Source organism: Sinohyriopsis cumingii, chromosome 6 (genome assembly GCF_028554795.1).
Source record: "Sinohyriopsis cumingii isolate HCF-2022 chromosome 6, ASM2855479v2, whole genome shotgun sequence".
In the NCBI taxonomy this organism is placed as follows: Eukaryota; Metazoa; Mollusca; class Bivalvia; order Unionida; family Unionidae; genus Sinohyriopsis; species Sinohyriopsis cumingii.
This window is the reverse complement of record NC_142966.1, coordinates 81,311,343-81,432,190: the sequence shown is the minus strand read 5'-3', so window position 1 is coordinate 81,432,190 and position 120,848 is coordinate 81,311,343. Positions and strand designations below refer to the sequence as shown.

The 120,848-nt window shown below is 36.5% G+C and overlaps 3 protein-coding genes and 2 long non-coding RNA genes across 7 annotated transcripts in view; 4 read left to right on the top strand and 1 right to left on the bottom strand.

The window, feature by feature from the left end:
* Positions 1-8,043: 8,043 nt before the first annotated feature.
* Positions 8,044-47,768, bottom strand: LOC149797321 (uncharacterized). Of its 2 annotated transcripts, none has more exons than XR_016421797.1 (3): positions 47,560-47,768; positions 9,031-9,202; positions 8,044-8,532 (listed from the first exon to the last, which is right to left on the bottom strand). It is a non-coding gene; the product is annotated as an uncharacterized LOC149797321 (long non-coding RNA). The 2 variants fall into 2 exon arrangements; XR_016421798.1 differs by having other exon boundaries at positions 47,574-47,768.
* LOC149797322 (coagulation factor VII-like) lies at positions 29,007-46,318 on the top strand. Its single transcript, XM_089962045.1, has 4 exons — positions 29,007-29,176; positions 30,135-30,248; positions 41,712-41,824; positions 45,273-46,318. The coding sequence occupies exons 1-4, from the start codon at positions 29,092-29,094 to the stop codon at positions 45,300-45,302; spliced, it is 342 nt and encodes a 113-aa protein (XP_089818171.1). The 5' UTR covers positions 29,007-29,091; the 3' UTR covers positions 45,303-46,318.
* A 14,649-nt stretch (positions 47,769-62,417) lies between the features above and the next one.
* LOC149797320 (factor VII-activating protease-like) lies at positions 62,418-96,220 on the top strand. Of its 2 annotated transcripts, none has more exons than XM_089962047.1 (3): positions 62,418-62,544; positions 93,004-93,117; positions 95,848-96,220. In XM_089962047.1, the coding sequence occupies exons 1-3, from the start codon at positions 62,529-62,531 to the stop codon at positions 95,979-95,981; spliced, it is 264 nt and encodes an 87-aa protein (XP_089818173.1). In that variant the 5' UTR covers positions 62,418-62,528; the 3' UTR covers positions 95,982-96,220. The 2 variants fall into 2 exon arrangements, with proteins under 2 accessions (XP_089818173.1, XP_089818172.1); XM_089962046.1 differs by lacking the exon at positions 62,418-62,544 and adding an exon at positions 91,895-92,002.
* Positions 96,221-108,579: 12,359 nt separating this feature from the next.
* LOC149797319 (uncharacterized) lies at positions 108,580-114,498 on the top strand. The gene is made up of 3 exons (XR_016421796.1): positions 108,580-108,717; positions 109,900-109,951; positions 110,486-114,498. It is a non-coding gene; the product is annotated as an uncharacterized LOC149797319 (long non-coding RNA).
* A 4,596-nt stretch (positions 114,499-119,094) lies between these two features.
* The window catches only part of LOC149797318 (uncharacterized), a 79,254-nt gene continuing 77,500 nt past the window's right edge, over positions 119,095-120,848 (top strand). The window contains exon 1 of the mRNA XM_089960745.1: positions 119,095-120,332. Within this exon, the coding sequence (XP_089816871.1) occupies positions 119,126-120,332 (1,207 nt within the window). The 5' untranslated portion in view covers positions 119,095-119,125. The remainder of the gene's footprint in view (positions 120,333-120,848) is intronic.

Sequence of the window (120,848 nt, the reverse complement as noted above, 5' to 3'; positions counted from 1 at the left end):
TTTGTCCTCTGTTCCAGCACTCGACACTTCACATCATGCGTTTGGACCTTACCTTTGTCCTCTGTTACAGCACCCGACACTTTACATCATGTGTTTGAACCTTACCTTTGTCCTCTGTTACAGCACTCGACACTTTACATCATGTGTTTCGACCTTACGTTTTTCCTCTGTTCCAGCACTCGACACTTCACATCATGTGTTTGGACCTTACCTTTGTCCTCTGTTACAGCACTCGACACTTTACATCATGTGTTTGAACCTTACGTTTTTCCTCTGTTCCAGCACTCGACACTTCACATCATGTGTTTGAACCTTATGTTTTTCCTCTGTTCCAGCACTCGACACTTCACATCATGTATTTGAACCTTACCTATATCTTCTGTTCCAGCACTCGACACTTCACTTCATGTGTTTGGACCTTACCTTTGTCCTCTGTTTCAGCACTCGACACTTCACATCATGCGTTTGAACCTTACCTTTGTCCTCTGTTACATCACCGGACACTTTACATCATGTGTTTGGACCTTACCTTTGTCCTCTGTTACAGCACCCGACACTTTACATCATGTGTTTGGACCTTACGTTTTTCCCCTGTTCCAGCACTCGACACTTCACATCATGTGTTTGAACCTTACCTTTGTCCTCTGTTCCAGCACTCGACACTTCACATCATGCGTTTGGACCTTACCTTTGTCCTCTGTTACAGCACCCGACACTTTACATCATGTGTTTGAACCTTACCTTTGTCCTCTGTTACAGCACTCGACACTTTACATCATGTGTTTGGACCTTACGTTTTTCCTCTGTTCCAGCACTCGACACTTCACATCATGTGTTTGGACCTTACCTTTGTCCTCTGTTACAGCACTCGACACTTCACATCATGTGTTTGGACCTTACCTTTGTCCTCTGTTCCAGCACTCGACACTTCACATCATGTGTTTGAACCTTATGTTTTTCCTCTGTTCCAGCACTCGACACTTCACATCATGTATTTGAACCTTACCTTTGTCTTCTGTTCCAGCACCCGACACTTCACATCATGTGTTTGAACCTTACCTTTGTCCTCTGTTCCAGCACTCGACACTTCACATCATGTGTTTGGACCTTACCTTTGTCCTTTGTTCCAGCACTCGACACTTCACATCATGTGTTTGAACCTTACATTTGTCTTCTGTTCCAGCACTCGACACTTCACATCATGTATTTGGACCTTACCTTTGTCCACTGTTACAGCACTCGACACTTTACATCATGTGTTTGGTCCTTACGTTTTTCCTCTGTTTCAGCACTCGACACTTCACATCATGTGTTTGAACCTTACCTTTGTCTTCTGTTCCAGCACTCGACACTTCACATCATGTATTTGGACCTTACCTATGTCTTCTGTTCCAGCACTCGACACTTCACTTCATGTGTTTGGACCTTACCTTTGTCCTCTGTTACAGCACTCGACACTTCACGTCATGTGTTTGAACCTTACGTTTTTCCTCTGTTCCAGCACTCGACACTTCACGTCATGTGTTTAAACCTTACGTTTTTCCTCTGTTCCAGCACTCGACACTTCACATCATGTGTTTGGACCTTACCTTTGTCCTCTGTTCCAGCACTCGACACTTCACATCATGCGTTTGAACCTTACCTTTGTCCCCTGTTACAGCACCCGACACTTTACATCATGTGTTTGGACCTTACCTTTGTCCTCTGTTACAGCACCCGACACTTTACATCATGTGTTTGGACCTTACGTTTTTCCTCTGTTCCAGCACTCGACACTTCACATCATGTGTTTGAACCTTACCTTTGTCCTCTGTTCCAGCACTCGACACTTCACATCATGCGTTTGGACCTTACCTTTGTCCTCTGTTACAGCACCCGACACTTTACATCATGTGTTTGAACCTTACCTTTGTCCTCTGTTACAGCACTCGACACTTTACATCATGTGTTTGGACCTTACGTTTTTCCTCTGTTCCAGCACTCGACACTTCACATCATGTGTTTGAACCTTACCTTTGTCCTCTGTTCCAGCACTCGACACTTCACATCATGCGTTTGGACCTTACCTTTGTCCTCTGTTACAGCACCCGACACTTTACATCATGTGTTTGAACCTTACCTTTGTCCTCTGTTACAGCACTCGACACTTTACATCATGTGTTTGGACCTTATGTTTTTCCTCTGTTCCAGCACTCGACACTTCACATCATGTGTTTGGACCTTACCTTTGTCCTCTGTTCCAGCACTCGACACTTCACATCATGCGTTTGGACCTTACCTTTGTCCTCTGTTACAGCACTCGACACTTTACATCATGTGTTTGGACCTTACGTTTTTCCTCTGTTCCAGCACTCGACACTTCACATCATGTGTTTGGACCTTACCTTTGTCCTCTGTTACAGCACTCGACACTTTACATCATGTGTTTGAACCTTACGTTTTTCCTCTGTTCCAGTACTCGACACTTCACATCATGTGTTTGAACCTTATGTTTTTCCTCTGTTCCAGCACTCGACACTTCACATCATGTATTTGAACCTTACCTATGTCTTCTGTTCCAGCACCCGACACTTTACATCATGTGTTTGGACCTTACGTTTTTCCTCTGTTCCAGCACTCGACACTTCACATCATGTGTTTGAACCTTACCTTTGTCCTCTGTTCCAGCACTCGACACTTCACATAATGCGTTTGGACCTTACCTTTGTCCTCTGTTACAGCACTCGACACTTTACATCATGTGTTTGAACCTTACCTTTGTCCTCTGTTACAGCACTCGACACTTTACATCATGTGTTTGGACCTTACGTTTTTCCTCTGTTCCAGCACTCGACACTTCACATCATGTGTTTGGACCTTACCTTTGTCCTCTGTTACAGCACTCGACACTTTACATCATGTGTTTGAACCTTACGTTTTTCCTCTGTTCCAGCACTCGACACTTCACATCATGTGTTTGAACCTTATGTTTTTCCTCTGTTCCAGCACTCGACACTTCACATCATGTATTTGAACCTTACCTTTGTCTTCTGTTCCAGCACCCGACACTTCACATCATGTGTTTGAACCTTACCTTTGTCCTCTGTTCCAGCACTCGACACTTCACATCATGTGTTTGGACCTTACCTTTGTCCTTTGTTCCAGCACTCGACACTTCACATCATGTGTTTGAACCTTACATTTGTCTTCTGTTCCAGCACTCGACACTTCACATCATGTATTTGGACCTTACCTTTGTCCTCTGTTACAGCACTCGACACTTTACATCATGTGTTTGGTCCTTACGTTTTTCCTCTGTTTCAGCACTCGACACTTGACATCATGTGTTTGAACCTTACCTTTGTCTTCTGTTCCAGCACTCGACACTTCACATCATGTATTTGGACCTTACCTATGTCTTCTGTTCCAGCACTCGACACTTCACTTCATGTGTTTGGACCTTACCTTTGTCCTCTGTTACAGCACTCGACACTTTGCATCATGTGTTTGGACCTTACGTTTTTCCTCTGTTCCAGCACTCGACACTTCACGTCATGTGTTTGAACCTTACGTTTTTCCTCTGTTCCAGCACTCGACACTTCACATCATGTGTTTGGACCTTACCTTTGTCCTCTGTTCCAGCACTCGACACTTCACATCATGCGTTTGAACCTTACCTTTGTCCTCTGTTACAGCACCCGACACTTTACATCATGTGTTTGGACCTTACGTTTTTCCTCTGTTCCAGCACTCGACACTTCACATCATGTGCTTGAACCTTACCTTTGTCCCTTGTTCCAGCACTCGACACTTCACATCATGTGTTTGAACCTTACATTTGTCTTCTGTTCCAGCACTCGACACTTCACATCATGTATTTGGACCTTACCTTTGTCCTCTGTTACAGCACTCGACACTTTACATCATGTGTTTGGTCCTTACGTTTTTCCTCTTTTTCAGCACTCGACACTTCACATCATGTGTTTGAACCTTACGTTTTTCCTCTGTTCCAGCACTCGACACTTCACATCATGTATTTGAACCTTACCTTTGTCTTCTGTTCCAGCACCCGACACTTCACATCATGTGTTTGAACCTTACCTTTGTCCTCTGTTCCAGCACTCGACACCTCACATCATGTGTTTGGACCTTACCTTTGTCCTTTGTTTCAGCACTCGACACTTGACATCATGTGTTTGAACCTTACCTTTGTCTTCTGTTCCAGCACTCGACACTTCACATCATGTGTTTGGACCTTACCTATGTCTTCTGTTCCAGCACTCGACACTTCACTTCATGTGTTTGGACCTTACCTTTGTCCTCTGTTACAGCACTCGACACTTTGCATCATGTGTTTGGACCTTATGTTTTTCCTCTGTTCCAGCACTCGACACTTCACATCATGTGTTTGAACCTTACGTTTTTCCTCTGTTCCAGCACTCGACACTTCACATCATGTGTTTGAACCTTACCTTTGTCCTCTGTTCCAGCACTCGACACTTCACATCATGCGTTTGAACCTTACCTTTGTCCTCTGTTACAGCACCCGACACTTTACATCATGTGTTTGGACCTTACCTTTGTCCTCTGTTACAGCACCCGACACTTTACATCATGTGTTTGGACCTTACGTTTTTCCTCTGTTCCAGCACTCGACACTTCACATCATGTGTTTGAACCTTACCTTTGTCCTCTGTTCCAGCACTCGACACTTCACATCATGCGTTTGGACCTTACCTTTGTCCTCTGTTACAGCACCCGACACTTTACATCATGTGTTTGAACCTTACCTTTGTCCTCTGTTACAGCACTCGACACTTTACATCATGTGTTTGGACCTTACGTTTTTCCTCTGTTCCAGCACTCGACACTTTACATCATGTGTTTGGACCTTACCTTTGTCCTCTGTTACAGCACTCGACACTTTACATCATGTGTTTGAACCTTACGTTTTTCCTCTGTTCCAGCACTCGACACTTCACATCATGTGTTTGAACCTTACGTTTTTCCTCTGTTCCAGCACTCGACACTTCACATCATGTATTTGAACCTTACCTTTGTCTTCTGTTCCAGCACCCGACACTTTACATCATGTGTTTGAACCTTACCTTTGTCCTCTGTTCCAGCACTCGACACTTCACATCATGTGTTTGGACCTTACCTTTGTCCTTTGTTCCAGCACTCGACACTTCACATCATGTGTTTGAACCTTACATTTGTCTTCTGTTCCAGCACTCGACACTTCACATCATGTATTTGGACCTTACCTTTGTCCTCTGTTCCAGCACTCGACACTTTACATCATGTGTTTGGTCCTTACGTTTTTCCTCTGTTTCAGCACTCGACACTTGACATCATGTGTTTGAACCTTACCTTTGTCTTCTGTTCCAGCACTCGACACTTCACATCATGTATTTGGACCTTACCTATGTCTTCTGTTCCAGCACTCGACACTTTACTTCATGTGTTTGGACCTTACCTTTGTCCTCTGTTACAGCACTCGACACTTTGCATCATGTGTTTGGACCTTACGTTTTTCCTCTGTTCCAGCACTCGACACTTCACGTCATGTGTTTGAACCTTACGTTTTTCCTCTGTTCCAGCACTCGACACTTCACATCATGCGTTTGAACCTTACCTTTGTCCTCTGTTACAGCACCCGACACTTTACATCATGTGTTTGGACCTTACGTTTTTCCTCTGTTCCAGCACTCGACACTTCACATCATGTGTTTGAACCTTACCTTTGTCCCTTGTTCCAGCACTCGACACTTCACATCATGTGTTTGAACCTTACATTTGTCTTCTGTTCCAGCACTCGACACTTCACATCATGTATTTGGACCTTACCTTTGTCCTCTGTTACAGCACTCGACACTTTACATCATGTGTTTGGTCCTTACGTTTTTCCTCTGTTTCAGCACTCGACACTTGACATCATGTGTTTGAACCTTACCTTTGTCTTCTGTTCCAGCACTCGACACTTCACATCATGTATTTGGACCTTACCTATGTCTTCTGTTCCAGCACTCGACACTTCACTTCATGTGTTTGGACCTTACCTTTGTCCTCTGTTACAGCACTCGACACTTTGCATCATGTGTTTGGACCTTACGTTTTTCCTCTGTTCCAGCACTCGACACTTCACGTCATGTGTTTGAACCTTACGTTTTTCCTCTGTTCCAGCTGTCGACACTTCACATCATGTGTTTGGACCTTACCTTTGTCCTCTGTTCCAGCACTCGACACTTCACATCATGCGTTTGAACCTTACCTTTGTCCTCTGTTACAGCACCCGACACTTTACATCATGTGTTTGGACCTTACGTTTTTCCTCTGTTCCAGCACTCGACACTTCACATCATGTGTTTGAACCTTACCTTTGTCCTCTGTTCCAGCACTCGACACTTCACATCATGCGTTTGGACCTTACCTTTGTCCTCTGTTACAGCACCCGACACTTTACATCATGTGTTTGGACCTTACCTTTGTCCTCTGTTACAGCACCCGACACTTTACATCATGTGTTTGGACCTTACGTTTTTCCTCTGTTCCAGCACTCGACACTTCACATCATGTATTTGAACCTTACGTTTGTCCTCTGTTCCAGCACTCGACACTTCACATCATGTGTTTGGACCTTACCGTTGTCCTCTGTTCCAGCACTCGACACTTTACATCATGTGTTTGGACCTTACCTTTGTATTACAAATTATAGTCATTTCACTCCAGTCCTAAAAATTACTAGAACTTGCAAAGCAACTGTGATTCTTTTTAAGTACACACATAACCTCACAACCACACACACACACACATATCTATATATATATCTATATATATATATATACACACACACACAAAGTGCTTCACATATGTTAGTATCAAAGATTTACGTTTCATGAATAGTTCAACATTTGTCATAGTCGTAACTAAGTGAATCCTCGACGTTTCTGTCAATCCGACAAAAGTCAAAGATGCTCCAAACGCGTTGCAAGTATCTCATCGTCTCATACATCGTTCAACCCCACCCACCCACTCCACGAAAAAAGCATAATACAGAAAGAAAACGGTGATAGTCTTTTCGCTCTGCGAAACATGTACTCCTTCAATATTTCGGTAAATTGCTGTAATTGTGTTTTTAAAGTGGAAGAGGCATTTTCTTAATGGTTCGATGTTTAGCAAGTGATGCTTAAAAATCATTACTTATATTTTAATATTTAGACTGAGGATGTGACAGACAAATAAGAAATTCAGACCAGGAGAAAAACACAGCGAGGTAATTTGTTTGCATTATTTGTAGTGTTTATTTGCATTTGCCCTTTTCTTAAAGCTATCTTCGTAAAATCTGCAACATCTATTTGACAAACAAGATCTCCAGTGTGAACCAATATGAAAAGACGGGATTTAATAAATTTCACTGGAAAGCAAGATTCGCAGGATCAATTGATAGGACACGTAATGAGGATGCCCCAAGATCGGATACCCATGGTAGCCCTCAGATGCACGCCAGCTGGTAAGCGTTAATGTGGACGGCCAACAATAATCTGGCGAAGGACAGGATCACCGAGCTGGAACAAACTGGACTTTTCTAGGGCGATTCGCAAGCCATTGTCAAGACTGACTTAGATGGCGGAAGAAGATTACAGCCTTATGTCCCAAACAGGATGAAGAGGACTAACTAACTATCTATCTGTATTTATATCTGAAAGTGGGTGTAACAGGATTGACCTGAATGGATGCTTTGATCAAATGGCAACACAAAACAATGTGCTGAAAGATGGAAATTTATTAAATTAAGTAATAATAATATTACGCTCTAAGCATACGTCTCATTCAATTATTATATCCAAACATTCACAAATAGGAAAACAAAATGAAATGATTCATATATTCAAACGTATGACGGTAAGATTCATATAATCTTACGTAATGAAAGAAAGATATAAATAATCTCATGTAATCTCATGTAATGAAAATGAGATTCAAATAATCTCATGGGATGAAAATATGATTCAAATAATCTCATGGAATGAAAAAAGATTCAAATAATCTCATGTAATGAAAGTGAGATTCACATAATCTCATGTGCTAAACGTAAGATTCAAATCTCATGTAATCAAAATGACTCAAACTGTACTCAATTGAAACAACAATCAATCAAAACAAACATATGACTCGGTCATTTGTACAGCCGTACGATTCATAAATATTTGTAAAAACTTGAAATGTGTCCACTGACAAACCACACAGTTCTCCCGAATTCTTCGGTTAGCCCACACTTGTATCGGCCGCACATACCCTTCATGGATCCACCATGCGCACAAGTTTACAAATTAGTGGGTTCGTCTTCGGATGGTCTTGATGATTGCCTCATCTTCCGTATCCATATCGACACACAGACAACCAGACAGTCGGCCTGATATACCCACACAAACATACGAACAGACAGCACACAGTTCTCCTGAATTGGGTTCGCTCCCTTGTGTTCGTCACGCCCACACTTCATGGATCCACCACGCGCACAGATATACGTATAGACATACGTACAGACAGCTACAATAAAACCAAACTGGTCATAATAACAGGTACGGAGTTAAAATGTATAGATACATGCTACCAAATTAAACCACTAATAGCAAATTGTAACTATTCAAAAGTTCACAACGTTTCAAATCCATGTAGTAGTAAAGGCATCGTTTCACGAGACAACATTAAAAACTGAATATGCTAAACATATCAAATAAAACACAAATATAACACTTACCCCGACGACTGGAGAACAAAAATGGAGAACGCACACTCCTTGACAAGACCAGTGTGTCAGTTAGAAAAGAAACATGCCTTAAATCTACGTGAGAGTGAGTATTAGTAAGGGTTAAATACTTGTGCATACCATGCTTTTAGTGTCTTTCACCGCAAACGATCTACGACGAGATACATGCTAGTTCAGTTGCTTACCTATCAAAATAATTATCCACTCTAAGTAACAGTGTACGTATGTACGACGAAAATGATCAAATTTTTCTAAGGCGAAACCAAATTATTTCTTACCTTATTCTGTGACAGCAGGAAAAGATAGAACAAAACTGAGGTTGACCAGAAGTGAGTTTTGCTACTGTGACTAGAAATCTCGCTTCGTCTTGATTGTGTTGTTATTGTGTGCTGATGTCGCTTGGTTCACCTTCATTGTATTGTTCTGGTGTCTTGATGCCACTTGGTTATGCTGGAAAGAAACGATTTATGTTAAAACTGCAGCTGAACCATAATATCAAAGCATAAGAGCGGTGTTTTAGGCTCGACCATATTCCTTGTCAAAAGATCTAAAGCACTACCAAGACGGAACTGTCGGTTTGAACTTTTACTGGCAGTAAGGATTAGACCACGCAAGACAAAAAAGTGTTCCTATTCATTGTTAGGGTCAGTCTTTACTTAATTAGATCGCAGGCTCCTTAACAATGTATTACATTTGCAAACATTTATCTAATGACATTAAGAACTTCCATACGAGTGATATGTAACGCAATAACCACTGAATCGACGACTTTTATAGTTGTTATTTACATTATTTTGCCTTAACCCAGTTCCAGACCTATCCCTTTGTCTACAATGATGGGTGTGTGAAATGTTAATGGCATATACATGCTTTTTAACTAACATGTGTGTCGCTGGTTTAAGTCCATCCACCTCGCTTTACACGTCTCTTTACGACATTATTCTGTCGTTCTTTCAAAATATCCACCACTACCCAACAATCCCCCAAAACGTGAACCAAAATTTATTCCATTTTGGAGGTCATTTATTGTAAAGAATCAATTATCTTTATACTCACGTGAAAATACTCCATTATATAATTTTTGTGTGTTAAATCTAGTATATGTTTGGACAGGAGTATCTGACAAAATGTTGTCGAAAGTGTTTTTCCATTTGCTTCCAACAATGGTCAATTACTGCTGAGATGTCTCAGGTAAAGTTTCGTCACTGTTCTTCTATTGATAGTTGTAACGACCATATTTAATGGCGGATTGACACTGGTCCGATAATTGGAAAGGCCATCAAGCCATTTTCTCGGATTAGCTGACATTTTCTTGTGCATTAATTCACAAATTATGATAGGTTTCCTTTATTTTCAGTAGTGTCAACCATATAAGATAGAAAATTGATGTCATTTTGTACTCCTAACCGTCCTTTATACCAGAACGCATTCCGTCAGATTTTAAAATTCTGTCCAGCGGTTTCTAAAAGAATTTGTTTAAATTATTTTGTACTTTTTATCAACTATCACATGCTTGATCACGCCGAGTGGTCTAAAGCGCTCACCGTTACGGATCATTGCCATCTCATCTCTGTCTGCGTAGGTTCGAGTCTCGGGCTCGGCCAAAGTGGGTATGTGGGAAAGCTTGCCGGTAGCTTATCGTGGGTCAATGGTTCTTTCTGGGGTTTTCTCGGGTTCTTCTTCCACTACCTTTACTGGCCGCCATGTGTAGCCTATATTGTGCTGAAAAATCGCGTTAAACCCTATAACAACACAACAACAACATGCTTGATCGAGGATCAACATCAGTTATAAAGACTCGAATGCTCTGTATGATAGGATGCTCTACATTATTTGATGAAATTCTATTTTACGTTTTCTTTTTTTAAATAAAAGAAGTCTGCAAAAAGTTACATATCTCTTGCGGTTAAAGAGAACTTGTTTGCTCTGCCGTCATTTGCATTCTTGATTGTCCCAATTTCACCGTTCTCAATATTACTGTCATAGTCTCACCTGTCTCAACATTACTGTCCAGTCTCAGCTTTCTCAATATTACTGTATAATCTCACATTTTTCAACATTACTGCAATATAAAATCTGCATTCTTGAGAGTGTTGAACTGTTTTCAATAATGATGGCTTGAATTATTTACGTACTATCAAACAACTAAATGTAATCCTTAAGTCTAAGCTATCTTTTCAAATCAAAGATTATTCATCGTGTCTACAGGTTAAACGTACGAACACGATCTTAGCAATGTCAACAAGACGCCTACATTTCTAGACAAAACTGAAATGTCTTATCAGATCGGTCAAACTGTATCTTCATGACCGTAAGATAAATATGATGGACACTTAGGAAAACCATTTACTAAGTTCACTTTGAGCAATAAACTACAAGGATTTCAATTCAGCGTCTTGCCTTGAAATTAAAAATAATTGTAATTATAATTTTAAATCAAACCTTATTTGCAAGTTCCTTTTTTTTTTTACTTAATATAATGTTGACCATGCGTAGCCCGTTCATCAGTTGTGCAATACAATTCTTTCTCGTCCTAAACTTATATGCGGTCCCAGTGAGTCAATGTCCCATGCATTTTAAGGAATGAAATATTCTTTGTTTGACACAAGTTGTAAATGGATAAAGTTACAATGAAAACTTCGTTATGGATTATGTCACATGTTGTTCAATCAATGAACAAAGAAGAAAGTAATATAAAGCAAACAGTGAAACAGCGTATCGCCTGGATTTATGTATTGATTATCTCCCCTGCATCTGACTTGCACGAAACAACGACACAAGACTCAAACAAATGTGATAAGTACGTCTCCATGCGAAAGCAGGGCGGTGCAAGCAAAATAGCATACACAGATTAACTGGAGAAAAGGTTTCTGCTATATAAAGTGATTGTAAAAAAATTATTTGGGTTTTGTTTACTCTGAATTATAGTCAGAAATCTTCAAGTCCCATGCACCCAGCGCTTGAAAACTTTCTTTACATACTTTTTTCGAGTCCGGTTTGTGTTTTGTGCTCATGTTATCATCAGTATGTATGTGTCCACTAAAACAATTTTCAAGTAATGTTTCGTATAGACGCTATAATTATAACAAGTATTAATGATAAGTACCTTGATACTACTACAAACAACAATTATTAAGCAATTTAAAAAAACTTACATGAAATTAAACACTAATCAAATAAAAACTCTTGTGTATTTAATCAATAAATTATCGTTAACCTTTGAACAATACCACAACAACGAAAATATATGCTAAATATTCATTAGTATATAGTGTTCTCATGTGAAAATTTATACCTTTATTTGAGGATATTGAGTTGTGCAATTCGCGTCTTTTTTTCAGCAAAATGGTTAACGACGTGTTTATTTTCAATGGCATTGCTATAGAAAAGACAACTTTTATTGTAAAGCAGTTAAACATATGGTCTCTGTAAAGAATATCTCAATATCCGAAAAGTTTGGCTGAATCGTATAAATATTTGACATGGGGTTTATTTTCGCTTTTGGCACATGGAAAAGGCTTGCATTTGTATCTCCTACAACAATAATGCTTAATACAATCTACACCTTTAATATCCAAATTTGTCAAAATTTCCCTGCACCCACCCACCCACCCCACGACATGTGGCAACACACCAAATAATCTGAGCATAATCATTCAGACATGTTCACTGCATCAGAAGAAAATAATTTGTAAAGAATTTGTCAAATCTGTCTGATAAACCAATGATTTATCTTTTTTAAGTAAGTCATATATATTTGCATATCGGAAATGAATACGTTTTTTCTGGCGTCTCTGAGTGGCGGGGTGGTCTAATGTGCTCACCGTTACGGATCATTGCCATATCATCTCATTCTGCCTGGGTTCGAGTCTCGGGTTCGGCCAATGTGGTTATGTGAGAAAGCATGCCAGTAGTTCTTTCCGGGGTTTTCCCGGGTTCTTCATCCACCATTTATACTGACCGCCATGTATAGCCTATCTTGTGCTGAAAATGGTGGCAAACCCTGAAATCACTATTGCAGGTGAGACACATTCAGTTGGAATATTGTTAATGGTTAACTGGAACTGGTTTGTAAAAATAAACAAGTAATAATTTAGTTTCAATCAAGCAAAGTAAGCAATACATAACCTGGCAGTTTATAGAATACTAAACATTTGGTTTTATTTGGTGCTAGTATAACATAGGAAAAGAAAGCGTTCCTTAGACGAAGACTATCTAATGGCGAATCGACGTTATTTGAATAAACCTGAGAGTCCTAAAAATAGAATGTGTCCTGTAAAATACTGTCAGATTCTCCTGGGCATAATCTAAGATAAAGTCATTCAATTTTATTTTATTTTTGTTTTAAAATCAGTGACAACATTTGGATGTCGTTCAGTATCAATTATACAAATTTTAAATACCTCTATCTCACCGTGATTGTTATCAGAGTTGGTAAAATCTTGTTGTGTTTTTTGTGAATAATAGTAACAGTGGCCAAACTGAACAAATTTTATATTCATGCATACGGGTATACCATCAGTCAAACTTGGTCAATTTATGTTGAGCGGATTTTGAGAAGTTGTATATAATTATTCGACTTTTAGTAGTGGCGGTCATATTTAAAGGCGAATTGGCATTATTTGCATATATTCGACAGGTGTTTGTGCCAGATTATTGTATATCAAGTTTGAATATATTATCTTCAATAATTTTTAAAAGAAGCATATTAATTCTGTTTTTTAATAGTAAGTGAGCCTTATTTATTTGCTGATTAGTAACCGTTTTATGCGGGTTGCTTTTCCAACGTTTGGTCAAAATGTTTTTGAATGGTTTTTGAGAAGTCGTGTAAAGTATTTTATATTACTAGTAACGGCGGCCATATTCGATAGCAAATTTGCATCGCTTGTTATAACTTGAATACCTTTTAAACCAGAATGCCTTATGTAAGGTTTGGTCATTTTCTCTCCACTGGACCTTGTACACGACGGTTACTTTGATTCTAAAAGGGAGTATCGAGTCGAGAACATTTAGTATTTAGCAGAGAAAAGCGATTACCGATTAGAAAAGACAGTGTCAAGTAAAGAATGGAGAATATCGAGTCCACAAAGCTAGCATCGAGTGTAAAAAGCGAATTTCATTTCGGGTTATTTAAAAGCTATTATATACCCATAGAATATATCCCTGATATTAGCTGAAAATATTGAAAGTAGATTCACAAAAAATGTACTTTCATCTGGTTAAATATTTCACTAATTTTTTCAATATTCTGCGCAGTTAGATCTCATTTCTATGCTACAAATCCCCATTAGCGGCGAAATACTAAATCGACTACATTGTCCGTGAGAGTCGATAAGTTTGAGACTATAGGACCGGGGCATGTCATGTCTACACGATTTCCAATCATTTCTTTTGTGCATGTTTAAGAAAAACCTATGATAGTTCGGTCATTAGTAAATATGTAGCCTTGTGCATTGTGGAGACAGAATAAATCCTTATTTAATGTTGTTGACGTGTGTTGAGATAGGCTTACTTCCCATAATCCTAAAATTTGGGTTTCTACGTCTGTGACTTTATAATCTTTGAAAATGAAGTTGGAATTCTTTTATCCTTCATTTCAGTGTTTAGTTTACATGCCTTTGTCTACTTTTTTAAAGTTCGCTTCAGATGAAGATTAAAATACATACATGTGATATTGTCACCTGAACCTGGGGGGATATAAGTCTAGACAGCTATCATTAAAAACGGATCTAACTATTTTTGTGTGGGACCTAATTCACCAGCAATGGGGACAATTTATTCTGAATGAAAACTCAAAGATGTGTATGACGATTCACATGAATATTTACTAGCAGATGCACTCTGCAAACAATGTCAAGGACAAAGAATGATTAAAATATGTGTATGACAATCTAAACAAACATGAACAAATATGTAGCTCGGAGTTGTTCACATCAACAACAAAAAACATACCTACAAAATGTATATATGCACACCATAGTAAATAATCGGATTATCACATATGTGTCACCTAATAGTTATGAAAAGTTTTTCACATTTTAACTGTCAACAAAAGAGTCACGATAATTTTCACTTGTTTTTCGTCGCGTGAAAGATATGTCAGGGCCTGTCTGATTGGCTGGCTGGGCTTGAACGCCCACTTTACCTATATCGCAATTTGAACTTATAGGCGTTCACTGCTACGCTGACATGGGTTTGAAGATTATTTCCCCTTACGAAAACATGCGGCACACACAATTCTGTTCTCTATATCCTACTGGTAATGTTATCAAAGTGGCTGTCTGATATTGGCGTCCATAATGAACTGAACAGTCAATAAATGATAGACAACACATAGGTGAATACGGTTTTTTGAGTTACCGATACATAGATGAATACGACAATTTTTGAGTTATATATATATTAGATGAATACGGCAGTTTATTAGTAATGTATACATAGATGAATACGGCAGTTTCTGACGAGTTTATCGCCCCTCCTGCTGATAACATATAGGCAAAACAAGGGTAACTGACGTCCTTACCGAATCATGGGAGCAATGCTTGTAAGCCTACTGTCCAGAGTTAATGTTGTCCTATACGTGCATACATCTGCTCTGGGAACATCAGACGGGCTTGGTGAACAGTTTACGTTTAGCAACACACATTATTAAGTTGTCGTTGATACAAATCTATATATTTGACCTTGATCTAACGGGGCTCCTAAAGGACTCACGGTACTAATTCAGTTCCCATAGTGAGCCTATGGAAACACCTTGATATAAAAAATATCAATAACTTTATATTTCTGAGTGATCATGATCAAACCTATATTTACCATTATAGATGAAACCTGGATGACACCGTCCTTGTAGAGAAATGGGTATGAGCCGCAGTATTTTCTGGACCTACATGTGTTTCAAACATGTGCGTTCAATTATGCACCAAAGACTCAGGTGCTAATTTCAGTAATGAGTATTCTAAACTCAAGACTGTTAAAGGACTGAAATTCCATCAAGCAATTAATGTCTCTATTTTTTTTTATAAAGTTACTACTTAAATAAGCTCTCAAAAGACTCTTTTCCCTACAAAATAACTTTCATTATCAACCAATACTGGCCACCGAAACCCATATATACTCTATTTTATGTTCACCCATTTCCAGGCTGGTTCCCATTTTCCATAACATTAGTACCGTGTGTTCCACCCTTGATTTTCTTGACAGACCTAGGACTAGTAGTTCATTGCACAAGTAAACAATGACATGTGCATAGTTCTGCTTGTCAGGGATTACATTAGTGAATATTGAATTATATTGCAAGTTCATGTTCACCTATACAACAATGGTGCATTATAGGTAACATTTAAGTATTTGAGCTTTATTTAAGAAAATCAGAAAAAAAATATTAGAACAAAGTTGTCAAGTAAGAGTCACTATTTTAATAACACCATTCATCTTTCTTCAATTTAATACTTAAATGTATTACCAGCTTTGTCATATTATGTAATTACTGAGTTAAAGGTCAAGGTGACATCTATATGTATATGTATTATTACAGAAAAGGAGATTTAAATGAGAAATTACCAAAATTCCTCCAGAACACATATAATTTTAAAATAAGGTAAGGTAGACATAAGTCCATTAAAATGCAAAATGTGAAGTTTCAAAACATTCACTAAAAGAAAGTAGTGGGATGCAAAGTTATGAAAGGTCATCACCAGTAAGCATGGTGGAAGAGACCTAAGTGATTATATCGGAAGCATTATGTTTCAAAACACAATCTGAAAATATATTGTTCATCATAACTACTGTATAAATGGTAAATTGTATAAACCTGACATAAGTAATTGCACAGACATAAACCAATGTGCGAAATACTCCACCTAACATAGTCAAATCTACACACTCTGGACACTGCACCCCTTCATCCCTTCTTGGCAACACTTGATATAGCTAAATATTTGTTTACTGTAACACTGAAAGTCATTCTGTGATTTACAAAAGGTATTAATTTTGATTGTTATCCAGACATATAACAATATGATTGCATTTCCTGTAACGTTAATTGCACTTGCATATGTGGAGTCACTGTATTGCTCTAGCTGTCTATAGGACTCACGGTATTACGTCAGTTCTCATAGTAAACCTATGCAAACACCTTGATATTAAAAATTAAATAACTTAAAATTTCTGAGCGCTCATGATCTAACCTATATTTATCAGTATCGATGTAACATGGATGACAGCTTCTGTGTAGAGAAATGGATATGAGCCAAGGCATTTTCTGGACCTACATGTGTTTGAAACATGGGCTTTCAATTCCGCATCAAAGAGCCAGGTGTTAATTTCAATGATGAATTTTGCAAACCCAAAACTATTAAAGGACGGAAATTCCATCAAGAAAACAATGTCTCTATTGCTTGAAGTTACTACTAGAACAATCACTCAAAACATTCTTTTTCCTACAAAATAACTTCCATTATCAACAAATCCTGGTCACCCAAACCCATATATATTTTATGTTCACTAATTTCCAGGAAGGTTCCCATTTTTCCATACAATTGGTACCGTGTCCTAAACTGACTTAATGCAGCATCAATGTTGAATTTCCTTCTTCTTCCAATAATATGCTGAGTTCCTCGGAACATATTCGCACATGGTGTCAACTATTGTACATGTGGTGGGAGGTTTACGTGCAGCTAAAAACATCCCTGGTCTGAAACTTTGAGATCCCCATGCCAATCCCAGCTCTGAAGGCAACCGATGCATTTAGAGTTGACGAGGGTGGCTGATAAGAAATTCCAATAGCGGATTCCTGATGGGAAGATTGAGTCTTTGTATGCCTTGAAGGGGACGAGAAATCTGCATGAATGTTCTCTAGTGTAAGATCCTGTCTGTTGGAGATACGGTGCTAATGGGACGTCAGCTATCTAGTGAACAATCCGGTACATTATAACAGCTTTTGCTTGTTGGCGTTGAGCTTGAAGCTCTTCTCATTCCAAACGCTGAAGCTTGGTGGATACACTATTGGTTCGTCAATAATCCTTAATAGTAAACCGTGATGCCCTTCGTTGTACTGCTTCAACTTTGGCAATGCTTGCTTTGGTAGATGGGTCCAAACGGTCGACGCATATTCCAACTGTGGCCGTACTAAGAATTTATAGCACGAAGCCTTTACTTGTTCGGGGCATATAGATAGATTTCTACGAAGGAACGCTAGGGTGTTGTTTGCCTTCTTTGTAACAGAGTCACTGTGGCTGTTCCACGATAACGTGCTATCGATGATGACTCCAAAATATTTGGCCTTGGATGTCATCGCGAGTTTTTGAACATGCATGGTATATATGGCTGGGACGCTCAGTCACTTATTGCGAACAGATGACCACACATTTGTCAGGACTGAAATCTATTTGCCAGTCTTTTTTCCCATCGTTGTAGCCAGTCTAGATCTGCTTGTAACAGTGCTTCATCCTGGTCCGAGTCGATTGCTCTGTACAACAAGCTATCGTCAGCAAAATGTCTAACACAGGACTCAACTCCACAATGGGAAATTATTGATGTGGATCAAGAACAACATAGGACCCAGGATTTTTCCTTGGGAAACGCCTGAAGTGATGGGGCTGATGAAGATTACTGGCCTTCTATCACAAATTGTTGGTTTCTGTAATCGAAAAGCTGTTTATCCACTCAAGGGTCTTGCCCTGGACACCACAGAGATGAAGCTTGTCTGAAAGGTGCTCATGAGGGAATTTGATCAAAGGCTTTGCTGAAGTCGAGCAGGATCGCATCTATCTGTTGTTTGTTGTTTAGAACGGCTGCTAGATCCTTGAGAGTGATTATGAGTTGGCTCTCGCTTGATCTCTTCTTTCTGAAGCCTTGCTATATTTCATATAGAACGTTGTTACTTTTGAAGAACTGCATCAGGTGACTGTGGATGATGTGCTCCGTGACTTTGCAGCGCATTGATATCAGGTAAACTGTCCTATAGATGGAGGTTTTTCTTTTGTCTTCTTTCTTGAGCAAAGGGCTGACGAATGCTCCTTTCCAGAACTGGGTATTTAGGATTTCTGACTTGTCACATGCACTGGAATGAATTGTTCCATTCTTGTTCAGAGGGGAGACTCCGGATTTTTGTTTTACTTTTTACGAAAGAGTATAATTTATTTCTGGTGCTTGTGTCGCTGATTATATCGCTGTCATACTCATTGTAAGCATTCCGGCAGACTGAGTATTGTTTGTGTGTAGCGGTGTCTATCCCAGTCCTTAGTACGGTTTGTCTGTCTTTCTCTTGTTTGTGCCCTTCTCTTCCTCCTGGAGAGTCTACGTCCTGACGGTTACACCACATTTGGCTCAATCTACAAGATGTCATCTTCGAGGGAACATATATAGTAGTCACCTGATTACATTTTTGTTTAAATCTCAGCCAAAGATTGCTTTTACGTGTGGTAATGTCATGGTAGGATATTCAGGTAGGAGAGAATTCTGTGAACATGATGTGCATGGCAGTGATATTTGCTTTCCTCTAACAGGTAGATGGATCTCTTAACTTGCTTCTGTCTGTTAGGAATAACGTTTGTGTCTATCATTACGATGTTGCGTTCAATGTTCCCAGGTAAAGGGAAGCACTTGACTACTAGAAATGGGCGGTTACTCAAAGATGTCAAGTGTGTTTATCTTGTTGGGAAGTCGCCGATTCGTTTGGTTGATATGGAGTCATCTGCATAGTTGATATCAGGTAGGTTTGAATCGCCCCCCCCCCCACCCCCGATCCACAATGTGTTGTCCTTATATCGTAATTGGAGGTCTGCAATGGTTGCAGATACTGTATATACTGTAACAGTACTTCAACCTAATGAACTTCGTTATTCCACACAATGGTTGTTGTCATATTAACACTGAGACATATCAACATGTGAAGAAAGGCATTTATTTCCTTAGCGATTGACTATAGCGTCCGCAGTTCACGAAAGATTTACGACTATTGCTCACGAGATCGTGTTTCCCGCCGCCAGGTAAACCCGTGAGCTTTCTCGTGGCTAACGTGCTTTTCCTAATATCCATGTTTGTTACATACACTCGCAAAGCTATGCCTATACTTAACTCTACGTGAAAGAGAAAAATACCCACAGGGGTCACTGTCCCTGTGACCTGCTTCTGTATATACTGTAAAAGTACTTCAACCACTTTTCATTAAGATAAGTGATGTACGCAATTCTAAATAATTATATTGTGTCAGTGAGGGATTAAAGAGGATTATATATTATTTTTATATATTTATATACATATTTTTAGCAAGCATACTTGGCATAATGTCCCAGTGTTGGACATCATTCTAAACTGCCACAATGCAGACATCGTAGCGATATTACTCAGTATGTTAAAGCTACGTTAAAATCCAAAACACACACACACACACACACACACACACACACACACATATATATATATATATATATATATATATATATATATATATATATATATATATATATATATATATATATAATAACATAACTGTCATACGTTTATTCTAACATAACAAACTGAGAATTCACTTCCTTCAATAAGTTGTTATATCTTTGTTTCCAAACAATTGTTAATGTACAGTTCTACATCCTTTTATTGTCAATAACAGTATACTCATCAATATTTGTGAATTTACCTTTGAATAACTTTGCAGCTCTAAGTGTCCTCTGAAAATCTATGAAATTAAATTATATCTGTTTCGAAAAATGGTTTAGGTGTGATAATTCTGAAAAAATCTGGTTAATTATATAAATGTTTCAATAACCTCTTTCCAACACAATGAGATCGTTTGCTGACTGCATTAATAAAATTTATCCCAAATTAAAAGGAATTGTCAATATTTGATTCTGAAAATTGTAGCAGACATTCCATTTAAAGTGCTCAAACAACAATCTTATAAGCCGTGTAAAACAAAACTTGTAAGCAAAATTTAACATATTAATCCTAATTAATCATCCACCATGATAATCCTGCATAGTAATATTTGCCGAATGCCATACAAAACTGTGCAAGAATGCATTGTGTTGATTAAGAACATCTACAGACAGATTTGGTAATGACAATACAGGATGATTATTTATCGAGATAGCTAAACATTTTGTTACGCCCATCTTTCTGAATCAAATTTGACACCTTTACTTCCAATGAATTATAAGGCTGCTAATTTCTCAAGATTTATTCCCCATACATCTTTTTTTTCACTTATGGGCTAAAATCTCACACATGATAACAATGTATGGAGAGAAAGGATCCATATCTATAATTGTGGGCAGCACAGCTTTAACCTTCATTACAATACGTACAGAATACATTTTGCATAATGCATTTAGAAGTGAATTCGGTCTCACTTTTAAGATACTGCTTTGATTTATCACCCTTTTGTAAACATATTATTACTCCTTTCTGAGTGCAACATAATTCCCCGATGTCATTAACACCATAGGGCTCACTAGAAATTGTCCAATATCCTTTCAAAAACATTTAAAAATTCAGTGATGCATTCATTCGATCCTGGAATTTTCCATTAGGCCTTTTTGGTAAAGTATATCTGAATACTGGTCCATTTAAGGAGTGTTCCTGTAAATCATTCAGTCTTGGAATGTAAGAATCATTAAGTAGCATTTCAAGTTCGACAAAATCAAGTGCTCGTTTTCTATTCTCTCTGACTGTTAAATAACTATTGCTATAACGATTATTACTTATGTAGTTTCTATTTTCTAGTAATAGAAGTATCTGATAACTTTCTCTCCTTCTTCAGCTAGTATAGCTCTACAGCTAATCATGACACCATCCATCGTTTTGTTTCAATTATCTTTTAACGCTTTCTTTTTTCACAGCTTTTGTGATTGATTTGCACTATTTCTCTCTTCCAAACTGCATATTTCTGCAATTAGTTGTTTTTTCCTGTCAGTTTTGCAATTGTTTTCCTAATGCATGCACATAAAATTCCTATTCCTCGAATTTCGAACGGAAGCATTTGAAAGAAGCGTAGATAATTTATAACTGGTTTGAAATCAGATATAGCTATGCTTTAAACAAGATCTAATTCTTCATACCATTATAGTGAAGTTTAACTGTTAAGATAGCTCCTTTATCTCATTTCACAAATTCAGGATATTCCAAATAAATGAAATGAAATAATACTTTTTCAGCATGTTTTTCTTTTAATTTCCGTTTGGAAAACTGTCTTCATTTGTACGAAAATGATCAGTCCTATATCCTGGTTCAACATTTACATTTTGAATACTTGGAAATACATGTTCTGATACAAGCAAAATTTGCAGTTTCGTTTGCTTTTACTGGGTTACTTTGACTACAGCTATATATTTTTATCCCTATATTATGTTCTTTCCATACATATACTAAATTACAGTATTTACATATATGGAAGACAGCTTATCTTGCTCTTGAGTTCTTTACAGTATTATAATTAAAGGTAACTATAACTTGATCCATCACAAGATTGGAATCCCCAATTAAAACAAAATTATTTTATAAATTCAAAATCTTTATATCTCAAGGTAATATCTGGATAGTTCATGTTTGGTCCGTAATATTAACCAGTGTAAAATTGTTGTTTCAATCGGTGATGTCCGCGACAAACGTATTACCCGTATTAGCTATTTTTACTCCATGGAAGTTGAACAGAAGGTTTGTTATTCAGTAATAATATATCTACACATCTGAAATTAGTTAAATAGGAGCTAAAATGTACAATAATATCCCCAGGAACGCCGTATGGAATTATTCCATTTTAAAAGAAGTGGGTGTCTTAAAGAAAATATATGGAATACCTCTTATTCATAAGAAAAATAATTACATCTCTTCTTTTTATAAGATGCCCAGCATCTGACAAAAATCTGATAAGTCTAAAGTGCCCTGAGCCCTGACAATTGTCCGAGATATCTGAACCACTCGCCTTTTCCGATCACTGCCATCTCACTTTTGTCTGCGTGGGTTTGAATCTCCTCGATCGGTCAATGATGCAGTGTGAGAAAGCTTGCCAGTATTGTCCCATGGGGCGGTGTTTCTTACTTGGGCATCCCCGGGTTCTTTATCCACCAGTTATACTGGCCGCCATGTATACTCTATCTTGCGCTGAGAAATGGCGTTAAACCCAAATCAGCAACAACCAGGCAATTCAATATGGCAATATGTACTGATCAAGACATGGAAAAAGGTTATAATACTCTTATTATATTTATGTGCAGAGACCCTAACAAACTTGTGCGATGTGGATTTGTAGATAAACCATGCTCACTGGTGACGTTTAACAATAGTGCTATATAGTGTTCGATATATAGAAGACTGCCAAAATGGTGGACGGAGATGTAGTATACCAGTCAAGATCTAGGTGCATCATAACATCATGGTAATGTGATATACCAATCAGGATTGTGGTGTGCCATATTATCATGGTGATGTGGCATATCAGCTGAGATTGTGGGGTACCATAATACCATAGTAGTGTGATATACCAAACAAGATTGATGTGTATCGTAGCATTATGGTAAACTTGTATTTATTCCATGATTGTGGTGTGTCGTATCATCATGGTATGGTGTATACCAACTACGATTAATGTGTATCGTGATATATGGTGGTGTAGTACACCAAACACACCAACCAAAATTCAAGTATGTCATAGCATCAGTGTGAGGTGGTATAGGAGCTAAGATTGAGGTGTTTCATAGCAGTATGGTGATGTGGTATAGGAGGTAAGATTGAGGTGTGTCAAAGCATCATGGTGATGTGGTACAGGAACTAAAACTGAGATGTGTCACAGCATCATGGTGATGTGGAATAGGAGCTAAGATTGAGGTGTTTCATGGCATCATGGTGATTTGGTTTAGGAGCTAAGATTGAGGTCTGTCACAACATAGTGGTGATGTGGTATAGGAGCTAAGATTGAGGTGTATCAAATTATCAAGATGATGTGGCTTAGGTGCTCTGATTGAAGTGTGTCATAGCATCGTGGTGATTTGGTTTAGGAGCTAAGATTGAGGTGTGTCATCACATCATGATCATGTGGTATCGGAGCGAAGATTGAGGAGTTATGATTGTGGTGTGTCGGAACATCATGGTGATGTGGTATAGGAGCTAATATTGAGGTGTGTCATAGCATCATGGTGATGTTATATAGGAGCTAAGATTGAGGTGTGTCATAGCATCTTGGTGATGTGATATAGGAGTTAAGACTGAGGTGTTTCATAGCATCATGGTGATGTGGTAGAGGAGCTATGATTCTGGTGTGTCATAGCATCATGGTGATGTAGTATAGGAGTTAAGATTGAGGTCTGTCATATCATCAAGATGATGTGCTTTAAGGGCTAACATTGAAACTTGTCACCATATCATGATCATGTGGTATAGGAGCTACGATTGAGGTATATCATATCATCATGGTGATGTGGTATAGGAGATACGATTGAGGTATATCATATCATCATGGTGATGTGGTATAGGAGATACGATAGAGGTAAGTCACAGCATCGTGGTTATGTATTATCGGAGCTAAGATTGAGGTGTGTCATAGCATCATTGGGACGTGGTTTAGGAGCTACGATTGAGATGTGTCATCACATCATGATCATGTGGTATAGGAGATACAGTTAAGGTATGTCACAATATAGTGGTGATGTAGTATTGGAGCGAAGATTGAGGTATGTCATAGCATGATGGTGATGTGGTATAGGAGATAAGATTGAGGTGTGTCACTGCATCGTGGTGATGTTGTTCAAGGAGCTACGATTGCGGTGTGTCATAGCATAATGGTTATGTGATATAGAAGCTAAGATTGAGGTCCGTCATATCATCAAGATGATGTTGTTTAGGAGCTAACATTAAGGTGTGTCACCACATCATGATCATGTGGCATTCGAGCTAAGACTGAGGTGTGTCATAGCATCATGGTGATGTGATGTGGTTTAGGAGCTAAGATTGAGGTGTGTCATGGCATTATGGTGATGTGGTTTAGGAGCTAATATTGATGTGTATCACAGCATCGTTGTGATGTGGTTTAGGGACTAACATTAAGGTTTGTCACTACATCATGATCATGTGTTATAGGAACTAACATTGAGTGTATCACGACATCACGATCATGTGGCATATGAGCTACGATTGAGGTGTGCAATTGCATCATGCTTATGTGGCACAGGAGCTAAGACTGAGGTGTGTCATAGCATCCTCGTGATGCGGTTTCGGAGCTAAGATTGAGCTGTGTCACAGCATCTTGATCATGTGGAATAGGAGCTAACACTGAGGTGTGTCACCACATCATGATCATGTGGCATTCGATCTACGATTGCGGTGTGTCATAGCGTCATCCTGATGCGGTTTAGGAACTAAGAGTGAGCTGTGTCACAGCATCGCGGTGATGTGGTATAGGAGCTAAGACTGAGTTGTGTCAGATTATCAAGATGATGTGGCTTAGGAGCTAAGATTGAGGTGTGTCATAGCATCATGGTGATGTGGTTTAGGAGCTAAGATTGAAGTGTTTCATCACATCATGATCATGTGGTATAGGAACGACGATTGAGGTGTGTCATAGCATCATGGTGATGTGGTTTAGGAGCTAAGATTGAGGTGTGTCATCACATCATGATCATGTGGTATAGGAGCGAAGATTGAGGTGTGTCATAGCATCATGGTGATGTGGTATAGGATCTAAGACTGGGGTGTGTCACAGCATCGTGGCGATGTGGTTTAGGAGCTAAGATTGAGGTGTGTCATCACATCATGATCATGTGGTATATGAGCTAAGATTGAGGTGTGTCATAGCATCATGATGATGTGGTACAGGAGCTAAGATTGAGGTGTGTCATCACATCATGATCATGTGGTATATGAGCTAAGATTGAGGTGTGTCATAGCATCATGGTGATGTGGTATAGGATCTAAGACTGGGGTGTGTCACAGCATCGTGGCGATGTGGTTTAGGAGCTAAGATTGAGGTGTGTCATCACATCATGATCATGTGGTATATGAGCTAAGATTGAGGTGTGTCATAGCATCATGATGATGTGGTACAGGAGCTAAGATTGAGGTGTGTCATCACATCATGATCATGTGGTATATGAGCTAAGATTGAGGTGTGTCATAGCATCATGATGATGTGGTACAGGAGCTAAGACTGAGGTGTGTCATAGCATCATGGTGATGTGGTATAGGAGCTAAGACTGAGGTGTGTCATAGCATCATGGTGATATGATATAGGAGCTAAGACTGAGGTCTGTCATATCATCAAGATTGTGTGGTATATGAGCTAACATTGAGGTGTGTCACCACATCATGATCATGTGGTACAGGAGCTAAGATTGGGGTGTGTCATAGCATCATGGTGATGTTGTTTCGGAGCTAAGATTGAGGTGTGTCACAGCATCGTGGTGATGTGGTATAGGGGCTAACATTGAGGTGTGCCACCACATCATGATCATGTAGCATATGAACTAAGATTGAGGTGTGTCATAGCATCATGTTGATGTGGTATAGAAGCTAAGATTGATGTGTCACAACAGAGTGCGATGCAAGACACATAAAGGAAGCAATTGACATGAGATTGAAGAAATAATACGTTTAACATAAAGTAGAATGAAAATATGATGCGAAGAGAACAAACGACCATAATAACATACCTTCAGAAGTACCTTATAGAAAAGGACCAGTGTTGACATGTAAAAGCAAACCGTAGAAAAAAATGACAAGTGATGACATAAAGAATCAGAATGTGCAGCATTAACTAAACAGGAAAAGACAAATGGAATATGGAATAAAGACACAACAAGCATTTGGAAGATGCTGCTACCACTGCAATATCTACTCAATCATGGACGTCAGAATCAGGTGCATAACTATCAAAATGCTAGAAGTAAATAATTCATACATTCACCAGCGTGTAATGTACTGGACTAGTTCACAAATAGTTCAACTTCATACATGTAAAAATAACAGCATGGTCAAAAGAAGATTCAACCACTTGCAGAGGCAAAGCCAAACTATCATAAGTCACAATGTATCGTAAATTGTAAAGGATATGTCATTCACATTCATGCACGTGTAGTTATCGACTATTGGGAAATCTTCCCAAGTAAATTGAACTTCGCTTGCGTTGAAGCTGAAACTATGCGCAACGGTTTATTCTGAATGACTGACTGGTTTTATGTACAAAAAAAAAAACAGTTTTCCGGCAGTAAGTGCACTTAATAAATCGCAAAAAATTTATACATTAGTAGTTTCCATCACGTTTGCATCTATCGTTTAATAGGCTTGCCTTAGTTTGTGTAGGCCTACATAGGAAGTGTATTGGTTTATATTATAAATAAATAAATGTCTCGTTCATGTGATTGTGTTCATTTTGCTTGAACAAGTCCCATCCGATTTCATCCTTTTGTAATTGATATGTCAGTCTAGACAAGTATCAGTCCAAGTCTTTCAGTGAATATCTCTTGTCGATATGGCTACCAGTTCATAAAAAGTATCCATAACAAGATTTTCAAAATGGCCGACGTGGCATACATCTTAGAGATCAGATAAAATCGTGTTCCATTTCAGACCATCTACATATCATACAAGAAACATTCTAGTAGAAACATCATGTCGAGTGGACTATCTACGCAGTAGAAAGTAGCGATAATAAGAGTTTCAAAATGGCCGTTCAAGCGGATTAGCGATATGATCATTTTAAGATTGCTGCAATCACAGTCACGTTCCATTTCAGATCGGCGCCATTTTTGTTTAAGACTATTTACAGGTCGTGCAAGGTCCTACCACGAAAACCAAGAAAACTGCATGTCAATATGACCATTCATTCGGGAGGAGTAGCGATAACAAAATGTACAACTTTGTCACCTGTGCTAGCTAATTTCCATATGTGGGGAAAGCATTTTCATTGAGGGCAAACTTGACCCTGGGATAAAGTATTGAACTGGTTGCAAACTTAATAACGTTCCTTGAAATTACTTAGTATGTGTAACGATAATACATGGATGTAAGGACCGCTCTGGTGACCTAGTGGTTAGAGCATCCGCCTCGGATGCGGGTGGTCGCGGGTTCAAACTCCGCCCGAGTTATACCAAAGACTTATACAAAATTGTACTAACAGCTACCTCGCACGGCGCACAGCTTTAAGGGGTTAGTGTTAGGACTGGTCGGCCTGGTGTTAGGATAAGTGGCTGGGTGGGACATCATGCTACCTTCCTCCGTCATATTCCCCTAGTGCTAGACCTGACTATAAACTGTCACGCTGCAGATTTCGTAGCGATATGACTGACACCTTTTTAAAGCAACGCTTCATCTTTTGCTCACGATGCTGCTTTTTATCAATATTATATTTTAGCTTTAATTAGGTATAACCTTATCTAATGATGCCACAATGCTAGAAACATATCAAAATAAAAAAATAAATAAATAAATTCTCTGTTACTCTATATGTCTATGATGCTAGGATTATACAAATTATACGGACCAGAATGCAAATGTTACTATATGTTACCTTGAAATTTGCAAGAGGAAAATGTCCACTATTTAGTCAAATATCCATACATACATGTGCATACATTCTCTCTCTCTCTCTCTCTCTCTCTCACACACACACACACACACACACACACACACACACACAAACAAACACACATACACACATGCAAATTCCTCCTTTTATACACCATATATCAACGAGTCGTCATGGATTTCAGATTTTACATTTAAAAATAAAACAAGGACATGAGTTAACTAAAATTTGGAAGTAACAAATTCCGAAATAAGAAACAACGACTGCCTTAAAAAAAAATCACGAAATGTTTTATTTTGATGATTCACATAAATAATGCTGAAACTTTGGTACACTTTTTATAGAATGATATCATGCACTTGTAACCATTGGAAATTTTATTTACTCCAAATTTATTACTAATTCCCCAGCGTATGCAGCCTGACAGAGTTGAGGCCTGATATCAATATGCAGACATTATCGTATAATGATTGCATCCATTTATCTGAGTAACAAAGATATATCAGTCGATTTTTGTATGGAAGCATAGTATGTCAATTGGAAATAGATAACATTTACAAGAGTCCTAACAGTTGATACTGCGGCGCCCAATAAAACAGCTAGTAGATGATTTACCTTAGTCTATAAATACGATGTTTCACAGAGCAAGGAACATGTCAAATATTCACGTAGCCCTTATCCAATATTTATGTGACCCATCGTACCCTGTGGATGACATTATCTCTAGACCCATTTTGTACAACACTCATGTTCATGTAAGTCCGATATAATCGTAACAGTATACACAATATTGCTACCTGAACGAGAAGACGCTTTTAAAATTATGACGCTAATATTTCTCTGGTCGTTTACCGTGTTTCTCCTATTTGTGGATAGCAGCAGAGTTTCAGAATTCTCTCTAGCTGGTGGTAAGTTAATATATCATAACCTATGCAAGGAAACGGGTTTTAAAATGATTATATGAAGGTAAATAACATATACTAATAATAAACCAGGAAGTTTTTCTTGCATTTACATTCGGAAACGAAAAATAAGATAGCAAATATATATATATATATATATATATATATATATATATATATATATATATATATATATATATATATATATATATATATATATATATATATATATTGTGGATACTATATGGCTAAAGTGTGCAAGAACACCAGTTACAATGATTATATATATATATATATATATATAGAGAGAGAGAGAGAGAGAGAGAGAGAGAGAGAGAGAGGACAAATGTATTACATGTCTGTGTGTTTTAAATCTGATAAAAGAGACAAGACGCATACTGTACTATAGCGCTACAAACAAAAACATGCCGACTTATTTAGTTCCCAGTGTTTACTAAACTACATTTGAAAGCGAAATGATCCTAACATACTTTCGTTGACGGATGCGGTGAGAATGACTGTTCGAGATGTACTAGGATCTTAGTAATCATAACACAGAGTGCATGACAAGTTATGGATATGAAACAATCACAGACACGATTCTGCAGTTGTCTTGGATTAAGAAGTCCTCATAACTGAAAAGTTGCTATCGACGATGTTCCGATGGCATATATTTCCATTTTGTCTTATCAGGAATAAAAAAAAACAAACAAACATCGCAGTATTGAATAGTTTTTCATAGTTTTATTCTAGACTATGAAATGGATAGTTACGTGTGTGTGTGTGTGTGTGTGTGTGTGTGTGTGTGTGTGTGTAGTATGGATGGATGGATGGATGGACGTACGTACGTACGTACCTATGTATGTATGTATGTATGCATATACAGTTCCTTACATTTGCAGTTGAAAGAGTATATACAGTTACTTTTGAAAACTGTGGATGCTAAAATGTTTCTATTTTGTAGATCATCTACACTGCGAGAATAACCCTTGCCAACATGGCGGCACGTGCATGAGCCACGGCAACAGTTATACATGCTTATGTAAACAAGGGCATTATGGCGTAAATTGTCATTTAGGTAAGACAATGTTGCATTATTCAGTTTTTGTTTACACAGGCTTGACAAAAAGAACAGGCATTACAAAGTACAAAAAATATTAGTATTTGAGCGAGTATTTCTTGGTATATAAGGGAAATCAACATTGCGCAATCAACTGTTTTGCAAAATTACCGAGGACATGTAAATCGCGATAACTTAATACACATTAATAGAAGTAAAGGTATGTGTTTTACTAATTATCATAGCATACAGGATTATCTCACGAATATTGTTATTTTACTCAGTTTGCGAAAACGTCTTGTCTAAAACATCTTGTGATTTAAAGTAATAGTTCATTTATGCTATGTTGAAATACTCAAGAATCATAACAAAAATATAAACTATGGTAGTATACAATAATTTTCAATTTTTCAGCATAACAAGTTGACACTGTTTACATGTGCAACATTACCTTTTCTTCAGTTATGTTGAATAAATGGAAAAAGTATGTTATTCGCGAATTTGAATAGAGAATTATTCGTGTGTACGAATTGTTGTTTGTTGTTCCTGTGGTTCACTGTAGGAGTGACTAAAGCCCTTAACCGAAATATACTGTCAAAACTACACTCATTACCTAGCATACCATTGGCAGTGACCATCACCAGCTAATTCATTGATGACATAATTTGATATGATTTAGAAAGGGGTATAACAATATAATTTAAGTCCTTTAAAAATTAAAATTGTAATACCTTTAACCTCCTCTAACGTCTAAACAATCCACTTTTCAACAAAACTACCAATCTCTTCTCATCCTCCTAGTTCCTACAACCCTGGAAATATTATCATACACTGAATGAACAAGGAGAAAGACAAGATGGAAATAACTGACTTTTAGTGTTATATGAATACGCAGTTCACTGCAGCACATGTTGGGGTAACATAGACTATGTTGAAGAATATGACTCGTACAGTTGAATATAACTTTTCATTTAGTGAAAAGGCGGTGAAAATGTAGGATTATATCTAAATTTCTGTATGATCCATTACTCTTAGTACACTCAATATATCTGACACATCACATTGCAAATGACGCAAACAACTGACTTCCACTGTTGTAGAAGCAAACAACTTCATATGGAAACATAAACCTATTATTCTGTTGTGTGATTGTATATAAGTACTTCTGTGGGTTGTGTAGGTGTTAGTAATCATACCCATGTTTTGAAATCCATACTTTGAAAGATATTACACCAAATCTTATACAAAGCTTCTCTGTTTTTCATACTCTGTAATTAATGCGCTTAACCATAATACAGCTGCATGCTGCAAACGTTCGCAGATTATCACATACTATGTACATAACATCATGTCAATATAAGAGAATTCGTGTAAAAATGATGGATCTTAACAATATTGTATGGTTTTCAAATAATAACATTCCTAATAGATCATTGTATTAAGTGTATCAAATCTTTTTTTTAAGAGTGTGTTAATTCCCGATCACAACACTTTACCGCACGGGTACCACTCTCCAGTAGTAAAATGTTCCAACAAAATAAAGAAAGATCAACGTGAATATAATGATCAATGAGAATGATAAATTCGACACAGGAACTGTAGGATAAACCCAACAGCTTAAAGGTCAACATAGAAAATAGTGATGAAGTTCTCTGTGACCAGAATTGCACTGTACGTTGCGACATTAGCGATGTAGCAGGACCTAGCCAATGTGCAATCGAAAACGATGCCTTCATGTGTCCATCTATACATCTGACCCACACATTCACATACCACTCTGGCAACAAACTTCGCTACGACCAAATTGTTAACAAATTGAATGAAAATGTGTATAATTGACGACATATATATATATATATATATATATATATATATATATATATATATATATATATATATATATATCAGACGCTAAGCCAGTAACATAGGTAGCCGGATTTGACGAGAATTTTAAGTCCAGAATATCCACAATTTAAAAAACAACGTCTTGGTTTACAGCGTAAATTTTGTTAGAGATAAATGCTTGTGATTGGGATTATAAACGTAGCAATTATTTTGCCTGTCCTTAAGTGTGTGTTTTTTTTTCTTTTTGTCTCCCCCATTTTTCTAATTCATGCATGTATGATAAGATAGGATTATAGGTACTAGGAGAATGGGAAGGGGATGGTTTGGGGGTTTTAGATGTTATTATGGTTTGGTTTTGTATCTAAGGGAATACAATGCTATTTACATGCCCCCTTTTGTACCTTCCCTATTGTGAGATCACTATAATGTGGGCTATGGTCGCTCCTAATGACGCATTTTAGGATACAAGTAGTTTTAACGCCACATTTCATTTAGAGACTTTAGCAATCCACACACGGAATGTTAATTTTCGTTTAAGGCCCTAGGTTCCTATTCAAGGTCAACAATGTATGCAATGTGTTCTAGACAGCTTAAATGAGATCTTGAGGTTATTTTACAAAATCTATGCACACTTTTTAGCATACAATTTCTCATCTTAACACCAAAGTGCCGCATAATGTTAAACCTGTGGACATTTTGACATCGGGTTACATTTAAACGCAATAATCCTTTATGTATCGTAAGATTCCACTCTGACTACCAAGTGGCATCACATACTACTGTCGTTACATTGTTGCGTTGACGTATATGGAGCTGTTATTTAACGCTACCGGTAAATTCTTGCTAAGATCGTAGTACTTCGTAGCATTGTGTGGACGAGGCATCCATATTTCTGTAAGCAATAATGCGCTACCTTTTTTTTGTAAATATCCTGTCTCTTTCAAGTTGAATCCCTGTGATTTTTAATGAATAAGGGACATTTGGTGGTATACAATATGTGCATATGTCATTTCAAGCAACAGTTACCTTTAGTGGATAAGAAGGTTGAAATACGTCTCTTTTATGGTGCACATAATTCTCCGAATGCCAAACTAAAGCTCGTACATCTATTAACGTTCTCATAGTTAAACGAAAAATGTGGGAGAACCGAGAAATCCATCACACTGTCCCAGGTGAAGGTGGTGAATATATGGAGGGAAACGTCCAGAAGCTTAATTAGAATGCAGATTGTTACCTTTACTGCCACTAAGTGATAAAGATATTGTCATAAACCCACGAAAAGCATGGTTTAAATATCACTAAGTAATGAAGATCGTTTCATAACCCCCACGAAATGCATGGTTTAAATGCCACTAAGTGATAAAGATCTTGCCATAAACCCCACGAAAAGCATGGTTTAAATATCACTAAGTAATGAAGATCGTTTCATAACCCCCACGAAATGCATGGTTTAAATGCCACTAAGTGATAAAGATCTTGGCATAAACCCCACGAAAAGCATGACTTAAATGGCACTAAGTGATAAACATCTTGCCATAAACCCACGAAAAGCATGGTTTAAAAGCCACCAAGTGATAAAGATCTTGCCATAAACCCCACGAGAAACATGGTTTAAATGCCACTAAGTGATAAAGATCTTGCCATTAACCCCACGAAAAGCATGGTTTAAATGCCACTAAGTGATAAAGATGTTGCCATTAACCCCACGAAAAGCATGGTTTAAATGCCATTAAGTGATATTTTCTTACCATAAACCCCACAAAAAGCATGGTTTAAGTACCACTAAGTGATAAAGATCTTGACATAACCCCACGAAAAGCATGGGTTAAATGTTAATCTATAGGAGTTAAACAAAATAAACTTTTGTATTGAGAAAAGATTTTGGTGTCTTGAGAGACAAAATTTATCCAAATAAAAAATGCAAGTATCCGTTCTCAAAAACATTGAACACATGGATATGAATTCCATGCGAGCAATGTGAATGCAAATCAGCACTGGCATATATCTTCCACAGCAACACCTGGACATTTAGTACAATTTATGCATCCAGTAATCTTCCTATCAGACAAATATCCAACAAATGGAATACGATTTATTCTGCCACATAAAATACTGCATCTGAGGTGAATGTTGCAAACAGTCACATTGAAATCAATTCATATGATTCCACAACTACTACTCCAGCTGACCTGACAGAGAGTGGATTATGAAACATTTCACAGGAATTTCCACTGGAGATCCAGTGTTGAAAATATGATGTTATCCGTGTCAGATGTTCTGTCTGTTGTTAGTTATCGAATTGTACAATATTACAAAGACAAATCTACTGTTATTAGTTATCGAATTGTACAATATTATTTCAACTCATGTCTTGTGCTACTTACCGGTACAACTTCATCTCCTAATCCATCCTTGCCACCGTATGCTGATTTTAAGAAGCAGATGTTAAGTTACAGGCTTTTCTACGTCACCACAACGAAGAATACATATTTATTCACTAGATCAGACAAAAATATCAAAAGATAACGCAATAAGAGGAGATGAAAACATTAAACCGTGGAAAGAAGGAACGAAGAGAAAAAAAAATTGTCAGTTTCACACTTGAGAGGAATGTATTAATTTTCTTTGGCGAAACCTAGAAGAAACCTTCACAGTCCAAGATTAACAAGTCTCAAACCTTCCAAGACTACATAAGCGACGACATCTGAAACACCTGCATCGGCTGCATTCACTGCTACTATAGCAGTAACACTAGTACTTAGACGTGGAAAAGGTGTAAGACAGTGAAAGATGACGTTGTCAAGACGATCATTTATTTTTCAAAGCCGGTAAGAAATAATCAGTGACTACCAAATCAAGAATGCAAAATCTCATTCTTATATTATATATGATATAGTTTCAATGCTAAAAAAATAACAAATCAAAACTTAGATATGCCTACGTTCTGAGTATGTTCTATCACAAAGAAATTTCATAGTATATCACAAAATTCCATTTTACTTCATTTTGCTGTCTATATGTTTTTAATTTCTTCACTGAAATATAGTCTTCTGCTTGTCATGCTTTAGAGTTTTGTTGCTGTAATTGTTGTATCTGTTTCTGAAGTCTACTCAATTTTTCTTGTTTCGCTCTCTTGGGACACTTTGATGACCAATATCCACTTCTTTCACAATGATAATTTGTGTCTTAAATTTAGTCGAATCAAATCGAAATCGTCCATTTTCATTACACTGTACCACTTTTCAAGGGCAAACCAGAAGTCAAGCAAATACGACATTATGTGTCACCAAGCACTTTTTTATAAGTTTTGACAAAAGATCTTCCTAGAGATTTTGACATGAGCTATCTGTATCCGTGACGTCTACTTCCGCAGAACAGAGTAAATATCGGCTAGAAAAGAATGTTGCTTGGTAAGCCCTTGAGATTGTTATTACGGTCACAATTAAAGCATTCAAGTCTCAATCCACTGCAGAGAAACATCTGTTTTCATTACTGGAGTCTATGTTACATGTATTGGGATGACTATGTCAAGATAAAGATCAAAATAATTTGCAATTGTCTTTTACTCAAGACAGTTTGAAACCTCATCTCTAGATCGACACTAAGAAACCCGCGGAATTACTCTCTTCCAAAAGACTGAACAAAATTCAAAGTAGTACAACATTTGAACGATGAGTTTATCGGCAGATCACCTTTTGACAACCAAAACAAGAGTCGCCCATATCAACAACTGCTAAGACCAGAAATATTTCAACAGTACTATCTAGGTAGCTTGAGCTCATACAGAGAAAACAAATTCAACTGAATTGAACCGTTTATGGGGGAGTACTAAAATATCACACTTGCCCTAAGAATGGAGAAACAAATATACCCTGCTTGGAGTTTCTGAAACATTAATTTTTAAACCGTGCTGACCGCTCGTTACGTCACACTTACAACGAAGGTTACAATTATTGATGGATTTGTTAGAAATGGTAACATCGTAATTGTACGAACACTTATTGCAAATTGTTCTCTTCTTTCAGCGAAAAGCTTAAGATACGACGGCTAAAACTACTTTTGTATATTTTTTACATGTCATGAAACGGGAAGGCAAATTAAATCAGCAGCAACACCAAAGACGATTACAGACATGGCCACGTGGATGAAAGTGAAAGAGGAAGGAGACGTCTTTGACGAGTGTCAAACTCCACCTGTTAAAACACCGAAGTTGACACCTACATCAATTATTGGTTTGTAGGAAACGGTTAATGAGAGCATCTTCGCCTGAGGAAGAAAAAGCGAACTAAGTGCTGTGAAAAGTCAAACAAGAACAGATCAGGCATCCTTTTCTGTAATCCAAGAACAATACCACACGAAGAAAGGGGCATCATACAATATTTAACGTTTCAAGCAACAACAACATGAATACACTTTTGACCTGTGTTTACTACCATGATGTCCATACCGCGTTTGACTAAGAAATTCAAACACTAATATCGTGTATCCAACCAGACTTTAAAGTCTAGTCTGCAAGTTGAATGACGATGATTACAAAACGATTGACATACATCTTACAAGACACCGTTTTGACCAAAATTTTCAAGAAATTACTTTAAAGCAGCAAGAATCGATCACAGTGCGCAAAACAATTTGGCAAATGTCTCTCGTTTACCCCGTAACTATCAAAGTTCCAGCTATTTGTTTTGTGTTATTGCTGTGTTTTATAATCGGCTTGGATGGTTCGTCTGCCTGCTAATAGAAGGCCAGAATTAGTTTGAGTTTTAAACGTGGAATGGCAAACAGACAAATACACTAAAGTTTGTAATGAAGTTAATGAAAATGAATTTAAAAGATGATACATTCATTTTTTCAGCACTAAATTTCTGAGACAAACGCCAGTACAGTGAAATGACGTTTCCCAAGAACCTTCAAAGAATCTATGTACAAATCTTGTACACATCAACATTTTTAAGTACATTTACATTTGAACACATCAGGTCAATAGTTACAATCAATCGTACCATCGTTAAACACTGAATCAGAGCTAGCTATTCTACAATGCAATATTGATATCCTGGGACTTCCTTCATGATGTAATTTTAAAGCTCAACATCTCGACGAAATACTGTCACCTCTTTACAGCAATCACTCTGGCAAAATCACAACACTGAACGAAATCCACAAAAGTATACTGATCGAGTAGCGATCACTTTCTCATCGTCCCAGATTTAACCTTTAATACGAGTTTTATGAAATTCTGAGAGGAAACACAACTTTTTCTACTCTATATTAGGTATTAAAAACAAGAACCGATATTGCAAGCATTTCTGATGTCTTACAAATTGAACGAAGGACTGAAATTGTCATTTGCGAGTTCTATTACCGTCAGGTGCAACGTTGTGCGACCAGTAGCAGCTCCATTACTGAGAGTCATTTCTTTCAAAATGGATTCTGTCATAGCTTCTTACGACGAAGTAAGAAATACGTATAACTTGCACCGATAATTGGTGCATTGCTATTTTGTTCCTTCAGTAAATAGCATTTTGACGGTACATATATTAGTATTAGTTTTTATGTGGACAAAATATTATATTGTGTAAATTAAAGGACACAGAGAAACTACATTTTCGAAAACGACTCTTCATTGAACTGTTACTCGTGTACCCTGTGTATACATCTCAGAATAGCTGGACCAAAATGACATTTTGTAAAATTGGCTTTTTGTACGGAGGCTGTTGTAAACGGAGACTCGAGAATATCATACTGTCATGACGCAAGTAAAATAATTTTTCAATACGTTCTTATTTAAAAACAAAGACCCAAACTAGCCTTAATTAAATGAAGAGCAAATATGTTGATTCGAAGAGGAAAATAAATATTTTATATCTGACTTACCCGAATACGCCTCTAGGACAGAGCAAGGATAAGGAAGAAGTAAACTTATGAAATCCTTTAAGTCTCATAGACACGACCAAATTAAGAACGAACGATTAGCGATTTGGACGTTTTTTATTGCAAAAGTTGATGCACCCATATTCTTACAAATGTTTCAAGATGGAACACGATACACCTGTCATGGCACTAAAGGTTATTAAAATGCAAACTTCCCGGTTGGTAGACGTTCGTCCTGTGTTTTATGTAACAACACAGCTCTGATATAGTTGGAAATCAACCGGAAGACCGAAGATTACATCGATGTCACCAACAGTTAATTGTGCCTTAAGGTCAAAGTTCTCAAAATGAATAACAACAATCTAGGCATTGATGCGACAGTGGTCGCTTTCAACAATGTCATATATTTTGTTTTCAGGAAAACTGGTGAAAGGCAAACATGTATACTTATGCTACTTGAGTTTGACTTTGGTATCGAATGCCCTATGACAAATAACACACATCTAGATGCATCAGTGATTTAGAAACATTACACCTTGAATGCCGTCAGCAACACAGAGCTGAGATAATGACAAGTTATACAATTTTATTTTGCACAAAAACGTCGTGTCCATCGATGGCAAATTTTCACTGTACGAGATCATCGGAAGTCTTGTCAAAGTTGTCGGCCTTGTAAATATATTCATGGTTAATATTTGCAGTGACAGGTCTGAGTTTGAGGTAGAGTTTCATTATTGTTGGTGATATGTCTAATTAATCATTACGGTGGAATAAGATGGAGTAAGTGATGTGCAGCGTGTGGAGCTAAGTCGGTGTAGGTGCGACAATTAATGGAGACTGTGCTTGACAGATAACAAAATAAAAAAGAAACAAAGATAACACTCATTTATTGTCAAACATAGACACCTGTATCCGTGTATATTTGTGCGTTGTTGTTTTCGATCATCCACAGGAACAACAACTTCGACCCCAAACCTCATGTCTTCAATCTTTTGTGATAGTCTATAAATAGTTATGTTAGCATCTTGTGTCAATTTGTTAAAATGCCCCTTTTAACAAAATGACATGGATTGCAATTTCATATTTTAAACTTCATTAACATTCTCTTCCAATTTATCTTTGTTAATCTTTCTTGGACTTATGCCAAGGCTGTTTCTTCTTACATGAATCATATCTTCTCTTTGTACACTACGTGACGTTTCCTTTATGTATGACTCTATACCATGCACCATTGGTCAAGAATATATATGTGTGAGGGAAAAAGCAGAAACCAAACAAATACATTCCTTGAGGTACTCGATATGGCAAACTGAATGTATAGAGTATATAACCCATCCAAGGAATTCCCATCATTTTTCAAAACTGGCATTGTAAAGCGTCTGCTGAAGAAACTAACACCAGACCATAACGATTTAATCAAATACCTCCCAGTTTCTAATCTCCCATTCATATAAAAAAAATCTTAGAAAAGGTTGTTCTATCCCAGCTTGTATCTCATCTAAATTCAAACAGTCTTTTTTACCAATGTACAATCTGCATATTGCCCTTGCCACAGTACTGAAACTACACTTCTGAAAGTAGTTAATGACATTCTGTCTGCGTTGGATAGCGGAATGATTACAGTCCTCACACTACTTGATTTCTCTGCAGCATTTGACACAATAGACCATGATATATTACTTCACCGTCTCCAGCATGTATTTGGGCATTCATGATACAGCCTTACTGTGGTTCAAGTCATACTTAGTCAACACGACAAAAATTGTATCTGCAAATGGAATACACTCCAGTCCAGTTGACCTATGTTATGGTGTTCCACAGGGGTCTGTTCATGGACCTGTTCTCTTCATTCTGTAAACTCAGTCGTATAGAGAGGTGCATTTCAGAAGTGGAATCATGGATGACATGTACCAAGCTACAGATGAATGATGATAAAACTGAGGCCATTCTGATCACAACACAAAGACTTTCTCATTCACATCCTTTACCTCAAACAATAAATATCAGCAACACCAACATTAAATTCACACAACCAGTATTAAACCTAGGTGTTACTCTGGACAGTACTCCCACATTGCACCAACATGTCATGAACATATGCAAGGCTGCATATCTTGACCTGAGACGCATCAGCTCAATTCGCAAATATCTTTCAGCTGATGCCACTAAAACACTTGTGTCTTCATTAGTACTTTCAAGTCTGGACTATTGTAACTCAATTCTGTCTGGTTCATCTTACTATCTGCTCCAGAAACTTCAAAAAGTTCAAAACACAACTGCTCGGATCATGCTTAGAGTACCACGATCAGAGCACACCTCCCCGCTGCTCTGTACCCTACACTGGCTATGCATTCGATCCAGAATCAAACACAAAATTTGTTCTCTGTGCTACGTTTCACTGTCGAACTCTAGTCCAATATAACTATTCGATCTTACCCATGTGAACACGCCAGCAAGATACATACGCTCCTCTTCTGACAATCGTATACTCATTATTCCCACCATGAAAACAATGTCACATGGACAGCGTTCTTTTGCATACCATGGCCCAGCAACGTGGAATGAATTGCCCACTGAACTTAGACACAAAAACACAGTGATCATATTCAAGTGGTCTCTCGAAACTCACTTATTTCGACTACAAAAACAAACTTAAAAAGCTAATAATGTTTCCTACTTTAAATATTATCAGCATGTTTTTTAATGTTTTCTAATTTCATGGTGCTTGTTTTTGTAATCATATCATTATATATTTTTTATCGTATAGGTGTTGTTTAATGTTGTAAAGGGCTTAGAGCTTCTAAAGATTATGTGCTATACAAAGTCCTCATTATTATTATTATTATTATTATTATTATGATATATATATATATATATATATATATATATATATATATATATATATATATATATTTATTTATTTTGAATAAGCACAACAGAATGTGTTTATTATTTAGATAGTGTGTCAACACTCCTGCTCTTCTGTGTGTGATATAATTATAAGTAAAGTATATATATATATATATATATATATATATATATATATATATATATATATATATATATATATATCCGCACTTTTCTCTACCTGCACTTCACTCTAGAGTCATATTGAAAAAAGTGTTGGTAGTTTTAATTATAAAGGGATAAAAACTACAGTGAAGGGAGTTGGATGTATTAGCTGCATTTAATTTTGTTTATAAGGGATTTGAATACTGTTAAATCCGTTTATAAACTACCATTTTGTAATATTATATAAGTGTTTTTGCGTGTATAATGTGTGCTTATGTTTACCTGTTTCATTGGATAGTAGGTTTTCCTGTTGGCCAGTAGATTATAGGGTGTTATTCAATATTAACGGTTTATCGGTTAGTAGTTGTATTTGTAACATTACATTTACTTTACTTGTATTCCCCCTCTATGTCATCGCATATTATTCCTATGAGTATCTTTTCTTTCTTTATTGCATCATCGGTTAAACATGAACTGATGTTAAATTTCCTGATCCCAGAGTGTATCATTAAAGGTAATTTTCCTGACATTTTAATGTATAATTCCTCTTGTACCAAGGATCCATTCTTTTGAAAATGGCGGCTTAATATTAATTATCCTTGCAGATAGACTCCCATTTTTGTACATTAGGTATCCCATCTAATACGTACAACATCGAATTTAGACTAATGTATGCAGCCCCAGTAATGTTGCATATGGAATATTTATTAGTGTGCGTATTTATTTTAATATATTCTTATCTGTAAATAGATATTGATGAATGCAATAGCAATCCGTGCCAAAATGGCGGAACATGCAAAGATCAAGAAAACGGCTATATTTGTCACTGTGGACCTGAGTACAGCGGGACGTACTGCGAAAAGGTCACTCTTTGTTTGGTCTCTCTCTCTCTCTCTTTCTCTCTCTCTTTCTCACACACACACACACTCACACAGAGCGTACAAGCACGTGGACCAAACGTATCCATGATATATTTTTAAACCAAACTTAGTACACAAAAGCAAGCCTCACACAACATGTAAGAAGAAAACAGAAAAGTAATTACATTTGTAAAATGCTAAATCTTTGACACTCTACCAAGATGACCTTACCTATACCTGAGAGTTAATGAGAAAGCACACAATAGAAAATTTAAAACACAACAGGAATGCAAGAACTATCATTATTGCGATTATTATGAAAAGTGCTTTTTACGTTAGTGAGCCTGTTGTTGTTGTCCAACCACAAATTCTACTTTATTATGATGTCTGCAGTGAGGAAGTTTATAGTGATGTCCAGCACTGGGGCATCATGCCGCAGACATGTCCCACCCAGTCACATTATCCTGACACCAGGTCCACTACTCCTAACACTAACCTCTTAATGCTGAGCGCCAAGCGCGGCAGCTGTTAGTACCATTTTTGTAAGTCTTTGGTATGACTCGGCCGGGGATCGTACCTCCCGTTTCCGAGACGGACGCTCTAACCACTAGGCCACCGGAGCGGTTAAACATTAAAGAAAGAAAAAAAGTTAGAGCAAAGAGTGTGGCATTGGTAGAAAATGCGCTGATCAAGAACTGCTAAATACGTTAATAAGGGCAGGGATACAATTGTACTTGCTACCATCCTGACTAACCTTAGAAAGCTCCTGAAAAAAACACATGCGCCAGTTCATGAAGGAACTATAATCAAGCAATCGTACCAAGATTTTGATTTTCATTTATTGATATATTTCACAAAAGACATCAAAGCAAAGAACATTCCTCACGTGTTTCCTGTCTGTTAAAATGTCTATAATTTAAAGTACAGTGTTCATTTGATAGATGATGAAGGTATTGTGACCAAACGAATAAGAAAACAATTAATTAGCCTGGAAAATGGTGGCTGATTATGATTATGCTCATTTCCGTTTACACTTGAGCCAATCAGCCTCCCCATTTTTGTCCCTCAAATTTTTTAAAAAAAAAATATACATAAGTCATGTTTTCCTGCCAAATGTCAACATGAACCATGAAACAATCGATATGAAAATTAATCCTAAATGTCATCAATATTTATCAATTCATAAATTTGATTCTCACTGTAACAGGGACGTAAGAAAACATAATCCGGGATTTCTCAAGTCACTATTGTTTCAGAACGTTTCTCAGTTCTGAATGAACCTGCATCATTAAAAAATATTGTTTTAGTTCATGAATTATAAACGTACAAAACTATGAATAAAGCTTGTGACAAAATATTGCTTTGAGTTTATTACAAAACTCTGAGCTTCCAATATATTCCCACTGAGATAATCGAAGAATAAATATGTTTATAAATGAAACAGGCGCAACACCGCCCGACGGTGTGAAAAGAAAATACAGAAACCCAGAACTTTAAGGGAAAAAAAGTGCATAAATCAAACCGTTAATCGTGAGTACCTATATGTTGAAAGCCAGAATACTAATAATACTGAAAACTTAGAAAAAACGGACTTTTTTGATAATAGTGAATATGATGAATAAATGTATATGGGCACAGAAGCTAACATTGTGAGTACATTTTGGTTACGAAATGGTGCCAAATATGATTACAGTCGCAAGGAAGTTTAAAGTCCTGAATATAAGCTATGAAAGACAATGCTGTTGCTCTAGCGGGACAAATATAGTAACGAATAACAACAGCAAAGCCAGAATGTTGCCCTTAGACTCATCAAGAACAATTACTGGGCGTCTTAGAAACAGATTGCGTATTGTGTCCGCATGTGATTACACGGTCTTTAAGAAAAGTATTACAGTATTTTGTTGTGAAAAAGGTATGCTAGATATAATTAAAAATATAAAAAGGATCTATACTCTATGAAACTAACATTGCAGGTTCATGCTAAAATGCTTATACAATCAAACTACCAATATAGCATAATATGATATGTAATTGAACGGCAAAGAAAGTGCTACGAACAGAAACGTCTACCTAATCGAAAAGCATCAAATAAATTATATTGGAGCCTTTCGTTTTAAAAAACGTGAAGCATCTCAAAAAGAGAACATCGAAAAACAAAACACAATTTGATAAGCTGAAAACAGTATAACCTTTGTTTAACCAAACCTTTAGAAAATCTTCAAATAAAGGTCTCAAAATTGGTTCAATAATTCTATAAACATTTTTCCTAGGAGAAATACTTTATATGTGTAGCATGTAGAACTTTGTTCTGTAATGATGGATTCAAAGAATTTACTTGGTATATTACGATTTATCGCGATTAAAATTACATGTTATCTTCATAGCGGCATCGCTAATATTCGCTGCAGGTGAACTATAACATCTATTTCTAAGTCATGTAGAACATATTTTCATGCAATGTGATTGTATAATAATGTGTATCTGATTTATAATCCACAGAAACAAATATAGTTTAATTGTAGTTTTCTAAAGTAAAATCAGTTGCAGCATCCCTGCCAGTTTTTAAAAGTTGCTTCTTGGCACAGTCTTTGCATAGTTTGTCATTTATATTTCCTTTGTATTTCGTTTATTCCTTTTTCACAAACAATGATATTTTACTGTATATAGATAAGTACTTAAGATAGGTATCATAAAGAAAATAAAAAGAAAATGAACTCTAATTTTCTCATTCATCTGAGAACACACACACACACACACACTAAATCGTATTGTCGTCCAGAAATACCCAACTAGGTAAGACTGACGCTTTAGCTTCTCTTATTTAACAATATTTCAATTCTGGATAGTACAAAAGGACACATAAGAAAAAGAACTCGGATGGAGAGACAATAAAAGTGAAAACAATCAAGTGAATAATTACTCAAAAACAAACAAGAAAAGACGACCACGTTTATGCTCTACAAAGTCAAAGACGGTATACTGAAAGTAAAGGAATAAAAAAAAAATCTGATTTTAAAAAATATGAGATACATGTAGAGGTTTTAAAATTGTTACATTTTTGGGAACAAACAATCGTTAATGGCATAAAATGGCATAAAATGGCATAAAATGTAATGTCCTCAGTAGACAAATTATGAAATGACTGCATGTCCATGGCGACTTAATGATAAATTAATGATGGATCCTAAATATGCAAGTAGTTTCCAAAACTTTTAAGAGACTCATCAGCAAAATATATCCTTGACTTGAGCAAACGAAGTCAACGCAGCTGTATATATATTTTGCTGCGCGGTTCTCTTTATAATTCCATGGAGTGGTAATATTCATCAAATACATGTCCATGACCAATATACGTACTATCAGATACATATTTATATGTAAGAGGAAGTAATACAGTTACTGTAAAAGGAAGATGTGATAAATATATGTTTATATATTATTTTCCTTTCAGGTGGAGTCTACAAATGGAAACGTAGAATAGAGTTACATCAAAGATTTGCATAAGTAAATTTCCGAACAAGTAACTGTCTCGTTGCAAATAAAATACCTCCGCAGAATCATTGTATGAACATGGAAAACTTAATAATATTGTCATGTTGTAGTGTTAGGTCAGTAGATTTATTTTTGAGACCAGTCCAGTCTGGAACAAGAGTACAGGAAAATGGATTTGAATTATTAAAAAGGTTAAAGAAGTATGAATGTGCAAGTATAATAGTATTCGTGGTCCTTATGCCATTATTTGATGTGGACTTATGCTTTTATTACATCAATATTTTCCGTGGAAGAAAAGATGGCTAAAGTAATGAGAATCACTTGTGAAGAGGTATAGATCCATATCCGAAAGTGTACCATTTAATTTATGATTCATTGCTGGCTGATATGATTTTAATTAGGAATAATTTAACTTAAATACCTTTTCTATATCTCCTAATTTAATATCTGTTGTTCATCGCATGCTTCTCCTATTCTATTAACATTTTCATTATATGTTTTACTTTGTAATATATTTTAACCCCAAAACGGTTCAAACACTGTAATATAATTTTGGTACTGGAGGAACTGATTCAAACTAAAGTAATAACTAATGGTCAACCAGATTTAGGCCTGACACATACGTCTGATGGCACCTTCTAAGAAAAACCTGGCGTCCATGCCTGATTGAATCCTCTTGATGAAGTGAAGGGGAGGTAATTGTCTTACTTCAGTATACGTAGATTATTCGATGCCTAGTTTTATTACAGTAATATCCGAAACTTAATGAAATTGACAAATGAAATCTCGTTTACACCAGAAAGCAGTACATATATATACGTATGTGTGTGCATTTATTTGTGTGTGTGTGTGTGTGTGTGTGTGTGTGTGTGTGTGTGTCACGTACATTAACATTACTCGACTTTTAAAGCGTTTGTATAAAGCAATTTGATATGCTGGCAATATTTGTACATTGAATGGTGATTCATCCATTGCGTAGGAATACACACACACACACACACACACACACACACATATATATATATATATATATATATATATATATATATATATATATATATATATATATATATAATTTCAACAGTAGATTTCTCAATCATTGATGAATTTGAAGATATTAGTCATTACTACATAACAAAATGACAAGAAATAATGACCTCTTGATAGTAAGAGAGAAAAATGAATATGATGTGGGTGAAGACCTGAAAGTAGACTTACACCATGTGACATAAAGAAACTCGCGTCATTATAGTAGTATGTGTGAACACTGCAATAGCCCAATGAACCGAAAAGGCCGTACTGTGAATTCTTTGATGAGGTGTTACACACATACTGCTTTGCTTTGTTCATGGATTTTTTATGACTTTAATAATGTTGTTAAGATATCTGTTTTAAATATTAAAATATCTGAAGACCTCTCTCTCCGTTTGTTTATGATGCTCCTAACTATGTCATTTGAGGATTTCATCCAGCAATAATAACTTCTGCCCTAAAAGGCTACGAGGAATAGTTGAGGCATATGGTTCGAAGACGAAATTGTTTCAGTCTGAACCGCATGGCTTTAATTAATTTATGAATTGAAATATACGGATGAACCAATAATTTTTACATAGAAAACTAGACTATTACTTGCCTATACCTGATGCTGCATTCGTACTATAGCAAATAAGGATTTCTTTAGCTAATGACCTTCTTTTGCAGGAGAACGCCCCCAAAACTATTAAAAGTGTCCACCAAATAAATTTTTAGGACTATGTTACATATCTACAACTATTCAGACTATTGTAAGTATATTTTGGTTCATAAATGGAAACTGTAAAATGTAGTCGTTGTAAAAGAAAGAGGTCAACGTAAGAGACGTATAATCATAGAACAAAGTACCAAAGATGAGATCAGTATCTGAATATTTCGTTCCATAATAATAAAAATAAGAAAGAAAAGGCCGGATTTCACATTTCTAAAAATACTTTCAAAGCACAACACCTTATTCTTGTCCTGCAACTCAGTTTTACCATCCTATTAATAAAAGCAATAACAAATATTTAAAGAGATACACATCTACTACACATTAAACTATCAACTGAACATTGTTATCATGCAATAATAGTTGACAATTATGATTCAATAAACAGATAAGGAATAACAGTGTTGGCAAAAAGCAACTAATCTGGACAATTTTGAAAATGAGCATCTAAAATAAAAATTAAATATGATTTGAAACTGTATTTTAACTTAGCAATACATACATGTTAGTCACTACCTTCTAGGAAGAAATGCCACCATTCCTTTCTATCATCATTCGTCAAGATTATATTGATTTCATCAGTAAGCATTTTTTTTTCACCAGTTTTCACATGATCTGTCACCAAACAGAAGATCGCATGTAAACATCTTCTGCATTATATGTGTAGACTCTTCTAGATCTTGCTGTGAATTTTACGTCCTTCAGGGCCAATATCAATCAGTTTGTTCCCATGTATGATCACACCCACGCACAGATATGCAATCCTGATGCGGTGTAATGTTTAATTTGTTGCAGATTATATTCAGTTATTCTAGATCTATGTTGATATTGGTTGGAATAATATCTTGAACGTCAAGTAAACGAAGTTATCATTCAGGTCACGGTTTTCACATCTGCAGTAAACATGAAGCCTGTATAATTATACTACTAACTCGGGTTTACTTGTATCATTTAAATGTCAATGTTACATTCTACCCCCCAGTTGTTGACATCTGTATTGATCTATTTTACACTCTAATTTCATTGCTTAATCTGGTGAAGAACTTTACTGCAGCTTTTTGAAAATTAAGTATAGAGGAGGAGCACTGTGATTCAGATGAAAACGTTGGCATAAGATCTCACCAGTATATGTATTGATCCACAGTTAGACTAAACGGTGATGATGGAATACATGTGTTGCCTATGATATGATGATAAAAATCAAACCCTCCCCCACATAATAAATGGTCCTTGAATAAAAGCTACACCTCTAATGGTTGAGTTTGTCAAAGTTTCCCTGTCAAAAATTCCCGATACGTGGTATTTAACATTATGCCCATACCTTAAAATCCGCATACTATCCACATAAACATTTTTAATTTAAATCAACTCTGCGTATTATAAATAGCATATTATTGGGGTATCCATGTTCTAATTTTCTGACATATATTGAAACACTTGCTAAGATATAAGATTGTTTGACATATATGTATTCATCATTGAGAGATAGGGTCTATTAGAATAAGCAGCAGGGAGGGCGAACAGTCTCTAATTGAATCCCATTGATTTCTTCGAATAAATTCTTCCACGAAAGGATTGTTGGGAAAAGTCTTTATTTATCAAAATAGAAGCTTCCTTATGGATTAAATATATTAAGTAACATCAAGACAACCTTGGAACGACCCGGAGACGGCGCCTCCCTGCTGCTGTAAATGGTTAAAATATTTTGTCAAGACCGATTTGTAAATTTTTTTATCATTATAAATTAAAATTATTGATATGTCAATAACAAATGGATGTTGGAGAACCATATTCTGCTAGATTAGCACGAGAGCGACTAGAAGCAATAAAGAAATATATTCCACTGAGAAATTCTGTCAAACAAAAATTACGAGCGCGAGGAGAAACAATGGAAGATTTCATGGAGTCATCTGAGTTGCTATTTAAACCTGTAACAAAAGCTACTGAAAAAGTTGCTGAGACCACTGAAAGAGTTTTATTGGGAGGTATTGAAGATCCTGAAGAAAGAAAAAGAGGTATTCTTCCAGTATTGAAACAAACTGCATTAAGGGCTAAAAAAATAAAAGGAATTTTACGAGATCTTCCAGTTGACATAGCTGTTACTCAAGCTCGATTTCAACCTCCACTTCAACCTCCACCTCAATTTCAACCTCCACCTCCACCTCAAGTTCAAGTTGAATTTCAAACTCAAACTCATGCTCAATCTAAAAAATCTAAGATTTTTCTAAACTTGGCGTTTTTGCCTACACAAGTTTTCAAAATAGAGATAACTATTTAAAACCTAATGTTCATATTCCTAATCGTGAACTATGGGCTGATTGGTTATATCAAGCAAGGCAGGGTATTCTTCGGTTAAAAACTGGAATTATTGTGCTTTTCGTGAAGGATTTAAATTACAAGCGAGACAAGATCAAATCATAAGGGAAGAAGAAAAGATGGAAGAAAAAATAGAAAAAGAAGAAGAAAGAGAAAAGAAAAAGAGAGAAAAGGAAGAAGAAAAGAAAGAAGAAAGAGAAAAAAAGAAGAAGAAAAGGAAGAAAAAAAGAGAAAAAATAGAAGAAGAAAAGGAAGAAAAAAGAGAGAAAAGGAAGAAAAAAGAAAGAAAAACAAGGAAAGAGTAAGAAAAAAGTCCTGGCGGAAAAATTAATTGAAGCAGAAGAAAATACTGAAGCAGAACAAGAAGATGAACCAAAATCTCCAGATACGCTTAGAGAATCAAACTTTTTTCCAAAAATGTTTAAGTCACCAACTCCACTTAAACCATATAAATCACCGTCACCATTATCATTTCCACTTGATATGTTTGGAGAAGGTGCTCTTGATAATTTTTAATATCGAAAGAATTTAATTAAAATTGCTGCATTTGATTATGATAATAGAGAATTCTATATAAGACCAGGACATGAAGTAAAATATGAAAATTGGGTTCCAGCATTAAATGTTGCTTCTAAAAAAATACCTGTTAATTATAGAGATCCGGGGTATATAGAATTTAAAAAAGATGTGGAAAAAATAAGAACAAAACGATTAGTTCAAAGAATATCATCTAAACGAACAAAATCTGAACCATATGCACGACCACAATCTCCAGTATCACCACCTGTACGATCACAATCTCAACAACATTATGGTAATTAACCTGAACGAGTACCAAGGTTATTACTAAGTCTACCAGTCTTTACTGATATTTCACCACCAGTATCAACACCACCAGTCTTTTCTGATGATGAACCACGTGCTACCGGTAGTGGTTTTGGAAATAATTCTATTTGCCCCGATAATGTTGTCAATGATGTATCACGATTAGAAGTTCTTATGGGAGGGAAACGAGCTGGAAATACCTCATCAGAAATAATCAACGAGGCAACTGATATCTGCCTAAGACTATTTCAAGGCGGCATCGTAGATATTAGCGTTTACAGAAATCTCGTTGATGAAATTATCGCCGAGTACAGTGACTAGTTGTTGAATAAATAAATAATTAAATAAAATGATTATACACGAAAATCATCGTAGACCTATGCCTGTTCAGGTAATAAACTCGCGATTACCAGTGTATGCGGTTACTGACGGAGATGGATTTGGTGATGTTGTTAAAGGTTTTGTCACAAGAATAGCTCCTAAAGCTGGACCTATCGCGAAACAAATGTCATTGAAAGCATTGGACTTTATTAGTGATAAAGCCACTGCTGCTGTTGGTAATGTTGCTAGTAAAGCGTTTAATACTATTAAAGATAGAATATTAAATTTAATACGCAGAAGAAGAAAAAACAGTAAAGGCTAGCGCTAATGTTGTTTCGGTCAAATTGCCAAGCACCGAGGTAATGCCTGGTGATGTTAGTAAGGTAATAAATGATGCAGCAAATAAAAAATTAACAGCGTTGATAAATCAAGAGGCAGAAAATCAAAGACTAGCAGAGTTAATGAATCAAAAACAGAAAAAAAATACCAGGAAGTGGTCTTCGTTTTAGAGGATAATTAATTTATAATAAAATGTTTAAACGAGAGTCCGACCCAGCTTTCGACATGGATGCACCTGTTCGTAAAGATGAATCAAAGAGAGATTATCAACATTATTCATATGATACAATTGAACCAAATAAAGAGTGGCGAATTGAACTACGGGTTCAGGATACAAGTAGATATTTTCTGCCTTGTGAGGCATTTATTGAGGTTGCAGGTGAAATTGTAACAGACGTCGCCGCTAATACACCATACACAGCCGCTGACGTAGTAGGTTTTGTGAATAATGGTATTATGGCATTATTTAAAAGTGCCATATACATGATTGATGGAAAAGAAATTGAGTCAATTCACAATGATGTTGATGTTGCTACGACGATTATAGGCTTAGCAAGGTATTCAGATGATTTTACTAGATCAGCTGGTCCGACTATGATGTTTGCCAAAGATACTACTAACTTTCCTGGTGTATCTCCATTTAGATACATACAATTGGCTTATGCAGCATCAGTTGCTGCTATACCTGGAACAATAGATAGACCAGCTCAGGATTTTAGATTGCCGTATGAGCTAACTTATAGTCAGAATTTGGGATATATTACACGTAACAAAATGTTAAACGATGATAAAAGATTATCATGTGCAATTTATATTATCTCACATATTTGGATTTTGCAGAGGTGTCATAAAGGTAATTTTTGGGGCTTAACACAGTTGTTCTTCATCGAAAAGGTAATAGTAATGATGCTATCTGGAGACTTGATGATACCGATGGTAAGGTAATATTATCTAAACTTACATTATGGATGCCAGTAATGACTCCATCAATTGATGAGGAAAATAAAATACTTTCTTTTAATGAACAGGGCGGTAAATCAATGTTATCGTGGTTAACAACAATTGCTGATAATGCCACTAGTAGGGTAAATGGTGATTTTACTTGGTATATATCATCACAGCAAGGTATTTCTGCGCCAAGACATATCTTTATTGCTCTTCAAAATACGAATCGATTAAATGATCAAGACCAAAGTCATTTGATATTTGATACTCTTGGCGTTTCCGAGGTATCATTGAGAATAAATGGACATCAGGAACCATCTGAGGAGGTGTCGCTAAATTTTGACAATAATTCAGTGGCGCGGGCATATCATCGTTTTCTAAGTTATCAGGGACGAGATCAAAACCTAGATACTGGTTTACAAATATCGCAATTAGATTTCACATCTTCATATCCGATTTATTATTTTTCACTAGAACATTTTGATTTAATAAAACAATATGTCGTTGACATACATTTCAAATGCAAACTAAATAAACCAAACGCAGGTAATGAATTTAGAGCAATTGCTGTTTTCCTTAGCGATAAAGCTATGCTTCTCGAAGGTGTTGCTGGAAGAGATTCGTTGATGCTTCAGTGGAAAAAATGTGAGATTAATTTAAATCAATCGCATTATTATAAAAATGCCATACGATCACGTTAGTGTGACTCTGACTCCGGGTCAGGTGAAAAAACTCCAATCAAATACAACAAAAATCTGTGGAGCAAAATTAACATTAAAATAAAATCAAATTCATGGTGGTCCAAATAAATTGTCGCTAACTAAAACTCAACATAAACATTTTACTAAAGCTAAATCAGCAAATACTAGGATTCAAATTGATCTTTCCCCTAGCGCAGTCAAAGATATGATTAAAGTAGGTGGTTTCTTTCCACTTCTCGCTGGTTTAATACCAGAGTTAATTGCAAAAGCAGCCGCTGTTGCTCCAATGATAGGAAAAGTAGCTGAGTTAGGTGCTGCTGGATACGCTGGTAGTAAAATAGCAGAAAAAATAACAGGAGGAAAATACGGTAAAAAAAGGACGCGGCCTAAGATTACCAGGAACACCCCCATCTTGGTACGGAAAAGGCCTTCGACTACCAGGAACACCTCCGTCGTGGTACCCAAAGATTCGCTAAGTAGTTTTCCAATGTCAAATTTTGATTTAGTTGACGCCGCTAATAAATTTAAAAATAAAATTCTTCAGAGGTGCATTTATGCAAGATCAGTTACCGGAGCAACCTAATCTTAATGAAACTGGAATTATAAATCTCGATGACAGTGTTGGTCCTGGCACACACTGGGCTGCTTACGCGATTAATACACGTGAAATTATTTACTTTGACTCGTACGGGTTAGCGCCACCACGTGAATTTCTAAATTATGCAAAACAATCAAACGCTCCAAGTTGGTATTCGACGTTACCGACACACACATTAACTGATCCGCCAATATGTGGCCTTGAAGCAATTAATGTCCTTGATGCAATATCAGCATCAGCTAAACCATATCATAAGGTCGTTCACGAGTATACGTCTGATAAATTAAATCAATCGCTGATAAATAATGGTTGATATTTACGGAAGATCCCTGTCATCGCGAACGTTAAAAAATAACCTGACGTGGATTTGTCGAAGTATGCAACAAAAGAAGACGTTAATACTCTTTTAGCAATATCAGGAATAGATCCTGACCAAGTTGTTATTTTTCAAGACCAACATGGAAAATTAAAAACGAGTAAGATCAAATTAAATGATATAATTCGACGGACCGAGTATAGCACTCACGTGAAAGATTTTACTAGTCTTCAGGAAACTATCAAAAAAATTTATGGTTTCATCAAAAAAATAAATGAAACTATCGGAAAAATCAATGAAACTGCTACGGCAAAAACCGAGGAAACAACTGCAAAAATAGATGAAATTAACAAAAAACTCGTTGATATCAATATCAGCATTGATACATTCAAAGGAACTGAGGTATTAATTCCTGGAATTATTGGAAAAACTGGATTTATTAAGATTCCACAGGAATAACCTCATCACAGGTCAATAATATCATATTTACAACGTCGAAGGGATCGTCAACGTGGTCACAAGAAAATAATAGCCTCAAATACACCGCATTAGTTACCGGCGTGTACAGATTACATATTTTTTCCCCTATAAGAGTCAGAATAATTACAAAAGAATACGACTGGAGACATCCCAGCGATAGATTTCGCGGATTTCTGACTGTTTTATTAAACAAAAATGTCGAAGAAACATTTACGTTGGAAGCTCCCGAAAAGAAAACACCAACAGACCCAGCATCATTCTGGTGGTGCATGGAATTTATATCTGAAGCACCTCAATTATTTACTAGGTAAAATAAGATAATGACCGACGCGTCTCAATACAGGTACAATCAAGCGCTTGAGTGGCAATCGTCGCAGAAAAATATCATGGACGTGTATACGACGAAGACAAAAAAATATCGACGACGACTAGTTATCGTTGACGTGATCGTTTATTCGGTATCAGCGACCGTTGCTGGAGCTGGAATAATATTATCCGCGGTAACAATGATGGCACCGATAGCTGTGACTATTTGTATTTCCGCGGCAACAACGGTCGCAGGTGTCCTTAATATTATTGCAAAAAATATATGTTCATGCACGAATGAGAAATTATCCGAGTACGTGATTAAATTATACGCGGCAACGGTCGCATATTCAAAATTATCTTTGTTGTTATCGGAGAGTCTCAATGATGGAAATATATCCGATTTTGAATTTTCAACTATGATCAGCGTATATAATCAAGCCGATATTAAAGCTACAAATATTAATAATGTCTGAATTACTTCAACAGATCGCAACAAGCACAACTCAGTACAAAACCATGATGATCTCGATAAGTTCGACTAATCCAGAATTTAGTGTTAATTTTCCAACTGCAATTTCGTTGACGAGATCGCACTAGCACAATTGCGAGTATATCACAGCTGGCCCAACATCAGATCTAAATCATTTGGTAGTTCATTATCAAATAATTCGTTTGTTTTTGCTAATAAAAATAAACCCGACGGCACCCCTGACTGGACCGTTGTTGGATTGCCAACAGGTAGTTATCAAGTCGACGAAATCAATGATGAGTTATTACGTAGAATAAAAAATATAACCGGAGAAGAACCTGGGATAAAAATATCCGCTCGCGAACCAACGTTAACCTCGGTCATCGAGATAAGCTCACCTTATTCCGTAGATATTTATGAAAGTTCAGTTAGAACAGTTCTAGGATGGCCTGAGATTCAACCACCAGTGCCACCAGCGCCTCCAGAACCTAAAAAATCTGATCATACCACAGACAGGCAATCTTATCACGAAATTAATCCAAAATACAAGGATAATTTAGATAGTATGAAAGAATATATTTCAAGTAGTGATTTTATCATCAGAGGAAAAGATGATATGTTATGGAATTTTTATAGTGAGACAGTTAAAACAGGACCATATTCAGGAACAAAAGAAGGTTCATATGTTGAACTAAATCATATCATTGAATATTTTAAAGAAATTAATCAAGAACATGAAAAGCAACAACAGCGATTACGACAGTATTTTCAAGAATGTATTTTTAATGTATCAGGTTCATGAAACGATATTATCAAGCGCGTAGAAATATTGAATCAGCTCGCATCCGACATGGAATATATTAACCAACGATCAATTCAGGTAATAACTGATGATAAATCAGGCAATAAACAAACATTTTAACTACATATTCGTTGACAACGTCGACGCTACCAAATTATAAATTTTCCGGTTATAATGTCTTCAAATTTAAAAAATCTGTCAGCGATGTCATCGAAAAAATCCTTCTCAAATTACTAGCCGCATGGAGAAGATCAATACAACATGCAGCTATCCTTGTACACAATAATGATCCATCTGGAGGTGGTAGACATATCTCATCAGAAATAGTTAATATAACAAACGTTGTCGCAGTTAATCTTGGTTGTGGCATCGTCGAAAACAGCTACAGCGCCGACGCGACAATATCAAATCAAGCCAAGCAAGGATTTATTCTCTATTCGTTTTCACCAAAAGAACCTCCTGGATTTTTAATTATACAGGAACCAATTAATCCGGTTTATCTGCGATATCACAATCTTTTGTTATCAAGGATGAATTTTAAATTAACAGATCAATCTGGAAATTTAATTGATCTAAGAAACGAAGTACTTAGTATCAATTTACTTATAAAATCCTAAAGATCTTAAGATACTCTACGTGAAAAAACAAACAAAATAATAGATAAAAAAACCAATAAAAATTAACAAAATATCATAATTTTTTATTCTCATAATTTTTTTTAATTACCTGAAATTTACTTTTCGTCGTTATCAACTATTTTTCTTAGTTGCCACACGCGAGTATTAATAATTATTTTGCCTCATACTCGCTAGATAATCCTGATCTAATTTTCTCAATTTCCCTACATAAAGCAGCAAAATCCTTTATTTGTGTTTCATCTACGGCAGCTAGTGATTGATACATCGCTAATTTAATTTTCTTTATAAATCTATATTCTGCTGGCAGAATATGTCTACCTTCATGTTTATTCTGTGCTAATATTTCAAAGTCAACGATGATCTTTTCAGTAGCTAATTCATCTGATAATTTTATTTCCTTAATTTTCAGTTCTTCGATGGCATACATTATATTGTTGATATTTTCATCATTCATTATATACTAAATATCATTTATTTAAAAGTAAAAAAAATGTTTTGATTTATAAAATGATTTTAGTTATCATCAAGTATCAGAGAAATATAAGAAAACGAGATCCAGTCTCCAAACTTATATGATAAAGTTGATTTGATTGTTTTTTCTGTAACATGTCGTACTGAAGCTGAATTAATATCAAAATATTTACTAGCGGCTGACATCGATTGAAATATCATCTCTTCGCTAGTCTCTAAATTTATCGATTTAACAGCGTTAGCACTTTTATTATGTTTACCGGTATTTCCTGATCAACAATTTTCACTTTCAGCAACAACCCTTAGATGGGATAAATTATTATTTAGTTTGTTTCCATCAATATGATCAATTACAAGACCATCTTTATTGGTCCGTGAAAACACTCATAAACAAAACGGTGATTTAAAAAATGTTTCTTTTCGACTTTGAAATGAAGATAACCAGATAATATTACCAACTGGTTTTTTCGATTTGCAGTTTCTAACAACACCGCTGCAAGATGATTCATAGTTCTCAATGATTGGATGCTTCGTGAATAACTCACTCATATAGTAATTATTATTCGTCTAAATCAAGATTTGCTTGAAAATCTATCTAAATAATCCTCCTCGAATTTGATAGTTCTGTCACTGTCATTATTTATTTTTTGTCATAATGTCTTTTAAGTTCCCGGTAGCGTTTTTCATCACAATTTACACACAGACGAATCGTTCCTCGTATTCCAATGTCACATTTTATACATCTAGTTGGTCCTAAACCGCCTTTACGAATAGGCTGTAAATGTTCCCCGCAAAACTCACTTCTGCATGATTTATTACAACAATTCAACGAACCAACCATTAACCATTTGCATTGATTCATTATTATATTAGATATTTGTCTAAAATATAGCATGAATTTTTTTGACCTCGATGAGGTTGAACACGATATAGCTGACGCTGATAAAGCCTAAAAAGAGTTTTACGATGATGGAGCAGTTCATGTGTGGTCAACGTGGAAAACCAATGGTATTGATAATGAATGAATGATGCACGAGCGAAACAAATATTCGATTATATCGGTATTAATCATCGTGACGAGAAATTTATATTTGGAATAAAATTTATCGCACAAATGACCGACAATGAAGTTTGGATTATTCGTGATAAACGTGATCCTGTAATTGGCGGGAAAAAGACCGTTATTTTGTCTAGCAATTCCAGGCCAGGATTACTAACCGGCATAGATAAACCATATTATGTTCGATCTTATCCTGTAACTGCAGTTGTTTATGGAATTTATCGGTTAAATAATAAACCAGATGTTAAATTTGAAATTATCTACAGGAATAAATTGTGTAGCTGAACGAGTAATAGAACACTTAAAAAATACAAAACGAGGATCAGGTTTAACCGATTTAAGGCTTAAGAAAATAACTACGTGGGCGCAGTCAGTTACCTGGAAGTTTCCTAGGATTAGGCGAGTGCGCTAAATATTTTGCGTAATTTGGACATCCTAGTAGCGAAATGACACGAGTATCAATTAATGGTCCGTTGCCAGATTTTCCCATGACAGGATTCGCTCGTGTAGTATCATTCGAATTTGCCAAAAATCTTCAAAAAATCTGTTATGTTTGGTTTGGTAGACATTTTTCAGATCGACGTTGGGTTCATACAGCGCTGTTGCGATATATGCTCGATTCGGCGGGGCTAACATCGCTGATAGTTAGTGAAGCAATTATATCATATATAAAAAAAAACATCAGTTTGGCTGCCAATGGATCATGACGAAAAAACAGCAAAAGATCTCGGTAGACAAATAATCGGTAAATTTACCCAAGGCGGCGCATATGATCATCAACGACATCATTCTCGATCAATTATGGATGATGCTGAATTAGATTTTATAATCGCTGATACCGCCGCGAGAGCTCTATTTTGCAATCGAGAGAATATTTATTTATCCGACGGAGTAAAATTGGGTACCGTTGTCAGCTACATTGACGGGGAATCTCCACAATATACTCATGTAAGATCATCTATGTTGGCTTATGTAAGTATAAATTTACTTTCGATGATAAATAAATTTCCCGAACACGCAGCTTGGGTAGCTACTGATTCATTTTATATTGATGAAAAACACCTAGCGGCGGTATCGGGATTATATTTTTGATTATTGTGGATCAGCTGACGTTGAAATTAAAGATGAATATTATCGTGGTGAAATATCAAAAATTTCTTCGTCGCCGTGCATGTACGATCCAACATCACGATATAAAACAGTATACGTGAACGGGCCAGATAGTTCAGGTAAAACAACACGAGTAATTGAATTATTTAGAAAGTCTGATGTAATTGTGTTAACGCCAACACACAGACTAGCCAAAGAAATGAAGCAGCGAGGAGTTAATTCGTACACTTATCATAGTTTTTTTTAAAAAAGAGAGGTGGAACATGGACATCTTCACGAATGGGGGAAAAATATATCAATAAAATTATTATTTGGGATGAGATTTGTACTGTTTCGTTGGAAATATTAAAAACTTTTCTCGATTGGTTATTAATGAAAAATACCGCCGTGATAATGTGCGGTGATCATGGCCAACCAAGTCCAATTGATGGAGCATCTCCTCGTGGATGGGTAAAGAATTTTGTTGATTATTACGAAGAAGTTGATACCGATTACAGATCACTTGATGTAAAAATAAGTGAATGTAAGAAATTAATTCGATTACAACCAAATAAAATTCAGTGTATGATTATGCGCGAAGTAATTTCAGAAACATCCATGAAGAACTTTTTAAATAAATGGAGACCAAATGATTTAATAGGTGCTAGCAGAAAAATAGTCCGTGATACGCTTCAACAGGAATTATTTCAACTACAACGAGAAAAATTTCCATTATTACCGGTGCCGTTATGTTATCGACCAGCAGATACGCGACGACAAAATATTGACGTTGATGTACCGGGACAAGGAAAAAAGAACCTAGTGTTAAATGATATTGTTGCCGTTGATATTGATTTCGTCGAAGAAGCACTAAATATGGAAAAATCTCCGTGGACGCTAGGATATGCAATGACAATGCATTCATCTCAGGGATTAACTATTTCCGATATAGTTGTTTGGATTGTTGATGATCGCATAGAATTGTCGAATTTAGTTTATTTAGCTGTATCTTGGGTTAGAAAAATATCTCAGTTAAGACGAATTATATTAGATTCGTTGATAATTAATGATTTTGATGATTGCGATGAGGTAATAACGAAAAAATTATCCAGGTACAAACAATATGATAAAAAAAAATACAAATTTGACTAGATGTTGAGTTTGTAATGTCGCTGAAACAACAGCAGAATAATCACTGCGCGATATGTAATTGTATAATGTTACGGAAATATCAGAAAAATGATTCGAGACAATTTACCGTAGACAGGAAAAATAATAATTTTGGTCATATACGAGAAAATGTCACGTTGGCTTGTTTGGAGTGTAATCGACGTGTTGTCGGAGCGATTTAGGTGGCAATTGAGTGTCCGCGGGAACTATTTGTAGTTCTTCACGAGTAAATCCACGTTGAGGAGCAAGTGAGTCAAGTATATAAATTTCTGGTCTTCCAGATGACCTTGTCACGGTGGATATTTTATGTGCTGTGATGCTCCAAATGGGATCTGTTGCTCTTTTTCTGCCAATTTCAAGTTCACCTGATTTATATAAATATCTCATGATGATACTGCCTAGCACCGGTTGTGTTGAAAAATCACGTCGTTTTATTGGTATAATTGCTTTTGTAATCGCGATGGCCAGTCTCATATTTATTGTTCGTGTTATTTCGGTTTTTATTGCTAATATTACATCTGGTAATCTTTCGACCCACTAGTATGATCTTGAAAACCTGAATAAATTCTCTCGCATATTGATATCCAAATAACCGCTCAGCTAGTGTTTTATTAAATTGCTCAACAATTGCCTGATCGCGATTAATTCCAGTGTGTCCTCGCCGTATCCTAACGTTATTTTGTTACATTAAAAATGATACCGCACCTAAAAACTCTCTGCCACGATCAACTTGAAGTAAATTTGGCCATCTTAAAGGTCCTCGTTGATAAATTTTATTAAATGCATCTGCGACGTCAACGTTGGTTTTAGTTGTTAGCGGTTCTGTTTCTTTATATCTACTTGCAATATCAACTACGGTAAGGACATATTTGCATGTTCTTTGACCAACAATATCGTGTGGCAAATACATAATATCGGCCTGATGAACTTCATTAGGGACATTAACGTCAAAGTGTGCGTGTTCGATTCGTTTAGGCGTCGGAAGATAAATTTGCCATACTGCCTGCTTGGATAGCCACGATGCAGCAATGGGAATCTTTACTCGAGCAGCTTTAGCAAGTTTACTAATTGCTGCTTTACCTTTCCAAAATCCAACTGGAGCATAATAAATCGATTCCATAATATTAATTACCAGCACCTAACGCTAACTTACCTTTCATTGCAGTATTAATTAACCAACTAGCTCATCTTTCTCTTATTGATTTATTAGGAATAGAATTTAACGTATGAATCAATTTTACATCCGCGAGGTGCCTTTGTTGTAGATCATTGCTTCGATAAGCAATATCATGAACATAACATGCTCTGTCTATGGCGTTTACAGGATCTTCATTTAATTTTGGTCTATCATGATCGTCAAGTCTGATATCGAGCCGGGTTCCTGGACCACAATAATTATATCCTGGAAGATGCTTTTCTCCTGGATACTTAGCCCAGGGAACACCAGGCAATTTTACTAACTGGGCTGCAACGTCACCGCCCTTGTTTTCTTTTTTTTAAAACTGATTTCATTTTGGCCGGCTTTGCTCGTTGACCAGATGAAATAAATCTGAATTTCTTTGAGCCACATTTCGCACATGTACCTGTCGCGGCCGATCTATTATTGCGCGTAACAACCGTAGTTAGGCCGGTTGTCTGAGTACGTGAGCGACATTTTACACAATATAAGTCCATGGTATAATTATATCATGAATGTAATTGATTTTTCCGCCACAAAAAAAATACAGGAACCAGTTAAACATCACGCGGCGTTGCCAAATTCTATTAGAATGATAATAATAGGTCCATCTGGTAGTGGAAAAACACAATTGTTGCTTAATTTGATAATGAGATGGCTAAAATGGGATAAATTATATTTAGTAGCACCATCAGTTGATGATCAGCGATGTTATGAAGTACTAAAGGATTTTAATGAAAATGCGTGATTACTAAATGAAAATCACGATGATATTATTGAATTTATCACCGATATCAATGATGCACCATCAGTTGATGATCTTGACGGGAATATCAATAATTTAGTCGTGTACGACGACGTTATGTTAGACAAACAATCAAATCCTGCCAGGATATTTTCTCGTGGCAGACATAAAAGTGCTGACGTTATTTATGTAACTCAACGGTATATACAAATTCCAAAGGTAATTAGAGATAATTCTAATATTTTGGCTGTATTTAACGGCGTTGACACGCACACGTTAAGGAATATTCATCAAACTTGGTGTAGCGGCGACATGGATATTATTAAATTTAAAAACTTATTTAGTCGTGCTCAGTTAACTCCACATGGATTTATAACGATAAATTTACATGACCCACGAACACGATATCGAATCGGTGTTGACAAAATATTTTAACCATATACAGCAGCAAGGAGGGGCCGTCTCCGGGTCGTTCCAAGGTTGTCTTGATGTTAGTTAATATATTTAATCCCGTAAGGAAGCTTCTATTTTGGTAGATAAAGACTTTTCCCAACGATTTTTTCGTGGAAGCCTTTATTCGAAGAAATCAATGGGATTCAATTAGAGACTGTTCGCCCTCCCGGCTGCTGAATAGAATATCATTCGTTGGTGAATAGATTCAATCTTATCACCAATTCTGAAGGTAGTAATACATGCAAAAATGTATGGATCTAAAGGTAAGTAGTCTGTGGTTATATCTGAGTTATGTATTCATGTTAAGTTTCCAAATCATTTATCATCCCACCATCAGCTACTTGCAGTCCTTATTCCAGACAGCTGACAATATTTCAGTAAATTTTCACCATAGTCATTGAACTCATTTCTGTCCAAGTTAGCCCTTTCCCCTATATCTACATATTGAACATAGACTATATTCTTATCTATGACGTTATTACTATCACGTATAATAAGGTCACGTTATGTGAATTATAAGCATTAAAGGAGACTAGAAATCAAAATTTTCCTTCTACGTATGTAATTCTCTACAGATTTTAATTCGAATGACATGTTTATAAATTAAATATCGTAAGCGGGTAGTGATTTTATTGCATGGAAGATACCACGATTCCGTAAATTGCCGAGTTTTTCCGAGTTTTAATGAGACGACAGATCACGTGGTACCGTGACGCAATACTAGCCAGTCCTCGAATACAAACATAAACATTGGCGAGCGAGGCAGACGGAAGGAGACCACATTAGGGTTGCACATTCAAAACTTGAATCTGCAGTCTGATATAATAGTGTATGTACTGTACTGGTCAGTGTTAAAAGAATTTTTTTAGGCACAGGCCCCGGGCTGGTGACTTAAATAAACTCAAGCCCTGACTGAAATTCCACAAGCCCGGACAGTTCATACCTGTCAACTCTCAAGCCGGGAGAAAAACCTCCTGATTTTGGGGGTATTTCCTCATCTACATCCCGATCTCGTAATATCTCTAAATTTTTCGCAGCGAAGTCCCGATAATTACATTATGTCTGTCAATTTTCATTTGTCAGAAGAAGAAAAAACCAACCCCAAACCGTTTATAAATAGATATAACGTACGCAATCCACAGTCTAAGCTGCCACACTGCAGACATCGTAGTGATATGACTGAAAAATTGTTAAAGCTACGTTAAAAATTCAAATCACACGCACACACGTCTAAATCCGGCACTGGACGAAATAATTAATATCACACAACAGTTTTTTTCTTCTTTTTTTTCTTCTTCAGTAAATAGAACGTGAAAATTAAACATTATTAAAGTAAATTTCAGATGTTTTTAAACAACTACAACAGTACTATAGTATAACAAAATTAAAAGAATACAATTGTCACCAATTAGCTTAAATGAATGATCACTGTGAAATTTTCTCTGCAAACAAAAATCGCATCTCCATTTCCGCCAAAGAAACTCGGCCAGTTAACACCTGACATTCCTCGACCGTATATGTAAAGTTTAATTACCATAATTAAATTAAAAGGAATAAAACAAAATATACCATGCAGTATATGTGGCCCTAAGGAACTAATTCTGAATAAATATTTTGTTCAGCAAACAGTGTTACATGCATTAAGACTTAAACCTGAAGTCCATGGCATCGTAAGTAACAACAAAATAGGCATCGTTTATTTTGGCAATCAATTGCTGGTGCTTACACACACACACACTGTCGAACAGGGTTTCTTTGAAGTATGTCCGAAGGGCAGTCCTTTTCACAAGATCAATGCAAGGATGGAGTATGTTCATCAGTCACATCGGCTTTATTGTGATGTGATGTGATTTTGATTTTTAACGTAGCTTTAACAATTTTTCAGTCATATCGCTACGATGTCTGCAATGTGGCAGTTTATAGAGATGTCTAGCACTGGGGCATCATGCCGCAGACATGTAGCATGATGTCCCACCCAGTCACATTATCCTGACACCAGGCCGACAAGTCCTAACACTAACCTCTTAATGCTGAACGCCAAGCGAGGCAGCTGTTAGTACCATTTTTAAAGTCTTTGGTATGACTCGGCCGGGGATCGAACCCACGATCTCCCGCATCCGAGGCGGACGCTCTAACCACTAGGCCACCGGAACGGTCACATCGGCTTTATTGTTTGCGTACTTAAATCAAAACTTCAGCTATTTTGCAATTTAGCCAGAGCTGACCAGAATATGCAAAATGGGCTTGTCCTGGGGGAATAATAAGGCGTATCACATGGAGAAAAGGTACGTCCCATGGGCGCTCGCACATTGGGGCAAGGGGTTGGGTCAATAGTCCCCCCCCCAGTTTCTATTGTCAGCCATTTAATGTGAAACTTTGACCTCTTTTCTTTTAATCGCTGTTATTTAAACTGCCCAAGGAATAATTTTATATCAGTTCCAATCATTACAGATTACCGTTTATACATACTACATGTATACAATGATTTTTTTTTAAATTTGTAATTTTTATAAGATTACTGAAAATTTTGTTTTCTCGAAACACGACAGGTTTAGAATATTATTTCTGGCAAAGCCTCCATTTGATTAAAATCAAATCTAAATTTCACCTTGGACAGTAGTGATTTGATTTAGATTGTGCCGTGTTAAGGCATGCATGTCAACATCTTGAAAATAGATTTACTAATTTCACCAGCGCGATCAAAGTTTCCTCAGGCAATTTTTGTTTCGACAAGCCTGACGGGCACCTCATTTTGAATACAGGATGGGCCGGAACTAAAACCAGAGGGACCCAGGGTGTCGGGCTATCCGATTTATTTTTAGCACTGCTGGTGTAAATAAAAGATCTGTGAATTGATTGTTGCATTTTGTGGTCACTTACTCGGCCTTCTGCCTATTTTCGTAACTCACACATTTAACACTTTTCCCAGGATTTAAAATATTCAACGTTATGTCTGGAACAGAGCCAACTTTTTGTCTAAGCCTAGCATTTGCGTATCCTTGAGCTGCCATTTTTTCAGAATCCCTCTCGTAACAGTTCTTTGAGAAATGTAACGAGCACATAGGGCTGTATGGTGTTGCTTTGAAATCGACTCGTTTGTAATAATGTATCCATTCTTTCAGTATGCCTTTATCTTTCGGAAAAGAAAAAAAAAATGTTGTCCACTGGCTTTTCTTAATGTTTTATTACACCCGTAAGCAACGCAAAACGCTATTGTCTTTTACTCTGGCAACTCCCACTTGGGCTGCTGGAGTCGCTACTATGACGTCACATCCCGAAAGTAACCGAATAGGCGCGGAAATTTTGCATACGAGGTCACGGAAATTCAGCTCCTAGAAGATAGGCCAATAAGCAGCAGGGAAGTTCTACAGACCAGACGTTCCAGACCAAATAAAGCCTCCTACGAGAACTTTCTTCGTAGAAGCCTCAGATTTCAAAAATAAGCCTTCCTACGAAAATTAATTTGCGTAAATTCACTCCCGACTGCAATTTTTTGTGTGCAAAATCAATGATTCTAGACAAGGATTTGGGGGGGGGGGGGAAATTTATTCTGGTGTCGATGAAGTTTGCAAAGTTTGGCTGCTAATTTATGAATAAATTTGATCGAGACCGATTCGATATCTACTACGCGGATCATGAAGATTAATTGTGACGAAACCATGCGGTGTTGCCTGGGCGCGGCTGAAGAAATTTTTGAATTTGTTTATGTCCATATCGCCGTTGCACCAAGTCTGATGAATATTTCTCAACGTGTGAGTATCGACGCCATTGAACACCGATAAGATATTACAATTGTCCCTAATTACCTTTGGAATTTGCGTATATCGCTGCGTCACGTAAATCACATCGGTGTTCTTGTGTCGGCCACGCGAGAATATCCTAGCCGGATTAGTTTGCTTATCCAGCATAACATCATCGAATACAACAAGATTATTAACATCGCCATCTAAATTTTCCACTGATGGAGTTTCATTAATGTCTGTGATGAATTCGATTGTGCCTTCGTCGGTATTGTCGCTAAATTCCTTTAGTACTTGATAGCAACGCTGATCATCAACGGACGGTGCAACCAAATACAACTTATCCCATTTTAACCATCGCATTATCAAATTTAGTAACAATTGCGTCTTTCCAGAACCAGACGGGCCAATAATTATCATCCTTATCGAATTCGGTAATACCGCGTTGTGTTTCGCTTGCTCGCGTCGCTTCGTGGCGGAAAAATCAATTACATTCATGTTACTAGAATACATGGATCTATATTGTGTTAAGTGTCGCACTCACACAGCTACGATAAATCCAATCGAAATTGTCACACGCAATAACAGGAACGCAATTGCAGGAGAATGCGAAGTTTGTAAGACACGCAAGTTTAAATTTGTAAAAAAAAAAAATAGAAGAACCGGAGGAGACATTGCCGCCTCCTTGTCAAATCTACCCGGAACTCCCTGGGCGAAATATCCCGGAGAAAAACATCTGCCAGGATACAATTACTGCGGACCCGGCACAAGGCTCGATATAAGACTCAACGATAATAATCAACCAAATCCCGGCGAAGATCCAGTAAACGCCATCGATAACGCGTGTTACTATCACGATCTTGCGTATCGTAGCGGGGATTTACAACAAAGACATCTCGCTGATATTAGGCTAATTCACGCAATAGACGCGATTCCTGACAAAAGTTTCAAAGAAAAATTGGCAACTTGGTTGATAAAAGGCGCAATGAAAGGTAAATTAGTATTCGGTGCTGGTAAATAATAATGGAGCAAATATATTATTCTCCGAGAGGATTCTGGCGAGGAAAATCAGCAATAGCCAAACTCGCCAAGGCAGCAAAAGTAAAACAGTCCGTTGCTGAATCGTGGCTATCGAAACAGGCAGTCTGGCAAATATATCTTCCCCCGCCTAAGAAAATATCATATGCGAGTTTCTCTGTCAGCGTCCCTAATGAAGTCCATCAGGCTGATTTAATGTTTCTTCCTTACGATACCGTCGACGGAGTCACATATAAATATGTCTTGACAGTCGTTGATATCGCCAGCAGGTATAAAGAAGCGGAACCGTTATCGAATAAAACAGCAACGGAGATCGCTAAGGCATTTGAGAAAATTTACTCGCGATCTCCATTAACATGGCCGAAGCTTCTCCAGGTTGATCCAGGTCGAGAATTTCTTGGCGCGGTTACTTCACTGATGAAAAAGAATAATGTTAAAATCCGTCGCGGTATTGTAGGTGTTCATCACAATCAGGCTATCGTCGAAAGATTCAATAAAACTCTTGCAGAACGATTATTCGGATATCAGTACGCGCGCGAATTTATTCAAGATAATCGATCTCATGATTGGGTAACAAGATTACCTCACGTGATTAACGCGCTAAATAACGAAGTAACTCGAACAATAGCAATGAAACCCGCAATTGCAATTACAAAATCGAATATACCACTAAAGCGAGATTCCACAATTCCGCCTGTGCTAGGTAGCGTCACGGTCAGGTATTTATATAAAGAAGGCGAGGCCGAAGGAGGAAGAAAAAGAGCAACCGATCCAAATTGGAGCGTTACGACACATAAAATATCAGCCGTAACAAGATCGTCAGGGAGACCAGCAATTTATTTCCTAGATTCGCTAGCGCCACAGCGCGGATTTACCAAGGAAGAATTACAAATAATACCGAAAGATACTCAACTACCGCCAGCGTCATTAATGTGAAACCGAATTCTACCTAACTGAGATAATTTTCTTACTCTTGACACAGCTAAATACACCAAATTTGACCAGGAAATTCTATCATCGACAATCCAAACTTGGCCATCCACGGTCAATCCCTGCGACGAGTGTATCGTTGTTGCATATCCTAGTTTCCATGGCGATCTTTCTGCGTTTATCGCGTCATTAACAAGATTAATATCAACAAGAATAATATCATTCAGTACCAAGATCTTTTCCTCTCCGCAGGGTAAAGTAACACTGATATTTTGTTTCCTGGTATCAGCGGGCCTGTAACACAACGGCACCTGTAATGTTGGAAATTTCTCGCAATGAAGCTTAAATAACATTTCCTGAATAATATCACGAATAATTTTCCTACTAGCAACGATCAAATGATCGGGACGCCACAAATTTAGAAAAATATCCATCGGAGTCTCGTCGATTATTCTTCTCATCACATCGCATTGAAACTTATTCGGTTGTAATCGAATTATTTTCTTAAATTCAGTCAGTAAAATATCATCGGATCTATAATCAGCGTCGATTTCCTCATAATAGTCAACAAAGTTCCTGAGCCATTCGTGAGGAGATTCACCATCAATCGGATCAGGTTGGCCATGATCTCCGCACATTATCACGGCTGTATTTTTCTCCTCCAGCCAGGTTAGGAACGATTTTAATACAACTAAATTTACTGTGCAAATTTCATCAAATATTATAATTCTGTTGATATATTTATTTCCCATGCGAGCCGAATCCCATAATCCACCGCTGTATTTGAAATAACTGTGATATGTGCAAGAATCAACGTTGCGTTGCCTTATTTCTCGCGCTAATCTGTGAGTTGGAGTCAACACTATCATATCAGATTTCGCAAATAAATTTATCGCTCGCGTTGTTTTACCGCTACCACCAGGACCATTCATGTAAACGAATTTACTACGTGAAATCGGGTCAAATGCAGATGCAGCCGTTGATATTTCCTCAAATTCATCTCGATGAAATTTATCGCAATCTTCGACATCAGCGTCCTCACAGTAATCTAGGATATCCTCGTTTTTTATCCTCCAAGTGCCCCAAGAACCATCGGCGATTAAATTATCCAGCCTATACTGATATTTCTTATCGAGATAAAACGAATCCGTTGCGACCCTTACCGCTATATCAGAAAATTTATTTATCATCGACAGTAAATTTATACTAACATAAGCGAGCATCGATGATCTCAAATGCGTATACTGCGCTGATTCTCCGTCGAGATAGCTAATTACGGTACCCAACTTTACTCCGTCAATGATAATATTCTCTCTGTTGCAGAATATTCCTCGCGACACTGTATCGGCAATAATAAAGTCCATCTCGGCATCGTTGATAAATAACCTAGCGTGTCGGTGTTTATGATCAACGGATCCTCCTTGAGTAAATTTGCCAATTATTTTTCTTCCAATATCTTTCGCGTTTTCACAATCCGTCGGTAGCCACACTTCAGTTTGTTTCCTGTATGATATAATCGCCTCGCTAACCGTCAACGATATTAACATTAATGAATCCAGCATATATCTCAACAACACTATAGGGACCCAACGACGTTGAGATAAATGCCGACCAAACCAAATATAACAAATTTTATGTAAATTTTCAGCAAACTCGAATGAAGTAACACAAGCGAATCCGGTCATGACAAAATCAGGCAACGGTCCGTTAATTGCTACCCTTGTCATTTCGTTGGTGGGATGGCCAAATTTAGCAAAATAATCTGCACAATCGCCATATCCGAGGAAACTTCCAGGATAGCACGCGCTCATATCAACGGATATCATATCTTCGAAATAATACTTGGTATTCCACAATCCGCCATGGCCGTATTCGATACAGCTAAGTTGAATATCAGTGAGAAATTCGTTCCTTGTAGGTTTCCACGAATTTCTTTCTCTGGCAGCATGAGCGGCAACAGACGGAACAGTAAAGCAGTTCGTTAATAACTGATCAGGATTTGACGAATATTTCACCGCGATATTTTTCATAGATTCATGTAATTTTTCATCTCGATAAATATCTCCTCGCGGCAATATAAACTGATCATATTTTTCTTCGCTCGAGAATAACCAAACCGATATCGGATCAGATGCGGCTAATATTTTGATATATCGGAACATAGCATCAGAATTATCCTTTGCGCCTTCCACGGGATAAAATTTAACAGCGCGATTTCGCGGAAATATCATTACCGATTGTGACCACGCATGTGAATTATGATCAACAATCTCGATTGGTACTCCTCGAGATTTATACGGCGACGAATATAATATTTCTCCCGATAGCGTTTTCACCGTGATAGGAAATTTAAGTTTCTTACTCAACACAGCAACATCATCAATCGATGCGCCATCAACAACTGTCTTCGCCCACGCGTTAATTTTATCCAACCTCAACTGAGTCAATCCAGATCCACGACGAGCGTTTTTCATGTGCTCGATAACACGCTCAGCCACGCAGTTTATCATTGGAGATTCTTTCATCGCAGGTAGATTTTTCATGTCAGGATTATTATTTAGCCGATAAATTCCATAAACAACTGCACTAGATGGATATGCCCTAGCATAATAAGGACCGTCAATTCCCAATAATAATCCTGGCTTCGAATTTTTATCAAGAACAACATTTTTCTTACCGCCACGCACGGGATCTCGTTTATCGCGAATAATCCAAGTGTCGTCAGGCATTTGTGCAATAAATTTTATTCCAAAGATAAATCGCTCCTCGGAATGCGAGTTTTTTATATGCTCGATTATCTTCTTGGCCCGTTCCAGATTCATCGTAGCATCAACAGAGTTAGTTTTCCATGTCGACCAAACATGAATCCCCCCATCATCGAAAAATTCTTTTTTGGCACGATCAACCTCAGGTATAATATATTCTGCCTCATCAAGATCAAATGTATCCATTATTATATTTTAGACAAATATTTAAATTATAATATGCAATGCAAATGGATACCAATCGGATCAACAAAATCATGCGACAAATCCTGCAGAGGCGATTATTGTGGCGCTCACATATATGCGATTCGACGAGGCAGTAAAGGACCACAGCGGTGCTTAGTTTGCCAAGTTGGCACTCGAGGAAAAACTCGATTGTGTCTGGCTTGTGGAGGGAAAAATTATCGGGAATTGCGGCGATATTATGAAAAAAGATCCTCGTCGATAATAACATGCGAAGAAGATTATATTAATCGATTCAAGGCAAATTACGATTTAGACAAATGGAATATTGTATATGGAACTGAAATCGACGATTCCTGCAATGAAAATCACACACGAGTTTAGATCTCATCCTACGATCAAGGGATACGAGTCATCATCAGATGGTATTGTCAGAAATATCAGAACGAAGAAAAATGCTGGTAAGGTTGGTAATTCGGGTTATCTCAGATTTACTGTCAGTGAGAATAAAAAAACGAATTATTTCTGTCACAGATTTGTGTTCGAATGTCACAAAGGACCTATCAGGGATGGTCTTGTTATCGACCACATTGACGGAAATAAACTTAACAACAAAATATCTAACCTTCGCGCAGTAACTCCAAGTGAAAATTGTAAATTTAATGGCGGATACAGAATACCAAAGGCAGTTAAATCAGTAAATAGAGAAACAAATGAAGAAATTATATTCACGTCGATGAGCGCCGCTGCAAAATATTATAATATTAATCCAGCATCGGTGCATCGTGCGGCAGAAAAAATAACTAGCGCAGCATTTTCCTACAAATTTGGCGAGTGGATCGAGTTTTACTATATTCCGATGATATCCGAAGAAAATTAATTAAATATTACAAAATTAATATAACATGAATGAACAAACCATAAACAATATTATCGAAGCTATCGATGACCTGAGAAAAAAAAATATAAATCTTCCCTCGGAGTTGGACACGAATAAAATCCGATCCGAATTCGAGACGATTGTTCAGGGGAAACTTGAATACAAATACACGCTGCCGTCAGAGTACAAATTAATAAAAAAGATCCAAATTGCCATGTATCAATCACTTGCGACAGTCAGCGATGATCAAATCGAGGATTTTGTTAAATTATCGACGCTGGTAGAAAAAGCTAGGTTGATTTTATCAGACGCATATGAATCAAGAAAAATTACAAGCTCACGCGTCAGACAACTGAAAAAACTTGTCGATGAGAGCAAGGCCAAGGAAATTTCTGATCCTTGAATTTTCCTGAAGATTTCCGCAAACAAAAAAAAACAAAAACAAAAATTAAAAAAATCTTCCAATTTTGACAATTTCCCCGGTTTTTATTTATTTTTTTGGCCCATTTTTCCCTGGTGTACAGATTCAAAAAATCTGCGATTCTCACGATCTTACCAGGAGATTGATGCTTAACGTTTCCCCGCGTATATCAAGCAAATTTCCGTTCTGGTCCGTCAGTTTGAAATTTATCCTTGACAACAACCGATTGTGGCATCGCAGGTAAAACGGATTTACTGGTTCTTTTATTATCAAATAACCCGGAGAAGCGCTAGGTGAAAACGAATACAAAATAAAACCCTGTTGCGCCTGATTTGACACAGACGAATCCACGTTGTAGCTGCCCTCGACAACATCCGCGTGAAGATAAATCGCGATAACTTCCGTTATATTAACGATACCTGGCGAGATATGCCGCCCGCCCTTGGTCGGATCATTATCGTGTCTGAGAAACAGCGCCAATTGTTTTTTCTCTTCCCATGCGGCGTGTAATTTCGGAAATAACTCATCGATGGTATCAGTGAGGGATTTTCTCATTTTATCAACGTCGTAACCGGGGAATTTGAAATTTGGTAATGTCTCCGTGGTTAATTTATGTAATGTCACAAATTTTTTCTTATTACCTGAGTTTTTGATCAATGTGTGGCCGTAGAAATTAAACCCAGCTGATATATCGTCGATGATAGCCCTAATGAACATACCGTGATAATATTCAAGATCGTTCGCGAGTCCATTTAAATATTTCACATATTTGGAAATTAATTCACATGAAATTGATTTATCTGAGATACATTCGTTGAATAATGTTCTCACGTGAGATAGATACATTTTATGTTCCGCGTTAAATTCGTCGATAGTTTTTTTTATATAATCGCCGTATATTATGGTCGGGTGCTTATTTGCACCGATATAGACGATTTGTGTATCCGAGGGTGTGGAGGGGACGGACATAAATGTTATCGATTCCTCATCAACGGAAGTAAAGGCGATTATTATTTTGCCGGATTTATGTTGATTAATGAAATCAATAGCTGCACTGACTCGATCCAAGTGATATGAGAGAACTTCATTCGATACCTCGTCCGTGGTAAAGTCGGATTTTTTTGGTTCGGGTTGCCTTGATGAATCCTTCGAGGTAAATCCTGGAGTTGTATCGGGGGATGTTTCCAGGAGTGGAATTTCAGGCCAACCTAATATGGTCCTAATCGATGATTGGTAAATATCTACTATGTACGGCGATTTCACTTCTATCATCGATGATAGCGTTGGTTCGTGCGCAGATATTTTTATTCCCGGAGTAGCATCGCCGGTTATATTTGATATTCTGGTGGTAAATTCCTTATCCAGCTGATCAATTTCGTAACTGCCTGTTGGTATGCCAACGACGATCCAATCAGGTGTTCCATCGGGTTTGTTTTTGTTGGCAAAAACAAGTGAATTGTTTGATAATAATCTGCCAAATGATTTCGATCTAACATTAGGCCAACTGTTGTAGACACGTAATTGTGTTAACGCAATTTCTTTGACGCTGATTGGTGTTGGGAAATTAATGCTAAATTCAGGTTTGGTTGAGCTTAATGATATTAGTGTTGTTGTCGGCGGTGTCGTGTTTGTCACGATCTGAGCTAGTTCGGACATTATTAATATTCATTTGTTCAATCTCCGAGTAAATACTTATCATTGCCGAAAATTCTAGATCGGAGATAACGCCATCATTGAGACTCTCCGAAAGCAGCGATGATAATTTCGAATACGCGTCGTTGATCTTGGTTAGTTTGTTTTTGTACAACGATAATTTCTCACTCGTGCACGAGGAGATTTTTTTTGCGATGATATTGAGAACACCAGCGATTGTTGTTGTCGACGAGATTATTATCGTTGCAACGATTGGCGCTATTGTTGTTACCGCGGATAAAATTATTCCAGCACCAGCGACTACCGCAGATACCGCGTACACAGCGACGTCAATGATAACTAATCTACGCTGGTATTTTTTTATTTTTATCTGATACTCGTCTAGGAGTTTTTTTAGCGAATCCTGCCATGACCTCGCCTGATTGTAACGGTAGTCAGATGCGGTCATTTATTAATCTACGATAACAATTACGGATAATATGGCGTATGTTCGTATAAAAATTCGAAAATTACAGAATAATACACTGATCTCATGGTGGTTCTGTCTGGCGGTTCTAGCGTGAATGTTGTTTTGCTATATTCACTTAACGAAATAATAATAAAAAATCCAGGGCAGAGTTCATAAATTTTATTATTCTGATCCGGTTGTACCTTAAATTTTATATCGGAGATAATATGTACTCGATATGTGCCAGCAATTGGCGCGGTAAAGCTAAATGTGTTATTCTCGGGTGTCTAGATAAAATCATTTATGGTTAACACAAATGTTAGATTGTATCGCAAAATTCTGTCTATCAATTTATTTGTCACATATAATTTCTCCAATCTTGGGATATCCAACGATGATATTTTTGTGTTAATATCGTTAATTTTTTTAGTCGCATTGATAAGATCCCCGCTCAATTTTGATACTTCACCGAGGTAAATGAATCCGTCGACCTTTTCATTCACTAATGCGCGTACCACGTTAATTTCATCGTTAATTTTAGTAATATCCTCGTCGATTTTTCTTGTTTTCTCGCTGAGATCGTTATGTGATGTTCTATCGGCTTTTTGAAATATTAATGCGCGTACCGAGTTAATATCATCGTTGATTTGGGCGATATCTTCGTTGATTTTCTTTGTTTTCTCGATGAGGTCGTCGATTGATGTTTTATCGATTTTCTGACCCATCGCGGTATTTATTTTGGTAATATCTTCGTTTATTTTCTTTGTTTTCTCGGTAAGATCGTTATATGATGTTCTATCGGCTTTTTGAAATATTAATGCACGTGCCGATTCAATATCTTTGTTGATTTGGGCGATATCTTCGTTTATTTTCTTTGTTTTCTCGATGAGATCGCTGTGTGTAGTTGAGGAGGTTTCGATGAATTTTTTTATATCCTCATCGAGTTTTTTATTGAGATTTTTTGATGTATCGTCTAGTTTTTTAAGATCGTTAGTTAGCTTGGTAAATCTTTTTATCATTCTGTCCTGAAGATCGTCGTGTAATGCTTTATCGGCCTTTAGAAGCATCGCCGCTGATAGCTCTTTGTCGGATTTTTCTACATCCGCGATATTAGCCTTTAGTGGCAATACCGCTAATAGATCGGTAATATCAGCTATAGATTTCAACACTAATTCCGATTGACGAGTAAACTGACTAATATGATCATTATATTCTTCTCGCTTGATTATATCAGTTATTTTCACGTTGCTGGTTTGTAATCTTCCTTCGGTATTTTGAAAAACAGCAACTTCGCCAGGGTCCACCTCTGACAGCGATAGAAGATTGTTAATATCGCTCTTGGTTGCGAACTTTGATAGATCGACGTCAGTCACTTCTGCTTTTTCCTTCCTGTAGATAAATCTACCGTAAATATCAACCATGATATTTATCTACGGCGTATTCAAATACAATTTTGTGATACGGACCGGATGATTTTGAAATTGCATCGAGGACGTTAATTGATTCAGGGCCGCATATTGGTGGATCCGCTAATGTCTGCGTTGGAAGTGTCGAATACCAAACCGGAAGTTTCAGCGAAGACACATAGTTGATAAATTCATTTGGAGGTGCTAATCCGTACGAATCAAAATAAACGACTTCGCGAGGATTAATCGCGTAGGCAACCCAGTGTGTGCCAGGGCCGGTATTTTTATCGAGATTAATTATTCCTGTCTCGGTAGAGTTTGGTTTGTCTGGTAGTTGATCTCGCATAAATACGCCTCTGAAAAATTTTATTTTTTTATTCTTTGCTTCGTTGATCAAATCTAAATTTGAGGCTGGTAGACTCGTCTTAGGCCGGATCCGTATGGGGGGCGTCTTAGATAAAGGCCGGATCCTTTTTGTTGTTTTTGCAACATTTTCGCGATTAAGGGAGAGAGGACGGGAAGTAACCCTCCCTTTTTTTTACGGTATCCACTTCCTGTAATTTTACTTGTTAATGCGGAACCTATTTGGGAACCTATGCCTGTTAGCGCGCCTAATCCTAATGTCTTCCCAATCACCGGAAGAGCCATTTTTATCAGAGGAAGAAAAGGAAGAATTCCGCCTGTTTTGACCATGTCTCTGATTGCGCCTATTGAGAGATTCACATGAACACCGGAATTCGCCGATTTGGCCTTGGTAAATCGTTCACGTTGACCTCTAGTTAGCGACAGTTTGTTAGGTCCACCGTGAATCTGATCGTTTTTCAGTGTTAATTTCATACCGCATCGCTTTGATATCGCTGATTGGAGCTTTCTTATCTGACCCGGGGTCAGAGTTACACTGACGTGTTCGTATGGCATATTAATAATCGCTTAGTCTAAATTTGGAATTTATCACATATTCTCGACAGGAGCATCGATGACTCTCATTCTGCCGCTGATTCCTTCCAAGATCATTGTTCTATCACTGAGGATTACCGCGATGGCTCTTGCAGGTCCGTTTGTGTTAATTCTGGCTTTGAAATGGATATCGACAACGGATTGTTTTACCAAATCGAGATGCTCCAGGGAGAAGTAATAGATGGGATAGCGAGTATTAAAATCTAGCTGTGATATTTGCAATCCGGTATCGATATTTTGATCGCGGCCCATGAAACTTAGCAGGCGATGATACGCGCGGGCCGTCGAAAAATTTTCAAAATCGATGGCTATTTCCTCGGATGGCTCTTGCTGGCCGTTTATTCTCAGTGAAACGTTTGTTGCCGCGAATTGATCGAATATCATATGACTGTGATATTGATCGTATCTGTTTGCTGCTTGAAGAGCAACAAATATATGCCTAGGTGCCGAAACACCTTGTTGTGACGCAATTCTCCAGGTAAATATTCCGTTGATATTAACATCGCAAGAGTCGGTCATCGTTGTCAACCAGGACATAACGGATTTTCCGCCTTGATTCATGAATGATAATAATTTTTCTTCCTCGAGCATCGATGGAACTATCGCTGGCATCCACAAGGTAAATTTAGTTAGGATTACCTTACCAGCATCGCCAGGAATTCGCCAGATGGCTTTGTCACTGCCAGCAGCGTCTCGAACGAAAGTTATCGTGTGTTTTGCCCCGTAAATAACTTTTCTGAAATGTCTGCAAAATCCAAAAATGTGAGATAGCGGAATTGCACAGGAAAATCTTCGTTCAACTCCCTTTAACATAGCTCTTCTCGTGGCAAATCCAAGGTTGTAATCGAGATTGGAGCCAATCACTACACGGGTGTTGGTGATGTAGGCATCCTCAGCGAGATTTCGCAGTCTGCTGGTATCATACGGGGAATAATCAGGTTCATTGGAATTATCCTTGGCGAACATCATACTAGGACCGGCTGACCTGGTAAAATCATCCGAGTATCTCGCTAGGCCTATTATCGTCGTTGCTATATCAACGTTGTCCGTAATTGATTCGATCTCTCTCCCGTCGATCATGTAAGTGGCACTCTTGAATAATGCCATAATGCCGTTATTGACAAACCCAACACTATAATCTGCATTGTAGTTGGTATCATCTTCTTTTACAATTCTCCCAACAACCTCGATGTATGCCTCAGATGGAAGAAAATATCTTGTTGTATCGTGGACTTGAATTTCCAAGCGATTATTTGTATTTGGGTCAACTGCATCGTACGAGAAATACTGAAAATCTCGTACGGATGTGTCTCTGCCTACGGGCTCGTCCATGTCGAACACTTCATTTGACACTTGTGCGAACATTTATTATTAAGAATATCATCTAAAACGAAGACCGCTGCCTGAAATGAAGCTTGTATTTGCAACTTTATTTGCTAGATTTGTCTTAGCAATTTCCTTTGCTAGATTTGTGTTAGCAACTTTATTTACTAGATTTGTCTTAGCAACTTCATTTGCAAGATTTGTCTTAGCAACTTCCTGCGCTAGATTTGTCTTAGCAACTTCCTGCGCTAGATCGTTTATTTTTTTATTTGCCGCGTCGTTTATGACTTTGCTGATTTCGGGTGGCATTTCTCTGGTGATAGGCAATTTGACGGGTTGTTTTTTGCGCACTAAATTTAATATTTTACTTTTGACAGCATTGAAACCCTTGCTGGCCAAATTACCGATACCAGAAATGGCAGTCTCGCCGATCTTTCCTATTGCTTTTAACCCGAGCTGTTTGATCACGGGTCCGATTTTAGGTATTATTCGCGTAAAAAGACTTCCAATAATATCGCCGAATCCATTACCGTGTATATATTTGTACACGGGCAATCTAGAGTTTACTATGCGGACCTGTTTGGGTCTGCGCTGATGTTTGTGAACAATCATGTTATTTCAATTGTGTTGTTTTAATCGATGAGCTCATCGACAAGTTCCTTGTAAATGTGAGAATTAATAATACCACCGCGGAATAATCGCTGACAAATATCTGAAGCCTCGTTAATTACTTCGCGAGAGTTATTTCCTGCTCGTTTTCCTCCGATTAATACCTCGAGGCGAGATACATCGTTGACAACGCTGTCAGGGCAAACGGTATATCCGCTTCCTGTTTTTGGTTCTGAAAATGACGATGGCGATAACGCTTCCTCGAATACTTCTCCTGACGATGTCCCTGACGACGTTAATGGTGATTCTAAGGGGAGTTGAAAGGAAGGGGGGTGAAAACCCGGGATTAATATATCACTCTTCCTTGTAGATGATAGACTTTCCCTTAGCTTCATTAATTTGTAATCACCAACATCCGATATAAATTTCATAAAATTTTCATCATCATATTTTATTAGTTTTCCTAAAGTGCCAAAATAAATTATCGCCAGCCAATCAACTTCTTCGACTTTATCAGCAATAGATCTTCTCAAAATAAATCTTCTATTTTCAATAGAATTATCCGCAGCCATCTGAATTTTTGAATCATAGTTTCTAAGTAAATGCAATATGTTCGTGTTCAAATAATTATCAGCGGTTACACTAGTATCAAGTTTTATTAGATGAAGTTCATATTCTTCCTTCATTCTTACATATTCGGAAGCTGGTTCCTTAGGTTGTGCTGGTTTAACTATCGGTACCTGTAGTTGAACTATCGGTTCGTCACTCTGTTCTTGTTTCTTTCTTGTTTTTCTCTCTTTTTTCTGAGATGGAATTTTTTCTTTTGGTCTAGCTCCTAATTCCTGTGGTTGAAAAACTTCTTCCTGTGGTTGAATATCCTCTTCCTGTGGTATTACTTTTCTTTTTCGTGTTTTAGCTTTTTCTTCCTTCTCCTGTTGTTTTCTTTCTTTCGCTTGCTGCTTTTCTTCCTTCTCCAGTTGTTTTCTTTCTTCTGCTGCTTGCTTATTATATCTTTATGTGTCTCTTGCTGCTTCTAAAAATCTCCTGTAACGCGGATCCGTTACCACACTCACATGTGTTTTCCCCGAGTAAACTTTATATACCATGTTGTACCAATTATCACGAGTTCCGTATCTTTTTTTTCCTATTGCAGTCAAATATTCATTTCGATCTCTAAAATAATTTTCTGCAAAATCGCCAATTTGATCTATGGTATACAGTGACGAGAGCGGTCGTGATATCATATCCCATCCCTCATCGGTTAAATTTTCTGTTAAATTCTCGATATTAAACTTCCCTTTTATCATTACAGGTTTTCCTCTTACAGGTTTTCCCTTATCTGCTCCAGAATCAATTGCAAGTTGTTGCCCCTGTTGTGCTGCTGCTATTGCTAATCGCTCGGGTAATGTTCGTGATTGTTCCTCAATACCCTTCAACATAGGAAAAATTCCACTTTTCTTCGTATCTGGATCTTTTTCGTCGCCAAATACAACCTGCTCGATTGCTCCAGTGACTGGACTCAACCATTTCGATGATGCCTCGGCAATTCCATGTTGTGCATCTTCGTAACCACGAACATTTCTCTTGAATAATTGTTTTGTCGGGATAAGCTTCTTTAATGCCGCTAATTGCTCTCGCGCTAATCTGGCAGAATGAGGCTCTCCAACTGTACTAGCTTTCGGACTCATATTATTTTCAACTATATTGTTTTAATGCGAGGTAAAATTAGGATTAGCAGCCAAACTTTGCAAATTTCATCGACGGAATAAATTCCCCCCCCCCCCCAAAAAAAAATCTTCGTTTTTTACTTGTCCAGAATCATTGATTTTGCACACAAAAAATTGCAGTCGGGAGTGAATTTACGCAAATTAATTTTCGTAGGAAGGCTTATTTTTGAAATCTGAGGCTTCTACGGAGAAAGTTCTCGTAGGAAGCTTTATTTTGGTCTGGGGGTCTGGTCTGTAGAACTTCCCTGCTGCTGCCAATATTTTAATATTGGCATTTCGGTCGCAAATGATACCTCAGAATAAGGTTTACTGCTATAGTACCATTATTATTATCCAATATTTCCATTGGTTTCTGGTCTCCTTTAAATAGATGTTTGATATTTAATACATAACTCTGTACTGTGACAATTTGTTTTCAATAATGGTAAACCTATTTTGAATGTATTTACGAGTATTGAGGTGATATATGTACTAAAACAAATATCGTCTTTCTAAATGGTTTGGAAAATGTCAGCCAGACAAAATTGTTTTATTTACTCGCCAGTCGATAAATATTGAAACATCATGATATTTATTATCCGTTCCAGTAGATTATCCTTTGCCTTTTCTCTCTTCTCCGGCACCATATTTAGGGCTGTCTTAGTAATTTATCTGTACTTCTCGTTCAGTTTCAATTGTCGATTCGTCCATATCCAATTTCCGTATGTACATAGTCTTATCGTATCGTTGTCGCTCAACTTTTCACTCTTGATTTCGAACATAGAAACACAAATGTCATGGAAGGTGATGCGTTCATGGTAATCATAACAAGCATAACAATCAAAAAGAGAAAGACTGATGAAAATGTGTTGGTCAACTTATCACTTGTATCAGCATTTCATTGGCTCTAGGAGTAACTGGGATGATTCAAGTTTTAATAATATACCCCTATCTATCAGTATATCATACCATTTGATATTGTTTTCAATGATGTATACAACTGTTTTTGGCATACTTGATATACATGTGTAATTTAGTGATCAATTACTGTCAACAGTTATGCAAGTTTCTAATGCACTATGTCAAGGTTATTGTGTGTGTGTGTGTGTGTGTGTGTGCGTGTGTGTGTGTGTGTGTGTGATTTCGATTTTTAACTTAGCTTTAAAAAATTTCAGTCATATTGCTACGATGTCTGCAGTGTAGAAGCTTATAGTGATGTCTAGACCTGGGGAATCATGATGCAGACACGTAGCATCATGTTTCGCCCAGTCACATTATCCTGACACCAAAACAGCGAGTCCCAATACTAACCTCTTAATGCTGAGCGCATAGCGAGGCAGCTGTTTCATACCATTTAAATAACTCTTTGGTATGACTCGACTGGGATTCGACCCCCACCCCCCTCCCTCGCATCCGAGGCGGACGCTCTAGCGACTTCTAGGGAATTTATCAATATTGCGCCAGACAGCATGCAGAGCAGAATATCCGAGGTTCAAAATTTGTTAACAGATACATTGCATCTCTCTCTCTCTCTCTCTCTCTCTCTCTCTCTCTCTCTCTCTCTCTCTCTCTCAGCAGTAACTAGAGAGAGCCGAATATAAATTTTCAGTACTTTTATAAATTGTATTATTTATTATTTTTCCTTGCAATTTAAGTCTTCCCATATTTTCAGAATTTCTTAACTTAATTTGCTTGATGTACATTATGTTTGGATGATACAAAAAAAATGTAGATAAAGACTCATTCCAAACGTCATCATTCTCAGACAGCCGATTTTCCGGTAATTGTGTCAGGCAGAAATAGCAATTGTCCGAATCTACCCATTCCAGAATATAGTGTACGTTTCGGTTACATCAGGTATGAAACATCAGCCTATATTGTCAGTGCACCTGCAGAAAGTGATCCCATTGTACTCATCTATCTAATGAGACTAACATACCCATATCGGCACCGAGGGTGACTTTGCACTGTCGGGAAGCTCTAAGTCCTGTGGAAGAGGTTTACATTCGTTCCAGTAGCGAGTTCAGAAAGCGAGTATCCAATAAAGAAATGTAAAGAAAACGAATAACCAGTCTTAGAAAGAGAAATCCGAGTTCTAGGTAAGTAAATTTTAACTTTAAAAAGCAACTATCGACCCATGGAATAGAACCAAATGTATAGCCGAAGAATAATTTGAAATAAGATTCACTGAAATTATACTTTCATTTGGATTTAACGTGTTTTCATTATTCTGAGCAAAAATACATTATGTCTATTTGTATAATTCACGTGACAAAGTCTCCACTATAGGATAGGGACTAAACTGGTTACGTTGTCCGTTAGAGGCAAGTTTGAGACTGTAGATCCGGGATATAGCAAAAATGTTGATATACTCAAAGCTGTATGGGTCAAAACTTTATTTCTTGTCACATTTCCCCGTATGATTGATACATTGTTTTCCTTTCTTTATGTTCATTGGCTTGTTTGTTTGCTTATAGTTTTATTTGGGATATTTTTCTTCTTTTGTATGTTTTTGGAGGGGATGTATACGGGGGCATGGATTGGAATGATTTTGGGGTAACATTTAATTCCATACCTACACAATTTCCAATCATTTCATTCGTGAATGTATACTAGCAACTGATGTTAGATAGTCTATTATTATGTATGTAGCTCTATGCATTTTAGAGGCAGTTATCCCTTTAATTGTAAGAGTTGGACGTGTGAGGAAGCAAATTTCTCTTTTTCCAAAGGCTGTTGATTCTACATCTGTATCCTTATTATAATATCCGCATATGCAGTACGAGTTCATTTATTCCTCATCTCAATGTTGGTTTTTACATACACATCTATTGTTGTAAATACTTTCCCCAGCATGTATAGATGGATGGATGTTTCAAAGAGTATAACACACATGCGAATGTAAAGAACTTTCTTATTTGTCGTGAAAATTTGAGAATCTAACAGTACTTGACCTCGGATGCAAATAGTAAGCTGCGATCGAACCTGGTTTCCGGCCTCTGTATCGCTACATCACTTATTTTGTCCAGGTACGAGCAAATCCGCCGTTTCAAAATGGTGCAGACTGTTTACGTATTTTGTTCACAATGATAAAATTGAATGTACAGGCAAGAAAGCCACTACAATATGGCTGATTTCGGTGCTTCGAAAAAAGAATTGAGAGCAAATTTCTTCATACATTCTCAATTAAAGTTTAATGTAGATTGCCCATTTTTCAAATCATGCATCATTAAAAAAAAGACTACATCTTACCTGCTCACATAGAATGATCATATTTGGCCAACTGTGGTAAATGGCAGTATCTTATGTGACAAAGTTGCTTAATTTTTCAAAGATATCTGATTGTTTACTTCACAGGGGCTCGCTACTAAGGTAATTAATAGTGCCGGTCGGTGAATAGAGAGGAGAGAGTGAGTCCAACTTGTAACAATATAAATATGGATTGACCTATAGTCTTGGTTTCTTTTGTAACGATCCCTTTGCTTACTATGTAAGCGGAGATAAATTTATATAACCTTTAGCGACTAGGTTGATATCTTCAGGCCACGTGATATATTCTGAGAATTACACCAGATCAAGGAGTGGCCATATGGTGCCTTTTTACACCCCTTACCAATAGTAATATTGAGAATAATTTCTGTTTTTGTTCCAGATAAGCTATCCAGCCTTGCCCAAATGAAAGTACTTACATACATTATTTGTATTTACTTTACATGTGCAAATTTATGTTTTAATAAGTGACCACCAATAGGTAGTGCCTTCTCACCAATTACCCCAACCCACCTGAACTGTTCTATAAATTAAATTCACATTTAACCCATGTATTCTATTTACCCGTGTTCAACACATTCATGCCTATTTGCATTTAAATAAAATATACTTATCTGCTGTTTTTTCATAGATATGGTACAACCTTTTTTAATGTTTGTGAGTGGACAACACATTATATTGAAAAGAAACCTCCTCTATAGTACTACTCAGTACCTAGAAATCATTACTTCTTGTATTTAGTCCAGTCATGCCCAAAAGGATTCAGTAAAAGTACTGTTATCTTTCATCATGTATATGCATGCCATGATCAGGCTGTGCAAGGGATCAGCACCTGCATTTTATTATACATTGATATTGAGGAATTATAAGTGTGCTTGTGAAAATAATGTTCTCTTCCATAAAAATAACAGACTATTCCACTTAAATTCATCTCAGTAGTATATAATTCAGAATACTAAAAATCAAGTTGAGAGTCAACACTCGTGGATACTACTTGGTCTATGAAATTATTTTAATCTGACTAAATCTCCTTTAATTAAACAATTAGACAATAAAAAGTACCTAACACATAATAATACATTGTTACCATATATTGTAATAGCTGTATCGATACTTACCGGTAAATGAAAGCGGCAAGGGGAATTGATCATCTTTGGTCATGTTATTGGTGGAATATACATTTTTTTACTTCAGTTAATAACGGGAAGTTCACAGTTGTTTGGCATCATGAAAATCCTTTCTGTGAAGAAACAATGACCATTCTTTAATGTGGCTGTTGCAAGGAAGCTGTTGTATTCTAAAATCTTTCCAAACAATGTCCTTACTGGGTAATGTTCAAAACACATTGTATTATGTTTGCATATTTAAGTCACAACGCGTAGATGCATTAATTATCTATACTTCCATAATATAAGCAATATCCAATTGATACTCATACAGTAATAGCCTCAGCAGTAATTGATTGTAGGGTTGTAGGGTTGTTAAGGTTATAGCCTCAGCAGTGATTGAGTGTAGGGTTGTAGGATTGTTAAGGTTTTACATATATATATATATATATATATATATATATATATATATATATATAACCTTAAAGTCATTTCAAGTTGGGCTGTCCATTCATCGCTCTGGCTTTCAGGCTATAACCAGTAAGTCATCTACGTAAAATAGTATTGTGTCAGACAAAATCAGACTGCATATGTATAGATATTGTCTGGGATTACATGCCCGATTCGGTTCCGGTAACTCACTTTATTTTTCAAATACTTGTCCACATTTTGTACTATTTTATCTCTTACATTTTAGTAAAAGCCTTGTACGGTAAGTTTAAAAAGTCACTTCGAGTTTGGTAATTTTATATCTTTTACACATTGCCTTTTTGGTATATTTTCCTCTTTTAGACATCTCTAATCATTGGGATTTTGCAATTGTTTGACACAAACATTTTTTTGCAAAAATATGCTTTAAAAAATAGGAGGCAGTTAAGAGTATTAAGATGATCGGATTATAATTTTAACCCATGATAATTTGTGTGTCCTCCGATGGCCTAGTGGTTAGTGGTTAGAGCGTGAACTCGAAAGCCGGAGGTCGATGGTTGGAGTCCCGGCTGAGTTATGCCAATGACAAAACATGGTACTGACAGCTGTTTCGTTAGGCGCTCAACATTGAGAGCTTAGTGTTAGGACTTGTCAGCCTGGTGTCAGGATAATGTGACTGGGTGGGACATCATGCTGTATGAATGCGGCATGATAGCCCAACGCTAGACATTACTCTATACTGCCACACTTCATACGTCGTAGCGATATGACTGAAAATTGTTGAAGCTACTTTAAACATCAGAATCTCTCTCTTTCTCTTTCTCTCTCTCTCTGTCTCTCTCTCTCTCTCTCTCATACACACACACACACACACACACAAACACACACACACACATGTGAGTGTGTCATTTGTAAAGCTATACTTTGAACTTTTGGACCCAAACCTTGTTCGCATTTACATTGTCAGCAAGATATGAACAATAAAACTATTTAGTCAAAACAGGCCAAGGATATATATATATATATATAGATACATTATGTAGGTCATATAAACTGTTTATTCTCTGGTAACTCTGAACTCTTGATTTTTGTACACCCATTTAAATTTTAGAATAAGACAGTTTTTAAGAAACATCTTTCTGGCATGGCTAAACAGCTATCACGTATGGTAGATATATAAAATTTAGCAACCATGTTTTGTAATAATATGTAGATGACCTGAATAGGTTTCCAGGCCATTACATAATTTCTTTCCAATTGGGATAGACTTAGTTACAGTCTGGATCGACTTTGTTTTTAAACGTAAAACTGTTATCTCCATTTTGAAACGAAGGCTATTTGATGCAGGAAAGGTGTACATGCATATATGTATATGCAGATGACTTCAATATATTTCGTGCTATTGTTGAATTTCTTCATATTCTTTACTTCTGAAAACAAAATATTTGCCTTCGGCCTGCAAAATCAGGGATTTGTATGCCACACTGTTAATAGCATCCCCTTGACTTCACTTTGCAAGAATTTTGCCTTTTCATGTATCAGGTAACAACATAACAGAATGGCATTATCATGTTGGTGGGAGTGGGGATATGTTTTGATTTTCAAAAACTAATCTTTACAAGTTTACCCTAGTGTAAGTATTATGAAATGAATATACCACCAAATAAATTCATTTCAAAACATCCGCATTTTTGGTGTATTTTGTTTTAAAAAATATTGCATTTACATATATATATTTGTCTGTACTCACTTTGCAAATATTCATGTGCATCTATCCCAAGAACTACTGTTTTCCTATACCATTAATAGGTGACAGTAACCACAGTTCAGAAGACTGTGGCTATGTTTATTTATTTTTGATGGTGAGGACTCATTGATGACTGCACATACACTAGGATCTATGAATATGTTGCCTAAACTGAAATTTACTTTGGTTTATCGTGCTCATGTGGCTGCGTAAAGTTTGAACATAACGTGGTTACATTGTAACATGCTACGCAGTCCTTTACAAGAAATACAGCTGAAACATTTCTAAAGGGTCTACGTTTCTTGGGTCTTATGCTTGTATACACATCAATCCGGAAGCCGAATTCATTCCTACATCTGCGAAATCTATAAAACCAGTAAATCATTTGGACCCTAATTTCCCTACTCTATGATTATTTTTAAAGCTGCAATTTTTGCTATTTTAATTGTGAAGATGGTTGTTCTATTGGGCATTAAATATATCCTAAGCCTTCATCTTGAAATATGCATCATAAATACATGCAAATTAATAACTTCTACTTCTCTACCTGTTCATGTTAAATCATTAACGTTTTCATACTAAGGAAACCTGAGTAGCACACATGATAATGTCTAGAATAGATCACTTTGACATACTTTGCCCAATTGCAAGCATTGTTAGCAACATTTGTTTTCACACTGCTATCAATCAGCACAATTACACAGGCACGTAATGCTTGAAAATGAAAGAGGAATAATGACTTATTTGACTCTGGTCTCCAGAAGCCAAAACAAAATTATTCCTTTTTCATTTACTGTCTTTTGGACTTTATGGTGTTCAGAAGTTATTCACATATATTACATCAATACTTTATGTATACAGGGCACAGTTATACTTGGCAAAGGCAATACTGACTGTTTCACTTCCATATCATTTTCTAAGTGAACGTTATCAATTTAACATTGGAACATGATCATCTGTTATAAACATAATAAAATTATATATAGAATTCATCAATGCTTTCACCTTTATTATTTTGTCTAATGATTGTACACGGTATACGTTTCGTTTCGTAACAACGTTTATGTTCCTTTTTATGAATTGTGATAGGCATCGTGGTGAATGCATAAACCAAAGGAAAATTACCGGTAAATAAACCATTGTCTATGCTGCAATTATGAATAACTGCAATGTCGTACTTTCAACGTGTAAACAAGATTTTTTCAGCATATAATTTTAACAGAACCGATTTGTTTGTTTTTCATCCAGATCAACAATTTGTGCAATTATTCCTAAGCTGGATGTCATTTTAAATACAGTCATTCAACAGTTAAAATACAAAACAATGCAACATTAGGTCGAACGTTTCACTTATCATTTTATCCAATAAACCTATTTGATTTATGTCAGTATAAATTCAGAAATCTTCTGCACATCTGCCATTTTGTTTACATTAGATATAGCATCCGTGGTCATTTTGTTTCACGAAAGATCCGGGTTGCTCGAACCAGACATAACTTTAAACAAAATAAAAGTAGATCAGGGGACCAGTCTAACTGCCTTCAAGCTTATGGTTATTATTAGGTCATAATTTACTGACTTCAAGACGTCTCCATAACATATCATCACCAACGGCTCTCATGTATATCTCTACTGTATGTTTTAACTTTTTCATGAATATCTTTTGCAAACAATATATTACGTGGCTACGTGTGTCCATGATTTTATGGCGTACTTTAAGATAATATTTATAAACGTGTTTACAGGGCCTTATAACATTATAAAGTTCTAGAAGAGAACTTATAACCCACATCCTGGTCATATTATTGTGTCGTAGGTTTTATATAAGGACGACGTTGTAAATAAAGTCTGTTTTAAGTTCAGCTCTAAAATCATTATTTCGTTCATATGTAATCTGAGAAGAAATAGTTCTTTAAAAATTATTAATTTTATTTACAAAGTGATCATTCACATATTGGACTAAATCACTATTTACCGAAATATTGTGAATTTGTTCAAGGACATTCTGGATTATATCTGTCACACATCAAAACTGTTGGCACATCAGTCCGTCCGAGAATATTGGCACATTAATACGTTTAATACTGGAAATCATTCGGAAAATCTAGACTTTCGAGCTTGTGATAAAACTTTGTGGATTACTTAGGATTTAATTCACAAGTCACTCTTACATTTTGATTTCTTAACCTAGAGAATTAAATTGTTGATTTTGCTTTATCTGTTACTTAGTTTAGGACTATATAACCGTAATAAAAATTGGGTTTGGAGGAGCTAGTACGTGATCTAACTGTTTTAAAAATATTTCAGAGAAATTAAAATAATTTTGAATTTGAAATTGATTTTGCTTTTGAATTATCGTTGCCTCTAGTAAAGATTTTAATTTCTCATATTTGAGAAAAGTTTAGTGAAACAAGCAATCTTTCATAATGTCATCTAAAGTGGAGAAAGTTGTTTTAGATTATACCGTGGAAGGGTTAGAGGCTTTGAAAATGATTAGTTGCTTGAGCGTGCCAAACATTATGATTTTTCTTAAGCGGATGCTTCTTAACGAAGCAAAAGAAAAGAATATTTTAATTCAATATTTGGTGTAATGTATTTTTTGGATTAAAAGTGTTTGGGTTTGATTAGTAAGCCTGACTCTACTTTTGATAGGAAATTGAAAGAAATACAATTAAAATTGTTACAGATTGAATTAGAGTTGACAAATGATGGAAACACAAATTCAGAAAAAGCGAAAAGAAGATTGAGAAAAACAAATGAAGAAAGATCAAATAGACATGCAGAGAGAAAAAGAAGAGAGGAAAATGCGAATGCAAAAAAGAAAGAAGAAATGAGAGAGACATACGTTTTCTGAAGGAAAAAGAAAGGGCAGATACCAAAGAGAAAAAGAGAAGAAAGATAAATGAAGTGATATAATGAAGAACGAAAATGTAATTATAATTTTAAAAAAATAGAACGTATAGAAGTAACACATTTATATAACCCTTTTGCACAAGAGATCGGTTTTTTTGGCGTGGCCAGAACGATTAGGTTAGTAAACCTTTGAGAGACAAAAGTATATCAATACTTTCCTCACTTTGAGAAATTATCAAAGACTTGAGATGCCAAGCAAAGCGTTCGATTATTTTATTACAAAGTGCGCCTATAGGCAAAGCTCGTGAGTTTGCGCTATATTGTCAATACCACAAAGTGCAGAATATAATGTGGTTAAGAAATTAATCTTGAAAGTCAATGAATTGGTATCTGAGGTGTATTGACAAAAGCTTAGGAATTGTAGAAACGAAACTTGACAAACCCGTGCGAACTTTCATGGGGATACAAAACAACTATTTGTAAAGATGTGGTCAGCCACAAAGGTTGATAAAGATTATGATAACCTCAGACAATTCCTATTAATTGATATGTTCTTAAATTGCATCAAAAGTGACGTCATGGCCTACCTTGATGAGCAAAATGCGGAAACTTTGGAAAATGCTGCTTGAACAGTTGATGGCTCTTCCTTGACTCACAAAGTTTCGTTTAACATTAAGTTTCCCTTTTTGCTGTGTTTGGTAAACGAAGATCAAATCTCAAACTAGTACATCCAAATCTCACTCTGGCAGAACGTTTAGGAATCAGGCTTCTGATAAGACTGATCATAAATCCTTATCTCGTTCTACATTGCATTTATTGTAAAAAGAAGAAGCACGTTATTTGTGATTGATACAGATTGAAAGAAGTAAAACTTTAAAGATATAGTTATTTCGAATTCACGTATTTCAAAGTGGTCAATGTCATGTATTGAAAGCGATACATTGGTTGGATCAACCAAACCCAGTCTAACCTTATTTAAGAGAGTTGTGAACTATTCATGTCAAAAGGTTCTGTATCACGTATTGGTAATTCTACCAAGACTATCTCTTTTAAAATATAAAGGGACACAAGAGCTGGCCAGAGACTTTCATTATCAGGTACATTGCATTTATCAAAGAAGTCCTCTTCTAATAAAATTGTTATTATTTAGGGCGTAGAGTGCGGATTTGTTAATGTTCCTCTCCTTCGTGTCAATTTGACATCAGAATTAGCGTCAGAACCTGTGACTGTTGGAAACATGAATTATTTACCCATTTAGGTTATTGAGTTATTACAGGGCAACGATCTAGCTGGAGATACGGGTATGATTAATCCGGTTGTAACTGTCAAGCATTGTAAGGATTAAAAAAGCCAAAACATCAATCCATTTATGATATACTGTATTGTAATTTGCAGGAATAAATTATCTCCACTCCCTTGCCAAATATATCTGTATACAATACATATAAGAAGGTACACAGAGGCACACAGTCCATGTTTGCTTTACTAAGAGGAGACCATCCTTATATTTCATCTAGCATCGAGTCGTCATAGATTTAAGATTTTTTATAAAAAGACCTTACTTTGAAATGATTGAAAACTCAAGTCGTTAGAAACCATGCTTCTAACCAGGTCACTGAGATTTTGTTTTCTTTAATATTATAATAATTTCTCAAGCTCAGTATTTGAAACTGTATGGATTCAAAACCTGATATCATTATTGTATAATCGTTAACCCCAATCACTATGAAACTCTGAGAATTCAGAGCCTGATTTGGTTATTTTATAATCATTACGTCCTCTCACAACCTTATAAATTAATAGCCTGGTTTAATTATTCCAGCCAGTTAACTATAGGAGCCAATACTCATCGTGAGATTTGTATTCAAGCATAATTTCTTCCATGTAAACCGACAATTGTTACAAGAGCTCAAACACTTGATGTTATAGCGCTCAATAAAACAATAACCTGTTCGATAAGGTATGTTATTCTATAAATAAACAAATTGACAGGGCAAAGAGCACTTGAGAAATCTTTCACCTGCTTCTTATCAAATAGTGACGTGACCTATCATATCACGTGGTTGACCTTATCTCTAATCCCAATTTGTATAACATTCATGTACATGTAAATTTCGTCAATATAATAATATACACGGACACAATTTTCCCTATAATCTACTTGAAAATACTATTATAATGCTAACACGAATATGGTTGTTTGCCGTCTTTCTCATAGTTGTGGACAGCGATAAAGTTTTAGACTTTTCTCTAGCTGGTAAGTTAACACTTCATAGATGATGCTTGTAGACAGATATCATGATATGAATGACAAAAAACTATATGCCAATACAAAACCATTATTAAATTGTCATTCCATTTAATATTTGGAAACGAAAAACTATTTATACTGCAATATATATATATATATATATATATATATATATATATATATATATATATATATATATATATATATATATATATATATATCCAATTTGACAGGTTGAAAACGTCTTCAAACTATATATTTTTAGCAAGAACCAAACAAAGACTAGTAAATACATACGAATATACATGCACATATGCATGCACATACGGAAAGCAATAATCTGCTAGATGAATCAGGCAGTTATGTATGCGTGTTTGTATGACGTATGTATACTGCATATATAAATGTAAGATAGTAGACAGATACTTACGTAGACAGATATTTTACAGATATCTTAATTGCATAGAAAATAAAGGTTTACTCATTTAGTTTCGAAAGCTTTCAAAGCATCGTTTGAAAGCAAAACCCACTATTTTACATATAAATGATGCAAACATTCTTTCGTTGACGGAGACGGCGAGAGGCACTGTTACTGGCATTCAAAAAAAATACTGAATGCAAAAAGAAAAATCCATCACGTATAGTATGGATCTAAAACCGTTACAGACAAGCTTCTTTAGCTTTCATTGGATTATGAAGTCTAATAGCTAAGAAATAACTGTCGATGATTGCCCTACGGCAACAATTTTTGTTTCCTTGTATCAGGAAGGAGGCTCGGGGAAAAAAACCGCCCTCCATTACCTTTGCAGCTGATGCAACATAAAATTCATCTACAACCACGGGGATGGTGAAAATAATTGCCCTACAATACTATCATCCCCACCTCTCTTCTTGGGATAGAAATATAGAGAGTAGGATTTAATATTGCTTTGGAAAAGATATATTAACATAATGGAATTCTACTTCTTATACAGGAACCATACACAGACAATTTTGTTATTTTGTAGATTACCATTACTGTGACAATAACCCTTGTCAACATGGAGGTACGTGTATAAACCATGGCAACAGTTATACGTGTTTTTGTGAAGCAGGGTATTATGGAGTAAATTGTCATCTAGGTAAGATAATGCTGCGTTATTCAGTTTATTCGGACGCTGACCTAACAAAATAAATAGGCATTATTATGTGGAAACAAAATTTACTAGTATTTGAGCGGGTCTTTCTTCCATCACAGCTGCAAGAAGATAATAGAAATAACTAGATTTACTTTCAATTCACGTTTTGCACTCAGTTATTTTACAAAATTAAATATGAAGCATTTTTAAGCTATACTTGTGTTCACAATAATAGAAGTAAAGAGATAGTTTTTTAATTTCGAAACATAATATGTTGACACAATTTGCAATATTTACTTTTGTTTATTTGCCTTGAATAAACGGATACATTGTGTTATTCATATCGGTTACTTAATGTGTAGTGTCAGTGGCAGATCAATTGCGAGTAGGCCTACCACAAAATAAAGTCCACACAAATATTGCTCAGTACGTATTCAATAATCTAATTTATGATATGCTTTAAACCAAAAAGAAGACATAAACACATTTAGTTTGTGCAAAGCTGTTAAAATAAAAACCGTGTCAACTTAAATATTTAAGTTTTGACGTGAATGAATGCAAACGATCTTTGCCGTTCTCAATGATCAGTGACTGAATCCTAGTATAGCTCCTTTTTATCCCATAGTAGGTATAGTTTTCCTATAGTATGTGCAGTTTCATATTTTTGATATTATCAAACGTTAATATAACACTTTATGTCATTTTGATTTGTCCAAATAAGCCCATGATATTATTGTGCAGATTCTCTTTACTGCTCGGTTGCGATCGTTGGGAAACCTGTTTAACCTCGCCTTCTGGAACATTTCGTTATCAATGAACATTTCTGACCGCCATTTTTCGAATCGACTCGGGAAAGGAAATTGGGGAAAATGGTCTCATCTGTTTCAGTATGGCTAATTTACCCCCACAGGGGTTTGTTATGTTATGTATAATATATCATAACATAAACATTGGCTAAAACCACAAAACAAAATCAATAACAACAAGTAAAACTACGGGTATTGTTTGTGTGGGTTCGGGGTTGAGGGAGGCGATATATGTGTAGCATGAAATCCACCCTATATACAAGGGTGATTTACATGCTAACTTACAGACGTAAATACACTCACCTCTATTCACAGAAGAATGTGGACATTAACCCGTCTCCAAACTAACAGAAGTTTATTCAACCACTGCATATTTACGCCGTAAATATGTGATGCAATTCCAAGTCAAAATGAAATTTGTTTGCATATTATATTGTCTACTGTTCCAAAATAAACACTGCATATATCCGGTTACAAACACACTATAGTACATATGGGAAGTTCTGCATACAGTAAACCTTCCTTCACATGACTATCACAATAGCAATGTCATGTTTTGTTGTAAAAGTGACACCTTAAGGTTACGTAAACATGGATCGTCAACTGTAGGGGTGGTGCATCAAACAATGCGACATCACACACATTGGGTATTCTGTGTTGAAAAATGATTTTGTCTGTGTAAAATGATCTGTTTATTCGGAATGACGCTTCTCCTTTGATTTATAGTTTATAGGAAAGTGTAATCTACTTATCAACGTCAGTACTAGTTCAGCTTTGGTTGTGACTATTTTTACGCACAAAAAAATAAAATTTGTATCGTTCTTGTTTCCATCTAAATATTTACCACAGAAATAAAAACTGTGATAAAAAGAATCTCAAATTGGTAATGATTTAATATTAAATTTATGAAACTCGTTGAATAATGTCCAGCTTTTACTCGCCAAAGTTCGCACAAGCTGGACATTATTCAAATCGTTTCATAAATTCAGTATTAAAAAATTACCCTTTGAGATCTTCTTTGTAAGATCAGAGAGAAGCGGTGACTTACATAGATTTGATACGATATGTAGCCAATAAATGGTATAATTATTTTAACGAGTTGCGTTTTCTTGAAAGGCCATCTAAACGTCTGTACATAATAAAGCGTTACCTGTAGTATTTCTCGCTTTCAAGTATGGTATGTGTGGTTTATAGTGTACGAGTGTATACTCTTATAAAATAAGTAACAGAAACGAGTGAAGAAAACAAGAAATAAATGAAATAAAAAGTACAGTAACAAACAAACAATTAAATTAAATATACATAACAATAATTAGTAATCGACTCTGGATCGCATACCATATGCATATATATTCATTCAAGCTACAGTTCAATATATATAATTTTCACACGACATACTAAGTTATAATATAGTGGCATATAGGTGATGTGATTGTAATTAGAATGATTCCCAATTTAATGGCGACGATATGAAATAAAGAAATGGATGAAAACTTTTAAGGTACTAAAATGTTTGCTATTGTTTTAGGCATCAAATATGGGGCAGTACTGAACAGTTACTTGGTACGTTGTTATAAGTATTTAATGAAAATAAATATTTTTGTAAATTTGTGTTTGTATTATCAGATCTCAATATGATGATTCGCGGTTTGAGATATCTTATTTGTGTTATTTATTTATGAAATGTTCCCTTGGTTGGTCATATACCTCGTAAATTTTGAGAGACCTTTTACAGCTTACAAATACATACCGTTTTGTTTAATGTTGTGCATGTTAAAAATCAAGAATTACAATGTTTGAATATTGTAGTGTTGTATATAAGATAATGTAATCCAGTGCTTGGCGAACAAATAATGTTGTCATTTAAAAGGTTTTATTTAAAATTTCTAATTAGTCTATGTTATCTACGAAATCTATGTATTCACAGATGCTAATGAATGCAGGAGCAATCCGTGCCAAAATGGTGGAACATGCGAAGATCAAGAAAATGGCTACATTTGTTACTGTGGACCGGTATACAGCGGGAGTTACTGCGAACACACGTACACACACGAATATTAATCAAAAACTTGTCGAACACAAACATGAACATTATACAGATTTTAAAAAATGCACGTATGCAAAACAGCCTTATGAAACTTTAGAAAGAAAGAAACAAACAAAAAGTACATTTGTAAACATACATAAAATCTCTTACACACCACAAAACTAAAGCTGCCTATGGCTTGTGTATTCGAGAGCACGCGCAATATTTAAAGTGTAATGATAAAGCAAGCATGCAAGATAAATCATTATTCTGATTTTTGTGTTACGTGTCTTCCTTTTTAGTTGGTTAACTGGTCAAATCCGAAATATTTCTGTAACATGAAAAGGAAAAACATTTAAACTAAACCAATAACTTGAGCAATCAGCGCCGAAATGGTGGAACATGCGTAGATTAAGACTGGTTACATATGTTAGTATGGGCTGGATACAGTTAGATTAACAGAGTCCAATTTCATGAATGAATTATAATAAATTAATCATCATAAGAGGGATTTTTTTCTCATTTTTAAATGTATTTTATAAAAGATATCGTATCTCATAGCAAAGAACGTTCCATATATATTTCCTGTCCTTGTGAATGGTAAATAATTAAAAGTAAACCATCTATAAAATTATTATGGATGATAAAAATATGGTGACTAAATTAAATAAATAAAAATATGAATTAATAACACTGCAAATGGTAGTGGTTGAGATGATGATGACAATAATAATGATGAAACGTATAATTATGATTATTTCCTGCTGCGCTTTGATTGATTGTTATCAGGATCAGTGAGGTTAAACACTACAACAACAACCAACGACTCGAAGAATTTGGATTCCACGATTTAGACCTATAAGGCTGCAATACTACAAAGTTTCTTTCACACGATGAAGACTTACCAATCGTGTGCAAGAAGTATTACCTGAACACAAGACTTCTGAAGTGTGTTAGTGGCTAAGCAGCTCTTGTTCACTCTGTACCAGAAGATACCCTGTATAGAAACTATGACTATTTCATCAAAACAAAAGACATCCCTGTAAATTACTACATAAGATAAGCAATTTCATAATTTTCCTTTGGAGATGCATGAACACGTGTACAGAGAGTTTGTCTAGATTCACGTGAAATTCGAACTCAGAATCATTTCCTGATTTGTAAACTATTGCTATTTACACAGACAAGAAAGGCTATGTGGATATAAAGCTAACCATGCTACGACGTTTGTCCTCGGTATTGCAGCGAATTCCGTGGAAGGAAGAAAATGACAGGTTTCATGACATAGAGCAATACCACGAACTGTGAACAAAATTGATTCCGCCTACGATGATTAAATTGAATTTTGGATGACGTGTGGTGTTCTTGTCAGTGGCTACTTTTCTCAGATTTTGTTTTACAGGAAAATCGTGTTGGACTGTTTAGAACAGCATATACATTAAAAAGACATCATGATAACCCAAACGTTATATGTGCACGAAAGAACAAGTGTGTTAAAAGTGTTGAGAATAGCGTTGAAGACAATGTTTTGTAACTTCGTGAAAGAAGACGATCGTCGCATACTATCCATGCTTGACACATACCGAGAACTGTGTTTAGTTAGTTGCTTAAAAAAGGAAAGATGTTCGTAACTAGCAAAGTCTTGGCTTCGACGGCTGAATACAAGATGTGGCTAACTATGCCAAAGACATTAGTGTGTAACTAATCAGAAACAGGGGAAGAAATATTACAAGGCAACCAAAATATCGCCTTACAAATAGAAACGAAATCAGGAAGAAAGGACATTCCGGAAAACAGACAATGCGTTTTGTTGTGAATGCACTATTTGACCAAACGTTAAACGTGAATCAAATTTAAAAAATATCTTGTGACGCTGACGGTCATCTTATCGTTTTGAACAGCATAGTTACCACTGCATTGTTTTTCTTTTCCTCCTCTAGTCAAAAAGCGATTGACAAAACGTTATATCGTCAAATTTGGGACGCACTATATCATACTTTTGAACCACACAAACCACATTTAATTGATTCTCAAACCCAACAGATTGTGTGGTGTTGCAAAGAGTGGCAATAGGCTCGTACATTACATCACGAAACTGAAGAAGAATCCATTTCATTTCTAGAAGTGCATACGATGGGATAGTGTCTGACTTTAGTCAAAAACATATTGCCATCTTCGATGACATGTTAGAAAATGACAAAGATGAAATCTAACTTTTTTACAATAAAATTTTATCATCATTTTGCTAGTATTATTTATGTTACTCAACATTTATTTCAACAAAGTAAATCTAATTGCAATATCAGTCTCAATGTCCGTTATATGATCTTGGTTAAAAGTCCAAGAGACACTAAGCAAGTAAAATTATTAGATTAACAGTTAGGAACATCCTGGCTGAATCATGCTTATAATGGCGGGACTTAAACAACTCATGTGTATTCCCTAACTGATTTAAAATCCACCACGTTTGATATTTCGTAAAAATTATCATCACTGGTGTCACAACAAGATCCTGTAATTTACACGTTCTATTTGGAGTCGATCTTAAGAACATTCAAAACTATTTAAAAATATCCTTCACTTCTTTTCTTTCAAACAATATTCATCATGACCTACTTTAAATCTTATCCTCCTGTCAAAGTGATTGTTCAAACAAATGCACAAGTCAGTGTACTTTTCTTAGTAGCCAGTCTCAATGATGCGGTATGATCGTTTCGTTTGACAGCACATATATTATGTCAAGGGATCATTCACATATCCTCACAAACCAAACACGTTATTGAAAATTATAAAGTAGCGTTACCATAATTGGCAAGTTCAAAAATCAATAATTCAATAATAAAAAGTGCATATCATTTTGCAACCCGGAGGAAGTGAATCTTTAGAAGTTGGCAATATTCGTTGCCTTTTTAAAATGGAATCCTAATGTCCAAGCTAACACAAAGAGAAAATACAAAGACCCCTACAACTAAAGAAAAGGTGGTCTCATCTAATACCAATGTCCATGACAGAACAGGTGTGTTATAAAGTTAACGGAATTAATCCAAACAAGAACTGTTACAAGTAAGTCCTTTGTAAGCACCTCACCTTCCACGGCTGCCCATAATGAAGTTGTTACGTCGTGCCGACAATCAGATAAATTAGTGTTGCGATTGACTTCAGTACATTTGCTCTTGAAACAAAAGATGTTACCAGGTACCACGACGATGTCTACCCCACAATTTTGTTGTCCCAAGACACAATCTCTCTCCAAGAGAGTACTGACTCAATCCAAGCAAGACTAAACAATTCAATAAGCATCTAAAGAAATGAATTATTTGAAATTTTTTAATGTTTTGAAATGATCAGTACCTTTGTTTAAGCGAGAGAGAGAGAGACATAAAGATTAGGAAAACATCTGAACGTGCATTGACAAATGGCAAAAAGAAAACACCCATCAGTCAAAGAAAACAACACAGCTGGTCAACGAGGAAAACTTCTAAATATGCTTGTAGCAGCCTTGTCAAACGTGATTGCGTCGTTATTGCTGGATCACTTTCAGGAGGAATCATGAGAAAAGAATGAAGAACTCGAAGATGAAAGCACGTGCCGTTCTGGACAAACAGTACACTTGTACCTTTGGATCTTGCGGAAGGACGACAACTCACTTTACTTCCATACAAAATTGGTACGAACAATAAATACCTCACGTACTTCTGAATCATAATCTGAACCGGGATTTCATAGTTACAAAACACTGCAATCGTTGTTGGATCGAACCGACTAGTCAGAAACAGAAAATCTCAACATCAACGGTCACGTATTACCACGGTTTCACCTCATTCACCAGAACGTTTGTGCGAGAAAGCTGAACATATTCCGAGAGGTTTCAAGACGTTCAAGCATGGTGAACCTCAAACCACCAAGACATACACAACCACAAAGATGGAAGAAGACGAATCGACGCGATAGTGTTTCAAACTTCGTCTTCGCCAATACCTAGTCAAATCGCACTTTGTTGTTGACACCCTCCCCTACTCACTGGCGAGATGTAATAAAAGTTTGGGCCAAAACGATGATGTTGACATCGTCTTCAGCAAACAAAAAGAAGAAAGAAAGGAAGACATAAGTTAAAATGCATCATAACTTCACCAGTACACAACAATCTGCTCGTACTCCTATTGCTTGTAGGACACGTCAAACTACATCCATGCAAATGCCAAACGCGTCTAGGAGTGATATCGACCAGTGGGTGAACTATTGAGGAGCAAACGTAGAAAACCCCAGTCATCAAGGCGCTTTTAGCTAGCTTTTATTACAACTCTGCACATGCTGATGGTTACGAGGGAGTTCAAGAAATTCTATTGTGCTGCCAAAACCCAACCTTAAAAGTGCACGTTTCCCAGATGTGCCACAACAGTTACAATTACAACTGACATACACGTTAGACAACCACATTCGACCAACATTTTCAAGAAGTCAAACCAATGTTGATTGTATTAATCATCAACAGCAAACAGATGTAGCTGATTCCCCTCAGCTTGGGTTGTTCCTTAGACTTTTAAATCAAGTTCAATATTAGTGTGAGCTTTAAAACATTTTCAAACAAAGCGGTCGTCACCCTCAATGACGTCAATTAGGCAAAGGCACTGAATTTCTGAACCAATAATTAAAATAAGACATTCAATTTTTCACACCGAAATGTCGGGAAAGAAAGCCAGTGTCTTTAAATGCTTCCAAAGAACTTTAAAACAACGCATGTGGAAATATTTCGAACATCAATGCACTGTCTTTTCAAAGCTTACAATCAATCGATTGCTTGGAACGTCACCTACCACCCGAAAGAAACAAGTAATGTTAAATTCGGTAGATTGGGTTCGCAGTTGAAAACCCAAAATCACATTTGGCATAGGTTGCTTACCCAAATCGACAATTGATTTGTTTGGTGTCACTGGACAAATACATGGAGGTATAGACTGGAGTACATCAACACACAAGTATTAGAAAGGAACATTTTGCTTGCCTGAGTTACAACGAGTGATCAAAGAAGGCGTGCGTATTATCGAAAGGATTCTTGATCTATCAAAACTTATAGAGGGCTATGCCTATCAAAATTCATCCAGTCACAACAGCCTCCTTTGGAATATTTAGAACCTCAATCTACTTTGACAACGAATGGCACCTCGTAAACTAGAATCATCAAACTAATAATAACCAATAGCATTTATTTTTACTGATTGACAGCTTATGGATGTGTTTTACAACAACGCATTGTGTTATTTCAGTTAAAATACCTCAAACCATACAACTTGGTATCGACATTCATACGGTAGAGTGCATTCATCCTACGCAATCTATGAATATCAACAAAGGTCAAAACACTTTCATCGTTTTAAACTTCAAGGAACAAGTTCAAGAACAGTATAACAATAAAACATCACCAGCGAATCCTCAACTGACTACTTATACCATGATAATGCCCGAGGGGTATGATTTTAATACTTAACTATCTGGTCGAAATAATCACTGTTTTCTTCAACGATCAGTTTGGCAAAGCCCTGGAGAAAGCTTACAAAAGTGTACCGCTCGAGTGCATAAAATTGTTAATCATTCTAACATGCATTATTCTGATGGCAGAATAAATTCCATTACTGTTTGTCCGGATTTGTTTTCTAGTTTAGGAAGATATACTGCTTTGACTCCCAGGGAAGATATTTACAACAACAATCGTTGAATTGTTGAATTGAATAACGGACTCACTTTATTATTTATTAACTCTAATTTAGTTGAGTACTAAGTGGTGGGAAACAAGGTCGCTCCATTACTCAGTCATTCCTTAAAAAGTCAATTCTGCCATCGCTGCGTACGAAGATGGTGGAAATACGTATCATGTTCACCATGAATTTGTACACCCTCACTTTTTCGTAAGGTAGCTCCCATCTTACAACCGATGCGACTCGAGGACTGTAAAGTTTAAAAGATGCTGCCTTGACGTAAAGAAAAGAAGGGTCATCATCGACAAACAAAGCTGAATATATTCCTTCATGAGAGCTGCCAAAATGTTTTCCTTCAAACTGTTGAATACGTTTTTGCCGGCGAGATACGCGTATGTATTTTCGTTACACTTCTGACAAGGCATTACTTCATCCTCTACGCGACAGAAAATTCGAGGTAAAAAGATACGTCCAAACCCAGATACCACAAACGTTTTCAGCAAAAGAATAAAAAAAGAACAAAAAACAACTGCTTCCAGATGATTGGACGTGTTTGATTACTAATTGAAAATATTATGCACTGCGATTCTTGTGAATATTTCAAGTCAGAACTCAATATGTTTGCCATGACACCGACCACGTTGACGATGCAAGAATTCCAATTTGTAGAATTTTATCCCGTTTCGTATTTCACTACTTCAGCCCCAATTAAATTTGAAATTAAACTGACAAACTGAATATTACATCTACGTCAATAGCAGTTACTTGTTATAACAAGATAACTGGGTTGGATTTCGGATTTATAACAGAACACTTTTGATGGTGACACAAATACAGTGTTTATTGATGAATGGCTCAAATAAAGAAAAGAATTGTGATTAATACGAGCGTTTATAAGATCCAAATATTCGACTAATTGACACAATCCACACGAATATAATAATGTAACATAAATGTGAATAAAGTAAAGGACCTTACACAGTACAAGGACAAATGTTAATCAGTCACAGTAATTTCACACAACGAAGAGAATGATGTGTTTTACTCAAATAGTAAAAATTATTCACGGTAATTTTACACTACGAAAAGAATGACTCGTTTTATTGAAACAGTAAAAATGATGTACTTTACTCATATAGTAAAATGTATTCACTCAAATAGTGAAAAATAAGGTACATTACTCAAATAGTAAGATGATGAAATGAGGGACACATATCATACAAAATATCTTTACACTCACAAAATCACTGGGTATAACAAAACCCAACATTAGCCCACGGCTAAAAGATTACATGTGAGGAGCTATACAAAACACTTGTAACCAGAATACATGGCTACCACTCACAATGGTCAATAAAGCGATCAGCAGTACGGGTAGTCACCCCTCACCATTCAATTTCTTGCTCAATCAAGCTATCAGCGTCCACCAATCGGTCAGCAACGACTAATAACCTGCTACTCAACCAGCAACACACTGTTCATTCAGCTCTACGGCTATTATGGTCAGCTTTACAGCTGTTTTGGTCAGTTTTACAGCTGATATTTTCAACTTATATGGTCAGCTCTGTAGCTGGTACCCCATCGACTCTGATCAGCTGAAATTAAATTCAACACTGCGTACTAAAATGAAACGGGCATATACGATAACACGTAATGACGTCATATACGGTAAGCTATACAAATTACATTATGGGCACAACATTCCAAAACAATAAACAGGTTCAGAAGTGAACCTGCCTGTGTCCGATAATAATCCCATAGTACTAAACGTTTCTTAATAAAATGCAACTTTATTGCTAATATAAATCTCCTGTTAAGTCACGTACAAAAATATAACATATTTGCATTATACTACGAAACCCAAAGTTAGATAGAAAATATACAAAAATAAACATGATATTACAATATTTATAACTAATAATATACATAAGAAATTAATAAATAACTCGCATACCTCTACAGCTGAAAATGTGAAAGTCCTTGAGTAGAATGCTCACTGACAAGACGTTCCGTAATGTAAAGGTTTCGTCCTACGATGAGGCATTTATATAGACAATTTAGACCTACATTCTCTGTGCGCTTAGTGAGTCGGTTTTTTCATCGAAAGCACTTAGCATGTGCGGCATAGGATGAACCAAATTCACTGTTTCGCAATATTGTACAATATGCATAAATCACACTCGGGTATCGTCGTACACAAGGAACGAAACCCGTGTACACGTATTTAATAAATAAAGAGATTTATACAATTTCGTGACACTTGTTACCGAAGGTCAAGGTGCGCAAAGTGGACAACACCAATCCAGGTGCCGATGCCAGAGTAGCTCCGTTAATAATTTCGAGCATTCGTTGATGCACGAAGTGGAGTTGTGCTTGATGTACAAATTAGTCAGCAGCAGCATATATACTCACGCTTACCGAGCGTACCTGAAAAATTTCTTAGCGTACGGTACAGAAGCCAAGAGCACACATGGTGATGATTTGTTAGTATGGAAACGTGTGACAGAGTTAACATAATTTAACGATCCTCAAAATGTTGAATTTAATGACCGTCAACAAAAATTCAAACAAGGGCACACTTTAAAACTGATTAATCGTTTGGATATTGGCATGTGGTTGGAAGACAAATATTAGTTGAACAGGGTGGCTGTACGACCCATACTGAATGGACCTAGTACCGTGTACAGTTTGATAACCAAGGCTATGGAGTACACAACAATAACTGAAGCAGCCAGAGTTTTCGTGCCCGGTGTGGAAGCTTTATCTAAAGTAGGAAACAAAGCAAGTCGAACATGGAGCAGAACGACAGCCAAGTATCCTATACGACGATTAAAGCGAGACCCTTCATCATTGCCTCTGGACTCCGATACAAGTTCGAATATCCTGTTTCATAATGGCATCTACCCAAAAGGTTACTAATTATCATCGTCCGCAATGCAATCCTCAACGGAACCATCGATTAAGGTAGTTTCAAGATCCAACACTTCGACATGTCGAACATAGAACTCACTCGAGATGGCCAAACCGTATGTACCATACCCTTCGAAACTAACTTTGCCCAGAAACATTCCTTGAGATCTTAGTTGATACTGTTTGAAACCACATAACGCTTTGGTACCAACTGCAGACATGTTGTTTCGTAAGTTGATTGTGCAGGAGGACATGTCTTGTGGGACTTTGATTTCACTCCATGCTATGGCAGCTACAAAGGACACTTCCACCCAATACAATACAGCCAACTTCGTATTGAACTTGAGTTTGCAATGCCTCTGGTCAACACAATGAAGGTCAGCTTGTATGCAGCTTTTAACATTACTCTGGGAATCAACAGTTGAGAGAAGTGATTCTAGACTATTAGAAGTAAGATTGAAACCAAGAACCAGTGAATATTTTTTTGATCCAGAATATGAAGACAAAATACAGTCACTATATCCAGATGACCAGAGCAAGAGCAACATTTAGACTTGTTTTGCTAAGGAGTTTGCAGACCGAATTATCGGTCTCACCAGAGAACATTATTACGGATGTAAAATCGATCATCTTAGTCAGACACATTACAATACATTAATTTCTTAATCAGCACAGTTTTAGATATCTCGTAGAACATATAGCCACTTGTTTTCATCGTGAGTAGTCTAGAAACGGTGATTAACTAGAAAGATGGCTTTGAGAACTTTGCGGTTATCTCTTGTCTATAACTCGGAAAATGTAGTGTTTATGGATGGTAAAATAACAATGCTTTAGATCACTTTAAGTCAAGTTTGTCTCCACGGCGTTGACAAATTTGGAAATATGTTCATTTTTAATATTGTTCGTATTTCCGCAAAGAAACATTATTATTATTATTATTATTATTATTAAAATTGTTGATTTCTTTTAGCAAGAAATGATGCTGTCTGTTTTTTATTGAAACATAATTGAATGGATATGTTTTGTCACAACTCTATAGATATCAATAATGGTTTGATTCACGTATGCGTGCTTAATCGGACTGATGTTCCATCACGTCGTTCTCCTTCCTTTAAAAGTGGAGCTTTTGCCATCCTAGCCACCCATCGCTCACCACTTAACCAAACAAAATGAGATAGAAGATTGCCCAAATGAGTTAAGCTATCGTACACATACTCTGGATCAGGCATCACATGATGCAGAAAAGCAGCATGGGTAGAAATATGGTCATCTTCTTGAAAATGGCTCATGGCCTTATAGAAGATGCCCTGCGCAAAGAAATAATCAAATATAAAGAAGACTAGGAAGAAAGACAAAGTCTACTCATTAGCAGCTGAAGCAACAACAGCAACAGCATAAGGGAAAAGACATTAAGTCTAAGATGGACACGGAGGACTCTTCACCCATTAGAAGGAGCAAATCCAATATTGTGATGAGGTCTGTGGTGATATGTGGCCGTCCTGTCAGACACTAAAGGCCAATATCACTCCCCAAACAAAACGGCTCTTTTGCCGGCCACTAACATCACCAGAAGGGAGATATGTTTGTATATGTGTTGCTTGTATATGTCTTTGTCATTCCCACGCAACGAATTGAACCCTCTTGACTAATACAATGTGTGATTGTCCGGTAGAGTGTGTTTGTGTGGGTGTAGAGTGTAGATATAAACACTCACTCTTGAGTAAACCTACATCTTCAAATATCAAAACTAGGAAGAAATTTCCACTACGACCAAGAACAGTTATGTCAACTCAACCAGGGGTAAGGCAGTGAAGGGAGGATGAGAGATAAAGAAGAAAGGAAAATGCCCAAAAGGTAAGCATGTTAATCAGCAGCGATGACGCCGATGAGTAAAAGTCAAGGATGATCGACAACACAGACGGAGACGAGAGGGGTCGCAATAGAGAACACTAAGCAGTTGCCGCGAGCCACGCCCAAACAACTAGCGACGGAATAGCTTTATATAAAATAGTGAAAAAGGGATAAGATGAGCTCATAGACTCAATAGTGAACACTTCAGAACGGTCTCAAAGCCTCTAAGAGACTCAGATGTGAGGTACGACTCGGCAGACGTTTGAAATCCAGCTGGCTAAAATTCAGCAGAAAATATCAGCGCCCTGGGAAAGAAATATATTGGATGTCCAATCCACCCAGCGAGGCCGATGCTCAACGATCTAAGAGAATTATGGAAGATTTCGTCCTAGCCTATCGTAGTTTGGTCTCCGACAAATCGGATGGTATCCTAACAAGAGGCATCAGAAGAGGAATATCACCTATCCGCAAGAATTTGAGAGGTGATGAACGAAGAGACGGAGAAGATAAAGGTATCTTGGGCCGAGAAAGGCGAATCAAGGAGCAGGCGAGGAAAACGATTGAGCGACAAAAACAGGAAGTTGGAATTCTCTCTTTTCAATGCTTAATGGGAGAAAATCCAGAAGAAATTCCCACCAACTGGCTAACCAGATTGGATGCCGGGTGAGACAAAGGATTTAGAGAAGGTGGCCAACAAGCCTAGCTTTAGTCAATTGGTCTCCACCAAGACGTCATGGTTGAAAGGATGTGCGGCATGTAGAGTCAAACCCTGGTGGTGCAACTACTGCTAAGAAAGTGGTAGCAGACAAATGACTCATTTCAAGGCCACCTTCATCTTCAGGAAAAAAGAGAGACTTTAGTCTTAATTGCCAAAAGCAATTTTATGCTTTGTTGCATTATGTATGTATGTGCTCGTTTGTATAAAAATGTAATTCCCCTTTACCCCTTCTCTTGCGATAGTATGTGTTTGTATGTAAGGGTGTAGTAATGCGTCTATAAACTCTTCACATTTTCATGTATGTGTGAAATGATTTGTGTATGTAAAAAACGCATATTTCGTCATTATATAACTCAAACTGATCCGTTCTTTATTATTATTTATTGTGTTCTTGTTCTGATATAAAGTCTGCAGATGTATTTTATGTTGTACTTCGATGTTATTTAAGAGGAGAAATATTTGTTTAGATTATTCAGTGGCAATAGAAAGTACTCATCGGACTATAATATTATTTTGGAACTACTGTGAATTATTTTAACGAGATCTGGACAATTCCACATAGAAACGTCAGGACTGTTGGCGGACCAGTTTATTCGTGGACTTGAACTTTATACCGAACATTTCATCATTTTGGACTTTAAAAGAACATTTTCAGGATTGTTTTGGATTCAGTTCATATTGATATATGATCCTTTAAACTTTCTTTCTTTCACATTGATAATTAAATTGGTTGTTGTGTTTTATAAAGTTGATGGTTATTCTTCTCCTGTTACTTATTTTACGACCACGCAGTAGTAGCACAATAATAATCACGAGGTGAGAGCTTAATTGTAAGGTGAGTGTTTCGATGTGTTGGATTGTATATCAACTTTTATAACATTACAGTTTCCTTTGTCTTTTGAATTTGCAAAATTTCATTTTATCGGAAATATGACAGTGTCAAAGACTGAGTGTGCATGTGCAGTAAACCTTCATTAAAAATTAAATGGTACTTCTGTAAAGGATATGTTTATAGCAATTACTGCATCTAACTGACAGTTATAATTTTTTATGAGAGAGAGAGAAGACGAAGAAGAATAATTGCGTATTAAACAATAGAAAGGAAAATAAACTGTCGACTGTTTTCCGATTCACCATTTTAACATTGCCATTCCTTTTTGACCATATTATCACTGTTGATTCACTAACCATGTTTGACCCTGTAAACAACTTTAACTTCGTAAATACTTTTGACCATATAAACATTTTTGACCCCATCATACCATTTGCATGGTAGACCTATTAGCGCCTATACGATTACGATATGACCCACAAGAGACTCATACAACTACTGACTTCATTATCTGGCTTGGTTATGACATAGATCCGAGGGGTAAGGTTCCTGTATACTGAACTTTACTTAAGGCTGGCTCAAAGTTTTATGTTATCAGTAGTTAATCATACGCCTCTTGGAGAAGCCTAGATATCATGTGCATATCGCTAGTTTGATCCAGTAGAGGATAAGATTATACAGGTTTTTAATCACTTATTATTAGTCCTAACATAACCTCGTATTGAGGAAAAGGCATTATCAAGATGGAAACCACAAATTTCCTGACGGTAAGTAATCGTTTTGATCCATTTTTTAAATATGTAAATTGCGATCTTTCTCACATTATTCTCCTTGGCCTGTTTTCAACCGTCCGCCACAACCATAGAGGTACGGAGCATAGCCCATATGTAAAAACTTGAGCAGGATATTTTCAGATCAAGTATGATCCGAAGGTATTTACTAATGAGAAAAGACCAACAAAACGCTCATCGCCCCTGTTAGCATGTCATGACACGAACCGTATGTAGTCAAAGCGTTATTGTGTTACTTCGTCAATAAAAAGAGGATTTTGGAAGCACGATACGAAAATTGTAAGCGTACTTGTTTGCCTTTAAATTTAAATACATGTTTTATTAAGTGGTAAAAAAGACGTATATTAAGTTAAAATTGTTAGTAAAATTTGTTCATGCCCCAAAACTGGTACATGTATTGCAGTGTTCAACATCATTGTTGCTAACATTTGATTGGAACAAGTAAAATATGTGTAAAATTTTTATTTAGGAAATTTTATTAGGAACTTTTACAGTGGTCAATAGTGTATGTATGTAACGTTGAAATGTATGTTCCTATATGCTCTATTTATTTGTTTCGAATGCAACACTGCGTCATATATGCTAACCGGATACGCATTGCACAATCCAGCATTCACGTTTACGAGCGCATTGCATTCTCATTCAGGAATTTCACATATCATCAAAATTATTTGTAAGTGTTGATTTTGCAATGTTAAATCCATTAGATCTCAAACATAGAAGTAACCGATAGTCTATACTGCACTCTGTAGACACTATAGAAACATATAGTTTTTTTAACCTCACTTATTTATACCTTATGTTGATAAGTCCAGTTTTACTGGAAAATAGATGATTACAGAAAAGTGAACGTTTTTATTAGAATAATGTTTTAGAAATATGTATTGCATAACAGACGTTTGAACAGATAACAATATTGTACGTGCAGCAAATCGTCTTATTTAAACGTTCTAACATAAAACTTAAATGTTAGGAAATTGAGTTTGGTCCGCATGAAGATTTAACGTGGAAGCTATACCTTCGAAGTAAATAACTTTACCATTGTTATTTAGATTGTTGGTTCATGTAAAAATATAATAAAACATTCTTCGATCGGTCTCATTTTGTAAAAGTTTTGTCAGCTGTCTGCCCTTACATTTTTTACGGTTATTGTTTCAGCTTCTGTGCTGCGTTTGTATCTTCTACGGAGCTGTTTCTGCAGAAAGAAGAGGTAACATCAAATGAAACCCACACGATATGTTCTACTCATATTAAGCTAATGTAATTTTGAATTTGAAATACATTGTCATACATAAAACTGTCAAGATCTATCAAACTCGCAGATACTCCAGTAGCAGTGGTAATTTAATAATTAACTTTGATTAATGCGATATTATCACTTAATGTTTTAGACAGATGGGAGAATAATTTAAAACAGTTTCTAAACTGTCGGTGTAACTTGACTCTACTTAAAGGACATAATTAATTAATAGACATAATTGTACACATCTCTCTCTCTCTCTCTCTCTCTCTCTCTCTCTCTCTCTCTCTCTCTCCCAGCATCTCTCAGACTTATAATAGCTACGTTCAACAATTATGAACTATGTTAATAAAATTAATTAAATAATGTTCCTGAAGTGTCTCGAAGCTAGATCCTTTCAGTCTGGAACGACAAGGTCCCCATGGACAATTTTCAATCAGCGTCTTATCGCCTATCCTCTGAGTTGATCGCACACTAACATGCCTCATTTATAACCTCTTGCAGGGGTTGTCTCCCGTGCAATGTGCTTTTCGATAACCAGGCCAAAGGTGTAAATCCACTGTCTGATTTGTATTGATGTCCTGGGTGTAACGCTATTTCTCAGCGCAAGATAGGTCATATAATATAAAAGTATGACATGGGACTAGTCGAGGTAAGAACCACCGACCCACGGAAAGCCACTAGCAGCTTTGCCCCAGACCCAAGTTGGCCGAAGAGAGTTGAGATGGAAGAGAGCGCTTTAAACTAATCGGCCATGTGCGGCGTCAGTCCACTGTCTAAAATATGGCATTACAAATAATAAAATGATACACTATTGATTGGTTCCACATAATTAGAAGCATTAAAATTGAAAATATTGTCCATTTAGTAAAATTGTAATTAATTTATTTCCGTTTTTATTGTAATAAATGTGTTGGTCGATAAAACTGCTCTATATGACAATAGTTTGTCACCACCACCCACGCAAGTAATTGTATTGCAATGTTTTCGTTTGCTTATCCGTTTATTTCTAACATGATTTTTAAAGAAAGGATATGTGTTTAATTTATGCACGATATACATGTATGTTAGTCCGTTTATTATTCTATATATGATTGCTAAGTAAGACAGCCAATCAGAAGTAAGAATGCATCTGGACCCGGATTCACACATGATGTTGTTAGTCATATCTAAAACGACGATGGCTCTATTTCCACAAATCTTTTCTAGAAATAATATTGTAGTAGTAGAATATGTCGCCATAAGAACAATGGGAATCCTATGAAAAGAAAGGGCCTCTGAATTCTAGCGACAACTCTGGAATATCTGTTAAAAATGTGGGTTCATAGGTCTGACTGGCTGGCTGGAAATGTAACACAATGTGTCTGTCTGACGGGAAACGAAACATAGTAGTATAACAGTTTTAACAGAGCATACGAGAAATTTAACATTTCAGTTCGCTGAACTCTATAGAAATTTAACAATAAGATGGCACTCTGAAACCTTCCCAGATTCCAACAGTGAGACATCACCTGGTGGATAACAATGTCAGTTCTATGTCTATGTTAGGGAAAATTATGACACTATAGTGTCGCATTATGGGAATGGGGATGTCAATGGACAATAGAAAAGTATGTGATGTAAAGGGTGTAATTTAATGTTAAAACTCCAATTACTCTGGAATAGCCAGTGTTCACTTATCCATTAAACCTCACACTATCCATTACTCCTCAGCCTATAAACTCGTATGCGTTATAATCCAGTAAGAAGCCCAATTAAGGTCTATAATTGTTTGTTAGCCTAGATTTTATTTCATTGACTAAGCTACTAACTACTATTGCTTGATAAAAAATGTTTGTTGCCAGAAAGATTTTTTTCCTTCAAAACACTATCCAGTGTCAAGCTAACTTCGGTGTTTCTAATGTCTGATTGTTCGTCCTAGACTTGATAGGATGAGTGAAAATATTGTTATTGAGGCCATTAACGTTTTGTTAAAAGGTCAAACTACATGACCACGTGTCTATATTTCCATCATTTCTAGAGAAGTTACCTTCCAAACAAGTAATACATGTTCTAATGTCAATCCATGACTGTGTTCATGAATACAGCACACACATTAATGTCCACGCACTGTCTTATCTGGTTCTTCTAATCTCACATTATTCAGGTTGAGTAGATACAACATTTCTTCCCATAAATTCGACGATGTCGTCTTTCAGAGGAATCCTAATATTTAGAAGTTGATAGAAGTTTATAGGTGCTGGGGTAGTCAAAGGCGACACAGGATAAAATTGTACCTATTAGGATTCTTACATCGCCATCATCTTTGGTGGCATGGCAAACAGATCGTGTACTGAACGTTCATACTAAATTGGCAATCAAAAGTGTCCTGATCTCTAACTTTTTTTCTTAGTTTCCTACTTTTTCTGGGTATGGTTGTGAAGCTTATTGAGCTTCAAGTAATGTTTATTTTTGTTTTGTCTTTGTTGTGAGGAATCGATGCTTTCGACATGCAGGCGAAGCAAATATTTATGTGCATTTTGACGACCAATAAGTTCTTTTGCTGTTTGAAACAACACATGTTTGCACGCTTGTATAAACGCGTGTTTAGGGCTCTGTTTCTTGATGAGTACCTTTTCGTAGAAATTTGGTCATACTCTTCGGCGATTTGTTGATATTCTAAATCTGTTTTAAAATGTCGGTGGTAGTGGTCTTCCCACATTCTGTCTCGAGTTTTAAACTCTCTTAAGTATTTTGCATTCCCACGAGTTCAGTAGCATGAAGATGCTTCACGTCCTCTATATAACCAACTCATTGTACATGTCATCATAGAAGAAGAAGCAATGTAAATGCAGAGGACCTAAATATCATCTTACAGTAAGGTTATTTGTTTCATGAAACATGGAAAAAAGGAGACACAACAAAATATGATATTTATATCATATGTCTAATTTATTAAAATGAATTAAATTCGGTATAACATCATCATGATTATTGGCCAGGACAATGTTGACTACTGTGCAGTTTTATCCAGCTCTATTCATAACTCGTATAGAGGCTGGGCACAAGAATATGTTGATGCTATTGCAGCCGGTCCGAATCAGGATTTTCATCCACTGATTCGTCATCATTAACAGAGTCAGAACTATGCCTATGCTGTGGCCTCCTGTGTACAGCTGCTCATGAAATTTGGTCTGCGGAAAGATAATCTCTAGCACCGGATTACTGGAAATCCATCGCATGAATCCACGTTAGCAGAATGCAGCTGAACAGTTAACAGCATTGTCATGGCCTTAGCATGCATTATGTTTCTATATTCCAAATGAATTGTGTAAACCAGCACATTTTAAGTCATCGTTATTGTTTCACAGTGTCCAATTCCATTTTGAATAGCTCTCTTTTTCTTGGTTGTGTTTGTTTGAGGTTTGTGTTTTGTTGGTGGTTTGTTTGCCTCCGGTGGGTTCGAGGCCTCCAAATGCTTCCGCAGGTTGATATTGGGAATCTAATAGTGACATGTGTCATCAGACATTGCGCAGACGCAGACTAAACGCAGCTTGTTTTCGTTACATCTCACCCAGATTCGCTAGCGTTCATCACGAACAATTGACAGTTACCTAATTCAGACTTGTTTTCTAGTATTTATTTTATATTAACGTCATAAAATATCGATTGGAAGATTACCTTTACTTGATATACTTATAAATCTTACCAGCTACACAGACTAATATAATTTTATTTGCCACAATCCACCGAGAAATAAGCTGTCATCGGACAGGCGGACTGGTCTCCTAGTGGCAATTTCCCGCGCTGCTTTCTACCACTTGGTATCCTTGACGTTCTAAACTCAGGCGTAGTAGGTATATTTTGTTCTACAACTATTCCATGGTGGACTCTGTCAAAGGACTTTTTAGGTCTCGCTGAGGAAAACAGGTAGGGCATCCATGAAACAAACATACCTGAACTTCGTACACAATTTCTTGATTTTCCAAATGCCAATCATCCAAGGAATAGGATAGGATCTTCTTTACTCCAGCTCCGTTTTATCATGTTGTATCGTCTTGCTTTGAATTTCGCCTGACACCTTAATGGATTTGGGTGGTATGATAGCTAGTATGGTCTCGGGAATATTTCGATTGACTAATTCACACGACAAAAGGAATGGTAGAAACTTCCTTAAATAAATTGATAACTTCTTGATCCAGTAATAATTGTCGAAAGTCTCCACAACAGCGTATTAAAATGTCCACACGGATCAACAATATTTCAACATTTTATTTCTTGAATAGTCAAAAGGTTCTGAGGTGTTGATTTGGTACACAGAGTCAAAAGCTTTTCGCTGTTCTGCTCCTTTACCCTCGTGGCTCTAGTCTTGAACTTTAAGCTAATGAGGGAGCGCGATGTCTTGATTGACTTCGATATGGAAAAAGTCTGGAAAATAGACTTGAGCCATTTCCTTCACTCAGAACGTTTTAGACATTCTAACCACAGGCATGGCTACATAACACATGGAATATTTAATGCATACGTGTTATTTTTCATGTAAATGATTCAGGTTCTATTTATGATGAGTATTGTTATATATATCTATATTTTTTTTCATGGCTGTAAATTGTAGTGATTATCTATAGTAAATTTTGTCTATGGGTCTAGGTTTTATTTTAAGGTATTTAAAGTTCATAGATTTCTTCGAATCTATAAAGCTGACAAAGTTTGCCTCCATTTCCAGTTAGATTGGTTTGTCAGGTGGGTTCTTAGAAGAATTAAGTTATTTTCCATCGGACGGGTTAGGTCAGGTGTGTTCTCTTATAATGTGGTAGATTTTTAAAGTGACAAGCAGCAAGTAGGGGCTCAATGCGTTTTCACCTCTTAAGCTTTTATATAGTTACTTGTATTTGGACAATTATTACATTCTTATTTCTTATGTTTTTGTTGTAACATTAAGTCTGTCAACGTATTTAATATTGTATTTAGAGAGGAAATATTTATTTGAAATATTCATTACAATTACAAAGTGCTCATTGGACTAAAAAATTATTCTGGAATTATTGTGAATTTGTTCAAAGGGTTTATGATCAATGTCATAGTAATAAATCACAACTGTTCGAGAATAATTATATCCCAGGATCTGAAATTTATTTGAAACATTCGTTTCATTTGGATTAGTGAATTCATAATACTCTTAGTTGTACTTAAAATTTCATTTTGTAATTTTGATAAATAAATTGTTACGTTTTACATAACTTTGTGGTTTTGCTTTTTTCTATTCGTCATATGGTCCCTTGTTCTGAATAATATTTTCGAAAGAAAGTGTCAGTCGTATTATGTAACTGTGAGTCATGACGGTAGCGTACCGATGATAGTATATATAACAATGTACCTCCACTTCATCAACAACTCCATGGTACACTTAAGAAACTCTATGTCCTCTTCAAAATCGCCCAGGTAAACTTCTGCTAACACTTCTTTCAGCTTTTGAAGCGGCCCAGAAAGTCATCGTCGCTTAGCGTCTGGTTTGATTCAACATTGAATAAACTAACTTACCTCTGTGTCCCTTATATCGCCCTTTTACATATGTTTATGTATGTCATAATAATGTGCCGTATTTAACATTAACGATGATTATGCAAACAAAATGTAGAACCATTGTGTGTTTATTCTTGGTTCTTTGTAGGACCTATTTCATTCATCACATTTTCATAAAGATGTCAATAGAAAATGTCACAATTTTACAAGAAACCTTGACTTCATACTGTTCAATTTCGCTAGTTTGACAAGGTAGAAAAACTTTGACGCTATAATAAGTAGTATTATTTCGCTCATCATCTTAAATCGATGTCAAAACAAAGTCCCATCAAATGAGTTTGTCAAGCGAAAATTTGTAGCGAGAAGGACAAATCATAAATATAAAATGAGAAAAGAAAAATTGATGAATGAAGGATGTGCGTTATATAACATTGAATAATTTTTAAATACAAACTGCCAACAGTCAGCAGCCATTTTAGTTCGAGCACTGCATACACGACAGGAAAATTGAAGGTATACAGTACAGCTGTAATCAATTAATGTAATACTGTGCGATTAAACAAAACTGAATTATCAATAGTGTCTTGGCATTATTGCTTGTGTTTTCTTTATGAACGCAGACTTGAATTCCTATTAGAATATGTACAATTGCATAAGAAGAACCCTAGCCAGTAAAGAAAGAATAAATGAAAGTGGAAAAGTAAAATGAACTTTTATGATATGTTTTAGAAATTACATTGTGATTCTTATTCACTAGAATACACCATAAAAAAACGTAAAAAGTCCCTAGGTCTTGAGTTATTTTAAGAATTGATAAAATATTCAAATGCAACCAAATTTTATTTTTGTCGGATTTGATTTTTATTTAATTTGGCAGCAGTAAGTGGTATCTCTTGTGGAAAAGATCTAACTGGACTCTGAAAAGGGTCTTTGGCTTTGCGCACAAACAGTATGAACTTGACAACATAAGTTGTAACTGCTCCGAACCATTTTCTGCCTTAAACTTGATGTAGTGGTAGTGATTGTCGCTGTCACTCCCATCATCATAGATCTCTCTTTCTTCCTCTATCTCTTACAAGCACGATCACACACATAAGCGCGTCATGTGTCCTATTGCCACAATCTAGCTCTAACTGTGCTATTCTTTTCTTCACGTCAAGGTTGCTTTAGTGGTAGTAATAGTTACCTCCGCTGTCCACCGTGAAAGAGGGTGAGAGTCAACATGCTCTCGTCTGTCTGTCTGATTCTCTCTCTCTCTCTCTCTTTTAAATTGTGTTTATAAGGAATTCAATTTTTTTATACTCCTTTCCTTTCAATGATATCGCTGCCCTATGTTGATGACTTCTATGAGTACCTGTAGTCCTACGGTATGTGGGATAGTAGGTTAGGAGTATTGGAGGACGTGTGTGGTGGTTGTGGATAGTAGGCCAATTGCTATTGGTCGATAAGAGCAATTTAACATTACATTAGACACTGTAGTTTTACATATTCCCATGAACCCCCTATTTTCAATACGCTGCACTATGAACTCATAATTCTTATTTTCTATCTCCCCCAAGTGATATTTATGTCCGCCAAGTGACATCTCCACGATAAATTCCCGGTAGATTCCAGAGAACACCTACCATGTTAAATTCCCTTCCATAAAATCCTATACATGTTAAAATCATTGAGCATCTTCAACATAAGTTTTACCGTTAGATTAAAGATACAAATTTTACATTTTCTGCCAGACAGATCCATTATGTTAAACCTATATACAAATACGATAACCGGCATTTACTTGATTATCGCTAATAGGGAAACTCGTCTGTTAGATTTCGAGCCACCTAACAGTCATTACGAAATTACCTCTGTCCTTTGTGTTTGTTCGTGTTCTCTCATTTACTTTGACACTTGTACAAACTTACCCATATAACATTTACAAATTCGTGTTGGCATGACTGTTCTCTCTCTCTCTCTCTCTCTCTCTCTCAATCTTAGCAGCATTTTCTGTAGTTATTCAGCAGTGTTGTTGGATAATGTGTATTAAATTTCACAACAGTCAATAAGGAATTGAATGAGCGCGTATGCTTATGAAACGGCCGAACATGGTAGAACGGCCAGTAATTAATGAAATTTACGAAAAGTAACCAAGCAATCCAAGAAACAAGGAACTGAAAGAGGATTTATCTTTTTATGTTGCCCCCACCCGACATTTGAACCTTAGCCCAGATTTACAGTGTAGAACAATTAACATTATTCTGGGAGGATAAGGCATACATACTAACCATTTTTCATCAATGCCAGATGCAAATTGATCTTTAAAATATAACGATATTTCGAATAGGTATTATTTATCACTGAAAACGCTCAAAAAATGTTTTTTTCACTACATTCAATTGTCCAAATCATTTCCTAAATAATTAGACGTTAGAATGCTAGGTTCAAAAGGAACCTTGATTTAAATCCCAAACTAATGTAGCGAGTCGAATGAGTACTATAATCTTTGGACATCAAGAGTGCTTCTCGGGTATCAAATTCTTTGTCTCTTCTCACAGGGAAAGACATTTTTAAATATGCAAAAATCAGCTTCACGTTTTACAGACATGAGAAGGGTAAAAATCTTTAATAACCGCCTTTTCTTTCAGAAAGAAAAGGATGAAATAAAAGGAACAAAATAAAGAAAACTTATTTAACAATTGAGTTTATTTACCGAGTTCCTATACAGCAATATGGAGTCCTTTGTATTTACATGTAAGATATATTTTCCCCATATGAGATAAACATGTGGAAAACCTGATAACATGAAATTGACATCATCTTACCTATGGCTTATAGAATACGCGATACATCTGCAGGACATTGCAGTCTGTCTACCGTTAACGATTTAATGACATTATTTACTAGCGGAATGAGAGAAGAAGAGTCAGTGGTATGCTATTTAGGAAATTCCAAACACTGAGGTTTGAATTGGAGGACAGGACCTCAGCGATTCCTCCCTTCTGCCTACAGACTCCTAGCTGCGGGTGGGATTGTCAAGTACCTGCCCATACATTAGACCCATAGGATTGGATTTCCCTGACCCAGACCACTCCATATCGTTAACTTTATTAATTTCACTATTGCCATCATTGATATTACTACTAAGATGATGTGGATAACTGCAAAACTTAAATTGACATACAATTTAGAGATTTGGATATTTTTGTACTCCTTTATTTGTGGTTTAAGAAATATTATCTTATTTTAATCTTAAAACGCTTTTGCTTTATTTCATCTGTTTTAACATGAGATGCCAATTTAAAAATTATTTTTCGTATTCTTGTGGATATCACATCCAACTCAATAACATCCACCCTCTCTCTCGTAATGAGCACGTGCTTATTGAGTTTCACATTCAGAAACGTTTCGTCTTTATATTTGTTTTTGGGAGGGAGTGCAGGTTTTCAGTTTTGAGTAGATAACAAGAGTCTTTACTTGAACTATTTTGTGGTGCGAAACTCTCGCTACTTCATTTAGAAAGAGAACTAATTTTACAGCCTGGCTAAATTTTTCTTAGATATACGATTCATTGATTTTACTATTATTATTTCATGTTATTTTCGATTTTTGAACTTTTTGTCAACAGTTAGCTGGGGAACGAACTTCATTTTGGCTTTAATGGAGCAGCATGTGACTGATGGGGAAGCCTTTATGTATGTGGCTGCAGAGGAAAACACTACTATCCGTGTGATTGCACCTTACATCAACATGAATAGAACTATACAAATCAATCCTGGTTTACAAAAGATAACTCTGGATGTAAATCTGAGAAATCGTTATAATGAATTAGCTAAGAAGGGAATACATGTGATCGCAGACAAAAACGTCAGTATATACGTTCTAGATTCATGGAGGGGAACACGTTACATCGAAGGCTATTTGGCTCTGCCCATATCAGCACTATCGACAGGATATATAGTTTGTTCGGATTACGCTGACTTCCAAACTGGCACTTCAATGAGTGAATTTGTGATTGCAGCTCTAGAAAACAATACGAGTGTAGCAATAACATTTAAAACAAGTGCAAGCATAATTATCGGTGGATACAGTTATGTATCTAGAGATAAGTATACGTTTAATATGTCATCATTTGATACTTTGCAGATTCAGCATACACATGATCTAACAGGCACTATGATCCAGAGTGACAAGGTGGTTGCTGTGTTCGCCGGAAATCGGTGTGGATACGGCTTAGGCCATGATGACTGCCAACCTGAAGTTGAACAAATGGTTCCAATAGAATTACTGGAACATGAATATATAACAGTACCTCTGTACCCTGCAGATATGTACAGATACAGAATCGTATCCCCATACAACAATACCGTTGTATCAGTTAAAAATCAAAGTTTCACTCTCGGTAGTGGTGAGTTTGTGGAGAGATATGACAGGTCACCTCAATACATACGATCGTCGAACCCGGTGATGATTATCGAATACGGTCGTTGTAATTATGACAGCTGCGCTAATGCCAGCACTCCCTCTATGATTACAATCCCATCAATTTCTTATTTCGCAAGTAACTATACATTTGGAGTGGACAATTTTATAGATAGGAACTATCATAATAGTACCAAAAATTTTCTCTTCGTAATTATCGACTCAAATAGCTCAGAGAATCTGATGCTAGATCAAGTAAAGCTTAACCCAACAAGAAAGTACATATTGACAGAGACCAACAGTAAAAATTATAGTGTTCTGGTAGCATCTATTGGAGTCGGACCTCACAAACTGTACCATCCTAAAGAGACAGTCAAATATGGAGCAATGCTGTATGGAACGGGTTATGGCACAAGTTATGGTTTTCCACTTGGATTCTCCGCAGGTATGAAATTTAACCTGATTTGTGTCTCAGCAGGTTTATTTACCGACGTATTTGTTTGATCTCTGAACATAACATTTTAAACTCATAATATTGTGACAAGCCTAAACATTAGGCTTAAGATTTTGTCTGTCTGTTAGTTTCATGTCGCTTCATGTTGCCTGCACTAATCTGGATTATAAAAAGGAACAGGTAGAAGGAGTCGGAATAGATTCACTGTATTTGACTCCTATTAAAAGCTTCAGAAGACCAGTCTTGTGGCTTTGAGTTGAAATAGAACTTAAAGAATCAACGTTGCTATACATTTAGAAGGAAGCAAACCGTTGTCCCATTTTAACGATCGGCGACCCTTCCATTGTATCTAAGTACAGACCAATATTGCTTCTCAATAAGGTCGAGAAAGGTTTTAAAAGATATTCTTACGTCTATCCAGTCTGCTGTTATTTCAAACGATTCCAGGTTAATCATCTACGATACGTTCTACAAAGCAATAGATTCCGGTACGGAAATTAGAATTGT

Coding starts and splice junctions, on each gene's coding strand:
- LOC149797320 (XM_089962046.1), top strand. CDS start 91,924: ATGCTAACACGAATATGGTTGTTTGCCGTCTTTCTCATAGTTGTGGAC. Junction 92,003..93,003: donor TTTAGACTTTTCTCTAGCTG/GTAAGTTAACAC, acceptor GTTATTTTGTAG/ATTACCATTACTGTGACAAT. Junction 93,118..95,847: donor TGGAGTAAATTGTCATCTAG/GTAAGATAATGC, acceptor ATGTATTCACAG/ATGCTAATGAATGCAGGAGC.
- LOC149797322 (XM_089962045.1), top strand. CDS start 29,092: ATGACGCTAATATTTCTCTGGTCGTTTACCGTGTTTCTCCTATTTGTG. Junction 29,177..30,134: donor AGAATTCTCTCTAGCTGGTG/GTAAGTTAATAT, acceptor TCTATTTTGTAG/ATCATCTACACTGCGAGAAT. Junction 30,249..41,711: donor TGGCGTAAATTGTCATTTAG/GTAAGACAATGT, acceptor ATCTGTAAATAG/ATATTGATGAATGCAATAGC.